The 101,042-nt window shown below is 53.5% G+C and overlaps 11 protein-coding genes across 11 annotated transcripts; 3 read left to right on the plus strand and 8 right to left on the minus strand.

The window, feature by feature from the left end:
- Nucleotides 1-781: 781 nt before the first annotated feature.
- Nucleotides 782-3,525, plus strand: NCLIV_062010 (putative CMGC kinase, CDK family TgPK2; the record flags this gene model as incomplete). The annotated part of the gene is made up of 6 exons (XM_003885752.1): nt 782-920; nt 1,223-1,366; nt 1,688-1,847; nt 2,274-2,407; nt 2,953-3,122; nt 3,370-3,525. The coding sequence occupies 6 exons, from the start codon at nt 782-784 to the stop codon at nt 3,523-3,525; spliced, it is 903 nt and encodes a 300-aa protein (XP_003885801.1).
- A 2,823-nt stretch (nt 3,526-6,348) lies between these two features.
- Nucleotides 6,349-12,012, minus strand: NCLIV_062020 (hypothetical protein; the record flags this gene model as incomplete). The annotated part of the gene is made up of 2 exons (XM_003885753.1): nt 6,349-10,174; nt 10,481-12,012. 2 exons carry the CDS (start codon nt 12,010-12,012, stop codon nt 6,349-6,351), a joined length of 5,358 nt encoding a protein of 1,785 aa, XP_003885802.1.
- Nucleotides 12,013-16,959: 4,947 nt separating this feature from the next.
- On the minus strand, nt 16,960-21,534 carry NCLIV_062030 (Proteophosphoglycan ppg4, related; the record flags this gene model as incomplete). Its single annotated transcript, XM_003885754.1, has 1 exon — nt 16,960-21,534. A coding segment is annotated over one exon (4,575 nt), but the record flags the coding sequence as incomplete, so codon positions are not given.
- A 2,199-nt stretch (nt 21,535-23,733) lies between these two features.
- NCLIV_062040 (putative kinesin) lies at nt 23,734-29,939 on the plus strand (the record flags this gene model as incomplete). The annotated part of the gene is made up of 6 exons (XM_003885755.1): nt 23,734-24,352; nt 25,161-25,459; nt 26,114-26,350; nt 26,962-28,224; nt 28,675-28,826; nt 29,480-29,939. 6 exons carry the CDS (start codon nt 23,734-23,736, stop codon nt 29,937-29,939), a joined length of 3,030 nt encoding a protein of 1,009 aa, XP_003885804.1.
- A 3,112-nt stretch (nt 29,940-33,051) lies between these two features.
- NCLIV_062050 (putative UDP-N-acetylglucosamine pyrophosphorylase) lies at nt 33,052-38,291 on the minus strand (the record flags this gene model as incomplete). The annotated part of the gene is made up of 8 exons (XM_003885756.1): nt 33,052-33,233; nt 33,638-33,717; nt 34,264-34,592; nt 34,848-34,934; nt 35,234-35,383; nt 35,933-36,035; nt 36,551-37,403; nt 38,201-38,291. 8 exons carry the CDS (start codon nt 38,289-38,291, stop codon nt 33,052-33,054), a joined length of 1,875 nt encoding a protein of 624 aa, XP_003885805.1.
- A 4,596-nt stretch (nt 38,292-42,887) lies between these two features.
- NCLIV_062060 (hypothetical protein) lies at nt 42,888-50,727 on the minus strand (the record flags this gene model as incomplete). The annotated part of the gene is made up of 11 exons (XM_003885757.1): nt 42,888-43,163; nt 43,379-43,702; nt 44,331-44,402; nt 44,783-44,881; nt 45,471-45,611; nt 46,583-46,745; nt 47,140-47,210; nt 47,408-47,572; nt 48,552-48,923; nt 50,229-50,371; nt 50,640-50,727. 11 exons carry the CDS (start codon nt 50,725-50,727, stop codon nt 42,888-42,890), a joined length of 1,914 nt encoding a protein of 637 aa, XP_003885806.1.
- A 367-nt stretch (nt 50,728-51,094) lies between these two features.
- Nucleotides 51,095-54,482, minus strand: NCLIV_062070 (hypothetical protein; the record flags this gene model as incomplete). The annotated part of the gene is made up of 3 exons (XM_003885758.1): nt 51,095-51,337; nt 52,236-52,732; nt 53,336-54,482. The coding sequence occupies 3 exons, from the start codon at nt 54,480-54,482 to the stop codon at nt 51,095-51,097; spliced, it is 1,887 nt and encodes a 628-aa protein (XP_003885807.1).
- Nucleotides 54,483-59,516: 5,034 nt separating this feature from the next.
- Nucleotides 59,517-67,576, minus strand: NCLIV_062080 (conserved hypothetical protein; the record flags this gene model as incomplete). Its single annotated transcript, XM_003885759.1, has 7 exons — nt 59,517-62,256; nt 62,660-62,730; nt 62,981-63,487; nt 63,852-64,200; nt 64,514-64,591; nt 65,039-65,112; nt 65,786-67,576. 7 exons carry the CDS (start codon nt 67,574-67,576, stop codon nt 59,517-59,519), a joined length of 5,610 nt encoding a protein of 1,869 aa, XP_003885808.1.
- Nucleotides 67,577-70,317: 2,741 nt separating this feature from the next.
- On the minus strand, nt 70,318-83,041 carry NCLIV_062090 (conserved hypothetical protein; the record flags this gene model as incomplete). Its single annotated transcript, XM_003885760.1, has 8 exons — nt 70,318-71,538; nt 71,871-71,950; nt 72,494-76,280; nt 76,544-78,922; nt 79,394-80,775; nt 81,116-81,219; nt 81,558-81,649; nt 82,088-83,041. 8 exons carry the CDS (start codon nt 83,039-83,041, stop codon nt 70,318-70,320), a joined length of 9,999 nt encoding a protein of 3,332 aa, XP_003885809.1.
- A 4,671-nt stretch (nt 83,042-87,712) lies between these two features.
- On the plus strand, nt 87,713-90,960 carry NCLIV_062100 (conserved hypothetical protein; the record flags this gene model as incomplete). The annotated part of the gene is made up of 3 exons (XM_003885761.1): nt 87,713-89,875; nt 90,413-90,474; nt 90,774-90,960. The coding sequence occupies 3 exons, from the start codon at nt 87,713-87,715 to the stop codon at nt 90,958-90,960; spliced, it is 2,412 nt and encodes an 803-aa protein (XP_003885810.1).
- Nucleotides 90,961-92,832: 1,872 nt separating this feature from the next.
- NCLIV_062110 (putative N6-adenosine-methyltransferase 70 kDa subunit) lies at nt 92,833-99,077 on the minus strand (the record flags this gene model as incomplete). The annotated part of the gene is made up of 10 exons (XM_003885762.1): nt 92,833-93,017; nt 93,248-93,323; nt 93,813-93,992; nt 94,364-94,444; nt 94,812-94,932; nt 95,286-95,381; nt 96,035-96,146; nt 96,507-96,540; nt 96,848-97,030; nt 97,320-99,077. 10 exons carry the CDS (start codon nt 99,075-99,077, stop codon nt 92,833-92,835), a joined length of 2,826 nt encoding a protein of 941 aa, XP_003885811.1.
- Nucleotides 99,078-101,042: the final 1,965 nt, after the last annotated feature.

Consider the following 101,042-nt stretch of genomic DNA (forward strand, 5'->3'; position numbering starts at 1 on the left):
CTGCCTCGGGCGCGTGCTCCCCTTGCAGCCCAAACACGAGTAGAGAGCGGCTGCGGAGGGTACACCGCCCAAATTCCCGTGCCGTTTTGGGAAGTGGCGAACGAACCGCAAAGCCGGCGTTCTTGAGCGGTGTTTCTTTCAGGCGGCCCTCTGTGGAGACCGACCGAGATGTTTATGGGGGAGTCTGATCTCATCACCGGTCCATTTCCGTCGCCCACGCTTTCCTCTCTGTGGAAGACACGAAGCACGAGCGCGTGAAAAGACATGGTACGCGAGAAGAGGGTCAGGAAATCGTCGGGACGGTAACAGAGGTCGAGTGCGTCAAATCCGGTGACGCGCCGACAGGCGACATCCTCCTATGCGTCGAGGTCGTTAATGGTTTGCCCGTTGACCGTGGTTTCCCGTCGCCGGGACACACTCTGAGGAAGGTGCCTGCAAGGGTTCTTTGTAGACCGTGCTTCGCTTTGTTTCACCCGGCGCTTGCTTGACGCCGAAGATCCTCGACGGACATTTTGGCTAGAGCGGAACGGGCTCTCGCGGCCAAGTTCTGGCGTATGGGCAGAGCACACGCGTCGTGTACTGGGAGCACAGCGTTTCGGAGTGTTGCTCGAAGTGCTGTACCTCCACGAAGAGGGCAGGAAGCCGCAGGGCGTTTCGGAGAGCAACACATTGAAGGTGGTCCCCGCGCGGCAGCTCGGCGCGTTCGACTGCGGGGCCTCGAGCTTGCTCTTTTGGGCGGAAGGTCAACGTTTTCCACGTTTTCCTTGTCACGTTCGGGAAAATGGAGAAGTACCAAAAACTCGAAAAAATCGGCGAAGGGACGTACGGCGTTGTGTACAAAGCCCAGGACCACACAGGGGAAATCTCTGCGCTGAAAAAGATCCGTCTCGAAGCGGAAGATGAGGGCATCCCTTCTACAGGTGAGATTTCTGCACCCGAGCTTGACTTTTCCGACGATTCGGGAGACCTGTCCGTCTCAGTGCCAAATCGCCAGTTTCCTGTCGCGCATGCGCGCGGGGGTGGCGACCGCAGCCGCACTGCGGAAAGGGCGTGCTCCTCTTTTTGCAGGGATTCTGCACGCCTCATCCTTTTCCTGGGACGGGTGGCGGCAGAGGCTACAGGCAGTCCTGACGATTTCTGGCGCGCTGAAAGAGGGACATCTGCGTCGAATGCGTTCTCATGATTCTGTTTTTCTCCTGGTGATGCGGCGTTTTTGAAACAGCGATTCGGGAAATTTCTCTGCTGAAGGAGCTTCACCATCCAAACATCGTTCGCCTACGGGATGTGATTCACACGGATCGGCGACTCACGCTCGTCTTCGAGTACCTCGATCAGGATCTCAAAAAACTTCTCGACGTTTGCGATGGTATGTGCGCCTCCAGCTCAGACCTGTGCGGTTCTCTCTCCGACAGCCTTCGGTCGCCAGTGCGTCAAACAGTTCCTCCTCCACTCACCTTTTACCTCTCCTCTATTCGGCCTGGGACTGCTGGTTCACCGAATCGGCTCTCGTTTCCGTGTTCTTGCGTCTGTGCTTCCGAACCTGAGTTTTTCACCTCGCGGCCTTCGTGGAGTGAGCCCGTGATGTTCCCTTTTCTCCAGGCGCGTTTCCCCGCGGGGTTCTGCAGCTTCGCCAGGTTTCACGATGTTTTCCGAGTCCGAGCGATGAATTTTCTGCGTTTTCCCTCAGGGGGTTTGGAGCCGAGCACCACCAAGTCCTTTCTCTTCCAACTGCTCTGCGGGATCGCGTACTGCCACGAGCACCGCGTCCTGCATCGCGACTTGAAGCCACAGAACTTGCTGATCAACCGCGAGGGCGCGCTAAAACTCGCCGACTTCGGCCTCGCTCGGTGCGTTTAAATCTCCCGTGCATGCAGCGTGCTTCTGTGGCGAGCGCCCCTCGTGAGCACCGGCTTCACGCTCGACGCGGGGGGGGGGGGGATATGTGGTGCTGGAACAGGAACATGTCTCCATGGGCGCATGCGAATATTTGTGCATATAAATATATATATATATATATATGTAGGTCAGTACGTGGACGCGTGTACGTGGATGTCTCAAGAAACACAAGCAAGAGAAGCCTGTTCGGTGGGTCGGACGGCAGTTTCATTGTCGCTTTTCGTCACATCTTCGCCGGTGCGGAGTACGAGAGCCGAGGTTTGGGCTTCGCAGCCAGACCGTTTCACATGTTGTGTGATTCTTTCGCTTGCTGTTTTTGCGTGGGTGCACATTTCGAAAACTTCAGCTCCTGCGGCCGACTTGTCTTTTCCTCGCAGCGCCTTTGGCATTCCGGTGCGCAGCTACACCCACGAGGTTGTCACGCTGTGGTACAGAGCCCCGGACGTCCTGATGGGCTCGAAGACGTACTCCACGCCTGTCGACATTTGGAGCGTCGGCTGCATTTTCGCAGGTGAGCTTCGAGCCAGGGCCCTGCAGGCGAGAGTTGGCGAACGACGTCGCGTTTTGAAGAAGCTGTGTGCTTCGAGCCGACTCTTTGCGGAGCCCCCGCGAAGACTTCTGTCTGTTTGGAGAGCGCTGCATTGCACTGGCGCGTCCTGGATCCCTCGAAACCCTCCTCGTGGCTCTCGGGAACGGGAAGTGTCTCCTTTATTTGTCTCGCCAAATTTGCGTTTGACAGATTGTGTAAAACGTGAAAGAGTCTTTTCGGGGCGTGTCTCTCAGTTCCTGTCCCTACTTTCGTTTGTGTCTTCGCCAAAGCCCACGAGGCGATCTCGCGCGCCCGGATTCAAACAGCCCCCAGCCGCGGCCTTCTTCCGCCGATCTACGTCTGGGTGACCAGTGCTCCGCGAAGCCGTTTCTCGTTCGGCGTCTGCAGCCTTGTCTCCATCTTCTCCACTAGAAGATAGATGTAGATCTACCTCTCTCTCGAGTGTTCCGTCCGCGCGAAGGGCGTCATCAGCGAGCAGTTGTTGTCGTTGTGTTGTTTCTGTACAGAAATGGTGAACGGACGCCCGCTTTTCCCCGGAACTGGCAACGAAGACCAGCTGATCAAGATTTTCAAAGTTCTCGGCACGCCCCAGGTGTCGGAGCATCCGCAACTTGCGGAACTGCCGCACTGGAACCGCGACTTCCCTCAGTTTCCTCCCCTCCCGTGGGATCAAGTGGTGAGATCCCGTGCTCGGGTTTAGCTGTCGCTGGGAAGTCGCAGTACCACGCCCACAGCGGCAGTGCGTTTTTATGCAGAGGGCAACCTGAAGTAAGAGCGGGGGGGGGGGGGGGGGGGGAGGCGGAGAGTGGGTGAAGGTTTTCCCCTCTAACTCACTCCGTTCCGGCAGGGTATACTTCAATCCGACTCTCGTCGTCAACCGCGGGTCTTCACTGCTGGGGCTGCCATGTGTGTGTCTCTGTCAGGTTCCGAAGCTCGACCCTCTCGGGACGGATCTGCTGTCCAGGATGCTCCGCTTTGATAGTAACCAGCGGATATCTGCGCGGCAGGCGATGCAACATCCTTATTTCTCCGATTTGCCGGACAACATCAAACGCCTCGCGAACTTTCGGGGCGAATAACTAGACGAGACTTTGACTCAACTCCAAACATAGAATCGAGAGACACCGCTCGACGGTGCGAGAGGACAGAGCATATGCGCGCCGACATACGCATAAAAAACACACGCACATCTGCACTCAGGCGTTTGTATTTACGTCTTGAGAAACCCGGGTAGTGGACAAAGGTCGAACAACGTCCACTTCTTTTCTCGGTTGATTTCGGGTTTCCTTCAGGTCGGGGGGCGTCTCGGTTTGCGAAACAGCAAACTCCGGTGGAATGCGGCCGTCTCCGCTTCTCCGTGTAGGGGGGGGCGGGGGGGGGGGGGGGAGGGGGGGGTGAAACTGGCGCATCCCGTGCAGGCGGCGGGCGTGCCTCCAGGCGCATCTGTGTTTCTCCGTTTTCGTTTCTCGCCGGTCTCCGTCTACACATTTCTCGCGTATATATATGTGGATATGTCAGTGTCTCTACTGGCATAGATTTACGTGTATGTATGCACGTATGAGGCTACGCAGTGTGAAGGGGGGAGGCAATCTGCTGTTGATGGCTGACGCCCATAGATGGGATGTGCGTCTCGTCTCTCTTCGTCACCACTGTGTGCGTTTTGTCCCTTTCGTCTTGATTCGGACGAACTCGTTTTCGACTGCCCCACTTCGTCAAGTTCGCAGGGTCTGAACTGTATATCTCGCGACACGGTTCACGAGCCTACCCAGTCCGCGCAGCAGAATTGCACGTGGACGAGAGCGTTCGTACGTGTATGCGTGTAAATCTGTGTATATGCGACGTTTTTGTTCGAGAGGACGGATTTCCTCGTCCGTTTTCACAGTCGCGCAGACGAGCGAGTCTTCGCTTTCAGGCTGCGGGATCGCCCCCTGGACATGGGAACCGCAGAGAAGAGGTTTTCGTGGTAAAATGATTTTTACAGGCTCACGCGTGCGCGTGGTGTCCACGAGTACGTATCTCTAAATGTGTGCGCCTGTGCGCGCCTGCAGGCATGTACACACCTATAGAGTTGCATGTGTACGTGGCGTAGAGGTTTATATATATAGGTTCCAAAACTGGGAAAACGTTTTTGCGTGGGTATTTTTTGACTCTCCGCGACTCCGCTTCACACGTATAGGAGTCGTGTCTTTGCATGCTTTGCTGCCCCGTCTCTTCTGATACAAAACGTATCATGGGACTACAATTTTGACCCGTTTTTCTCATTGGCATGCTCTCTTCTTCTCCCGACATATTCTACTTTTACCGGTTCATCGGAGGAGAAAAAACGCGTTTTCTCGTGCTTTCTTCCCAGATTTTGCGTCTGAAACCGGTGAAGCGATGAATTGTACAGCGGCGTGCCTTTCTGCTTTACCGCGCAAAATGTTGTCCCCTGCGTTCTTGAAGTGCCTTGTTTCGTTGTCCACCCCTGTGTACAACAATGGCTTTGTCGTGCCAGCGAAGGCCCGGGAAGTGACGATTTCGTTTTTTTTGCAGAGAGTCCCTTCTACGCGAAGTGTGGTTGCCTCTGTTCACTTCCTCAGTACGCCTTTCTTCGCAACCATACACGCCGACATGTTCGGATGCCTACGCATGCACATCCGTGTGTGTGCTTCTAAATATAAACGTATACATACATACTCATCCCGTGTGTGTCGACCTGCGCTCTCCCCTGGGTGTGTGTACTGTGATAACTCCCGTTCCATCAATGCCCCTCTCAGTAGTTCTCCAAAACCCCCTCTCTTGGTGCATTGCCCTGTGATCTATTTTTCAGCAGACCGGAAGCCTTTTGACTCAGCCGACTCCCTTTGTTCAGTCGGCGGTCCCTTCGAAAAGAGTCTCTACTTTTTCCGTGTTTTGTTTGCTTCCGGATCGAAGAACCCGAGACTGCCGCAATCTGTTGCGAAGCTGGTGGTGACGGAAAGCTCGTTCAGCAAGAAACATTCTCGACTTCCACCAGATTCATAAATGTATACGGTGACTCATATACGTGTACGAAGGTGTGCAGATGCACGTACACATATATATATATATATATATGTATAGAAGACGAAAACCCGTTTTCTCCGAGCCGACGTGTCTGTAGAGGTGCGTTCCACACTAAACAACTTCGCAGACATGCAGATGTATGAATTTGTGTGAATAAAGCTGTAAGACTGCATTCACATGCTAATCAGATAACAACTGAAGCTAGAATCCCTGTTTCACATTATAAAATGGGGTTCCTAGGTTTATACAAACTACCTTTTTCTTTTTATCTTTAAAGTATGTCTGCTGAGACAGGTAGATATTGGATTCAGCGCGAACAGTAAGACTTGCATATCTAAATACTTGAGCATGGATGTGAGACATCTATTTAAGGCTCCGTCCTTTAAACTCGTAGCTGTATGGCTCTATATTACCTGACTGGACCTTCAGCGGGGGTATCTACGTTCTAATCGATCCGCATGTAAGTGCAAGCACGGCTGTGCTGTGGCGTAGCCGCGGCGGCTGATCCCGAGACGAGCGTTCAGCTTTGATTTGCAGTCGTGGGGAACGTGAACCACTCCGCCTCCTCTCGCGCATCAAGGAAAGACCGGGCGATCGCATGCTTTGAGATCTCATCCGTCTCCGAAGGAGATGGGGAGCCTTGGAACGTGCAGCGTAGTGATTCCTGCGGAACCGAGAGCGCGGTCTCTGCCTTTGATAACATTAAACCAGTATATATTGTTGCAGATGTAGACAAACGAGCGCCAGAATCAATGCAATGCTGGGTGTAACGGATTCTCCAGTGAGACTCCAGAGATGTCTGAGACCAAGAGATTACACCTGCAACCGTGAAAACAGTAGATAAGGAGACATTCAGGTGAAGATGCGCAACAAAGGTGTCATGGCACCTGTCGCTCCGTATCGTCTTTCGTTTCACGTTCAGAGGGGGGTCCGAATTCGGAGGAATCTTGCATGAGGCAGCACGCAGCTTGCTGGGTCTGTGACGCCCGGTGGGTATCCGCGTGTCCCCCTCTGAATCGGTTCCGACACAAACCGTGTGTTTTGACCAGTGGAGCTTTTCTTACTCCTCCGTCGAACTGTCTGTCATTCCTCTCGTCTTTACCGTTTTGCCCGCCGCTTTCCCCCGCTGGGCTGCTGGTTTGCGTTCGTCTCACTTTCCACTTAGTCGCCGAATCAGATGGAAATGCTTTTTGTGGCGGCTTCGAGGTGGGTGCGACGCTGTCGTCCACCCGACAAACTCTCGGCTGTCGACTATTGCCTGCGGTGGAATGGGGGATATGTCTTCGGGCGCTCCTAAACCATCGGAAACAGCAGACCATGGCGTCCTGCAAATCGTTTCTTTCCACGACGCGCGATCTGCTGTTGACGCTCGGTGTTATCAGACCGTCGCATTTCTTGTCCTGTTCAGAAACAGCGGAAACTGACGAGAGGCTGTTCCCCAAATCATCTGGGAAGAAACCGCGCCGACCCAACTGCAGTGGTAACGCCGGCGGTTGAGCGAATGCATCACCGACAGCTGAAGAATAACAAGAAGCACGGGGACAGAGGAAGGCGCGCGGAGTGTTATCTTCGCTACTGGGACACGAAGACGACCAGTCGCTGGAATCCGCTTCCGTTTCTTCTGTCGACGACGAAGGAAAGTCGAGAAAGAGAGGAGCGGCAAGAAGTTTCCATGGGCGACATGCAACTGCAGACAACTGTCGTAGACTCCAGGGGTTGGAACCCGAACTTTCGTTTCCCTCGTCAGTTGAATCTGCTTGTGAACGGAGAGATGCACCATTTGGAGTGACTTGTTCTGGATCTTTCCGGCAGGATTTCCCGTCGTCTGTATCTCCGCTTTGACACCCGCTCTCCTCTCTCGCTCGCTCCAGACGGCACCTGTTTGCCTGTAAAAGCACTGATTGCTTGTGTTCGACGAAGGCTGCCGCTCGGCGTAGAAGAGAGTCAGTCACACTGGGGTCTCTCGGAGAGCAACCCGAGAAAGCTGAGGAAGTGAGTCCTAGGCGAGCCCGTGAAGAAGGCGAAGAAGAATACCATTGGGATTCTGCTGTTGCTGGACTCAGGAGACTTTCTTTAGGCTGTATTGTGAATACGTTGTGGCCATCTGAAGAAGAGCTATCCTGGCGTTGGCCGCCACCAGTCGCTTTCCAGTGAAGATCCAGGAAACCCGTTTGATTTTGGGCATGCCTCAAGAAACGCGTTGCGGAAGGTTCAACCGACCCTGCAAGATCTGCCGCAGTGCACTTTATCTCTCTCCACTTGCGCACACGTCGAAGCAATCCCTCTTCCATGATCTCCTGACGAATTCTAGAGAATCGCCTCGGCTCCGCTGTGCTTGTTCTGCCCCAAATGCATTCCTCAGCATCAGCCGGGCTGTGCTGTTCCTCTTCCCAAGGCGTTGTTCGGGGCCGGATGCTGCGCAGCCCTGAGATTTGAGGTAGGAACTTCTCTGCCTGTCGTTGCGCGTTTCTCGCACGGCGCTCATCACACTGAGGAAGAGAAGTGCCACTCGCAGGACCGTTACCGTTGGAATTGCTCGCAGCGGTGTGAACAGGCCTTATACGTTTGTGACCGCTGTCCTTACTACTAGTGCCTATACCCGTTCTTTTGGGAAGCATACGGTCGTACTTGACACGGTAGCTAATGTCGGAATCAGCTTCAACAGCTTCCGTGGCAGAACTGGTGGTTCGCCTGGGTGTTTCGATCGAGGCAGCTGGGACTCCACTTCGACGTGTGCACCGCTGAGGGAGTCGCGTTTTGCTCCCTTTTTCCACTTTTCTGTGAGCCTCGCTCTCCGCTGCTGCGGCAACAAATCTTGACCGTTGGAGAGTCTCGTACTCCCACCTGTCGGAAGGTAGGTCGTCTAAATCAGTTGGAAGAGGAGACTCTGCTGGGGTGTAGAGAACACCTCCGCCGAGGTGGAGCCCAGAGGTTCGCCTGCTCACTGTGTCGACCGTGCTACAACTATCGCAGGCGACGTGACAACAGAGACATCCCGAGTCCTCTCTGCTTTCTCGACGACCTTCCTTGCCGACAGAAACAAGCACAGACGATGCTGCCGATGGACGAACTGAACCGGATCCGGCGTAGGGATTGCCAGCAGCTTCAGCGTTCTTGCCTCGTCCTCCACTCGTGTGTCGAGACGGTCGATTATCCAAAGTCGATGGACTGCAAGGAGAGGATGTGAAAGTACTCAAGCGACACCAGCTTTCTGTCAGTGAGTCCGTACACATCCCCGAATTTTTTGTTAGGTGTTTGGCGCTTTCAGAGCGACCGCCTTTGTACGAAAACCTTGTGGAGCAGTCGCCGGCCATTGCTGTGCTCTCTGCACCGATCAAATGTCTCTCATTTGGGGGTGAAGCGAGAGGAAACAAGATCACTTCTGCAGTGGCAGCATGCTGCGGATGTGGCCTGGACACGCCGTTGTCTCCCAATTTTCCCGTCGATTCGCTGCTTTTTTTGAGAGGTGTCAAGCCTAGTTCCTCCGTCTGGGAACGACGATACTCCAAACACAGTGCCTTTGGACATGCGTGTTCCTCGGGAAAAATAGATTCTTGCAGAAGCTCATTTTTCTGCGCAAAATGTCTCGTGCGGCTCTCTGGTACGGCGACAACCCGCTTGTCCCTTCTGATTGGAAGGGGACTCCTCTGATTCGTCGGAAGCACAGTAGGCACATAAGAAGCTGGTGACTCCTGATGTCCTCGAACCGCCTCGTCAAGAGAAAAATCGGAGTTCGGATGCGTTTTATCGGCGTCGTTCCCTTGTAGCTCTGGCGTAATACGACACGAGATTTGTTGTATCGGAATGGCGCTTCTCGTATCGATATGAGAAATGTAGGTCGAGAACGAATCTTCGTCCTCGTCATCTAAACTGAAGGGAATTTCTGGACTTAGTGGAGGCCGATATTCGTCGCGCGGAAACATCCAGGAGTGCTCGAGGATCTGTCTATCTAGCGACTCTGTTCTCTCGACCGTTGACTTCTCGTTCGCCGCGACGTTGCCGTGTGAATTTCCCCCGGCGGAGTCGCGGTGTAGGGAGAAATGTTCTGTGCCCACTAAAGAAGAAGCATCTGTTGCTTTCGCCGTGGACGGGTCGTGGTGCTGTGCGTTTTCGACTGCGCGGGGTACCCGCTTTTGCACACGGGTCAAACGCGCAGGGCTTTTGCTTGCTTTTCCCGCATTACAAACAGCGACTGGCTGCCTTCCGCGGTCCCTTCTCGGAGACGTGACTCTTGCCGAAACAGGTTTCTGCACCGTCGTCCTGTCTTGAGGGCAGGAGTCTGTGAGCGCTACATGGACTCTCAGAGACCTTCCGTTTTTCTGTTTGGCAACATAATAGTGTCGGCTGTTGGCGAGTTCCGGCGTTCCATCCTTCTTCGGCCAGGGAACAGGCAGTTGCCTTTTCTCGTTACAAGTTAGAGAGCTACAAGAACGCCTGCGAGATCCTTTAGATCGTGGGAAATCTTCGACTGGCCTGCCAGCTGGACCTTTTGATGGAAGCAGATCTACACTTCGTCTGCGCGGGAGAACGAAGGGATTCATAGATCCACAGAAAGGGCCAGCTGGTTCGGCCGTTTGATGATTCTTGAAGGCGGCCACGTGGAGTTTGTTTGTCTCCGCTGACATTCCGCACGGCGCTGGCTCTGTGGGCAGAAAGAGAAACGCGGCGAAAAAGCGAAACAGGATGTTTTTTGAAAGGGGGGTTCTGAAAGCCAACCTCGATATGCGCCTTCTCGTCTTCACCCGCCCGTATCAAACGGGAGCTGTTGTAAAACCCGCGGACTACACTACCTCCGTTAAGCACAAACCTAGCGAAAATAGTAAGGGATTCTGCCGTTTCGGTGAAATCCTATGACGGTTGCAGCGAAAATAGATCATCATTGCTTAGAAACAGGGTGTTTCAGCAACCATGCCGCATCTCTCTGTCAACACGTATAGATTACAGAAACAAAAGTGCGTTAACCAGAGGTAACTTAGCATGTTCACGAGCAAGAACCTCGTATCTGGTTACAGAAATCCCCCGTGGTCCCAGTGCGTTTTCTGCCTACTTTCCCCTTTCTGCATTCGAGGAGAGGCTGCGCCGGGCAAGCCAATTATCGTTCTGTTCAGTCCTCCTATTCGTTCTTCCATCTTTAATACGCTGTTTTCCACCCGACGCACCGAGGACCTTCCCAAATCACGATTGGTCGGCTTTCGCACTGTTTCCGCGACTCGTGGGTTTTCAAAAAAATCGTGACGGTCGCCTGCCTTTCCCAGATTTTCACCCGACGTTTCCTGTTTCCCAGTGTGTGCATCAGATTGGGTTTTCCCGTCCGAATTTAGGACGGGAGAATGGGAAGACCAGGAGCAGCGTGTGCTGGGATTTGCAGAATAGAAAGAAACTGACGCGACGAGGCTTTCCGGAGGAGTTTGCCGCCGTGTGGTTTTCTTCACGTTGAGATTCGTATCGTTATGCAAGATCTCATGCACTTCGTTATTGTTCAGATGTTCTTGATGGACTCGTGTAGGCGAGAGACCTGCTTGTGAATGAATACAAGAACAGTCATTTTGCACTGGTTTCTGATCCTCTTCCAAGTGAGGTTTACAATTGCCATCCCTCTGTATTTGAGAGGGAACAGTCTGCAACTCCTTTGTCGGTCCTTCTAAACCGATTTTTCGCCCCTCGTTTCTCTTCTGTGACAGAGAGGAATCGGTTTCGTTCGTGGTCGATCCTTCGAAACATCCTTTCTCATAGCCGTCTCTGTGGCGCAAAAGGGGGCGGCCACCGTGATTCTTTAACCGTCGTTCTTCTACCCCTGGCCCTTTCGAGCCTTCGTGACGCTTCCACACGAAGCAAAGCCCATCTTGCGTTGCCTCGGACCGTCCATTTAATCCTGACCCAAATACTGTTTCGCTCTCTGGTTCTTCGACAAGGCTCTCGGTAGCAAAATCATCTCCAGAAGGAAGTGATCTTGCGGTGAGGAAGGAAACTTCGGGAGACTTTAGACTCAGTGACGCGGAGCCGGATGACTCCTCGTTCTGTGGGTTGCATCGCCTCGACGGAAAACCGCCATTTTTCGTTTCCCCCAGAAGAGGAGTTTTAGCCTCCGAAGAAGCAGAAAGAGAAGGCAACAAAGTACCCTTTGGATAGTGTCCCTGTGTGAAGACGAAAGAAGCCTTGGAACTTCTGAAACGCTGCTTCAGGATGTGTTCCGGGCTGCTATACCCTCCTTGAGCCGGAGCGGATCCGAATACAGTTTTGTGTGTTCTCGACTGGTTTTGCCCACAAAGCGTTTTATACTCGTTAGGTACGGTCGACTTGACTGTCGACTGCTTGGAATAATGGCTAGGCGGGGACAAACTGGCAGAACGCACGGTCGTGTGCTGCATTCCTTTTTCTCCTTGTTCGCGTGGCGTCAACAGGGCCGAAGAAGAGGCATGACAGTTGGAGGCTTGCGACAGCCTTTTCATTTTCTGTCCTCTCGTACTTCGACTTCTGCGCAAGCAACTTTTGTCCCTTATTTCGGCACAGTCCCCCTCGTTGTCGAGAAACCGTGTGGCCATGAGCAAAAGCACGATCTATGCTAGGATTGCTGTCTGCCTCGGCCTGTCTCGGACACTCTGCGTCTTCGTTTCTTTGGCAGAAAAGTGAATGGGGACAGAGATGGAAGTCAGCTTGACGTTTCCTATGGAGAGGAGAACTAAGAAAATTTCGCATAACACGGCTAGAGATTTGAGGACTGTGTCGAGTGTTTGACGAGGTTCTCTATTTCCGTGGGAGGAAAGCCTGGTTGGATGGTTCGCTGACTTTGCTGTCTCTGGAAAAATTGCGTTTCAAACTTGCGCTGATGTGCAGACAAATAGGAATTCGACAGGCGTTGGTCGTCTTGCCGCAGTCCCCCAAGGTATGTGCCCTCGGCGAGGGTCATTTTCCGAATAGGGTACCCTGGTTCATTCTCCTAACTCAGCCGTTTCCGGAAATCCGCTTCTTTGGCACTTGCTGTGAGCAGTTGGTGAAGTATATAGCAGGTTGGGGCTTTTCGCCAGCTTGGCGAGCCGGGGCTTACAGGCGTGGACGACTTACGTGGCAGGATATCTGGTGCCGAGGTGGCTCAAGTCTGAATGCCCTGCTCTGTTCCCCCGTTTGGAAAAAAAACGACTTTGGACCAGATTATGAAGAAGTATGCTTATAATTAATGCACTTCAAGCTCTTTGGCACCGATAGAACGATTACGGATTTGATCTCGGACGGCCTCCCACATATCTTGCTTCTTTGCGTGCCACCAGCATCGGGACGCAGTGATTAGCATTGACGTGTGAACGACCATGCGTATTTCGCCTTGTTGTGCTACCTATTTTCTCGCTGTCTTCTTCCGGCAAATAACGGCCGTGGACTATGGTAGAGGACTCATGATAGCCAACACGCCCAGGTAGTGACAGCGATGACCTATTGCCCCCGCATAAATACACTGAAGACATGCGAACGCAAAGGGGACGGAGGACAGGAGAAAGGCTGGCTTTCGCTTTTCCAAGTTTGCATTCGGAAACGAGTCAAATACGTACCGCAGACAGCGAGCAGAGGTCCCGCCTAAAGTTGCTTTAGTTTCGCTCATGCGGAGGGGAACGATGATTTTGAAATTGATTAGACGTGGCCAGCGCACGGCATCGTTGAGGTGCGAGTATAGTTGCTGTACAAGTAATGTGTGTCCAAGTCGTGGGGCGAGAACGTTCACGCTGCTTTTCCTTTCCCCGCGAGCAGGCGAACCAGACTTTGCCCGACCTGGAGGGTAAAAAAGCCCCGCTACGCTTTGAAAAATATGCTTAAAAAGGACCGGAAATATAGGCGACCTTCATAAACGAATGCCTTTTCGTCGTACATCTACCCGATGTAACGAGCTTCGTTCAAAACGCGTGCGTAGGGCCTCTGCTGCGAGAGTAGTGAACAAAATAGAAGTTTGTTGTTCCCTAAAATCGAGGGCAATTGCTCCCACGCCGCAATATATCTTCATATATATATATATATATATATGACTTCAATGCTGCTCATGATCTCGCCTCCTTCGGCCAGATAAAAAACGCAGTCCACGAGCCAGTACACTCTTTTGCGTATCTTGAGTATGTCTACATGGGTACGTCCGCATAGGCAGACGGAGTCTGTTGCGCTGTTCGAGTTGCGCACCGCATGTGTGTCGAAGCTCCTAAGGCGCCCACAGAGTAGTGATCTTCGCGTTTGTAGACGACTTTCCCAACACGGTCAGTTCCCAGTACCATCTCGTGGTAATTGGTTGAAAGAGGACAAAACGACAGAGTCATGCAGATACGCAGGCCACAGTTCGTGAAGCTTGAGGGAAAGCACACACGCTTGTTCGTCTACACGTAACTTTCTAAAGCAATGCACTGTCAGCGCAGAGGACGGAGTTCACGGATGCACACGATCATGGAGCACATAACGCTCAAATTCGAGAATAAGGCACATTGCTGTACGGCTCCGAAACTTTCGCAGACAACGTGCTGAAACTGCTCCCCCAGATTTTATGAGTGTACGATCCTTTGTATTGGTTTCATGTACGTCACAACTTCCTCAATTCAAGACTAAGCTGGATAAGCTGCTCGTAGGCAGTTTGGAAACCACTCAACTTTCATAGGGTTGCATTGCGTTCCACTATTTCGAGAGCAACGGAAACAAAAATAAGCGATATTATTATCACCGACGCCCGAGCCTTCAAATATCATACCTGCCCTTTGTACGCGCGCTAACCGATGCTAGGACAATGCTATTACGTATGCCGTCTGCTGTCTAGATGATTCGTGAATTAAAACACTAGATGCAAGAAAAGCAGCCTCACAAGCCATCCGCTGTCTGTCAATGCAACACACGGAGATCTGTATACAGCGGGCTGGTTCCATCCAAGAGATCGTGGACCGTTTTTGTGTGGAGAACTATAGACATGTTCAACAGGACGGTACGTGCACAAACAAGAAACATACGGTGAAGAAGGTTTACCCGCTTTTCATTCACGCAGGGCGTCGAAAGACATGATCAAGGAGCCGCCATAGAGTAGCCCTCGCCGGTCTTTATATCATGTACACAGACTCCTTAACGTCTTTTTATTCTACAAGACGCACACCATTTTCAGCAGCACGACCCCTGCCCCAGGTAGATAAGCACAATTCCTCGGACTGGCACGAGCCTGGCGTTTTTTCTTCGTTCTCTCTTGGAGGCGCACTAGGCACACTGCTGCAACAGAGAGTCATCGTTTCTCTCCACACGATTCGCAGGCATTTTTCGCCTGAGAGTTTTCCGTTCCTGGAGGTGGAGTCGTTTGGACCCAGTGTGGCTGAACAATCTGTTTGGCCTCTTTAGATGAATCCCGAAGTGTTCTGCATTGCAGCAGATCTTTGAATAAGGACATGGCCTCTCTCCCGAACGGCCGTATACCACCCGCGTCCTTGTTCTAAAAGTTCATCTAGTTCTTCACATGTGATAATTGGAAAGAGATATTTCTGGCTGATTTGGTCCAGGTAATCTCTCGTCCTACCTTTAGCCTCATATTCGGATTTACGCACAGCTATTGCAGCAACGTCTTTCCTGAAATAAACAAATCACCATGCTCTGAGGAAAAAGGCACGTTACAGTTTCCTTACAGTGGATGGCTCTGAGTGAGATGACACCTGAGCTTCAATTCAGATCTTTTCCATCAGATTTCGACGTGGCGTACAATGTGGACATCCCTATCTGCTTCTACCTGTCTCTTTTTTCTCTTTCTCTGCCTCTCTCTGCATAACCTCTCGTGTGTGCGCACACCAATCCCGTACTTACACAGGCACACCTGTTCTTTTTTTCTGAAAGAGTACCTTATGGTTACCGGGTTACCTTCGCGTGTTGAAGACGTCTATATATAAACTGTTGAGGAGATACACGGACCTGCGCTTCAGTAGAAAGGGAACTTACGTGAGGTCTAGAGCACCGTGAACATGAAATTCCGGTCTTCTGGCCTCATCGAAAAGTACTGGCCGTTTTCGCCTTCCGTTTGCCAGATCCTGCAGGACAGCCCAGACAGTCACCATATTTACAAAGAGAACCTTCAAAAATACACCTGCCTGTGTATACGTATATTTCTATATTTATCTAGCTGTGAGTGCCTATACATAAAAATGCGTTTATCAACGTATGCACATGTCATTTTTTGTCGTCCGTCTATTTGTGCATGTGGTGCCTATATACGTATTTATATATATATATATATATATGAATGAGTGCTGATGCATGTGGGTGTGTATGTATTGTGTTTGCAAAAATGCCCGTATGCATACATGTCTTCCGGCGCAGCCGTATGACACGTATGCCACGTGAGGAGGGGGAGTCCTTTACATCTGCACGTCTACAAAATAGCAAGACACGAGGCGATAGTTTCAGTAGCTTGCCTCACAAACATCGTGAGAAAAGATGTTGAGCGGAGTTGCTCGGCCACTTACTAGTACTGCCTGGAGTTGCTCTTTCCCTAAGAGCTCAAGGACATGCCACATATCGGGCAGCGTACCAACCCGATACCGCCGGGACCCGCGAGTGTCTCTGGACGCTGCGACTGTCACTCGTACTCTGTGAACAGAAGCAAGAAAGTAGCCATATGCGTTGCAGCCGGGCGACAGAACGGCAGTAGCGTCATGGAAGAGTGAATCGCGAGTCCAGCGCTCCACGCGACACAAACGTGCTGACGCTCCACTGAGGACTCCCTATCTGCCAACGCACAGAGGAAATCGACGTTCTCTTGGCTGCATGCATATATATCCAAATTGTGTTCTTCTGTTTGCTCGCCTACAAATATACATCCATGTTTATACGACGCTTACTAACCCTTCTAGTGGCTACGTGCATTTATGAGGAGAAACCGAAATTAGTTTGTGCCTTAAGCTGGGTCATTTGATCTGCTTCGATCCCGTACGCAATCTGCAAGTGCTTTCAGTGCTGGGAACCCTCTTTGCACAGCAAATGAAATGCTGGTTCTTTCTTACCTCACATGTTCCTCAAGGAGCAAGAAAGCTTGGCTCGATGGATGGAAACGTGAGTCAGCGTACGGGTAGAGGTACACGTTGAGAAACCCATGCTTTGGTCGATGTTCTGGTCGAACAGAAGGGTGGTCGTATATGCCCCTAAACAGCAGTCCTTCCCAGTTTCGTCTTTCACTTACTTCCGCCAACTGAGCTTGGCTTTTGAGTTCAAACCGATTTCTGCGGAGAACGGAAACACACCAGCTCAGCTGGAACAAACGTTGCACTAAAGACAGTACGAAAGCAAAGCTAGGCAAACACAGAGGTGCAGACGAGAAAAGACAGCCCGTGGTCCGGTCGTCTGCTGAAAGAATCGACAAGTTGTGGTTCGTTACCCACAATTTGCACAGTTGTCGGTGAACGGTGTGTTGGAGACTTAGTTTTGAGCAGATGGCTTCTGTAGTTTCTACCTTACTTGTACGAATTGTCTTCGAGCAGGTGTGGAACAACATTGAGTAAATCTACTGCAATTGTGAGGGGCATTTTGTTGACCAGGTATTCCTCAACGCTCTCCAGATCCGCCGTGGAAATCCCGGCGTTCCGGAGCTGCCGTTGAATCCTCAGTCTGACCACTGCGCTCTCAGTAATTGCCTGGGCGGCTATGTGCTCCATGACGCTCTGTTGGATTTGTGTAAGTGCCCTCAGTTCTCCGTTTTCGGTCTCGCCAGTACACAGTAAAGAGAGATGCTGTAGGGCTTTTGGAAGCGGGGGTATTTGAGGAGTTAAACGCATACCCGCATTAGAGTTCGAAAGATTTTCTCCTGGCTCTGGCGTCTCCCTGGTTGAAACACTATTTCCTTTGATCGTGGGCCGTTTTGGTGGCAAATACCTCCTCTCGCCCAATACAGTGGAATCATTTCGTTCTTTTCCGTCACTGTCGTTAAGAGAAAGAGGCTTATCCTCTGAGTCGCACGACGAAGTCTTTACTTGAGAAAGATGCCCAGCCTGCCTGTTGCTGCGGCCTTTTCCCAGTGCCGAATCCTCGGGTGCTCTGACCTCTGAGCCGCAGGCGTCGCTCTTTCTAGAGGATCGCGAGGCATCAAAAAGCGGTTCCGCGGTAAGGTATAGGGTCTCATCTTGATTAGCTCCATGGGCGACATTCAGGAGTTCATCCGGGCTCAAGCAAAGCTCACTCGCTAAAGTTTCGTCGGTCTTCATTAATCCTTCCGCCTGCCTTACAGAAGAGCAATTATGGTTTTTCGATGCGGAGTTGGGACCCGCGGAAGGGTGATGAAGTGATCCCGACAAACGGCGACTGCAACCGCGATGTTTTGTTTCTTGTTCATGCATCGTACACTGCAGAGACTCCAAATTGGAAGATGAGGAAGACGTGCACATGGTGGATGCCGAAGACGCAATAGAAGAGGGGAAATCCGTTTTTGTACGTCCGCCTTTGTTTGCAAAACTGCTATCTGTGCTTGAGTACCTGATTCCAATTCGATTTTTGCTCGTCATACTACCACAGTTCTCGTTCTCATCTCCATGGCACTCCGCTTTCTCATTGCGCCGGCCTTCCTCTGGTCTGGAGGCTGTGTGCCTTGTCTCTGTCGATGTGATTACCGCTTGTCGTTCGCTTGCTTCTCTCATGTCATTTTTTCGAGTCGCTGCGTTTGTGTCATCAGTCGGTCGCATGCTGGTTCTGCTGCATTCTACTTCGCTCCCCTCAGTTTGACTACGCTCTGCGTTCCTACTTCTTCTCTCCATTTCTCTCTCTCCACCGTCGTTCCTGTCTCCGCTCCCCAGTTCCGTTTCTATTCTTTTCGAACTCATCCGTTTTTCTCTTCTTTCTTCCTTATGTGAAGAGTTCAAGCGGCATTTCGAGTTCAGATTGTTTCGCGTAAACTCTCCCTCAGGTGTTGGCGTGTGTACCTTTCTGGAGTCTTCGCCTCTTTTCCCTTCCATGCTCTTCTCGCCCCTCTCTAGCTCGAGCTGTCTCGCGGCGGACTGTGTATCAGCTTTAGAGATTTCACTTGTCGCTTTCACTTCAGTAGAAGAAGATGGAGGCGCGCCAGCTATGTTGTCGGAAACCTCTGAGGTCGGACACAGCGGAGCGGAGACAGAGAAGGTTGTCCCCGTCTCTCCAGTATGTTGAGCGGTAAATGCACCTGAGAGAGTTGATAGATGAATAGAAGCATTGAGAGTCTTTCCACTTCCACTGCCTGCCTGAACGATAAGGGGTGCAGGAGGCTGAGACTCTCGGCTGGAGTCCTTTCCCCTGGAACTGCTTCCGTGGAGAAGGTGGCGAGAAGCAGAAAACAGATCTCTGGATGTGGTCTTGGCTGCGCTGTCAGCCTCCATTTCCTTTACAAATGTCTCAGACCCACGGTCCGCCACAGTGCTCTTCCCTGCATTTCCTAGCACATTCGTCCGTTCTCTCTCCTCGTCAGATAACCCTGCTTTAGCCGACGAATAGCCTGGGGAACCGTTTTGTTGTGAACTGTGCGAGTGGCTGTGGCTTTCTTTCTCCGAAAATGCCTGTGCTTGTGGATGTTTGCTTTCATTTGTTCTTGCTGCTGATGTGTCCAGTCCTGGACGAGAAACATGTTTTGAGGATGCAGTACCTCCTACCCTTTTTTCAACTTTTGCCTTCATCAACACCTGTTCTGCTACACAAGAACTCATGCCCCGGGACATGCGTTTCATTTTATCACCGGAGGGACGACTGCGTTGTGTGCTGCCCTCGGCTCCAGAGAGCGAGGACTCGGGAACCCGTGCACGACCTCCGTGGGACCAATTATCCTTCGCCTCTGCAAATGCTACCCCTGAATCTGTCACGCTACCACTATTACTGCATTCTCGTTGAACTGCCTGAGAATATCGCCTCTCAGGAAGTGGCAGATCTCGCTCTCCCCCGAGACGCTCCCCCCGACTCCCCTGGTTTCGGTTGCCACGCTCCGAGGAGAGAGTGGCAGCGACGACTTCGGCTTCGGTCATCTCTGTCGCATGTCCTCTTCCTGATCGACTGGCGTGTGCGTTGGCAGAAGCGTCAGAGGTTTCAGAAAGCCCGGACGGCTCGTTTGTGCAGCGCCTACGGTTTCTGCTTTCTGTCTCGTAGGTGCAGTTGAAAGGCGGAGGTGATTCCGTTTCTTGCGTGGGCCCTTGGTTTAGGACGTTAGGGGGCGACGTAGAATTTCTGGTGTTGGTGACTGAAGTCATCGAGGCTCGTCTTTGAGACGTGTGAGATTGTGATTTCGTCTGCGAGGGCGTTGTCCAAGAACTCTCGTCTTTTTTGCTGACAGGCTTCACTGCGGTGCTTGGGTTTGAGCCATGATCATCTCCGAACACATGGGCACCTGCTGACGATGCACCAACGCCACTCTTTCCCCAAATGACCTGGTGGCGTTTGTCCTCCACTCGAAAGTGCGATTCCAGCACTGTCTCGGTGTCCGTGAAAGACGACGTTTTCCCAATTGACGCTACCCCTCTTTTTGAGGGAGGCAAAGCACACGCAATCTCAGCGAGAGACTCTTGTACGTTGCTCTTAGACGTCACAGTCTCTTCCTCGACACGAGAACAAAGAAAGTCATCGCGCTCAGTTTGAGAAGTCGAAAAAAACTGCTTATTCGAACCAGGTCCCACTGTGTCCTCATCAATTGTAAAAGACGGTGCTGCTAACTTGCCGACGCTCAGTGGCGAAGCTGCAGATGCGTTTTCGCTCGTTGTGGCACGGAAACACGGGTCACTGCTTCGCGCAGTTTCTTCTGCATCGCGTTTAGACCTTTTTCCCTTGGTTGAGTTTGTCGATGCAGTGTTCTGCTGTGCCGAACTTCTGGCACACGTTTGCGACGACGGTCGTGAAAGTTTCTCTGCGTTCAGTGATTCTTTCCTGGATGTATCTGTTGTGTTGCCACAGGCAGTTCCTTCTCGTTCGTTATTCCAGGCTTTGGCAGCGGTGTCACCAGCGACGACTGTCAGTTTCCCCGAATCCTGCCGTTTCGTTTCTCCACCTGAGGACCGAGAACCTTGCTCACGGGACAAACACGCATGAGGCTGTTCCCTAGGCAGTCTCGTTTCCGTGGAGTGCTGCAGCATCGGCGTCTTCGACTCGTCATGCCGTCCTTTGGTATTAGACGGGTTTACTCGGTAGGGGGCACTCTGCTTGCCTGCTTCTGAGGCTCGCGTTTTCTCGTTGTCCCGGCAAATGGATAAAAGAGGTGTCCCTGCTCCAACCCTCTCTGTCTCTCTCTGAACATTTCGTTGCGAGCTTTTCTGTGCCTGCAATGAACGTTTCTCTGTTGCCGTGACGTGAATCTCTTGATGAGTACAGATAGTGCGCTCATCCGATTGAATTCCTTCATTCCTCTGTCTGTCGACTACTAGCGCATGGACGCGGCTATCAGTAGCGGGCCGATTAGTAGCTGTGCCAGTTGCAGGGACCGTTGATTTCGTTGAGGGAATTCCAAATATGCTTTCGTTTTTAGCATGATCCTCGCCTCTGTCGTTTGCCTCTTCGGCTACGGCTAGAGATGGAAGGTTCTCAGTCACTGCCTTTCTCCTCTGCGACGTCACTAGGGACCCAGGAAGAGTTTCGAAGCGTTTCGAAACGTTCATCGACATTTTGTCACGAGTGGCGGACGAGACTGCGTTTTCAGATCGAATCGCTGGATAGGGGAGCTCAAAATAATCTTTCGTGTTCACCTTTACCGGGAAAGGATGCGTCGTTTGCAAAGACTCGTAACCTCTCAGAGAGGATGGGGTGCTACCACGACCACTCGGCTGTGAGAGATTTTTTGAAGGACTCGCCATTTCAAGAGCAGGACGCCTTGTTTGCGTTTCAGGAGATAAGTAGGAAATGGAACCCAATTGTCTCCACGACGGTAAATGATGGATGTACAGGAACAAATTTGGTACGAAGGGGACCTGACACCCGATGCGAGCACTGTGCTTAAGTGGGCCTAAACTCCAGGCGTATCTGAATGAGCTGTTTCTGCTATCTGCAGAGAAAAAGAGAAAAACAGAGTTTCTTCGGAAGTCCCGCACTGACAACCAATTGGTATATATAATAACAGCACATACAAGGGTGCATAAAATTTCCCGGCGAAAGACAACAGAACGTCATTCATCAACCTGTCACGTGACAATCGTAAAAGCAAATATATATGTGTATGTATTCATACAAAAACAAACCCAGTTATTCCGTGCGACGTCAACGACGGACGCGGCAGGCCTGCGGACAGTGCTTGGACCGCTTTGCCTCAGAACAGAAACAATGATGCTATGTTCTGGGGAACTGCGCGCTCGACCATAAGCATGCTGGCCCCCGAGTTCCTCAGCAGGCTGGCTGTTTCTTTTGAAAGACACGGTGTTATGTACTGCATAATTGGGATGAGACTGCCTATACCTCTTCCGAAAGTGTATTTCAATGGATTGTGAGCCATCGCTTACTAGCCTATGAGAAAAAGAACCAACATGTAGTAGTTCGAGCTCAAGAGACTGACATGTGTACGGCCAAAATGATGGTGGTTGATTTTTGGGTACAACAATGTGGGAACGGACGACACAAACACCAGCAAAAATTGCACCGCAGTCAGGATGCATTTAGGGAGCAAAGGACATCCTCCAGAAGCATAGGAACGGGCATCGTGGTAGTGAGCAGGGGACTTCGGCGAATCTCAATGCAGGTGCTCGGCACCCGTCCCTGCTTGGTGCCTTCTGTACTCACGAGACTCCCCGCGAGAAAAACACTCCCTGGTGGAGAAGCTAGAAGCATTATCAGCATGCAATGGTATCTCCTCATATTCGGTGGGTCACTCTGATCTTCAAAGTGCGAGTTCGTGACTCCTGCTTTGCAGCTACAGGGAAGATCATCTGCCCTAAGATTTAGGAGAGCACCCCGTGTAGACCTCTACTTCAACTGGGTAGTTTCATGATTGTTCACTTTGGAAGGAGGGAAGATATGTTTCTTTCTATTGTTTGCAAGCATCACCTGCTCGGCGGGCTAGTTGGGTTGCCGAATGCTCGCGTTGAATATGTGAAAATAGTTCCATCGAAAAGACAGTTTGAATACAGACAAAGAACTAAGGCGGCGGATCGAGTGATGAAACAGCCCAGTTGGCAGTCTCGGATGCTCAGGAAGACGAAGGATTTCCAACCGTCTCCAGTTGTTGTTGGCGCCTTTTTATTCGCTCGTGGGGTACTCATTTGATATTGTTGTAGCAATACATGTATGCCAAGATTCCACGCAAGATTGCAGCAGCTAGGTGGAGAGGATTCGTAAAACAGTGGAAACGGTGCAGTTGGTGCCCGAGTGTTAGTGAGTACGTTTCAAACATGCGCGCGTGTCTCGCAATGAGAAACTAAAAAGCGACAAGGGAAGAAATAAGCCGGCGCCGCCGTCGAACGTATACGTGCGTTGCAGCCAGTGATTGTTAGTGCTTGATTGTGACTGACCGAAATCGCATTCATCTGCTTCTAATGGGAATTCAGAGAGATCCATTGCCTACAAATCCTTTGTGTGACTTAAGACACGCTTCGTATGTATGAAGAGAAACGAGGAAGGTGACATCAAGTAACCGACAATGCGTCTCCCCCTCAAGACTGCCACTTTCGTCGCTGTCCACCGCAGATTACCTTCCCACGAATCCGGCAGAAACGCCCTTTTGTGCCCCGAGACAGGAAAGACCCCACGGAAAGAAAAACGTGGCAGAGTGTTCTTTCCTCGGAATTGCTGATTATTTCAATTCGCATGCAGCACCCTACACATGCACTTTTAGTGTGGTAGAAAAACGACACATTTGCAGTTGCTGTACAAACGTAGCTGAGAGCAAGAAAAAAGGTTGGATGTGCTGTAAAGTGTGCTTCCACAATTGTTCGCTGGAAAAACCTTGCTTCTAAAGCGTCTGCTCTAAAGGCAACACACAGAGGCAGTTTTTGCGTTGCCTGAATTATCGCACCTTGTCCGACGCTTCGTGGTGCCTAACGGCACTCGACCACCAAAAACGATTATGTACATTCAAACAACGTCTCTCTGTTTTTCCGACGACCGCGAATTCTAGGACTTGAGAATCACAAGGCCCAAGGAAACACTCATCGGGGCAAAGAGCTCTGTTTCTTCTGTGGCAGTCCTAAGCTGCAAGGACCAAATAGGTAGTTTTCCGAGGTAGACAATTGTTCGATATATAATTCACTTCCGCACTGGACAGGTGGCGTTTGCCTCCCCAACCCTGAACCGTCTGCTCCGTTCTGTATGTGGCTTATCATCAACAGCTTGCATACTCTGTCCTTAAGTTCGCCAAAATGTCTTCGGTTAAGGTGGCCGTCCGCGTGCGGCCTTTCAATGACAGAGAGAAGACTATGAATGCTCGGTTATGCATCGAGATGAATGGAAAGAGTACAACAATCACAAATGTGGACGACGAAAAGCAGAGCCGTACATTTTCATTCGACTACTCTTACTGGTCCCACGATGGGTTCGTGAACGATGGAAGTGGCTATTCAAGACCTGTCTCATCCAAATATGCCGACCAAGAGAAAGTGTTTAACGACATTGGGAAAGATGTGCTGAATAATGCATTCGAGGGCTACAATGCATGTCTCTTTGCGTATGGACAGACGGGATCCGGGAAAAGTTACTCGATGGTAGGGTATGGCGCAAATAAGGGAATTGTTGTCCGTGCATGCGAAGAGATTTTCGAGAGAATCAAAAGCATCAAAGACCCTCTACTCCGTTCTGAAGTCACGGTGAGTATGCTAGAAATCTATAACGAAGCCGTACAGGACCTCCTTGTTAAGCCTGAGCAGCGCCCCAAGGGAGGACTGAAAATTCGCCATACGCCGCAGCTGGGAACGTTTGTTCAAGACCTAACCAAACATCCAGTCGACACGTATGCAGCAATTCAGGCAAAACTCGACGAAGGTGAGCGAGAGTAACTCAGCCACGGCGTCTACAATCTTGGGCAAGAAAGTATCTCACCACTCCCTAACACATCGTGCCACGTTTAGAGCGACACACACTGAGGATTAGCGGAAGTTCTGATTGCAAGAAAATGCCTATTGTGTGACAGTAAGGAGACGCAGGTGAACGCTGAATGGGTACAGCTCACTGAGTAGAAACCAAATGGCAACTACGAAAGCAAGCCAAAAACAGAGCCCTCTGAGGAGTTTTGATTCACGTGAACCGATCTGGACCCATTCTTCCTGAACCCAAAACCGGTGGACGCCTGAGCGACACACCGCTTCCATCCCGAAAATGCCGGACTCGCCGTAAATGACCGGACACAGATCTACACGAAAAACCGGATAGACAGAACCGTAAGGACAAATCAACGCTTAGCGTAGAAAGCATGAAATGGGAGCAAGCCGTCTCTCGGCGAGCACGCCTCCGGAAAACAAGTACACGACAGGATCTTCTTTTCAGTCGAGAGTCAACCGAGGGCGCCGTCGTCTGCTCGATTCTAGCACTTCAATGTCATGCGTAGTTTGGTTGCCAGGAAAGACGGCGGAAAAGCACAATGAATCTTCGCACATCTCGTGTGCCCCATAGACGCTGAGAGTCAAACACTCCGGAGTACATTTGTCTTAAAACGTCTGTGGTTGATACCAAGGGCTTGCATGTGTTTTCACAGTTACATGAAGATAAGAATATTATTGGCGGCGGATCTTATATATTGCTTCCTCTGCTGGATCGTTTGCTTCCTTGTTGGTACGCCTGCTGCCGACTGCAGGCACAAGCAACCGAACCGTCGGAGCGACTCTGATGAACGCCACGTCGTCTCGAGCACACACAGTTCTCCAAATTGTCTACAACCAAGTGACACTTGACGAAAATACAAAGGAGCCCCTGAGCCAGAAGACAGCCGAGATCAGTCTGGTTGATTTAGCTGGGTCAGAGAGAGCAGGCTCGACAGGAGCGACGGGCGACCGGCTGAAGGAAGGTTGTGCGATCAACCAATCCCTTTCTGCTTTAGGAAACGTCATATCTGCACTCGCAGATAAAGCTTGCGGAAAACTGAAACCTGGACAGGTCGGCGTATATATATATATATATATATATATATATATTGTGGAAGCTCGGATGCATGCTTTCATGCTTAGTGATATATATATATATATATATATATATATACCAGGTTGTTTCTGTAGAGAATCGGGTATACATCGAAGCAACACGTATGCCTAGAAAGAGTGTGTGTAGAGCGATCTCATCCTTTATTCAAAAGAAAATCCATGTAGATATCCAAAGGAGCGCGCTCTTTACCCTGTGCGCTTTCAGACGATGTATATATGGTTTTAGGGTGGAGCCCACAAACCGATAAATATATTTGACATACCCCATGCATACGTGTTTCTGCATATGTGCATCTAGATAAACAAATGCAGTCATGCGTGTGAAAACTTAAGGTCATGTCTTTCACGCTGCGCTGGGTCTTGTTTCTTTTCCACGTTCCTTTCGACCTCGGTGTTCCTGTACTAGGCCTCGAAGCCTTCCGATTTGTATGTCACGCCAATTGACATCAACATTCGAAGTGGACTTTGAAAGCACAACCTTTCAGTGCGTTTGCCTTTCTGCCTGTCAGTCCCTTCACGACACGTTGCCTGTCTCTATGTGAGTTCATGAACACTCCCGCCTTACATCTTTTTTTTTTCTGAAAACACTCCGCTTGCTGCTCCCGCGCAGGTCATCCCCTACCGCGACTCTGCGCTGACGCGCATTCTCCAGTCGGCTCTTGGAGGGAACAGCAAAACGTGCATGATTGCCGCGCTTTCGCCGGCTTCCGTAAATTACGAAGAGACACTTTCAACTCTCCGATATGCAGACCGAGTCAAGTCGATCAAGAACGAGGCTGTTGTCAACGAGAATCCTCTCGAGAGGCTCATTCGCGAGCTGAAGGCGGAGAATGAGAGACTGAAGAAGGTACGTTACACAGAAAAGTGGAGAGTGGCGTTGACCTAGCAGAGTCGAGAAAAAACCCTGGAGCTCAAGGCGGGACCGTTGTTATATGGAAACAGGTTCTCTCCCCGTCGCTCCACGCGCGCCGTCGTGGGATGGATTTGCCGAACAGACTCCAGCAGCACACACGGCGCAACTGACCAAGCTCACGTCGTGTAGCATTTTTCATTTAACACCGGATGCGTCTAAAAATCCACATTTCTTCTCTCTCGCGGAGACTCTGTCTTGCTGTAGCAAAGAGAAGCGGTCCGTCTGTTTCCAGCAGGCCGCCGTTGTTACTGCAAGTTCTTCCTAGAACTTGAAAGAGACTGCTCGAGCCTACCCTGAGCGTTTAGGGCGTCAAGGAACACAGTCGAACCTGAACCCAGTGGAGAAAGACTGTCGGGATCACCGGTGTATGGGCCAAACGAGGAAGGACTGTGACCAGAGGCGGTGATCTCCCCCCCCCGGTCGCGAGAGGCTGCGCCCGAAGCTGATGCCGCGTTGTCTGTTCTCACGCCGAGTTCACTCGAGCACCTGGTGTCTTTGTTCCTGGTTTGCATGTTTTCCCCACGCCTCTCCGCCCCTGTGGGCAGGCAGCCGGAGGCGAGTTGGTCTTGGCGGACACTGGGAAGACGCAGGAGGAGATGGACAAGATGAAGCAACAGTACGAAGAAGAGTTGGAGGCGAACCGCCGAGCTCTGGAAGAGATGTCGAAGAGTTGGCAGCAGAAACTCGCGGAAGCGCAGGCACGCGACGCAGCGGCGGGTAAGGAGGCGCTCGACGAGAACCAGCCGTGTTTGAAGAACTTGAACGAAGACCCCTTTTTGTCGGGGAAGATCACGCTGAATCTGCCAGTGGGCAGCAGCACAGTAGGCAAGTCGAGCAGCGAGATGAAGCCAACCTTTCAAATCGGCGGCCTAGGCGTGGTTGTGAATCACGCGACGCTCACATGTGCGGCAACGGGCGCCGACGGAAGCGCCTTCGAAGTCAAGCTGAGGGCGAGTGGGAAGACGCTGATCAACGGCGAGGCTCTGGCGCCGGAGGAAGAGCGGACTTTGTCTCACAGGGACCGCATCCTCTTTGGGCACGCGAACTTGTTTATCTACATCGACCCAGCGGAGGCAGACAGGTCGATGCCGTCGTGGGAAGAAGCGATGAAGGAGGCGAACAAGCAGAGCCTTGACGAGTACGGAGACACTGTAGGCTTGGACGCCGTGGCCAGCGCGAAGTTGCGGGAGATGGAGGCGAAGATGCAGGAAGAACGCGAGAAGATGGAGAGGGAGAAACGCGAATGGGAGCGGCGCGTGAAGGACAAAGAAGCCCAGATGGTCACAGCCGAGGGCGCGGACGCCGTCGCACTGATGAAGCAGTTTGAGGAGGAGCGACGCCAACACGAACTCGAGTTGGAGAAGAAGCAGAAGGAGTTAGACGAGAAACTGAGGAAACTGAGTGAAGAGCAGGAGGAAGAGAAGAAGACCCAAGAGGCGGAACATCGCGCACGCGTCGTGCTCGAGGAGATCTTGACTCGAACAATCATGCTGATTGAAGAAGCGAATTCAATCGCCGAAGAGCTCGGGATCGGCGTCTTCTTCTCCCCGAAGTTGACCATGAAGCACGACGGCCTTGACATCTCCCGAAAGGGAACGGCGACGAACGTCATGCAGCAAACTGAAATCCAAATTCGCGTCGAGCGACTCGACACAGATGTGGTAGAAGCATGGAAACTCGACCTCTTCGAACAGAAAATATTCGACATGCGCGAAGTGTACAACCAGTACATGTCTTCTGCGCCCGGAGAGTTCAAACGCCCCGAAGGAGCCGACGATCCTTTCGCATCTGATCCTGACTCGTACCAAGTAAACCACGAGAGAAACTCCACGCTTTCACTTCTCATGGACACCTGCTCGCAACACCACGTCGACAGAGATGTGTGTCCAACTGACACATTTGCGCTTGCCAAGGTATATCGCACACACACATACGCGCCTACTTTACCTCTCCATTTATGTCGATACATATATATATATATATAGTTTTATAGCGCTCTGTATGTAGATACAGAAATGCATAAAAATGTGTAGCGAATGTTTCTTGTAGGACCGCTTTCTTGATGTGTATCTCTCGACACACGTACGGCCCGACACGCACACGCAGGTGTCTAGCAATCTCCCGAGCCTTCTGCCTCGGAATTAATCCTCACAAGAATGCAGACCGCCGAATAAGCATGCGTAGGTCCACGCCCGACTCGAAGGCTGCGCTCGGGAGACGTTTTCCGCTGTGAGTGAGGTGGGGAGTGAACTGCACAGGTTCTCGGCCAAGCGTATCTGTATCTCGATTTTCTCTTCAATTTGCTTCCCGTGGAAAACGAGGCGCTGCCGATTTTCGACTTCAAGGGCCAGAAACAAGGCACCTTGACCATCTCCATTAATTTGGAGCTGCTGGTGGACATGGAAGAAGCGTGAGTTCTGCGGAGAGCGCGCACCCTAAACCCTCGCCAGTGTTGCGATCGCGTGAAAGAGCCCCAAACACGGCTCGAACAAACACAGGAAACAAACGCAGGTGCTCGCTTCACTGTGTTGAGAACGCGTTCGTGCAAGCTCAAACGTGAACGAGCATGCAATTCACACACGATGATACATACATACATATTTACATATATACATATTTACTTATATACATATTTACATATATATATATATATATAGGACTCCATAGCTGTCTACGTACATGCATTTGTACATACAGACATCTAGACGGACGGATGAGTGTTTCCCTCGCTCTATGAAGTCCCTGCGTGCCGTTCCACGCATGGTCTTTTCGCAGGGACGCATCGTAGAGGCCCGCGGTTCAGTGTCAGGCGTGAGGACACAGACAATTTGTCGATTGAGGGGACGAATAGCTTGGAACGTTTTATCGAACAACAGGTTTCCAGTCTGCTTAGCGGCATTGAACACCACCAGAGAGAAAGCTCCGGTGCGGTATATCCCTCGACAGACAGGAGGCGACACAGCTGAGAAGCGTGGAGACCAAACTGGCGAGTGCTCAGAGGGTAGTCACAGGTTGAGGGGAGAAAAGTGACCGCAAATCGCCTTTTTGTGTGTTTTGATGCAGTTCAAAGAAAGGTCCCCAGGTTACGGACTTGGACTACTACGACACAGTGGAAGACATCAAAGGGAAGATGTTGAAGGTGACTGTGAAAGTCGACTCCGCACAAGACCTGAGGGAGAACTGTTGCAGGCGGCCGGAAGTGAACTACAAGTGGATTGACGGCGTCTCGGAAGTCCGGTGCTCCACCGACGACTTGTGCAACAAAAACCCCGCATTCAAGAGTGTGAAGGAATTCGACATGATGATCACCGACGAGGTTGTTGGATGGTTTCGGGGGGTTCTCGTGTTCGAAGTTGCCGGCATGATGGTCAGCAAGCAGCACAAGGAGCAGGCCACTCCCAGCTCGCCTTCTGCTAGCAGTGTGGCAGCCAAGTTGAGGGAGAAGGAGGTTCTCCTCGCGCAAATTGAAAAACGGCTGCACGAACAGGGAACAACGCTAGACGCCTTCTTAAGCGGAAGGTAAAACCGCTCGCGATCTCGCAACCCAGACCAAGCCAGAAAGAAACCTCCAGATGTCGCGGACAAGCGTCGCGCACTTGGTTCCTAGTCTATCTCCTCTCTGCTCGCCACTCTCTATCTCCTACGCTTGAGGCCTTCGACGCCCGTGCACTTTTTCTCTCAGATGCTACCTCGACTGCTATCGATCTATCTAGGAATTCCTCGTCGGCCATCCATCTGGCCTTGCTCTCTCCACTTGCCCTCCTAAAGAATCTCCACTATAGACACGCCTGCGCGTGTGTCTGTCGCCTCATAACAGTCCTTTTCTTTCTCTTGACAAACTCGCTTGTTTTTCCTGTCGCCGCGGCCCAAACGTCGGCCTTCTGCCTACCCTCCAGCGCTCTTCACTTCTCAAGAAATGCCTGTTCTCTGATTGCCTTTCCATGCCGTGAACCGTATCCTGTCGACTGATAGATCTCCGGTTCCCTCATTCTACCAGTGCAAGATCACTGAGAAAGGAAAGCCGGAAGGAAAAGCACCATATAAGAACCTGTCGATGCATACACAGACTTTACGTGGGTACGCGGGGACTCGTGGGGGAGAGTTCTTCGAGAACCGGGACGCCGCACTTTTCAGAAACGGACAGAATAGCTCTAGGTGCATGTACCATGCTCGGCGGAATCTGGATCAACACACGAATTACTTCTACACATACAAATAAAGATAACATATATATATATATATATGAAAGTATGATTATGGTGCAGTTAAGTAATACCTTAGAGGACTGATAAATCAAGGGAGTGATGTCGATCGATGCTGCGAATTTGGGAACCACCTGTTTGCGGTTCTATTCACTTGTTGCAAGACGGCATTCGTCTTTACCCAAAGGAAGTTAGTCGCACGACCCTGAATCATGGTTTCTGCAAACGTGACTTGGAAGTTCTTCCGACGCCTCGACGCAGCTCCATAGAGACGCTTCGCGCGAAGTAAGAGCGACTGATGAGACCACATAAATGAGATAAGTGGCCCAGCAGAAAGAAGCGCAGGGGACTGGAGGGGCAAGGAAACCAACTCTGCCTCGTCACATGTAATTATATATATACACACACACAACTCTCCTTTCAGATAATATATATATATATATATACGGACAATACAATATGAGTAGATATATACATGCAAGCAGATGCATGCAAAAGCCTTTACAAGTATTGATACTCTCCTCAGAAGGTCTCGGGTGAATCGCCAGGCGCCGAGTTGATACGTAGACACGGTTGTTGCTGTTGTGAGAAGGATCGATCCCTCGCGGGCGTCGCGCGTGAACATTTTATTCAAAAGCATAGATGTGTAGTTATGGAGGACCATACCGTTATATTCGATGATCTTATGTGTTCACATTGGTATAACTCAAATCGAATAGAGACACGTTAGTGGTGTGTTTATATTTCACTATTTGTTGACTAGGCGAGGTGTCCGAACACGCAGCAGTGAACGAAACGGGGAGGGACTTGCGCGTTTCCCTTCGAGTGAAAATCCGTTTTTGGACGCGGTTCGTCTGCGTGCGTTCGAGCGGTCGAATTGCACCGGACAACAGATCTCCACACAATGCAGCACAAAGAACAGATTCAAGGACTTCATCTGCACTTGATAGCAAAATGCACAACAGGAGATGGGCCCGAAAGGAACGGGAACGCCACCGTGTGTGACACGAGCGGAAGAGAAAAGCACGCGAGACGACGGCAGCCATCCAAATCTCCCTTTCCGCCTCACTCGACTTCTGGACTCTGCTGCGTTTTCGAGACACACAGTATAGACCGGGCCTACCAAATATGGACTCTGCCGCGTTTTCGAGACACAGAGTACAGACCGGGCCTACCAAATACACGCAAGCACTGATGTGCATGCGTAGCGTTCAAGAAAACACGGCACTCTTGGCTAGCTGCGTTTGCGCCTAAAACATTCCCGGTTCGTCTCACAAACCTCTTCTCTCCCTGCTGTCGCTGCGCTCTGCCTCAAAAGGCTCGCACTCCATGCACTCAAATTCCTCTTTCCCCACCTGCCGCCTCTTTCCCCCGGATCCGATCTGCTTCAGTGTCTCGACGCCTTTGCTTCTTCCGCGTGCCCCTTTGACCGTTTCATACTCCGCTTTTCCCGTGCTTTTCTGCGCTGGCTCATGTCTCGCCAACATGACAGCGGCCGCCCTCGAAAACACAGCGCCCTGCGTGTTGTCTGTTTCCCTCTCCTACGCTCCTTTCTCTTCCTCGAGAGCCGTCGGGCAACGCGACGACGCTGCTCCAGCCTCCACCCTTGCGCCACGTACCCCACCTTGCCAATGAGCAGAGAGAAAACCACTCGACGCAGCGATGTAGACGCCGCCTCGCCACCGATCACTGCCGCATCTCCAGAGAATTGCAGCTGCCGTCTCTATTTCTCTTTATTTACAAATGCATAGCACCTACACACATTCTCCACTCGTGCCCTCGAGGGTTCTCGATGCCCACTGCCTCGATTCCATTTCCTAGCGGCACTCGTGAACCCCGTTTGTCCAGCCAGTTGAAAACCAACATGTGTATGGTCTCCAAGTGCCAGGATCCATGTGATCTTGACCACGGATTCTCGGTGAAACGCACCCCCCCGACCTTGCTCACTCTGAGCTAGCTTCCCTCTCGCACGCTTCAAATCCTATCTTTTGAATCTGCCGCGTCACGCGCCTCCCTTACGCGCCTCGCCCGTCTACGCAGCAGAAAACCTCGAGAAGAGACACTCGCCCTCTCGTCTCCTGCGTCCTTTGACAAGACCTCGATCACCCACTCTACTGCGCTACGCCCTCCGGCTCCTGTTCTGTCCTCTTCTCTGTTCTTTCCCTCTGCGTGGGCGTCTGCGTCTCTCTGAGGATGAATGCGCCCACGCAGATAGGCTTGGAAACTTGGACGGGCATCTGCGAGGTGCCCGTCCAAGTTCCTAGCGTGGTGTGCAGGCAGGATGCCGGAACGATGCAAAGCCCAGCCGATACCCGGCCCGAAGACTACCCCCGTTGTGCCTCTCCGGATCACCCATCGCATTTGTTCCCTTCAAAGGTACAGCTTTTGCTGTCGATCTCCCGGCTTTCTCCTCTCCCGGAGGAGACGCGCGACCTAGCCTTCGTTGATGGTTTTCGTAGTGCCGACCTCCGTGTTCTCTGCAGTGTACGTCCCTTTGTGGTCAAAGGTGTATCCCCGCATCGCCGTCGCCGGAGGAGCGTCTTGGGTCTGTTGCAGAATCCTCAGAGGCCATCCTTCGTTCTTCACAACCAGCTTGTTCACCACAAGTTTTGCTCCTAGAAACCGAAATCCAACCACCAGACGCTCAATCAGTGCAGACACACGCATCGATTGAGAAAACTGCGAATGTAGATGCATGAAAACCCACAAGCACCGACACACACGTCAGTTGATATAGGTATGAACCTATGTGTCTGTGTCTTTCCTTTCCCTACATCCACGCGCTGACTCCTCGTCCGACAGGGAAAAGCGCGACACCCCCGTGCAGCTAAAACGTCTGTACACCTGAGTAACTGTTCATACATGGATTTCTGGACATTCAAGCGTCTCTCTGTACACTTGCCACACGTATCCCTGCCACTCCTACACATGCGCAGTATGCCGGTATCGCTGTTCAAGCGTCTCCTAGACATTCCGCAAAGTCGCCAGCAGAGGTCATCTTTTTCCACCTGTGGTTTACCTGGTGCCGCGCGCAGAACTGCTGCTCCGTCTAATTCGAGGTGTTTGATGAAAACATCCCCCTCGACAATCAGCGTGGACCTGGCGAGAAATGACAAGAAATCCGAAAAAAAGGCGGTGTCTCTTCTTCCTCGGTGTCTCCGCTCGTTTCGACTAGAAGGCGTTTCTTCCCCTGTTCCCCTGTACGTCTCGCCTCGACACCTCGCCTCTCCTCACGTTCGAAAGCGCCCAAAGACCGAGCAGCCTTTTTCCCTCGCCTGAAATCCCCGCTGCAGGGCTTTGTTCGGGCGGCGACGTGTGTCCCGTCTCTTCTCCCGTTCAAGGTTCTACGCTGCTTCTTCGCTCCTTGCGAGAGACCCTCGCATTGAAAACCGTTCAAGACTTGCTGGCGCACCTCCCCGCCTCAGCTCTCCAAAAGGAAAAGTGGATTTTTTCTTCTTCACGTCTGCTTCGCCTTTGCAACTGTACCTGCGCAGTCCCTCGGACGCGGCCGAGCGAGGCGCTCGGCAGTTTCCTCAGCTTCGTTTGCTTCCTTGGCCCTCCCTTCCCTCCTTCCCTTTCTGCTGTTCCCTTTTTCTCCTTTCCTCCTTTTCATCGTTTTTCTTCCCGCTGCTTCTGCCGCCTTACGTCGAAGAGAGTTTGAGAGTCGCGGCGCCCTGCAGCCTGCGGCGCATGCAGGCCTCCGAAAGGCCCCATGAGGGGGCGAGAACGACTCTGGGGCCCATCGGGTAAGTCACCTCACGAGCGCAAACCGCTTCTGCCTCCTCCACCTCGACTTTAGCGCCAGCGCTCTCCGCAGCGAGGGCGAGCAAACGCGCGTTGCTCCAGTACAAGTCAGCCTCGCCGGACAACGCACACTCCGGCGGAATGCCCGCCGCAATCTTCTGCTTCGCGTCGGCGGCGTTGTTCTTCACAGAGCTGTAGCAAAACCAGCGATCCAGCTCTGTGAAACCGACCTGGAGAGAGCAGAGCGCCGGAGAGGTGAGGACACGGAGACACATGTCGCTGACTCAGATTCCGACCCTCCTCCCTACCGTGATGTCTCATCCTTCAACGCGGACATACGCACATATATATTTATATATATTTCTATATATATATATATATTTATATGTATGCACAGATGTGTTTTTGCTGATCCATATCTAGCTTAGACACCTGTACATTCATGGATGCCGAGAAAACGTAAAATCTCCCAGTTAGGGACTTACCGGGTCAGTGGGTGAAAAGAGTCGCGGAAAGTCTTGCATCATACACTCCAGCCGGGTGGGTGATTTGAAGCTCGTCTTCGTGCTGTCCTGAAATCAACACCCGAAACGACCAGACACGGGGGGTTTTCAGCGAACATGCACATTCCCGCAAAGGGTCCATCATCATGTACACGAGCAGATTGCAAAACGACAACGCATGCACAAAGACGCGTTCGCAAAAACACACAAATCGACGCTCGCGCATATATACATGGGAATATACGCCTAATTCTACACATGGGCCGGAGGACGTGTGCGAACAGCTCTTCACCTAAAACTCCACCCATCTCTATCTGTCTCTTGGATGTTCGCCGGTTCGACGTGGAGACGTTTGTGTATTGCCTCACCTTATACTTGGGATTGACGAATTCCGGAACAGTGCCCCCCGTGCGTTGAAGCGCAGAGCAGTAAGGCTCAATGCTGAACACGAGGGCATTTGTGTTTCCGGGAAAACAGCTGAAGCCGTCGCTCGTCGGGTCGTCGCCCCTGCCTTCGGCCTGCAGAGGGGGACATAAACGGGCGGGAACGTGGAGCCGCGAAGAGCCCAGAGGGCCGGCGGAGAAGACAACAAAGGAGACAACAGGGCGAGACAGCGCCGGAACACGCGAGAAAGGGGAGAAGACGCAGGAAAGGGACGGCAGACTGCGCACCAACGGGTGAGAGCCAGGGAGACACGGGGGACACCTCTGGAGACGCCGCGGGGCAAAGGAAGCGAGACAAGGCCGGCCGAGAAAGCAACGGACAGCGAACAGTGAAGGCGCTGTTAGAGGGGGGAGAGACCACAGGAGAGGCGCGAGAGACGAACGCCTGCGACTCACGAAGATGACGCATGCTCTCCTCTTCCAGAAGCGAAGCGTACAACATGCGTTTCGTGCTTCACTCGCACTTGGCAAGCACAATCTCCAAAGGCAGGCGACCGAAAGCGGTCCAGAACGAGGGGTGACAAAAAGGTGGACGAACACCACCTCCAGCAGGACTCTCTTTCTGTATGCCTGTACGTCGCGGCACAGCACCCGGCACGTTTCTTTTTCTCGCTTCACGCTTACCTTGAGAAGCGGGCCTAGGACGTTGTATTCGACGTTGATCGTAATGGAAGATCCATCTGCTTTCTGGAGTTTACAGATAGCCCCCATGGCCTCCGAAGGCTTCCTAAAAGAGGGGAAGCGAACATGCAGACAGGAAACACACCGATAAAGCGCCTACACGTACACGCGACGAGAGGACGCGCCGATAGGGGTCGGACCGCCTCGAGAGACCGTCGCACGACTGCATCGACAGGAGAAAACGCAGAGACGAGGAAGCAAAAATCCCAGAGAGCGTCGCGCAGTCCCCCCACATGTTGCCGTCTTCCCAAGGAACGCGGCAGCCTCGCAGTGAAAAGGTATCGCCAAAAGCTCCGGATTGTGTTCAGACGAGAAATCATCAGCCGCCCTGCGCCGCCGGCTCTCCTTCAGATAAAGACACACGCCGTTTTCACCGGCCTCGCCTCTCCAGTATTTTCGACCTCACAGAGTTCCTGTGCCGCTCGTCCCTCTTTTTGTTTTCTGTCCTTCTCCGTTTCTGGTCCCGCGATTTCCTCCTCCCTTCCGTTCTTATGGCCTCGAGTTTTCCTCTCGGATGTCTGTTGGGCTCCGGCTTTTCAGTTCCGCATCACGGCTTCTCACCGGGGCACAGTGATTGTGTTCATCGCGAAAGAATGTTGCTTCGATACGCCAAGCGTCGCCGGGAGAGCTCTGAAGATGAGAGCATTGGTGTCCTGAAAAAAGACGATCCACTTCTTCCCTTCGCGTTTCCAGCGCTCGACGAGGCCGTGCTGGTGCAGCAGTGTATGTACATCTCCGTGGCCGTGCGGCTTCATGAGGACTTCGAACGGGTCCGCTGCACTCGTCGCAATTCGCGCCTCGTTGTCCCGCAAAGCAGGCACTTTCCCCTGCTTCATGAACGTCACCTGTTCGCGCTGAAGGCCGAAGAAGGCGTGCTGCTCGAACAAAGCAACGGTCCGGTCGTGCGTGTCCTCCGACGTCATGATCGCGAGAGGCACCGCTGACGCACCCCCGGAAGGCGAGCATCCAGAGAACAGACGGCGCGTCTTGCCGCTGCTCTGCTGGCCCTCGAGCGACTCCCTCGCCCCTTCCGTCTCTTTGCGCTCTTCCCACTGCGTCTGTATCGCCAGCAGATACTCGCAGTACAGCTGCGCAAAGGTCTTCGCAGTCGTCGTCTCGCAAGGCAACCCGATCTTGATGCCGTTGTAACCGAGCCTCTCCCCCAAGCCCCCGGCGACGAGAACAAATGCGCACTGGTGGAGCTCCTCAGAGCCGAGGGCCTCTAAGCGATCAAACAGCGGCGACGGCACCTCCACCCGCTCGCCCGCGGGCTTATATGCGGTACACCCCTCAAACGGATTCGCGCCTGCCTGAGACGCCGCCAACAACGTGCGAGCGCGCGAAATGTACGCGCACAACCCGCCTGGGTACGAGCTGTCGGCCTGCTCGAGCTGCATGAACAAGCGACGCAAATCTGCAGCGCACGGAGAGGGAGGAGAAAGAAACGGGGAAACCAATGGGGAAGAAACGAGAGGGGACCGGGAACCGGGTGACACGGGGGGCACCGCGGAGCGAAACTCCGCACAGTGCGGGGCACAGGGATGTGCACGAAGACCGTCGAAACCGCGGGCCGAAATCAGAGAAATCCGGAGAGGAAATGATACCCTGACGGTGTCTAGACACTGCATTACATCCCTAATCAACACAGGATCCCCTCATGTCGTTGCTTCCACCCCTCTCGCGGGTCTCCGGCGTCCACATACACCTGCGTAGATGCGCATCTCTGAGCGTAAGTCTATACGCACGTGCATCCTTATCTTTCGACCTACAAGATATACCACAACACCTCGAATGGACATGTATGTGTGTAGGTATCCACTGCACACGTTGCGCTAGATGGTGCCACAGCGGCTTTGCCTCTTCTCCCTGATGCACGCACATGTAGACGTCCAAATATATATATATATATATGTATATATATATGTATATATATATATATATATGTATATATATATATATATGTATATATATATATGTATATATATATGTATATATATATATATATATATATTTGGACTTGAAGCTCGACCAACACCTTCAAATATATATTTATATGTGTCCGACCGTGTGAGCCGACCTGTACTCGGTCTCCTACTGTGTCGGGCTCTGACTTGTTAGGCGGAGAGAGGCAAAGAGCAGCTGAGACGAACGAAGACGAGGTGGGAGGAGATGCGCAGCGGCAAGATGGAGAGAACACTTCGGGAAGCGTACCTTGAGGCCGGGCGTCTGGTGGCAAGAGGTGCGCCTGTCCCATCTCCTCAAGCCTTCTCTGCCACTCTTCATCTTTGCAGGCTGTTGCCATTGTGCCTAATTCTCGATTGGTTGCTTCCTCTCCGGAAGGTGTCGCTGAGAACACCAGCAAACTTGCCCCTGAAGCAGGCACTATATCGACAGAGTCTCCTGCGTCCAAGCACACGGCAACTGAGCCGGGTTTCTCCGCCAGAGTGACGACGGGCTCTCTCAGGAGCGGCGCGTGAAAAGGCGAGGGAATCGCTGCGAAGAAAGGCACGCAAAGCCCAGACGGTGGCTCAGACCCGGAGACAAGGATTCAGGGCGGGAAGAAAAACGTATAAAACGCGTACGGAAATAATGGTGGCCTCGCCACACATCCCTAAGACACTACCAGTAAGCGTACACGTGCCACATCATTTGTCGGGAAAAATATTTTGTCCTCCGGTGCACGCGGGAGACAAAGGGCGACCGAGCGTGCTGAGACTGTTCGCCCCGGTTTCCAGTAATAACGAGCGGCAGGGGTGAGCCGGCGAAAGTGAACGGCACGCGAAGAACAGTGTAGGGACGTTTTTGTACCTTGGGCTACTGTCATGAAAAGGACCAGAGGCACGAATATTGGTTTGGACGTTGCAGCTGCCTCACCGCTCGCTCTCTGCTATGTACGACTGCCGCATGAACAGTTTTGAGGTCTTGTCGAAAAGGGGACTTCCGTGTGTGCGAAAAGACTTGACGCGCCGACCGTCTGATGACCTCGATGAACTGATGGCCAGGATCTCAGATTTCCGCGAGCAAACGCCTCCCCTTCGCAAAAGGAAACCGGAAAAACCAAGTTCACGGTAGTGAAATTAAAATAGGAGACCGAAAATTCAAGTGGCGGTAACAGGCGCGCGGAGCCGTCGTCCTACGACTACGATGGCTCGAAAAGAAGCACGACGGGAAAATGGTAATAAAAGGGCCGATTTATCTTGGTCCCGATCACCAGGTGCGTATCTTAACACGCCATTCGAGTTTGCAACGAGAGAAGGGGCAAGACATACGATTAGGTGTGTACTGTTACGTGAGCACGCATCTATCATGAGGGGGACGCGTTGCTGCCCTGTCACACAATGAGCATTTCCTTGACAGAGACAACGGAAGCGTAACAGATCGAGCCAATGTCCCAGCTCTTTTTCCGGAACTACAGCAAAAAAGCGCGACCAACTATGCCCGGGAAAACGGAACGTTCCACTAAAATTTCGCCGCGTGGAAGGCCTTCTGTACTTCTCGTCCGCACTGGTGTATGCACACCAGAGAACTTCACAGTGCAACCTTTGCAGGCGAAAAGTAGGGGGGCGGGCCCCGGTTTACCGCGAGAAACTAAATATTTTACCAAAAAAGGAAAACCTGGGAGGTTCGTCAGTCTCCGCGCCGAGATGCATTACCTAGGTGCGTGGTCAAGACTGAAAGAGTACAAAAAGAAATTAAACCTAAGCTGCTTTAGCATCGGCGCGACACACAGCTACCAACTGAATCTACCTGGCCCTATTTTTTGGCCTATAATTTGCAGCGGAAGGGAAAGGCCTCTGCTTTTTTGCCGTAATCATGTGCACCTGTTCTGCGACTGCGGCTAGGCCCTAAGGGACGCCTACGGGCCGCATTTTTTGGCTGCACTCTTGGCTTTCTAGTGTGCATTTTATGCGGGGTCACCGGCGCCTCGCCGGATCCGCCCCGGAGTCCCGCAACAAAAAAAGCGAGAGTTTGATGCCTTTCCAAATCAGTTTAACTCCAAGGTGGAGCGGATCTCAACCCCTTGGACTCCCTGAAGTCCGCCGTCGCCGTAAACGGTGAAGATGTGCGTCTCCAGATTTCCCCGCGTTCTACCCGTACACACGGTTCGGTTTCGTACTCGGTCAATAGCGCGAGCTATCTTGAACGGATGTGTACCCCGCCGAAAATGGGGTGTACAGTTCAGGAGGAGAGTCTTTCTAGAGGGAGAAACATTTGTGGATGGTGTGGCGGCGAGAGTGGTAGCCGTGATCGTGCCTATCCTGATTAAGAAAAAAATATTGTACCGTTCACGCAAATGAGGTTGTTGGGCACAACGTTGTAAAAGAGTTTGGTTGGTACCAAAAACACTCTAGCATGTAGTTAACATTCCATGCAGTGCTTATGTCGTGCGACCAGTTTTCCACATCATTATCCAATAGAGCTGGGGTTAATATGCCGAGGAAAACGGGACGAAAGAACCTGTTCCGCTGACCACGCCGCCGTCATTTCACCTCACGCGTGAAGGAAACGCTATCCTTTGTCTCTTTAACATCGCGCTCACTCAAGACCCGCACTTCATTTCCCCTTTTTCTACTGGTAGTCTGAGGTGACAATGCCTGACGACGGAAATCACGTGGGAGCGGCTGTTCTTTCCCGGTCGACCTACCTCACGATAACAGAGTACGATCATGTGGCATGAATCAAACACTCAGAAACAACGCGCTTATGTATAATTATGCATGAAGAAGCATACCTATGCGCTCAGATGAACGCACGCATGTATTTACGCAACAGCATACACACACTCTTTATGCTTTCTCGCCTTCTTTGCAAGGCGATATCCGTTTGGCCAGAACGTTTGCTAGCACTGATTCGGCTTTCCTGTGAATAGGATGCCCCTGAATGGTGCTCAGAGAATCACGAATTCAACGGTAAGCATACCACAATGTCCCCGTATACACAACTGGACTGTCCTTAACTCGCATTACGTCTGAACGGACATATATATATATATATATTATGTACCTGCATTTGTGTGTCCACATGCATCTTCTGCCGTAGGCACCTTCGTCTCGAGTTTGTTCGAACCCATCGCCCCCTGTCTTTCTTTTCGTCTATCTTTTCCTTTGTGCCTCTGTCATCTTCTCGTGCTGGCTGTCTGTTTCCTTATTCCTCGCTCTCAAAGCACCAGTCACACCCAACGTCGAGACACCTCTTTCACTCTGGCTCTTTCGTATGCCTCTGTCTTGCGCCTTGTCACCCGCGTTTTCCTGCTCTCTGTCGCTCCCGGAAGATTTGCGGTGTACAACGACGGCCAAATTACAAAGGGCAGCAGGAAGTGCGGAAGGGAACGAATGCATTTTGGCGACGGGTCGGCTGAGAACCCCAACCCGCGCCTTCCCCGCTGGGGAAGTAGCGACTCCTGGAGGAGGCAGCGAGACGGGCGTTAGTGGAATTCTAACTTTTTCTGCTTCTGGAAAGGGAGAGGCTCCAGGAGAAGGAAGGGACGAAGGGGGAGATAGAGACGAAGAATGAGAAAGGAAGTCTGGTAGTTCGTCTTTGCGAATTGAAACCGAACTCGAAACACTCTGAGACGTCATGCCAGAGCTGAGAGCGGAGGAAAGTCCAGAGGGAGGTCGAGAACTCAAACGCACGCCTAAACAGGAAAAACAGGCAAAACCGAAAACATCCCGGGGGGCGCAAGCAGGAATGGGAAGAAGACCAGAAAGGCCTCTCTGTGCGGGTGTTTGCGGTTGCCACGTTTTTGTTTGAGAAAATTCTCGGAGAGCGCAGGAAAGCACACTGAATCCCTCGCTGTCGTTGCGCTCGACTCACGACTGGTCTGGGCCTGCAACTCTATTCCCCACTCGCCTCTCTCTCCCTTGTTTGTTTCGAGTTCATCCCCCTTTCGTTTCCTCGATGACTCTCTCCTCACGCTTTGCATGTCGTTTGCTCCTTCCTGCGTCTTCATCCTCTAAATCCGTCTTCTATTTCGGCCTTTCCTGTTCCTTTCGCTGAGGATCCAACTCCCCGGTTCACCACCTTTGTCCTCTCATGTTTCTGCTTAGCACCAGATGTTCACCCGGTGTTAACGTTCCTCTCTACGTCTTTTCTCGCTCCTCCCCTTCTGCGCTTTTTTCTTCTTCACCTGAACCGGCACCGTCTGTGTGCCTTCTTTCCTTTATGACCAAACGGAACTCACCGTGAGCGCTCAGCGCATTTTTCACGTCCTCAGGAACATCGCCGACTTCTTCGAGCGCCATACTGCAAACCGCAGATCACGCGACCCAACAACTCCGCCTCTCTTAGACAGAAGCAAAAACCCTTCGAGCCGTGTAGGGATCTCTCTATCTAATCTCTCTCTCTAAATATATACAGATGTATTCTCTCTCTCCATATATATATGTATATATATATATATATATCCATATATGCCAAGCATAAGAACGAAAGTGGAAGGTATTGTCCACCAATACGCACCAACGCATATCTCTCTCTATATAAAAACATGTATTTGTGAAGTGTACGTATCTAGACGTAGATGCGGCCGTATCTTCTTCCCGTGAACGCCCCATCTTAAGGTGAAATCTGGGGCTTGCAGCATGTCAACCTAGACTTTGTTTCGCTAAAAAGTGAAGACAGCAGTATCCGTTTCACTCCGTTTCCGAAAACCCCAGAGATTTCTTTGCACTCTGGTTGGCGCTTGGGTTCGTTCTTTTGAGCTCGGCGAGCTAGCACACGCGTGTCTCTGTTCAGCAAAACCCGCCAGGAGCCTAAGGGTGTCGTGCCCACTGCGCCTCCATGCACGAACTTCAGCCTTCGTAAGAGGAGTTCTCTCCCCTTTGCCTTTTCGCGTTTTCATTTTTCCCCAACTAGCGTCTTTCTCGCTTTCGTTTCTTTGCGTTTCTCCCTCTGGCGCTTACGCCAGAGAGGCCCGCAGCGCCTGAAGGTGATGTCGCAAGCTCTCGAGGTGGGGTTCCATCTCCAGATTAGTTTGCAAAGTGGGATTGAATCCGAGAGAAGACGGGGGAGAGGTGGGACGGGAGGAAGGCGAAGATACTGGTTTTGCCGGCGGCAAAAGCTTTTTTTTCCGAGCGAGTTTTACCGCCCGTTTATGTCGGTCGACGGCGCGACGCAGCTTCTCTTGTTGAGATTCCACTTCTCGCCTGAGGCCTTCCAGCGTTGCGATAGATTCCTGCAGAGAACACGCCGATGATGAGGCTCGAAATGGCGAGAAAAAACGAAGGAAGGAGCAGAGGGAAGAGAGTGAAAAACAAGGAACTGCGGGTTCTCTAGGACTTTCGTGTGCGCGCTGGTACCGCTCTCGGCCTCCTTTCACCTTCTTCTCTTCCTGCCGCGATGTATATGTTGAGCTCAGGTTACGTCCCAATTCGCATCGGGAGTCGCTACCTGTTTGCGTGTCCGCAGAGTATGGAAGAACCTTTCGGCCTCGTGGAACCTTTCTCTTTCTGCCGAAAGCTCTTCCTGCAGGCCACGGAGTCGCTCCTTCTTGTCAAAGACGGCGTCGCGTGCATCTTTCACTTGCTTCTCCAGGTCGTCTCGAACTTCTTTCTGATTCTGGACGAAGGACGACTCCTCGCTCAGCGCGCGCCGAAACTGGCCATTCGCCGCACGCAACTGATCGAGCGTCAACGAGAGTGAGCGGCTCTCGCTTTCTGCATCCCGAATTCGCTGATCCAGTTCATCTCCGATACGCTGAAGCTCCTCCTTCTCCTGGAAAAAACACGCAGGAAAAGCCCCGAACGAACCCAAAACAGGCGGAGACGTGGTCCTGTCCACGACTTCGTCTGTGCAGGAGGAGGAAAACATCCCCACATGTCCACGTAGAGACCTTACATACGTGAAGATATTTAGTATAGCTCTCGAGGGCAAAATGTATCTTTGTGCATTGGCTCATATCGACAGACCCTGAAAGAATACCGTTGCTGGGGACAGGTGCCGCGGAACAGTTGGGAGGGAACTGCAAGCGAGTGCACTTGGCCGCCGCGAATAGAAAAACAGAAAAATCGGCGCTTACGTCTGAACCGAGATGCACACCTATCTCAATAGACACACTCAAGTATGTACCCTCTCACCCACGGAGACCCGTGTTTTTCGAAAGCTGCGTGTACCTGCACAGCTGGAACTGCAAAAGGAATAAGGGACTTTCAGTGTTTCGCGTCGCACAAACACGCACGCACAAGGCACACAATGCGTTCTTCCGTTTTATCGGCGCGTGTGGGAGGAATTGAACCCCCGCGGAGAACGGCACCTCTTCTTTGCTGCCTTCATTTTTTTTCACCAGACACACATAGAACAACGGATAGGAATCCTCTTGCGCAACCGCAGCCTCAGCGATTACCTGCCCCGCCTTGATGATGTAATACGCCTGGGACCTTTCGCCGCCTCCGTCGCCCTCTTCCAGGTGGATTTTCTGAAACGAAATGTGTGAATCAGAGAACCAGCTACAGCATGCGCGAGGAACAAATCAAACGCGAGGAAGACTGACAGAAAGGGAAGGAAGGAGTCACAGTTCAATCCTAGACATCTACATGCATATATGGAGAGCTCTAGACGTTTCGCTTGCTGGTGAATGATTGTAGGCGGCAAGCTGAGAAAACTGTACATGTATACAGATGGATGAAAATGTTCCGATGTGATGTTATCTATTCTGTATGGGCGCAGGCCTACAGTCTTCGGTAGACGTACATTGATATATTCCTGCTTCTCGCTATGGGTAAGTGAATATGCGTATGGGTGAGGCAGCGTTCGTCAGGGTGGAGCGAAAGAGCGCAGTTTGACTGTGCTTCTCACCTGAACAACGACGGCGTACTTGCTTTGCAGGTTGGTGATTTTTGCTTTCCGGTTGGAAGCCTCGAGAGCGAGACGATGACGCTCTTCGTCGACTGCTCTCTGCAGACACAAGGACGAGGGCACGAAACAGAAGAAAAACGTTTTCAGCGAACGCGTGTTTTGCTTCTGGTCTCTCTTTCCAAAATGGGATCAACATGCACGCAGTGCAGGTTGGGAGCTGCGAAAAAAAGGGCGTCTGCATATTCTGCGAAAACACCTTCCATCTTGTTTTGTCGGAATCGCAACGCACGTCTGCTGAACCTATCCTCTCTCCAGTCACAGTTCTGCCGCTGGAGACAAGTTGGCTCTCAGCTTGCCGCGTTGTCCCTTTCATTTTTCTGACACGAACGTTTTTTCTAGAACCACTTGATTCGTCTAGGGATCTCTTCCTCTGTTTCCCGACTTAAGTCGGAGCCTCTGCTATCGGTCTTGTCGTTGGGTGTATGCAGTCCATTCCTGTTTAGCGCCAGGCAACATCAAAGATTCGCTGCCCCCTTCACAGCTCCTCTTCCGTTTCACCTTTTCAGGCTGGCTGTCTTTCAATTTCCGTCTTCCCACGTCCTTCCATTTTCTCCTCAATGCGCGTTTTCCTCTTTTGCGCCTGACACAGGCGCGCCCTGCTGGCAATCTTTGCCTCAACTGTCCTTACAGCTGCAGTCTTGGCGAGCTCGAGCCGATGCTCCGCCTTCAAGATTTCTTCCTCGATGGTGTGCTGACTCTGTAGCTTTTCATTTTCCGCCGCCGTGAGCGCTTCAGTCTGTTCGCGCAGTTGCTCTCGGAGGCGGCGCACCTGCCAGAGAAAACGCATTTTCCCCGCACGGCGGCCAGATACAGCAACAACAGGTTCCCCGGCGTTTGAGCTTTGAAAAAGGTGCTTCCAGGCTTCCGTTCACACGGGGGGGGGGGGGATGGTGGGGGCAGTTGGGAAGAGGATCAGTAAAAAGAGCGAAGGAGAATTCGTTTATGCGGCGGCGGGAACCCGCGAGGACAACATTCATCGGTGTACTTGTTGCGCCTCCTGTTGCCTCAGGCGCAGGGAAAGGCTTCCTACGTTTACAAATGTGTGTGTTACGTTGTTGGAGTCTACCGCACTCCATTTACGCGAGATACAGACAACCAAGCTCTGACTGCTGTACACTTTTCACCACCCCACAATGAACAGCTATGGGTTATAGTACGGGTGTTGACGATGCACTCGACGGTCCCGACTGAAGTGTTTGATATTTCCGTTTCTAGCTCTTTGTTGCAGCACTCTTTGCCACTCGATGCGCATTGACGGAGCACATGTGCAACTGGGGCAGGAGGGCCCACAGTGAATAATACAGCGACGTGGATGCAGTTCCCTGAGTTCAAGAAACTGCGTAAACGCCAGGCAAATATCAATATTCACCACCATTCAACTGCACGCGGAGTTGCACGGAAGAGTGTAGACGTGCACGTATCTGTGCTACAGGTATATGCATATAGCCCCTGAGAAGCAAACCGATTGTGAACATACACGTACAGAGAGACGCGGAAGGCGATGCATGAGTGTACATGTCCGATCATTGATCTGGATGTGTATCAAGGACCTCATCCTGCATGCAAATAAATGTGGCTTTTCAGTCCGCCCTGGCGCCATCGAAACTCAACAGTGTATTTGGTCGCGTTTCCGTTGTTTCCGTTCGACGCGGAGAAGCTCTTTGGCGCGTCAAGGTGGGCTGCGGGTGCCCAAATGCTGGCGCGGGAAGCAGAGAGAATCGCAGCATGCATGCAGCTTACGTCAAGCTTGAGTGTGTCTTGCTGCACACCGACAAGCTCCTTTTCTTTCTGCGTGTTTAAAACTTCACGCTTGAGGAATTCGCACTCGAGGCGCGAATCGGCGACGTTGTTCTCTAGGGCAGATGCCTCCGACTCGCGACGCTGAAACGCGCGCTGAGACTTTCTAGAAAAAACGCAAACCGTGACACTCCTTTGCAAACATCGAGCTCTCGAGACGCGTGGAAGTGCACTGAAGTAAAACCTACTTGCGGTCCTCCGTATGTGGTGATTTACAATACCATATATATATATATATATAAATACTTGTATCTATTTGAACGTATCCTTCGTCGCTATCCATTAAGTTGTATATCTAGGGATAAGGCTGTATCCTTATCTACACTTCAATACATACATGTATATATAGGGAGAGACGTATGTGGGTAGCGATACAGCCATGCTTGTGGGGAAAAGGGGGGAGACCAGCGGAGGGAGCAGCAAGGAGAGAGCGAGAGAGAAGGAAGACAAAGAGAGGGAAATCAAGAAAAGGACAGGAGAGAGCCGGAATAGAAGCCCACCTCAATTCGCTCTCAAGACGCTTTGTCTGGGTGTTGAGCATCTGGCATTGCTGGCATTGTTGCGTTAGAATCTGGGAGCAGCGGAGACGTGAAAGCCAAGCACACACCTGCGGTGTCTCTCAGGCGACTCGCCAGTGTTTTCGAATGCTTCAAATCTTGCCTGTCCTTTCTAATGCTCTCAGTCTCGTTTGTGCCTTCTACCGGTCTAAATCTTTGGTTTCCAGAGGGTTGGCTGAAGCAACCGGAAGGGAATGGGAGAACGACGCACGATCTCAAGTTTTGCGATTTTTGCCTGAAGGTCTTTTTTTTCCGCAACGCCTCGGTGCCCCGCCGCTCTCGCCACTTTCCGCTGCATCAACTGAGACTGGAATTCGACAGCGTAGAGAAGCTCCTGCTGTCTTTGTCTCTCCTGATCCAGTTTTTGCAGTTGCAGCTGCGAAACAAAACAGAAAACGAATCGGTCGTTCAAAAATCCCAACTTCAGAAGAAAACGGGGAACAACGGTCTCTTGTGACCTCTCTGGAGCTGTATGTACACCTCAGTCAGCTGGCGCAAGACAACATGCCGACAAATTCGCCAACCCGCAACACGGTGGATGAAGGGCCCAAAGAACGGAAAAGGCTGCGAATCGCTCTTGTATCCCTCTACTCAAACGACGATCCGATGAGTTGGTGCCTCGACACAAACATACATACAAATGTACAGTCAGGCGCTTTCTCATTTATTTATATACATGTATCTACGTGGATGCTTGTCCACATGCTTATACATATACAAGCATATGCACGTTTATATATATTTATATTTCAATAAGGATGATTTTTACAATGCTTGTATTGCCTACTGTCGGACTACACACACTTAATGCGTTTTCTGTCTCTTCTGTCGCGTGCTCCGAAGGTTCGCTGTGAGTCTGCGGCAAGCCTTAATTTCTTCGTGCTTCCGTGAGTTTTCTGCGCACTCCCCAAGCAGGATTGAGGGGGGCCTTTCATCGCTGTGACTCGTCCTCTCTGTCGTATCCATGAGCGTAAATCTCTTTACACCTATGTTAAGATAGAAATCTTGTCGCATTGATTTCCCGTACATGCATATCGCGATATACCCGTGATAAGATCACTTAGTCTTCTTACGCTATTCCTCGTCTTGTACATCTATCTATTTATGCATAAATATAGGCTGATGCATATCCATGTTTGTTCCGCTGCATAGGGCAATACAAATATGTATTCCTCTATATATATGCTCTTATATTCTGGCACACATAGAACTGCATGTGAATAAATGGTTCATTGGTCTAAATATCTATTCCTGTACTTGTCTAGACTTTATCTGTCTATCTATCTACCTATCTATATCTACATCTATATATAGGGTTGTGTTTGGCTTGATTCTTGTGGGTGTGTGCGTCGTACTCCGAGATTCCTTAGAGCGGCTTGTGAACTGTTAATCTCCGAGTTTGTCGTTTGGTTTAAAGTCTCCTGAGCAGAGTAGTTCTGTGAGGCTTCGAAAAGTTCTTCTCGGCCTTTCTTCACTTGTTTTTCCAGGTTTTCGTATGTCGTCTCGATGTGTTTGCAGAAGGCCTCTGCTTGGTGGAGCCCGTCGTCCTTCTCTTTCGAGTTCAAAAGTTCCTTCTTCATTTTGCTCTTCGCTTGAGCGCAGCGTTGCGTCAACGCAGCCAGCGCCTGTCTCTTTGTCTCCAACAAAGCAGTCAAATGATCGATTTCCGATTTGTTCTTTGACATGCACGCCGTCGCAGCAGAGAGCTGGGCACGGACTTCTTCGCCCTGAGAGAAGCCGAAAAAGCAGAGAAAGTCCGCTCGAAAAATAGAGGAGAGAGAAGGAGAGGAAGAAGAACCGACGCCAGAGACAGAGAGAAAGGAGAGAGGAAGAGAGAGACAGAGCGAGCAGGCGGGCAGAAAAAAACGCGAGGTTGAGAGGCAGAGAAGTAGGCGCATGCGTGAGACGCCGAAGAGAACGACGGGCGGGAGAGAAGGAAGAACAGAAAGCGAGAAACACCGTAAGAGGGAAGATCCAGAAGAGAAGGCAGAAGCGAAGCTCACGGAGGAAAGAATATACAGAAGCAGGCAGGGGAAAGGGAAAACAAACGCGCAGACACGCAAGAGAGAATGCAGAGAATTCTCATACTAGAGATATTACGCGTTGCTATGCGATTCGTCATTTGCCCCATGGACAGCGATCTTTTGGGCCCCCTCTGGGCTGTTAACACAGAGGCACGCGATTTTTTGACTATCACCCTGCTGGCGGTGCTGACGCGCATGCAGCAACAAACTATCGAGTGTTTCGCCTATCCCTTTTCAGAGCTTTTCGTCGCCACTGTTTGGCCCCTGCTGAGGAGGGCGCTGCAGCCGTCTCGTCTCGCATTTTCTGGTCCTTAAGATGCGTCCTCAAATACCTCCCCACACACAAGTATACACCGATATACATCGACATTAATCTCGAGATATCTCCGTATATATATATATATATATATATACCGAGTCTATCTATCTGCCTATCGATCTACCTATATATATACATGGATGAATTCGATGAGAGATGTCAGCTGATAGGGTAGGTGTCTACCGACACTTCCTAGGTGTGCTTCGACCATCCGTGCCTTATCGGTGTGTAATTGTTTATGTGCATATACGTGTATAGGAGCCCACACAGACATACGAAAACAGCCAACCTTATGCGTGTACGTATCGATGGGCATAACAAATATATATATATATATATATATATATATATTATTTATATATGGATTGATATATATAAATATATATATGCACATATATGTACATATATATAAATTTTTTTTATATATTTATTGATATATATATTTAGATGTATATATATATCTATATATATTTATTTATAGATGTATATATATTCATATATATCTATATATGAATATATAGATATACACATATATATATCTAAAAGCCCGAACAGCGGTCAAGTACATCTGTGCATCTGTTCACGGTGCATAGTTATCTAGTTCCCAGTAGTGTGGCGAATCAACGGCGCCAGGGGTCATCCTCCCGATTCCTTGTGTTTATCATTCGTTGTTCTTCGCTGTTTCGTACGGCTTCGTGAACGATGGCGAGGCGAGTCTTTGCGTCGGCGAATTCTCCACGAAATTTTTCGATCTTTTTCTCCAGCTGGTGAAGCTCTTTGAGGAGCGCGTTGTTCGCAGCTTGCTGCTCCGCCGTAAAGGTTCTCAGGCGGCCTGCGAGGGGTGCGGATAGCAAGCAAAGAAACCGAATATGAGAAGAAAAGGAAAAACATAAAGGAGCCGAGAGCGGCGACACGTCAGAAAAGCAAAGCGAGGCGCAGAAGGAAGAAAAAAGGGCGAAGAAGACAGAGAAGTTGAGGGAGAAGAGGGAGAAGTGGAGAGAGACGAAGAGCGACAGGCCTCGGGAAAATAAAAAGGAGATATTGTTGAGAAACGCGGCAAGACGCGACCAGCAAAAAAAAACCCTGTTTCTCTCTCGTACCTAGTTTGTCGATCTTCTGACGAACTTCTTCTTGGGCGACGCCGTATCGCGCTGCTGCGTCCTTGATCGCCTCATCGCGCTGTTTCATTCCCTCCAGAGCAGCCTCCCTGAGAAGAGAGTATATATATGTATATACGTATCTACAGCACTATATAGATATCCCTATCTACATGCATCTAGGTTTACATATTTATGTACCGATTTTCATGTCCGTACATCAGGAAGCATAACTAAATATATCCATATATGCTTATAGCACCATATATATATATATATATATATATATATATATATATATATATATATATATATACGTCCAACTATAAGTATATTTACATGTACACATAGATGCCGCTACCTCTATCCACCTAAAATACATAGCTATAAATATATCACAATCTTAATATTTGTATGTATGTATATATATATATATATACATATTGAGCGACAGCTATTTATATCTGTGCAGAGTTGACAGACCACTGCTCAATGACGTGGAGGCGGTCTTCTTGCAAAGAGCGAAAGTGGCGGGCTGCCGCCTGCAGTTCGATTCGCAGCGTCTTGGCGTCTGTGGTACGCTGGTGAAGTTTCGTTTTCTGTGCCTGTGTTTCCAAGCTGAGCTTCTCGATCTGAAGCGTCAGCTGCTTCACCTCGCGCTCGTCTGCCCGCTGGAGACGCTCCACTTCGAGGCGATCATCCTGTAGAAAGGATGCAGACGAGATGCCCCTTGTGACGATACGTTTTAAGGCCTTTAAACGAGACACGAAGGCCCCTTTAAAGAGACACGAAGGCCCCTTTAAAGAGACACGAAGGCCCCTTTAAGGAGACACCAAGGCCCCTTTAAAGAGACACCGAGGCCCCTTTAAGGAGACACCAAGGCCCCTTTAAAGAGACACCGAGGCCCCTTTAAAGAGACACCAAGGCCCTTTTAAGGAGACACTAAGGCCCTTTAAAGGAGACTCTGAGAAAACGCCGAGCCCCGTTTTCTGCGAGCTCCAAGGTGGCAGAGAGAGGCGAGTGGACATTTCCTTAACGACTCTACAAAGACCGGCAGGATGCTTCGATGTGAAGGGGGACTGTCGACGCCTTTGCACCGCCTCCGAGTCGTGATCTTAAAGGAGCTCGAAAAAGAAAGCGGCGGAACCTAGCTCTCTTGAAGAGGGCGAGGACTGATGCAGAGCGCGAACGCGTTTCAATGTGCGGCAGAAGAAAAGTGAAAAAACAGTTCCACTGAAAGAAAGGCTCCAGAATCTCGATTGAACACTAAGCCTCTCGCTTTCTCTCTGTCTTGCTCTCTTCCACGCACTCTCTCTTTACTCCTCGCACTCGCACCCCCATTTGCGGCATCTACGCTGATTTTTGCGGTCCAGAGTCTTCTTTCTGTGTGTTTCTGCTCGAGATGCTGCGTCTTCTAGTTGTCAGGTTTCCTTCTCTCCTTTCCGCGTGTCTTGGCTGCGTGAGTTCCACACCAGGGGATTCGCGTTCTCCCTTCGTTTGGGGCCTCTTTCCACCTCTAGCCCCTTTTCGTTTCCCATCCCCGGGTTCTTCTTTTCCCATCCTTTTTCACCTGTCGCTTCGTTTCCGCTGCTTTCTCACCTGTTTCTGTTTCTCGGCGGCCACCCACTGGCTGAGTTCGTCTTCGTTCCAGTTCATTTGCAGCTTGAATTTGTCGACTTTCTCGCTGCTCGTCACCGCGTCTGCCTGCACGGAGAGGAGCCTCTGCTGGAAGGCTGCAATTTCGTTCTGAACGGTCTTCTTCTCGCTCTCAACTTTCCCCAAGTGTCGCCGATGCAGATCTGCGACGTGACGGTCCGTCTCCGCAGCGTCTTGCTTTGCCTTCACAATCCCGGCGAGTGTCTTCGCCTCGGCCAGGAGATGCCGCAAGTGCACCTCCATCAACTTTGACCTCTCTTCCCTTTCCGCGATTTGCAGGTTCAGCGCCTGGGTTTTATCTCTCAGGGCGAGAACTTCCCCGTGCACTGCGCGGTTGGCTGCGTTCGCGAACGAGGGAAGAAGGCCCTTCCAGGCTGTCGGAAACGCGCGAGTCTGCGCACTTGCCTCGGCGACGAACTGGGCAAAAGCCGACTCGCTGACTGCAGACGAAGACGCATGCGACACACGGGAGGGAGAAACGACAGAGGAAACAGCCGGCTCCGGATTTGTAGAGGGAAAGGAGGGACGAGAAGGAGAATACGATGAAGGACAAGAGGGAGGGGAAGAGGGGGGAGAAGAAGGAGAGTGAGGAGAGAAAGGACGAGAAGAAGAAAGCCGTGCTCGCGATTCTGTTTCGTATCTGGAGACAGGAGAGAGAGGAGGGGAGGGGAGATGCTCTTCGTTTTCGTCCGGCGGAGAGGAAGAGGACGAACAATGTGAAAAGCGAGGTTGACCAGAGGGGGACTCCGGTGGAAAGCGAGGCGGCGATGCTGCAAAGAAATCTTCTTCTTTCTCTTCTGGAGTGAAGGGGGAAAAAGCCTGTCTTCCGTAGAATCGCGTGCTGTAGCCGTCGACGTACTCTGGAAGGTCAAGCCCGCTGTTTGGGGACGCACACAGACGCTTTGGAGACGGGCATGGCTCGCCAAAACTCCGATGGTAGCGTATCCGCGTGTGCTCTTCGTTTTCACATTCGCCTTCTTGCCCGTCTCCTCGCTCTTGCCGCTGCCGCTTTCCGTCTTCTCCTCGGCTCGCAGACCTCTCACTCTCGTGGGCGTGGCCGCCGCTCTCCGCAGGTTCTTCGCCGCGAGCAAGGCGGTCGGCAAAGCCGTCAGACGAAAGCGGAAATCTTGTCACCTCGTCCCTTCGATCGGGCTCTTCCTGTTTGCCTCCGTCTTCCCTTTCTTCCATTTCGAATCCTTCCTCCTCTTTGCCGGGGTCTTCCTGTTTGCCTCCGTCTTCCCTTTCTTCCATTTCGAATCCTTCCTCCTCTTTGCCGGGGTCCACCTGTGGTGCCTCCGCGGCAGGTGCAAGCGGCTGTATCTCTTCATCCTGTCCAGGTGTCTCTCCCTCTTCCTCTTCTTCCTCCTTCTCTTCTTTCTCTTCCTTCTCATCTTCCTCTTTCTCTTCTTTCCCTTCCTTCTCATCTTCCTCTTTCTCTTCTTTCCCTTCCTTCTCATCTTCCTCTTTCTCTTCTTTCCCTTCCTTCTCATCTTCCTCTTTCTCTTCTTTCCCTTCCTTCTCATCTTCCTCTTTCTCTTCTTTCCCTTCCTTCTCATCTTCCTCTTTCTCTTCTTTCCCTTCCTTCTCATCTTCCTCTTTCTCTTCTTTCCCTTCCTTCTCATCTTCCTCTTTCTCTTCTTTCCCTTCCTTCTCATCTTCCTCTTTCTCTTCTTTCCCTTCCTTCTCATCTTCCTCTTTCTCTTCTTTCCCTTCCTTCTCATCTTCCTCTTTCTCTTCTTTCCCTTCCTTCTCATCTTCCTCTTTCTCTTCTTTCCCTTCCTTCTCATCTTCCTCTTTCTCTTCTTTCCCTTCCTTCTCATCTTCCTCTTTCTCTTCTTCCTCTTTTTGTGCCATCATGCCGATCTCTGCATCTTGACGGGGAGAAGCAGCGTAGATCGCTTCACCTTGCCTTGGGTGTCGATCGTTTTCTCTTTCTCCCGCGAACGGAGAGCCTTCGACCTCCGCTGTGTCCTCGTTTTTGACTGTGGCGAGGCTAGGAAAGAAAGGACGTTCTTCGTGACCACGAGGAGGGCAAGACGAAGCGAGCGGGGAGGAAAGAGAGGAAGAAGACGAGGACGATGAGGAAGAAGAGGAAGAGGGGGAGGAAGAAGAGGGGGAGGAAGAAGATGAGGCAGAGGAGGAAGAAGATGAAGCAGAGAGAGTACCCGCACCGTCTGCTCGTTCGTCCATGTTCTTTCAGCTGGATTGAAGGAAGGGAAGATGGTTCAGTAATGCCACACCGGAGAAAGAAAACGTACACGCATGCTGGCAACGGGTTTCAGGTGTAAGTACACCTCCCGTGAACTGGGAAGTGTCGAGCGCCACGGCCTCCCGCCGCTTCTCGACCTCTGAGCCGGCGTCGAGGGGCCTGTCCGACGTTTTTCCGTCGCGGAAATCCCCTAAAAGACGAGGAAAGCGCGCCGTTTTCTCAAAAACCAAAGACACACTGGAATGGTTCTCTTTCCCAGCCCGACACGAACGCCCTATGGCCTCAAAAAGAAAAGGCAAAAGCCCGCAAACCCGTCACTGCCGCAGGCGGGACCACAAGACACGCCCGAGTGTCTCGATAGCTAACTGTTTGCCGCCCTTCTCTCGGGAATTTCTCGTGAAATGCTCAAATGTTCCGAGTCTGAAGATTCTTCAGGAGGGGCAAACCCTCACGCGTCCGATCGCGTAAAGGAGGAAGGTGAGCAAGGTGAAGGAAGCTCTGTTTTCTCTTTTCTCCATTTTCTTTCCTTGGCGATGGACTGTGGCCCGCCTCTGCCGCTCACATCTGACGCCAGCGTGGGGCCCCCCCTGGGTAGCCAGCCCCCACTCCCGCCCGGAAGGCCACGGGGAATTTGTTGTTGAGATTTTGACGAAAAATCGAGGAAAAGAAGAGCCGTCGAGCGTTCTCCTACCTGTTCTACCTGGCGAGGCTGCGAGGGGGAAGAAACGCTGCTTTCCGGCGTGTTTTTTGTTCGGTGTTTTTGGCTGTCCCGCTGGGGTTCTTGCCGAGACCAGCTGGCCGTGGAGGTCGGAGCCTCGGTGGCGGAGGAAAAAAAGGAGTGAAACACAGATAGATCGGACAGAAAACGTTTGCGGCAGAGACGTGGACGCTTCTTTGAGGGTGAGGCAGCGATAACGAAAATCGACAGTAGAGAAAGAAGACCGAACACCTCCCAGCCGTCGGGGGCCGAAACGCTGTACGAACTGGGGCTTGGTGTCAGAGGAGGGGAGAGACGCTCCCGTCTGTGTCGAATGAAATTTGGAGAGAAAAGGCTGAGGGAAAGGCGTTGGTGTTTTGTTTCACGTTTTGGTCTTCCTGGACATGCGCGAGTGCTTGAGGCGAAACGGAAGTTTCGAAGAGAAAAAACAGAAGAATTCAAAGCCGCCGCGAGACGCAATCTACACTCTCCTCCGTCAAGACGGGGATCAAACGATATATTCAACCCCCATCGCAAAGCGAGAGGGTAGATATGAAGAAACGTATCGATATAAACAGTTAGATTTGCAAATATAGATATCGGTAGTCCTATTCAGGCACACGGACAGACACAGATATACATACTCATAGATATATATATATATATATATATATATATACATACACACACATCTGTATATATATATATATATGTTTATCTCTATGCAATTCTACATGTCTGGCAGCACATGTACATGTATGTATTCGCATATGTAGCTTGATGGAATGGAAGAAAAAGAGGTGTGCTTGCGGAACAAAATTAAACAGTCACACCGGCGTGTTTGTGTTTGCTGAGGCTCTCTTTTTGTGTCTGAAGCGGCAACAGCCCTGAAGCGGAAGAGTTTTGTACGACGGGTTTTTGCCGAGATCAATGTGTGTGTGACAATGCCGTGTCGGCGAGAAAAAACAGAGACAAAAAACGGTTTCCTCGCTCTCAGTTCCTCATTGCTTCTTTCGTTAAAAGCGCATTCTGCTCCTCACGAGACGTAACAGGCTCTGTTGTCCTCGCCTTGCTCCCTTCAGTTCCGTTTGCTCTCTGTTTCTCTCCCCTTTCTCTTTTTTCTCCCGCCTTTTCCCTATTTATCTCCTTCCCTTCCAACATGGAGTCGTCAGCCCCTGGCGCTGTCTCTGGCGGGCCAAAGCGCCGACCGCATTTCACCTCCACTGTCCCGTGCCACGATCCTTACTCGCTCGTCTCTGCTTCTCCCCTGTTCTCCTTTCGTCCGTTTTCTTCCTCTGTCTCCCCTTGTGTGTGGCACAAACAAAACCAGACACCTGGACAGTCACTTAACGCAGGGGCATCACTACACGCTGAGAGCTTGCAGGGCGTCTGGGACAAAGCTCAGCCACGTCACTCCGCCGTCGACAGACGGCGAGAAGGCGGAGAGAAAAACAGAGGAGAAGAACGGAGAGTTAGAGAGGAAGAGGAAAGCGAGGACGAGGGAGAGCGCGTGCGTGGCCTGGGGACGTGGTCAGACGAAGCCATCCCGAGCTTGGAACGCCTGCTGCTTCACGCTCGAGTCGACACCGACTTTTCGACTTTTATTCGGGAAATGCTGAGCGACAATCAGGGGCGAGAGTCCCTCGCTGTTGCAGTCCACGAGGGAATTGAGGAGGGCCTCTTTGACGCTCACAGCTTGCGGAAGTCGACAGTCGACGGAGGGAGAAGAAAAGGGGAAAGCGAGGAAGAGCACAGCCGGCGGCAGAGGCAGAGACGAGACAAGGAAGAGAAGGACCGGGATCCGGTTCTGCTGGGGTTTCTGTCTCAATGCAGAAGAACGGGAGACGAGTCAGAAGAAATCGCGCCTCATCTCCTCAAACAGATGTGGCAACGCTACGTTCTCTCTTCCCCCGAAGTAATGGGGGTTGAAGATGCGAGAGAAGCAGGACATGAAGATCGAGAGGAACATCTTTGTCGAATCATGAGGAACGGACAAATCGCCTATATGCCTTATACTCCGTATGAACAACGCCGTGCCGCCAACACGCGGCACCTTTGAGACCAAGGGAGAAAGAGAGAGGAGAAAAGGAGAAAGAGAGGAGGCGCATGAGAGGAGAGGAAAGGAGAGAGGAGTAGAAAGAGAGGAGAGAGGAGAAAGAGGGAAGGAGAGAAAAGGACAAACAGAAGAGAGGGAGAAAGAGATGAGAGAACGGGAAAAGAGAGGAGGAAAAAGACCAAGACAAAAACAAGCAAGGCCATAGTGCAGTTCGTTTTGTGTAGGAAAGCCTGTCTGGCCTATTTTCCTACAGATGCTGCGTACATCTCAAGCTATGTCTCTGTACCTCAGCGACACAGTGTCCATCAAAAATGCAGATAACCATTTGTATATTTTCTTGGATTGTAGGTGGTCTTATATGAATGAACACCAATGCAGATAATGGAATACAGCGTGCGCGCCTCTGTCCTGCGCGGACGGGGTTGGGCGCCAAGACAATGCAGTTGTGTGTGGAAGTGGTCAGGCGTTCCTGGTGATCGAAAACGGGGAAATGATTTCCCTCGATTGCTGTGTGCCTGTGCACCCTCCACGACTCTGGGAAACGCGAGAGCTGTGAGTCAAGTCTTCGCTTTTGAATCTTTTTCTTCCTCTGTTTGCCTCGTCGTGGGATGTGTAGAGCCCCTTCTTTGGCGACTCCCCGTTACCTTGTCGAGAAACAGATTTTCGTTTTCTTTCAAATCGACCGAGACATCCTCGAGGCTCGGCGCGACCAGACGTAGAGAAGGCGGCGCGCCTGAAAAGGCTTCGCTCCTCGGGCGTCTCCGGTGATGCGGCATAAAGAAACGCGCGCATGCAGGGTTCTCACAATTATAATACACAAGCCCAATCGATACAGCGAGACATGCAACTCTCGTGAAAGCCGCGAAAAGCCAAGCCTCCACGTAAACTCACGCATGACAGTCTACCGTAATTTGTAGAAAACACGTGGCAATCTGAAATCAATATCTGTGACACCATTTACCTGTATGGATATCCACATTTGAACAGTAAGAGAGATGTAAACGAACATCTCGAAATGGAAAAAGACATAGAGCCGACCACTCAGGTCGAAGCCCCAATCTCGCTTGTCGGGAGGGGACACGCAGAGATTCGTCCAGGACGATGAAAAATAGAAAGTCCACCGAGTCCAGAGACACGTGCAGCTGCGTCTTCCGATCCGTCTCTCTCAATCATCTTTCTATCTATGTAGGTGTAGGACTCTCTCGCTCATTCTCCACAAACAAACATACATATATATATATATTTATATACATGTATATTTAAATACATATGATATTTGTATAAATGAACAGATGCATTGATCTACGGAACTCCATCAAGCACTGCGCGCCTTTCTGCCATCGTGACAGTTTCGCTTTTCTTTTCCAGTTCGGCATCTAGATCGCCTGCAGTTTCCTCCCCTCCCCCCCCCCCCCCCCCCCTCCCACTGCCGCTCTCCGTCTCTTTCTTTCTCAACTTTTCTGTCCCTCTCTGTCTTCAATTCCGTTTTCTGGGGCATCATTGTCCGTACGCACCCTTGGCCTCTCGTTCGCTCATCGGTCGCTCCGCTTGAGACTTCTGCGCGACTGCTTCCTGGAATGGGGCGGTGCCGCACAGAAAATCTTCACGGAGAAAGGCGCAGATGCGCGTGTGCCTGTCTCTCGAAGGGAAATTCGGAAGAGCAGCGCCCTCGCAGTTGCGAACGTTTTCCCTTCTTTTTTTCTCGCGGGATTTGCCCCTCTCGTCTGGTTTTAAAGAGCAAGAATTGCCGGAAGAAAAGCCGTCGAAACTGAGAGAACGCTCGAGCCCTTCGCCTTCTTTCGCTTCTTTCTGAGCTTTGTTTCTCTTCCTTGAACCTCGGACACGAAAGGGAATCTCGCGAAAAACACAGGCGCTGAGGCGTCCATCTCGCAAGAAATGGAGACACGACCGGAGACACACGACGAGCAGAGAGAGAAAGCAACCCGAACAGCAGTCAGAGTGGAAATGTTTAAAAATGAGCAAAAGACAAAAAAGAACAAACCACAGATTCCGGACAAAGCGTGAATCGCGAACTTTCCCACACAACGGTGGCCACGCCCCTGTCAAAATATCGCTGGGCTGTAGAGACGGACCTGCTGCATCTCGTTTCCTGTGAAGTTTGATGACGTCCCCCCCTATTTCGATTCCCGTAATTTCCTCGGCTTTTCAGATGAAGAGGCGCGCTGTTGTGTGGGCACGCCGCTATGCCCGTCTCACGTCTCTTCATCGAAATCAGAAAACATCTCTGCAGCTCGTCACGCACTACGACGAAGCTCGCCTCTTCCCCGACGACTCAGGCGAAGCGCTTTGCTGTCTAGACACTGTAGCGGCCGACGACGAGAGACCCGAAACAGAGGCGCGGGTAGCAGGCGTGCGAACAACAGGAGAAAAAGGTGAAGACGAGGAAGGTGAAGAAGAGGAAGATGAAGGCGGCGAGGAGGAAGAGGAGGAAGATGAAACAGAAGACGCGGATGAAGATCCGGATGAGGTGGGAGAGAGCGCGCGAGAGGATGGCCGATTCGAAGGTGGCGGAGAGGCGAGGCGAGAAGCAGATGTGGACGAAGAACCGGGGGGCGAAGGCGCCGCTCCAGCGGACAGAGAAGCGACCGACGCACGCGGCGAAGCCGAGGAAGAGGAGCGGCGTGGCCCACAGCAAACCGCGGCCAAGGAAGTGACAGGAGCCGCCATCGCAGGAGGCGGAGCGAGAGAGGCGGTCGAAGCGGGTGGACGTGCCGACGCGAGAAACGAAGAGGGCGATGCCGACGGGGAACAGAACGCAGGCGAAGCAGCGAGAGAAGAGGACAGACAAGAAGCGAACCGAGAAGCGACAGCGCTGGACGGAGACGGCGGATTCGAAGAGGACAGGGTAGACCCCCGAGGACGAGGGTCGGATGCAGAAAACTCGGCGGGTTTTGGGCCAGGCGCCACAGGGGTACGAGAAGGCCGCGCCGGGCTGCGCTTGTGCATCTCGTCGGGATCTTCCTTGTCGTCACAGAGCCTCCTACAGGGACCTGAAGACGGGGAAGACGCGTTAAGACCCGACGACGGTGGAGCGGCGGAAGAAAACGCAGACGCACACTGCGACTCTCGGGACGTAGCCAGTTCCTCATGAGCCACGGTTGCGCTGGCTGTCGAGACGATTTCCTGCGTTGCCTTCTCGCCCTCATGGGCAGTTGACGCGCCTCCCTTCTCGGCCTCGCTTTCTGCCGCGTCCACGCGTGCCTCTAGTTCTCCACGCGATGCTCCACCCTCCTGGCTTTCGCTCCCAGCACGCGCCTCGTCAGCCAGCACTCGCGCTTCCTCTCTGTGTTTCGTCGCATCCGCGGCCCCGGACGAAGCGCCTGCAGCGTCCTCTTTGGTGAGGCTCTTTCGCATTGTCAGGGGATCCTCGTCCTGTGTTGATTCCACGTGCTGCTGCTCGTCGTTCGCGGGCTTCTCTTCCATCTTCCCTTCTTTCTCGTTGTCCTTCTCTTCCGTCTGTTCGTTCGCGTCTCCTGCGTCCTCGACTTCCGCGGCTTCTTCCACGGCCGCTGTCCTTCCCTCCTCAGCTGCCGCGGCGGTTTCCTCGCGAACGTCGGCCACTTCCCGGTCCGCTACTCCTCCCGCGTGCGCCTCTCTCGCTTCGTCGTCTTCTCCCTCGCTTCCTCGACTTTGCCTCTCCTGGGCACTCCTCTGCGGATTCGCCCGCTCGCTTTGTCTGTTTCCACACGCAGCCTTCGCGTCTCCGTTAGGCACATCGGCGTGAGCCGGCGTCTCCGCCCGTTCGTCCTGTCCTGCCTCACCTCCGAGGTCTTCCGCCTCTTCCCTATGTTTCGCGGGCGTTTCCTCTCTCTCGTCGCCCGTCGGAGGCTGAGAAGCGACGACAGAAGGGCCGCCTGCGTCGTCGTCGTCGTCGCAGGGGCCTGCTTCAATTTCCTGTGCGTTTTCTTCGCCGTCTTCGCTTCTCCTCTGTCCCTCCTCCACCACAGAAAGACCCACAGAAGAAAGGAAACCCGACGCTTGCTCGCCAGCCTCCGCTTTCTCGACTAGCGCCTCTTGGTGGAGGCTTCTAACTGCTTCTTCGCCCTTCTCCGGATCCCCGTTCACCACTGCGGCCTTCTTCTTCTTCTTTCTCTTCTTCTTCGCAGGCCCCGAAGCCTCGCGAGGAGTCTCCAGCGCGGCCTCTGCTTCGCCCGGCTTCTGCCCAAACTCGCAGAGTCTTTCTGCGTCTTCGTCGCGCTCATTCCTCTTCTTTGTGGCATTTGCGGCGGCGCCATCGCCCTCAACCTCACCTCCCGAGGCCCCGCCTTCGCTCACGCTTCTCTTCTTCGCCTTCTTCTTTTTCTTCTTCGCCGACTTCGCCGCCGTGCAAACCGCCCGCGGGCACTCGGTCGCAGCCGCAGTGCCAGCGTCTTCTTTCTGGTCTTGCTTCTTGCTCTTTTCTTCTTTTCTCTTCTTCCGCGGCAGCGAGGCAAGAGGCGGCGGCGCTGAGCCGAAGACAAACTGGAGAAACGCCTCGTCGTCTGATGCGCAGAAAAAGCTGAAGTCTTCTGCCGTCGAGACGTTTTTGTTGCACTGTCCTTCTCGGAAGTCTCGCGCCGCCTGCTTCTGCCTGTCCTTCTCCGCCTCCTCCAAAAACGCCCGGCTTCTCGCCTCTCTCTCTCTCCGCTCGTCCTCGCTCATCGCTGCCTCCTCGTCGGTGTCGCCCTCACAAGAAAACGCGTCTTTCTTTTGCGTTAAAACCGAAGAATGCGAAGGAGACGCGACAGGTCCGGAGATCCGAGCAAAGGCACTGTCTGACCCGGAGCCTACAGAAGACGGGGGAGAAAAGGACGAGAAGGGAGCAGAGAACGGAGGCGAAGCGGGAGAGAGGAAGAGTTGTTGCTCTTTTCTCTTGAGACGCGGGACGACGTCGTCCTCAGTCGAGAGGCGCAAGCACTTCGCCGCGGTTGCGCGCACCCTCGGGTGGACATGCGAAGAGAGCAGACAGAGGGGGAAGTGAAGAGAGAGAGAGGAGCTGCCGCTGCACGGAAAGACGACACGGAAATGGAGAGAGAAGTGCATGAGCCAAAGAGGCGAAAAAATGGCCAAAGAGAGAGCACACAAGAGAAATCCAGAAACAGAAAAACACGCCTTTGCGTGTTTTCTCCGCCTTCTCGCTTCTCCGACATGGCGTCTCCCTTTAACCGGTCTCTCTCACTGCGCGCTGCTCTTTCTCTTCCCTCGCCCTTCTTTCTTCTTTTCCTCTTCTCTCTCTGTCTCTTCCCTTCCTCTTTTCTCTCTCGTCTTTCTTTTCTTCCTATTTTCTCTCTCTCCTTTCTTCTTTTTCCCTTTTTTCCCTCTTCTTTCTCTTCTTCCTCTGTTTTCTCTCCTCTGCTTGTCTTGTTGCCTTCCGTTCTTCGAGCCGTAGGCGTGCCCTTGCTCACCCCTTCAGCACGATGCCGTCGCTCTCCACTGCGCTCTGGAGGCGCGGCGTATTTTCCAAAAGTTCAAAGACCTGAGGGCGAACCACAATGATCGAGAACCGCACGAACTCACAATCAGAGAAAACCTGAGACAGCACGGCCAGGAACGGGCGCGTTCTTCACCGAAAAAGCACAAAACGCTCACGCGACAGCAGGCGGCCCTCTCTGGCCTGTCTCCTCAGCCCCCCCTCTGTCTCGTACAAAGCGTGTTTTCCTCTCTCTTCCCCTTTTCCCCTCTTCTTTTCCCCCCTCGTCCTCTCTCTACCTTTATTTCCCGCCTACCTTTGCGAGAACCGCGTCTCCAATGAAAAGGTCCCCGAGAGCAGCAACGCGCACGAGCTCGCGCAGAGCCTGCAGTGCCCCGTCCAGCGACTGCCGATGAAGCCCGCCTCCGATTCCACCACCCGTTCGGCTTATATACGGGTAACAGTCGATTTCGTCGAGGGGCCGGAGCACGGCGGCGTGCCCCTTGGAAGTCGCGCGGCTGCGATCCACGAAGCGCGCGGCCTCGTGCTGCTCCTCTTTGCCTCCCCAGATTTGCGGCGCCTTCAGAAACAAGTCCAGGCACTCAAGACACCGCGCGGCGAATTCCGGCTCGAGAGCGGAAAAGGGACTGCACGCGAGGAAGGACGAAGGCGATGCGCCGGCGTCAAAGGGTTGGAGAAGAGAAGACGTAGGAAGGTACGCAGAGGGCGACGCAGACGAGACAGGCGCGGCACCGGCAGCGAACTGCGGCACGGAAGAGGCGATCAAATCGCAGAGCGCTCTTGCTAGCCAGGAGACGTCCGTCTGCAAAAAAAGGTCGAAACGCGAAACCGAGAAACTCGAGAGAACGAGACGGAGAAAACACAGGAAACGCGGCGAGAAAGCTGGAAGCGAGCGCCGCGGAGACAACTGGAAACGCAACGAAGAAACACAGCGAGGGGAGAGGAAGATCTCCGAAGCAGGGACGCGACAGGCGCACAAGTGTCGACGTCCATGAAGAGGACACGGCAAGAACGATTCGAGAGAACGGTGATTTTGAAATGCCGGACTGACAAAGAACCAAAAGGCCTTTTTTCTGCCATATCTTTCTCCCTTTCTCCTGTCGCAGTTTCCGTAGTTTCTCTGGCGTTGTCTTCTGCTCTCTGCGGAGGTGCGTGTCTCGCCTCACCTGGAGCAAGGCGTTCACGCGCTGGAGGAGGAGAAGAGGCGTGGCGATCGCTGCGGCTGCGACTTCAGGGAACTTTTGAAGATGTGGCGAGAGCTCGCCTTCTTCCTCTTCGTCGCGCAGTGCGCGCTTCGCTTTCCTTCCCTCCCGCTTTCCGCTGTCTCCACCCCACGACGAGAGAACGGAGGAGAGTTGCTCCGTGGCGCTGGCGGAAGGCCGGAGGAGGAGCTCTTGAAAGAGAAGAAGAATCTCGCTGAGGAGTTCTGCGTTGATATGAGAGGAGAAACAGACCAACCCGCGGAAGGCCGCCGTGACCAGCGAAGGCGGTTGCCGCTCGAGCGACTTCAAAATCCTGAAAAAGCACAACACAAACGAGATATCACTCGAACGGGGCGCTAGAAAATGACGCAGAAGCCGAGTCGAAACGAAAACAGACGGGCTCCTTATATCCTTGGATTGATCGTCTCTTTTCTTCTTTCTCGGCGTTTCGATTTGCTTCTGTTTCGTCTTTCCCCTTTCTCGTGCTCTTCTTCTCTTTCCTTCTGCCTTCTCTTATCGTGGTCTTTGCTCTTTCGGATCGCGCGTGAGTCTCTCAGAGTCTTGGTCTTCTCTGCAGTTTTTCTTTCTTAGGAACAGCCCAGCAGCCGCGGTGTCTGCAGCCCTACCTGAGGAAGATGATGAAGAGGCGTTCAAGCAAGGCGGCCTCTCGCTTTTTGAAGACCTTCTTCTCTGTGTGAATGAATCTGGAATAAGAAAAACAACGGGGAGAGAGAGGAGAGTGAGACGCAGACAGCGGAGCGCGAAACGCCCCAGCGAATGTCATCCCCCAAATGCAAGCAAATTCTCTCGACTCTCCGAGGGAGGCCATTCGACGCGCCTACGGCAACCCAGAGAGACGCCCAGACCGGGGAAAACAAGCGAGGAGAGAGCCGAGACAAAAGAGAGACCAGAAGTTAAAAATCACCACAAGGACATATACTTCCACTAGCCATCTACTCCCCAATAAACACATGAATATATACACATATAGACGGAGATGTAGATACTTGTAGGCGTAAGTAATGACCGATGCATTCCTACACAACTCACTCTCACGCTATACACGCTGGAGGGACGTGAGCCGTTTATGACCTGGAAAGTAGAGATTGTCAAGGGAGATTCCTTGCGTCACGGTCATGGCGGTTGCTTACCCGAGACGTAAGTTTTGCTTCAGTTGCTTGTCGGCCTTCTCGGGAAGGCGCTCGTCGCCTCGCAGAGCTGCCATCTGCGGGGTGTACATCCACCGGAAAGACAACACACCAGAATCGATGTCCTCTCTGTGTATTCCGTTCAGTGAATACAAACGCCGTGAAGAACGCCTCTCGCAGCAACTCACTTCTCCTCACGTTCCCACCGACGGGTCCGCCTGCACCGGACTGGAAACCCAGAATGCAGCACGCGGCACTTCTTCGCCGACCTGGCAACGCTGCAGTGTACATACACCGTAGAAAAGGGGGTCCCACGCCCGCTCGTTGCCTGTCGAGCGACTGCACGTATTCTCGCTGTGCGATTCCTTTTTATTCCCGGAAACATCTCTGCTAGCCTCTCCCTCTCTCCCCGCCTAGCTGGCACCCTGTGCATCTTCGTGGACTTGAATAAACACGCATACTTGCATGGTTCCACCCTGCTTGGAGAGAAACGTTCTTGATCTGTGAAGATCTGCCTCACATGAACGAAACGGACGGGCTTTCATTACACACATTTCTACGTCAAGAGATCTCTCTATCTCTCTCTATATATGTATAAGTAAGTGCGCATATAGAAACATATTTCGATAGTTTTGTGGGTCGATAAAATCGGAGGTTCGGGATGAGGCCGAAAGTCAGCACGGCCTCATCACTCCTCTTCCTTCCTTGTCGCTCTCCCCAGAAAGTTCCCCGTCTCGGTTGCTTTCGCACCTCTTTTTCTCTGAGGCGCAGACTGAGGAGAATATCCAGAAGCGGCGCACTGAGACCGGCAACCGCTTCGCGCTCTGCCTCTCTGCCTTTCCGGCGTTTCTCCGCTTCATCGAGGCGTCTCGACATCTCGTTGGCGATGGCGAGAACGATTTCCAGCGACGAGTCGTCGGCGACCAACTCGCGCAGACACGCACAGCACTTCAAAGCCGACTCCTGCACACATCTCCTCAACCGCCTTCCTGCGCGCTCTCTCTCTCCCTTCTTCCCCCGCCCTCCCTCTGCCTCTTCTTCTGCAGCTCGACCGGAGGCTGCGCCCCCGAGGAGGACACAGAGGCTGAGGAGGCGATCGCCTTCGTTGAGTTTCGGCCTCGCACGAACCAACTCGCAGAGCGCAGTCGTGGCAGCGTGGAGAAGCGACGCCGAGGACGACAGCGACGCGAGAGTCTCCTCCTTTGTTCTCTTCTGTCTCTCTGCGCCCTCCCCAGCCGCATCATCCACACGATCACCGTCTTCTTCGTTTTCTCCTTCTCCTCTTCCTCCTCGTCGCTCACCGGCAGCCTCGCCGCGCCATCGGGCGTCGGCCGCGAGAGCCGCGTGGATCTCCGTCTCGATCAGCCGCACGGAGTGCCTGTACACCTGGAGGAGCTGGGACTCAAAGGAGCGGAGTTTTTCGACTTCCTTCGACAGACGGAAGCTTTTGAGGGCAGCTTTTCCCGTGAGAAACGCCTTCTTCTCGCCTTCTTCCTCGTCTTCCTCCTCACCGCCAAGACCGAGGCGGTAGCCGGGAAGAACGTCCTTCAACAGTGCCCCGAGAGAGAGGAGCGCGGCGCTAGCAACGTACGCGCATTCCTCTGCTGTTGTGCTCAGAAAGCGGCGTTTCTCTGCCAAGGCGCGCAGCTGGGGAATCGCCGATCGCTCGACTTCTTCGCCTTCCATCGGGAGACGCCGCAGGAGCGCGGCCCGCTCACGAGCGAGCGCAGCCAAAGTCCTGCAGACGTCCAGATGTCGTTTTTTCGCGTGAAAAAAGAAAGCAAAAACCACCTCGAAATCCTTCACGTGGGTTTCCGGCGCGCCCAGAATCGCCGAGCAAATCGTGGCGAGCTCGCGGCGCCTCTCCGCCAAGGAACGACACTTTCGAACGACCTTCCACGCTGTCTCTGCCACATCAAACAGAGGTTTGTACGCCTCACGAGGAGGCACAGATGATGAGGAAGAGGCGAGATCTCGCGTTTTCGGTTTCTTCGAGGGCCTCAGAGAGTCAGCCTCAGGCGTTGGGTCTTCGTGGTGCGAAGCGTCTGCATCGAAGGCCTGCTTTCTGCGTTTCGCGTTTTTATTTTTGTCGAGCTTCGCGCCTTGGAGGAAAGCGGAAACGTCTCGCTCCCCCTTCTCTTCTCGCTCGGCGCCTTCTCGCTGCGCCCACTTCCCGTGGGGTGTATAGACAGGCAGCGAGAGGGCGGCCTCGGTCTGTCGAGTGCCGTCTAAGGCGGGTTTCGCAGGCGGCTTTCCGTCGCGAGAAGCTCGGCCAGAAACGGAAGAAAGGCTCCGCTTCAGTGCCAGGAATGCGGAAGAAGACTGTGATTTCGTCCCTCCGAAGAAGTCGCGTCTCGCGCCGTGTTCGAACCGAGAAAGAAGATCTGGTTTCGCGCTCTTCCTACCATCGCCCCCTGACTCCTCCACCCTTTTCTCACAAGAAATCCTTTCAATCAAAGGGGAATCCTGCCCCTTCTTTGCGTTTCCTCCTCCCTCTCCGTTAGACAACACGCGCCTCTTGCCTTTTTTTCCCATCGCCATCTCGTGTTCTTTGTCTCCTTCCTGGGCGTCCGCCTTCGCCAAATCCTTCGGTTCTGCCTTCCCCTCTGCTTCGGGAATTTGGTCGTCTGTCTCTCCTGATTCACTCGCCTTTTTTCAAGGGTTTCTCCGTCTCCGTTTCTCTCCGGCTTCCTCCTCGCCTCGCCGTCCCGTCTTCTTGTGGGGGAAAGGCGAGGCCGCGGAGGCAGAAAAAGGACGAAGAGCGGAGACGGAGAACGGCGGCGAAAAAGCTCGGAAAACTTCACAGGAAAAAGGAAAAATAAGGCATCCCCTTCCCTGGAAGGGACCTGAAATTCGGCACAAAAAGAAACCGGGAGCGTCTGATGTTTCTCTGCATGTGTGCGATCTTCAAAACGCATGCTTTTCTCGCATCTGGGGGCTGTGTCTGCTTTGAGGTGTCGCGACACCTGAGAAACGCGCGCGACCACGCACAGACGGTTTCTTCGCCACTCTTTCTTTCTGTTCCCTCGTGTTTTCTCCCGTAAAGTTCAAACCGGAATCGCGTTTTTTGCAGGATCAAGAGGAACCTTTCTCAGCGACGTAAAAACTCCGCTTTCTTGTCCCCGGAAGGCTCGCCCCCCTCGCTGGAAGTCGGCAGCTCCCCTCGACAGCGCGACCGCCCTCGGATAATAAATACGGCGTCGCCTCTCTTTCTCCCCGTTTCTTTTTTCTTTGCGAGACAGAAAATACAGAGGAAAGAACGAAACGGTGGAAGAAGATGGCAGGCGAGATGGCAGATTCCATCGATGCATGCTTCTCCACGATCTCAAAAGGGAAACGGCGGTGCCGCTAGCCAGCAGGCGTCGTCCGGCACACCCAGAAAGCCGCCGAGGGTCCTCTTCTTGTCCCCGAAGAGAAAAAAAGAGAGAAAATAACCGTTTCTGCCTGCTTGCTTCACCACGTCCAAAGCACCGGAAGTGACCGTTTACCTCTCCTCTCAAGTGAATAAGCAACCTTACCTCTCTGGTGTATAGACACTCCACGTTTTCCCAGCCGTTGGTTGACAGGAATGCAATAGATGTATTGATGTGAAGAGGTAAAAGCCGAAAATGTAAAATCAAGTAAATGCAGATATCGCATGTCACTCCACGCTGGGATCTATGCAGATATCGACATGGCTTACGGCAACGGCCAGCCGAGCCAGTAGCGACTGGGCATGTCGACTCCTGCGAACAAACGGATACACAAGGAGGATTCGCCACGAATCAAGAAAATTCACACTTCTGCATACTTATACACATGTATACAAATGCACATCCTCATATATATATATATGTAGTGCATGATTATACACATCTTTACGTATATGTGTATACAGATATTTACTGAATCTGCGCATACGCACTTTTCGACACATCTCCAGCTGTGCATATTCATACCTCTTTACGCATGCCTAAGGAACCTCGTGTAATCTCTCCCATTTACCATATTTGTATGTTTCAATGGTTTGGATTCTAATTTCCACGTTCCTGCGTGTTTCTGCATATCCCTCGCCCCCCCGTGGTGGGTGCGCGACCGAGCAGCTGGAGGGGAGAAGCAAATTAACCGTGACGGAAACGCTGGGTTTCGCCACTGCATGTCTTGGAAGAAAAGCGCTTTATGGTTTTCAATCCATTTCCGATGAACTCGAATTCTACGCAGGCGGCGTCTCGCAAAAAGAGGGAGAGACAAATCGAGGGCGACTCCCCAAGCAGTTGCATTTTGTCCGTTTCTGTCTTTTAGAAGGGTCATAGTCAACAGTCCAGTGCTTCAGCGTCAGCACAAATGGCTTCCTCCATCGTAAGAACTATTCATATAATATTTATATCTTTCCTGGGTAGTAGTGAATGGAGATCCCTTTGTCGCCTTGCGTTGCAATACAATATATAGAGGATCGTCCTCGGTAGTAAATTTCTCTCTCTCTCTCTCTATATATATATATATATGCGTTCATGAATGCATCCTTCCCCTCACTTCTGCAGAGAAATACGTCGACTCATGTCTTTTCTCAGTATTGCTTCACCTTCGCCTAGCTTAGTTGCTTTTACTTATACTCAGTTTCCTTCTGTGTCATTTCTTTTGACAGCACAGGGGAAAGCGTCGTGAGATAGTTCCAAAATTCGACAGCCTCCAAGTGGGCCTCTAGTTGCGGGCTCCAAAGCGACCAATTGCCGTCAAAGGTGGGCGTTCCCTGTGTCGGCTCAATCGTATGTGAACATTGAACAAGGCAATCCGTTCAGAACCAGAATACACCGTCCAGTGTCAGACGTGGTCTTGGTCCGTGCTTCTCGCGAATTTTCGTGCACGACAGGTCAAATGAAAAATTCGGAGCAAACCGCAAAGGGAGTAAGCATTTCTGTCCCTATCTCTCTTTCTCTCCGCTAGCAATAGCCTTCGAGATGGAAAACACTCTTTGAGCAACCAAACAAGAATCCCTCTTTCTTTGCTTTTTCTTTTGAGAAAACTTTGCGGAGCCCCTATCGTGTGCAAAAAACAAAAAACTCCCTGAATCCGCTCCCCTTCTTCCACAAATCTCTTTGCACGGCGTTCCTCCTCTTCCCCGTCCCAATGTTCACGTCACGCGTTGTTTTCTGCTCTCCTTAATTTCCTTCTCTCTCCTGCCTTCTTTTCCCTTTGACTCCGAGGAGCATCTGTTTCCTCCCGAATCGGAGACTGCGGAGTTTAGAGTGTACGTACACGCTGCGCTTTCGCCACCCACTTGTTCCTGCTGCGGTGCTCTTTTTTTACTCTACATCTGCCTCCACTTCTGTTCCTTGTGTTTGTCTTCCTTCTTCCTCCCCTTGGTTCGCTTGAACTTCCGGGGCCTTCTCGCTCGCTCCCGTCTCCTCCCTTGCCGCTGTCTGGTCTTGCGCCTCGTCTCCAAAACCAAATATTGCCGCGTCCAGTGGCTCTGTTCTCTTTCTCTCTTTCTCTTTTTTCGCTTTCTTCCTTTTCGCTGCTTTCGTCTCGTGCCACCCCTCCCCTGGTTTAGGAGAATCTCCGATTTCTGGCCTCTCATTTTCTTCTCTGTGGTTTGTCGCGTTTCCCTCCAATCCCTGTCCGGCGACCAACGAACTTGGCATCTGCTCCTCATGCACCTTTTCTGCGCTCGCCTCGGCGTCTCCCTCTCTGCGGCGTGTTATCTGGGCAAGGCTCTGAGCGTCTCCAGTTCGCCTCTCCGGGTCTATGTCCTCGTCCCTGTCCAAGTCCTTCGTCTCCTTCGTTCTCTTTTTCTTTCTCGGTTCCTCTCTTCCCTCCTCCCTGGGTGTTTGCGGGGCGCCATCCGCCTGTTCCTCTGCGTTCTGATTGTCTTCCCGTCCCGCTGGCCGGTTTTTCCCGTCATAACCTGTGCTGGCTACGGTTTCGTCTCCCTCGCGCTTGTCCTTCGCTCTCTTCCCCTGCTCCGTTCTGCTTTCTTCCACCGCACTCTTCTCCTTTCTCTCCTTCTTCTCTTTCTTCTCCTTCTTCTTCTTCTCTTTCTCCTTCTTCTCTTTCTTCTTCTCTTTCTCCTTCTTCTCTTTCTCCTTCTTCTCTTTCTTCTTCTTCTCTTTCTTCTTCTTCTCTTTCTTCTCCTTGTTCCTCCTCTTCTCTTCCAACTCCAGCTCCTCTTCCCGCGCTCTGTTCTGTTGTGTGGCTCCTCGGTCGGTTTCCATTTCTTCGATTTCCAGCGCCTTCTCTCGCCTCATCTTCTCTTCTCTCCGGTGTCTTCGCGCCTCTTCTCTGGCGTACTGTGTCTGATGCCACCGTCCCCACGAGCCCCCCATCGCCAGCATGCATTTGACGTATTGCATGTCTTCCTTGTTCTCTTTCTCGCTCCGCCCCTGCCGCCTTTCTTTTCGCCCGCCAGAAAGGCCTGTCGCCTTCCCCCCCGTCTCCCCTCGCGTCAGATTCGCGTCTCTCTTCTGCCGTTTCTTCTCCGCCGCGTAGACTCGCAGCACCAGGCGGCGCTCCATGGTGAACGTACACTGGAGACAAACAGCCAGATGGAGAAAAACGAAATGTTAGGCGAGGAAAAAAAGAACCGCACAGCCAGCGTGAAACAATCAGAAAGAGACAGGGAAATAGAGAGAAAGAGGGGAAAAGAAAGAGAGGAAGAGAAGGGAAAGAGAGAGAGGAAGAGGGAATACGAAAGAGAGGAAGAGAAGGGAAAGAGAGAGGAACGACAGAGAGAGAGAGAAAGGGAAGAGACAGAGAAGACGGACAGGCGCCAGAAATGAAACAGAGAAAGAAGGACTGCGAGCCATAAACAGAGGTAAACAGAGAGAAAGGGAACGAGGAAGAGAAAGGATAGACGCACCTTGTGAATCTCGTTGGGATGCGCTCCGAGAAACGCAGCAACTTTGTAGAGGAGCATGAGATAGGTTACAGGCAGGTGGCCTGACGAACAAAAAAAAAAACACAGACGCTTCTGCATGAACTCACAACGGCACGGGCGTCTGCTCGCCTTCCTTCACGAAAATCCGTGAGCCTGGGAATCAAGAGACGTCAACAAACTGAACAACAGTAAACGAATCCGCACGCGTTGGCTGCAAGGAGGCGAAACTCCAGACAATTCAGACGTGTACAATGACACACGACCGCACGTACAGCCATATACCAACACGACGGTATATGCATATATACACCTATAAAGACATAGATGTATACTTGTGCATGTATTAATGTGCATGTATTCACCGATAGTTACACATCTACATCTGTTCCTACATGGGCATATACCCCTCCGTATAAGCATATTCATCAATATACTTACATATCGATCCATATATATATATATATATATATATATAAATGACGAGTACGGAAGTGCAGAAGTTTGCGGCATCAACAGAGGTTCCCTGGAGAGCCGGGTGGATCAAAAGACACCGCAGCCACATCTCCCAGAAAAGGCAGAACGTGTGGAAAAGATTTGGCGTTTACCGTCTTGAGTTGCCTTCCCATCGAGAGCTGGGGGCAGGCGTCGCGCTCCGCCTGAGAGCAAACCTTCCTCGAAGAAGCTTAGCGTCGAGAGCCCGTCGTTCCTGTCTTTTTCGCGTCCAAACTTCTGCGACTCTGAGCAGGGGTCCCGTGTCTGGGCCTGAGGCGTTTGGCCTCCCGCCTCTCTGCCACGTCCCCCGCTCCTCTTCTCGGCACTCGCCTCGGAAGACCGCGCGAGAGCGACTTGGTGCTTCCCAGAGGAAACAGAATTTTTACCCGACGAGGAAGACAAGAAAGAAGAGAAAGCGGACGAGGGCCAGCGAGCAGAGGAAGGGGTCGACGCAGAGATAGAAAGCGGCGAGGAGTCGCGGTACGCAGGAGGACGTTCCGCGCCAGTGAGGGCGAGAAACCGGAGCGTCAAGTGCTCCGGAACTGAGAGAGCCGAGGACGGAGAGAAAGAGGACGCGTCACGAGGCACCTGCGCGCGCAATTCTGGGGCTACTGACACGAGGGGATCGCCGAGCCACTGCCATGTCTCTTCGTCAGCAGGCGATGAAGAGACATTTGCTTCAGACAGAGAGGGAGCCGGAGCCAGGGGGGCGACGGGAAGAAACACCAACGGGTGCGTGGAGCCGTCGTCACCACGAAGATCGCGTCGTCTCTTTCGTCTTGGTTCCTGCGCTCTTGTGTCTTCCCCGTGAGAATCGCCTCCCCTTCGCGTTCTCTCTGCGTCTTTCCTTCCGGGTTTCCGCGTCACCGCTGCAGCCTCGCGCACCGCCGCGTACACGCAAGACGCTGTCCGGGTCGCAGCCCTTTCGAGTGCCTCCGCGAGAGACGCAAACGGCATACTCGAGTCCTCCCCGCCATCGGCCGAGTCGCTCTTTCCTCCGTGTTTGCCTCTCTCGACGCTTCCATCGTCTGCGCGCGTCGAAGTGTCCACGAACTCCCCCGCGGAGCCTCGCCACTCACCGCTCGAACGGCGCTCACCTGTCTCGCTCGCCTCGTCCTCGGAGACAGCTGCCTGCCTCAGGGTCGCGGCAGTCGCTGCCTGCGCAGTTTTGAACCTCGGCCGATTGATGAGGAAATTTTTCACGCGCCGCCGAACGATGCTGCGGCTGTATGCGCCCAAATCCAAGTACGGATGGAGCTGGAGAAGGTGGGAGAGCGAGGGGGAGAGAAAAGCGGAGTGCGGCGACGCAGTGCAGCCGGAGACTGCCGACCCGAGAGCGTCAAGAGCCGCGCTGGGGAGCGAAGCGGAAAGGCGCAGACCTGAAAAAAGCTGAACATTCGTCGGGATGCGTGACAGGAAACGCACCTGAAAGGCGTGCTCGCGATTCACACAAGTCAACAGTCTGAGCCGCAATGCTTCCTTCGTAGGAAGGAGGGCGCTCTTCTCTTTCGTCGCCGCGACTAGGCGCGGAGGCGTCATCTCGGGGTTGCGTGGTGCGCGCTCGTTCTCGCATCTCTCGGCCGTTAGAGCGTCGTCTCCTCGCTGATCGGGAAGTTCCTCTCGCGGCCTGTCGCTGTCTCCTCGGGTTCTGCAGTCTTCCGCGGCCTCCTCGCCCGGCCCCGCGAACAGAGCCGCCGGGAGGGCGAAGGGTGCCTCGAAGTCGAAGAAGGACAGAGCGGACTTCGTTAGTAAGCCGGAGAAAAAGGCGAGATCCGAAGCGAGGAAAGACGCGGAAGAAACAGAGGAGGGAGACGCGGCTGAAACGGAGATCTCCGCGTCCGACCTTGACGCAGCTTTTCCAGAGAACGAAGGACTTGCCGAGAAGTGGCGACGCCACGAGCCGGAGAGCGCACGCAAGCCGGAGAGCCCAGAGTCGCAACACACCGACGTCTGGGCGTCCACCAAGTCACCCAGGAAAGCAACCGGGAAAACCGAAACCAAAGACGACGAGGAAGACGAAGAAGAGGACGACGCGAGGCGACGAGGAGACTGGGATTCGACGCAGGAAAAGCCGTCTGTGTCACAATGGAGAGAGGCCAAGAAACGCTCAAGAGCTTCCTCACGGGCCGAGAGAGAAGAGCGCGAAGAGAGGAGACACTCGCCTAGGCAGGCGAAGTTGTCCATCAGCTGAACCAGCAGCCAGAACGCTGCTCTCCCGGAGCGTCGCCATCCGACGGCTCTTGCGGGAGTTTCAAAAGACACCAGCAGGAAACGTTTTTCTGCTTTGAAAACAGGGGCCTGTTTTTTCCGCCTCGCTTCCCCGTCTGCCGCAGCGAAGACGTGACGCAGCAGACGAGCTCGTACGCAGGTCGGCACCAAAGGGAGAAGTTCAATCTCGCCTTCTGCTGAACCCCACAAATGGGCTCTGTCTTCACACCTTCCCTCTGATGCGTCTCCTTCTGCCTCGGTTCCACGTCCTTCCCGGTCGTCTTCCTCTTCGTCTCCTGACTGCTCGTCCCCGCATGCGTCCTCTCCATCTCCTCCGCCTTCCTTTCCGTTCTCTTCGCCTTGCGTCTGTCCGTCTTCCTTTTTTTTACCGTCGACTTCGTCATCTTCGGTTTCCCTGTCTTTGTTTCCTCTGGCTCTGCCTTCTCTGCGGTCTGTGATGCGAGGTCCGAGCTCCCCCCAGACGCGCGCAGCCCACGCCTCGCGCTGGGAGTCAAAGCGGAGAAAGGCGCCCAAGAGCGAGACGGAAAAAGTGTCTCCGTTCCCCTCAGGCTGTCTGTCTCCGCTGCCAATCGGTGCGGGAGCAGCGTCTCCCCGCGAACAGGGCGCAGAGGTGGAGGCCGCGACTGCGCCGGAAGGAGACGGGCATTTGAAAGCAGACGCAGACGGCGAGGGCAAATGAGGCGAAGACGAAACAACAGGGGAAGAATCCGAAGAACGAGGTGGAGAAGAGGAGGGAGGGAACGTAAGGTGAGGTTGAGAGCAGCAGAGGGGCCACAGGAGACGGGAAGCGAGAAGAACAGCTGCCCCGACAGCGACGGGAGCAGGGAACTTTTTGAAGCAGAACGCGCCGAAAACACTCGCCATGGAGCGCGAGGCCGCCGACGAGAAAGGTGAAGCAAGCGAAGGAGAAGACGAGTCATCGAGGACGAAGGCAGTCGCGTGAGACGGCTCGCGAGACAGACGGGAACGCACTTTCCTTCTTCTCTTGCCCTCCGCATCTTCAGCCTCTGACTCGCTCGCCGACGAGGCCGTCGCGTCACTCTGCTCTTCCAAAGAGTAGACAAACTTCGCTCCTTGGCCCTCCCACTCCTCGCTAGAAGACGAAGACAAAGACGATGAAGAACAAGAAGCGCTCGTAAACTTGGACTGCTTGGTAGACAGCCCGCGGTTGGCGTTTGGGCCTCTGTTTGTTCCCTTGCCGGTTTCGCCGGCCTCACTCTCTCTGCTGTCTCCGAGAGCGGGCGGCGAAGGCGGCGTCGGCATCTGCGTGGTCCTGTCTTCTTCGCGCCTCCGACGTCTGGCGACCCTGCGCCTGCGCCGTCTCTTTTCTCGCCTCGCTTCCTCCTCCCCGAGCCAGTCGAGCAAGCAGCGGGCGACGTGGGCGACGAGCGGCGCGGCACCCGGAAGGCCACCGCGGTCGAAAACTGCGTGCGCGAGGCGCAGGAGCAGCGCGCGGGGCAGCACAGGGTGGACATACACCCCGACCGAGTGGATGAGGAAGGAGGCGACGCGGTGCAGAAGGGCGGAGGAGGGAAACCGCGAAATCTGGAAGGCGGAGGCGAAGCTGGCGAGTCGGTGAGAAGGATGGAGAGGAAACGAGGCGTAGATGCCGCAGGAGGCGAAGAGCGCAGGGGGGAGGAAACGCGGCAGCGAGATGAGAGGCAGTGCATCCTGCGAGGACACAGCAGAGGACACGCGGCAGGGAGGCCACGCTGAGAGTCTGAGGCGAACGGAGAGGAGAAGGGAGAAAGGCGCGACGCAAGAGAAAGAGATAACAGGAGACCGGGACCAGTCAGCCAGGCGAACCTTTCTGACGCAGCGAAGGGCGATAGAGAAGCGAAAAGAAGGGGGAGAGGAGAGGAAGAGAGCATTGAGAGAGTGAGGGAGAGAAGAAAAAGGAAAGACGGCGGGTGTGAGGCGAAGGGCGGACTGACCGTGAGGAGGAGACGCAGCACGTCCTGAGCAGTGACGGCGAGGCGACACTTCAGAAGTGCAATCCAGAGAACGGCGAGCAGGAGCGAGAAGTCGATGGCTGGCAGCTCGTCCGGCAAACTCGGGTCGTAGAGACGCGAAGAAAGAAGAAGGCTGCATGCGTCGCGGGTCTCCGCAGACCTGCCTCTCCACAAACCGTCAGCAGGAACAAACGTGGACGCTCCACCTGCCTTCTCTGTTGCTCCTCGCTCAGCGGCCACACTCGACGAAGGCGAGGCAGAACTGGGGAGAGACAGCGCAGACGAGGGAGAAGAGGAAGACGAGGGAGAAGAGGAAGACGAGGGAGAAGAGGAAGATGAGGGAGAAGAGGAAGACGAGGAAGGAGCAGAGGAAAGGTCGCGAGGCGACACCGCCTGGACAGGCGTGTCTCGACACCGTGTGGTCTTGTTCTGTCTCTCCTCCTTGTGAACAGTTGCATGTTGAGCGAGGAGGGAGAACGCCACACGAACGGCGGTGGTTCGCAGCGCTCGCAAGCGCCTCTCGGGCTGCATGAGTCCCGCCTGCCCCTGGTGTTTCGCAGCGGCTTGCTCTCCATCCTTTCCCTTCAGAGTTCCCTTTCGTCCGGCTCCTGTCTCCTTGGCAAGTCTGTCTTTGACATCGCTTCGACGGAGGCACTTCTCGAGCTTCGCGATCTCCGCCTCAACCTGCTCGCGAGCCTTTCCCCTTCGGAGCCCTTTTCTCTGCTTTGCGCCACCCTCGTCGTGTTCTCCTTTCCCTCCTTCCTTTCCCTCTTCCTCGCCGGGCGTTCCTCCGCAGTTTGTCGCTTCGCGCTTCGCGGCGTGGTGTGTCAGCAGCCACTCGAGCTGTGAAGTGGAGACGACACTAAGCCAGGGCGGCAGGAGAACCAGAGACGCAAAGGGCGTGACGGTCGCGGCGCTCCTCTCTTCTCGCCCCCCGCCCCGCGGAGAAGCCGGGAGCGGCGAAGCAAACGAAGAGGGGCGGCGCGCAGAAGAAAACGGACCGGAAGAAGGAAAGGAAGGCAAAGCGGAGGAAGGCCGGTCGTTGGTGACAGCGTGGAAAGGATCCACAGTTGACACGCTTTGGTTCCCTGGAGACAGATAGGGTACAAGAGCGAGAGTCGCTTTCTCCGTCCCGGCTTTCCGTCGCTTCGCCTTCGCGTCTCCGTCCGATTCAGTCCTGTCTGTGAGCTCTTGTTGACTGTTCCTTTCTTCCAAACCGGCGAGCTGAGGGAGACTGGGCGGGTCTTGCCTGTTCGCAGCCAAGCCCGAGGACAGAGAGAGAGAGGACGCGCGCGAGGAGATGAAAGGCGATGAGGCCGCAGGAGAAGGGCGCAACGCGTCGTCGAGGAGTGCAGGCTGGTCGACTCGCTTCCCCGATGTCCGTCGCGCGGCCCTCACCGTCCTCACGACCTCCACGAAGCCCTGCGAGGTCGAGGCGACTCCAGAGGCCGCCTCGCGCATCTCCAAGGCGTGCAGAAGAAAAAACGGATCGCCGCTCAGAGCCGAAGACACGAAACAAGAAGAACCAGGAGATTCCGCGAGCGATGACGGTGGACGCGGGTCGAATGGCAGCAGCTGCGACGCGGAACACACTAGCGAAGAAGCGGAAGAAGCGGACGGTGCCCCACTTCTCCTGGACGCCTCCGAGGCGGTCCCATCGCTCTCCGATGTACATACACCTGGAGGCGGCCGATCCGCGATCGCTGGCAGCGGACCGATTCCCTGGAGGTGACGCCCAGCGTTCGCCTCCCTGAAGAGTGCGTCATCGTCGAGAGCGTGTTTTCGTCTCTTCCGCGGCGCGTCGAACGGCCGTTCCGTCTTCTCCCTTTTCCTCCTTTCTCCGTCGGCGCACGACACTCCGGCTGCCCACACGAGCAGGGCGCGAGAAAAAGGCAACGCCAAATACTTCCGGACAAGCGCCGAGGACGAGGCTCGAAGCAGAGAGGCAGCGGGAGAAGCTGCAGAAGTTGCAGAGGGAGACGTAGAAGAGGCTTCACATAGAGACGAGGCAGAGATAGGGAGGAACGCAGCTTCTTTGAGGCGGGTCCAGAAGGACTTCTTTTCCACATTGACGGGCGGCGCGCGCGACGCGACCTGGACGAGGTCGAGGTCGCCTCTTCCCCGTCCAGTTTTCGCGTCTTCCTTCTCTCCCGCGCCTGGAGTCTCGCCCCCCTTCGCGCTCTCCACCTGCGGCAGCGGTGTACAGACACCCGGGAGAGCGAGGACGGGAAAGCCTGGCAGAGCTTCCTTTTCGCGCCTTTCGGTCAAGGGTTGTGGAGCGCACTCGCGCCGCTGTTCCTCCTCTTCCACAATGTAGCGAAAGAGAAGGGAAAGAAAGTCGTGTTCGTAAATGGCGTCGATCTGCAGAAAATCGCGATACGCATATGCACATGTCCCGTACAAAAAAACCACACACACACACACACACACACTCCGCCCCGTCCATAAAGGGCGAGGGAGAGAGAGGAGACACCCTGGAGGTAGGGAGCGACGCAGCTCTCGAGCTCGACTCCCTAGATGTTCAGGGGCACCACCGTAGACATATGTGTAAAGATAAATACAGAGAAACGGAGAATGACAGGGACCCGGAAGACAAACGGAAAAGTACACGCTCAAACAGCGAACGCCGGACAGAAACCTACACATAAAGCCATAAGGGGAGAATGTGACACTGACATCCACAAATAGCTTACATATATACACAAATATATACATATGTATACATATATATATATATATATATATATGTAATGAGTGTGGGTATGTCTGTTTCCGCACTTGGAGCATGTGATGTCGAGTCGTGTAAACTCCACGCGTTTTTCGTTAGCTCACCAAGCATGCGATTTGTTTTTCGCTTTTCATGCCCTGGTTGCCGTCGCGGATCCCGTGGCTTTCGCCGGGGTGCTCCACGAGGCTTCGCGCGACGCTCATGACTTGCAGAATCCACAGGGGCAGCGGAGCGACTTCGCCGTCGCCGTCAGTGTCTGCGACGCCGAAGGCTTCCTTGTTTGTGAGGAGCGAGGAAATGGGCGCGGCGTTGTTCTTCATGTTGATCGCTTTCCGCCTGCCTGAGACGCGACGCGACGGCTCCACGCTCATGTCCAGCTGCCGGCCGTACCGGCGTCCGGCGACACGGTTGAAGGTGAGCAGCTCGGTTTTGTTTTCGATGAACGAAGTCAGGAAGGACGTCTCAGGCGCAGATGCCAGAGCCAGAGTCGGTGTCCCCCCACCTCGCCGCTGTCTCCGCGAACGAGACCCCAGTCGCCTTCCGACTGTCTCCGTCGCCTCAAGCGCCTCAAGCGCGTCTGCGCCCCTGTCGCCGACACCGCGGGGTGCACATACACCCGGTGTCCACGCCCCTCCCGCCCAGCCTCTGTCGGCGAGTTTCTGCGTGGCCGTTGCCTTCCGCTTCAGCGCAAACGGCGCGCCGTCGGTGTCAGCGCGGCTCGCCGGAGCCTCCTCCTCGACTGCATGCGACGCAGGAAGACACTGTTGGCGCCGCGGGCGCGGCAGTGGAAGGCGGAAGAGCGAGAAGGGCGCAAACGACAGGTGCTGTCCCTCGCCGGAATCAGACGGCCTCTGGTCGCAGGAGCTCGGAACCAGATCTGCGGGAAGCCCCGCGGAGACACTGTCTCCAGTGCGCTCCGTCCCGAGCCGAAAGGAGGAGAAAGGAGACGGCAAAGCGAGACATCCCGCCGCGCCACACTGCGTGTCAGGGCCCACGCGGTCCGAAGCTGCGGCAGGAGACAAAGAAGGTAACAACGAAGAAGACGAATGGGGGCTGACTGCGTCGTCTGAAAGGCCCTGTCGCGCTGTGTCTGTGTGCGACCTTTGTTTGGCTCCTCGGGCTTTTGTTGATGAATGCGTTTTCTTTCGACTTTCTGGAGAGCTTTCTCGTCGCTCTGCTCCGCTACTCGCCGTCGCACGCGACGGAGAGACGTCGCTGTCGATTTCTTCTTCGAGACCCGACGCGCGGCGATCCTGGGATGCGGCAGTCACCGCCCCTCCCCCTTCGTTTCTTCCTTCTCGTCTGTTGCGTTTTTGCGTTCTCGCGGAGGTCTCGCTGTACAGCGCACGCTCGACAAGCTGACACTGCTGCGGGGAAGGCAGCACGAGCGAAAAGAACTTGCGCGAGCGATTGAAAAACTGGCCTCGGTAAAACGGCGCGATTCTCCGAATATAAGCCGGTCGGTCGAGCCCCATGAGCCTGACAACTGCAGAGACAGAGACGGAGCGAGAGCAGAATAGACAAGCAAGTCATGCTGAGAAGGTCGTGAGTGCAGGGAAAGGCAGGGTGGAGAAGGGCGTAACGCGCAGCCTGAAAAACAAGAGGAATTCTTGAAAAAGTACGGCAAGAAGAGAAGCAAAAGAGGAGAACAAGACAAGACGCAGAAGATATAGGCAGAGACGACTAAACGAAGAAGAGGAAGAAGGAGACGACGAAGAAACGCGGATACAATGGCAAGAGACAGCAACGAAAAAGGCGACAAGGAAGACAGGGAAAAAAGGAAACAAGAAGAAGAGAAGGAGAAAAGGCAAAGCGAAGAGGCTTACCTGCCTTTACTGCTCGCGGGAGGCCAGGGTGTTGAAGGAGATCGTGCTGTTTGTCCATTGCCCGACGCCGTTCAGCTGCTGAGGACGAAACGCATCGATAGAACCTGGAACCGGCGACAGCAGAGAAAAGAGAAAAACAAACCCAGGAAAAGCGACCAGTGCACCCTCACGTGTGGGCGAAGGCATGAGGAAGGAATCGGGAGCAAAAGTGAAAAACACGACAGGGATTGAATGAGGCGCAGCGGTGGACCCCTTCGACAGCTCGTCGGCCTTCCCCAGTTGTTCGTCTGCGCGGAGCCACGGAAACACGCGAACCTTCCCCAAGTCTGCACTTCCCCGTGTGCAAGTGTGAACTAGGGAGGCGACGCCGTGCATGCAGCGCGAGACGAAAGGTTAAAAGCAAAACAACTTGGGTGAAGTCGCAACGAGGTTGCGGACTTACGGAATCTTGAACGAGTGTCTGGAGGTGTTGCAGAAGAAGGTGCGAACGGGCAGACGGTTCGAGGAGACAAAGTGCAAGTACTGAGACCAGACCTGGGGAAACGCAAGAGCCGCAAACTCTCCAAGAGCAATCAGGGACGCACGCAGACACTCCGCGAGAGACAAGGCAGAACGCGAGAGACAAGGCAGAACGCGAGAGACGCCAGGCCAAGGCGCCCGCCTCGAGCGAGTCGCTTGCCCGAAAGGGAACCTCGACACAAGACGTCCCAGAGAGCCAAAAAAAACACCCCATCGAAACGAAGTTCGTACACGCGCTTTCCCGTCTTGGCTGTGGTTACAGCACGAGGCTCGAGCTGCGACTGCAGCGCCAGTCGCTGGCCATCGCCAAGGCAACCCAAAACCCCAAGCACAGAGGCACACGTACACAGAGAGAGAGCAGCGTCTCGATAGGAACGGAGGTTGTCCAGGATTCCCGCGCGTGTTTTTCGCGAATCCCTCTCACGTCGCGCCCTGCGTCGTTCAGCTTCTGACCTTTCGGGCCTCGGCCTCGACCAGGCCTGCAGGCAGCTGAAGCGTCTCGAGCCTTCGGCAGCAAGAGCGAAGCAGCGTTTGCCAAGCGTGGAGGAGAATCTCCTCGCGCTCGCAGCCAACGCTGTGGCCTTTCGCGGAGAGGCCGCAGCCGTCACCGAGAGCGCCGAGGCGTCCTTTCGCCTCGTCAAGACAGAGTCGAAACAGGGGCTCCAGAAAGGTACCGGTGTCGTCTCCGCGCGGACTATCTCCACGCATCGCTCTCTGGAGCAGAAGACTTTCCTCTGCATCTGCGAGGAGCGCGTCGCCTGCCGGGCGTCCAGCACGGCCCTCGACTGCGGCCAGCTCGGCCTGCGTCTGCGCCTCTTGCGCTTCGCGAGAAACGCCGAAGGAGGGAAACGCGTCTCGCGAAGGCTCTCCGTCAGCCTCTTCGCGGCGCCTCTCGGTCTCGCGCTGGCTCTCGGCCAACGCCCTGATGGCGTCGCCGACGCCCGCGCCGCCTGCGGAGGCACGCATGAACCGAAACGCAGGCAGCGGACCTTGCTCCTCGCCGCCTGCACCGAAGAAGTCCATGACCACGTCCCGCTCGTCGCGCTCGAGTGTACGTACGCCCCGCTGCTCGACGCCGCACTCGCCGCAAATGTAGTGACCGCTGTCGTCGAGGCGCAGCGCCTCGCTGCCGGCGCCGCAAGAAGTGCATGCGAGGCCGCGGGAAGAGAACGTCGACGAGGCAGGCTGGGAAGAAGAGAAGAAGCGAGAAGCAGTGAAGGACGAAGATGAAAAGGAAGAGAAAGAGGAAGGCTGAGACGGAGGCGCTGTGGGAGTCGAGGCAGGCTGAGAAGAGGAACGCAGGAGGTTCTGGAGAGCGCGGAAGGAAGATGCCGAAGAGGACTCGGCTGCGGGTTTCTCAGCCCGCGCCGAGTGTCGCAACGTCGAGGACGGTCGCGTGTTCGCCATCTTGCCATCCCGCGGAAAAAGGAGTGCTCTTGACTCAAGGTTCTGAGAGTCGTTTTGAAAAATCTGTCAAGCCGTCCTCTGTCCTGGCGACAAGCACAAAGGCGGGTCGGCGTGGTGCCTGAGGCTACTTCAACAGGACGATGCGCCAATGAAGGCCGTTTGTTCGGGCGCTGTGTTTGCCATCCGAACCAGAAGAGAAACCGTTGTACGGAGACTCTCGCGCGCGTGCATGTGGGTCTCCCTAGAGCATCGACGCGTTGTTCCTTTCTTCAAAACTCCCGTCCACACATCTGCGATTAGCTCCGCAAGCAGACACGCAGCTCTCCCTCCGCCTTTTCTTCCTCGAGCTTTGCATTTTCCTCGCGCGTCCGTCTTCCCTTTCCGCCTGCGAGTCACGACAGTTCTCTATTGCAGTCAATTCTTCTCTCTCCATCGGTCGGCGTTTCGCTGTTGCCTTCGCCGACTCTGGGGTTTCCCGCCGTCTCCCAAGGCCTCGGAGGCCGTGAGCAGTTCCGAGAATTCCGGGTGGGTTCGCTTCTCTCTCTCTGGAAGAAAAAAAGCAGAAGACGATGCACAGCACATGCCGTTCCAACGAAAAGATAGGGAAAGGAAGAAGGGGGAAAGCGACAGATAGGCTGTTTCTTAGCAGGGGGAGAAGGCCAGAACGGCTGGAAAAAGGAGAACATCGGGCAGGAGATCAGGTGTCCGAACAGCAGGAAATCGGGCAGCTTCACCCCATGTTGAAAGAAAAGCGACACGCCTGAGTGGACCAAGAAGGGAATGCCTTTTAACTCAGATATCACCCCTTTGCTTCTTCCTCGAGCCTCCTCTTTGTCGCACGGCGTCTCTCGAGCTCGCACGCTCAATTCACCGAAGACGAATCAAGACAGAAAGGAAAACTTGAAATATGGCAGCTAACAGCGCCAGTGGATTCTGCGAATCCGCTTCTCTCGCGGCTGTACAGACACCCGGGCGCAGAGCACAGCGAGAGGGAAGGACATACGTGGTTCATGCACAGAAAAAGGAAAATAATAAGTGTGGTTTCAGGGTCAGCCGCGGGAGAACAGGTCCAGCAGTTTGCCGCTGATGTGCGACGTAATTCGCGGCGCAAGAAATCGCACTTTTCCGCTCGCATGAGAGAGGATACAAAACAAATTCTGGAGGGCAGGAGCAGCTGAGACAGCTGGCGCAGCTAGTGGAAAAAAGAGTGGCGGAAATTGCGACACGAAAAAGGCGGAAGAAAAACGAAAGAAAACAGGACAGATTGCCTCTTTCGATCCGCATGCAACGCGCAATGCTGTGGCACTCGACTCCTGCATGCTTCTTTGTCGAGTGTCTGTGCGCTTTTCCCGCTTCTCGCCGCCGCGTTTGTAAGAGAAACTGTCGCCGTCGGTGATTGTGTGACCGTTTGTTTTTTGGTTTCCAGGAAAAAGCAGAGGCGCTTCTTCTCTCCAGCTCATCGCGTGAGGAAGATGAGGCCCCCGGACGGTTTTTTGGGATTGAGGAAGGAAAATCGAGGACGAAAACGCGCTCGCGTGTTCTCACGTATTTGTCTCGCAAATCGCTGTCTTGTCTCGAATAGTTCACGAGCAACTCATCGCGTCTCTCAGTTCGTGAAGCAGCCAAAAGTTGGCGATCCTCCCAAGCATTTACTGCATTACAGCCGGACTCAACAACATCAACACAGATATTAAAAGTTAGGAAACCACTTCGCACTTCCTACGTGTACCCTACTATATATATATATATATATATCATCCGCACTTCTTCAGGTATGTATATATATATAAGGGATTCGGCAGCATTGGTTGAGAGTTCAGGATGGTGTGGAGAGAGAGATATAGGCAAATGGATATATATATATTCATATGCCAGTCATTTTAAAAAATCAGGAGATCGTTCTGTCTCAACGTGAACGTATGTTATGTATAGAGGTCGTGTGTTGTATGCGTTGTATAAGAAACAGTCACAAAGAGTTGTACGTCATTACTCACGTATAGGTATATGTGTGTGTATAGATAGGCCTGCGATACGGAAACCGATACAACTACAACTGGGGGAACGAATATGCAGAGGTATATATATATATATATATATATATATATATATATACATGTACATATATCAACTTGTGTATCCACATGTATGTCGAATTGTATGAATCGGTATATAAAAGTACGTATAGGTATTTATCCGCATTCACGTCTTTTCTTTTTGTTATTGTCTTCCATATTCTGAAATATGCAGAACAGCTGCGACCGAAGGCCCAAGTGCGTGCCGCTCCAATTTGCTAACGCTGACTATTCTGCCTCCGTCTTGCTCCACCCATAAATCCCCAGAGAGCCTTCCGAAAAAAAAAAACGATTTTTGCGAGTGTTAAACGGCTTGTAATTGTCAGCATCGAAATGAGACGTTATCTGTGAAAGACATGTGGAATAGCAGACGCGTGCACATACACTAAAAGAAACAGACGCATATTTTCGTATTTCTTTACGTTGACTCGATGTTAGTACGCACCTCTACGGATTTAATGTGGATGTACAAAAACAAAGGGACATCTAGTTACATATATGTATATGCAGGTCCCTTTACGGTCGACTGTAGATACATCTTCGGTTTCACACATGTTCGCATGTATTTGTATTAAATGGATCTTGAAGTCAAATCTTTGTCAAGATGTCTCTTTTTCGAGTTTTCCTTTCGCTGTGTCTGGGGAGGATTTGAGGCGCTTTTGTGGAAAAGGAATTTAGTCCTGCCGCAGGCGTCGAGTTTTTTGTATCGGTGAATCCATTCGAGTGAGAAGCTGGTAATAAATTTGTATATTTTCTCAAAGTCTTCCACGCTAAACGGCGCGCATCGTATTTCGCTGTCTCGCCTCTGTCGATGCGGTGTCTTGGAGTGTCCTTTGTTTTCCCTTTTCCTCAACCACGGATTTCCCACGAGAAAACAAAAAACAAGAGGATTTTGAGGAAAACCGAAGCGAAAGAGGAAGCAAAGACACTGGGGCGCCGAGAAACTGAGAAAACCGCAACAGCCGAGGCGGGCGTTTAACGGGAAGGCGATCGAAGAGACAGGAGACAGACTGAGAGGAGACACAAAAGAACAGAAGAGGAGGAGGAAGACGTCTCCAGGTTGAGAGCAGTGCAGGTGATTTTACCGTTTTCTCTATTCTATTGAAGCCGCACTTTATTCCAAATAAACCGGTTTAAGCTAAAACAGATATAAACTGCATATAACAACTACGCTGATATGCATACGTCTCCATCATCCGGGATATATATATATATATATATATATATATATATATATATGCATTTCACTCCAGGGTTCGTTCGGTCTCTTAAAGGCACACGAGATATTCTGATCGTAAAAGAGTGCCGCGGAAGAGTCCTCCCCCGTTCGAACGAGGAATGCGTTTGGCCTTTCGATTTGCAGTTTCCTTTCAACACCGTACGATCCTCAGAAGTCTTTCGGCGCCTGCTTCCATGTGTGCAGTCGTCTCTCCGCCGGCGGGAGGTCCTCGAGAGTGCAATGTTTTTGAGTCTGGAGACCAAAGAGGCGGCACAGAACACGAAGAGGAGGAAGGAAACCCGCCGCTGTGTTTCCCCTTTTTTTCTGCCGCGTACAATCTCTCTTCTTCACAAAAGTGCAGGCTGGGAAGCGAAACGAAAAGCAACGGCCTGCGAGATCGACGAAAGCAGAGAAGACGAGCGGCTGTTCAGAGCCGAATCGTTCACTTGAGTCCGGTAAAACCCCCGCAGGTTTGCAGTTCCCCGACCCCCGAAGTCTCTCTCCCCGTTGGCCTCTTTTCTTTTTTGTTGCTCCGGAAAAACGGCGCTTGTCTGTTTTGTTCGTCGAAGCTTTCCATTTTTTCGCGTTTTCCTCCCAACTCCACGTCCTCCCCAGTGGTCTCTCTCCGCAACTTTTCTCGCGCCGTCCGGGTTCTTGCAACGGCACCGTCCCCGAGCGCGTTCGCGAACATCTCCCCGTCGCTTTGTCTCTTCTTCCTTTTCTTTAGCTTTCTCTTGTCTCTTCTCGCTCTTTTGGTGTCTGCGTGAAGGCTTCGAAATCGACCTACCGAGAGAGACGCTCCGTTCCGCCTGGCCACCACACGCGCTTTCCGGCGAGCTGCAGTCGTCCAGCGCCAGGTAGCAGAAATCTCTTTTCTTCCGCTCCTTTTTGCTTCGCTCCCGTTTTTGCCGTTTGCTTTGCTTCGGAGAGTTCCGCGAATCTCGTCCCTCGGCTGTTTACGCTTCTTCCCCGCCTTTTCACCCGCGCGCGCGCCTCTCCCGGAAAAGGTCCGCCGAAGCAGGTTCCTCTCGCTCGAATGTCTCAGCTCTCCCTCTTTTTGCTCGAAACTTCTTTTCTGCTGGGGCGTCTTGACTCGTTTACTTTGCTCGATTTGCCGGTCTTTCTTCTCGCGTCTCGCCCTGTGTCGGCATTTTCCCCTGCTCACAACTCGTCATGGCCGCTCCAGCCTCTCCCTCGTCTTTCCCTCCCCTTCGCTCCCCTCCGTTCGCCGTTTGTGTCCCTCCCGGCCTTGTGTGGCGCGTGTCGCCGCGAAACCTAGACCTCGTCAAACGGGCGGCGCGTCCCTCTTTCCTCTAACCTCTTTCGCGTGTTTTCCGCTTTTCTGCATCCTTTTGTTCTGACCCGCCTGCGTCGGCCGCCATGGCGGCAGCAACTGCTTCGAGGGGGGGGCGAGAGGGCCGGGACTTCCCTGCCGCGCCGCCCCGCCGCTCGCTGCTCCGCGAAGTTTTGTCCGAGGCAGAATTGACAGAACTCGGCCTCGACGCGTCTGTCGACGACTCGCCTAGTGCTCCCCCCTCGATTTCTAGAAAACGCTTCCACGGGTTGTTCCTCCTTTCCGCGCTCTGGGTTCTCCTCTACTGGGGGTCCTTCTTCGCACTTCTGGTGTACTTACACCCGGAAGCACACCGGCCGCCAGACGACCTGCAGATACAGCGTGGGGTGTACGTACACGTGAACAGTGCCGGCGCGCGCGGTGGCCGGATGGAGGCCGCGCGACAGGCGACGGAGCAGAAATCAGGTGGAAGCGCCTCAGGCGTTGAGGCGAGAAACGAACGTTTTCAGGGATCCGAGAACGGAGGTCAAGGACCGGTGTTTGGAGAGGGCCGCGCCGACGCCTACCCGGATAGTCGCGCCTCTGCGTTGCCGAGCGTCGACCGGTTGCATTCTGTGTCGCCTCCCTCCTTGTCTTCTATGGGGAGCATTCGCGCGTACACTACGGCGGATGCCCTGAACAGTGTCGACGCGGACGCAGAGACAGCGCGAAAAGCAGGCGTCTCGGACGAAGCCTCGGCGGGGATCGACGACGTATTTTGCTCTACGTGGGCCTTTCTGCTGGCGCTCTCTGTCTCCTCTGTGGCGACCGAGCTCGGCGTCCTCTACCTGCTGCGCAGCTTCACGCCGCTGCCGCATCGCGAGGGTCTGCTCGCCTTTCCTCTCGCGTCGCCGTCGGCCCCCTCTGCGCTCCTCTCCACGGTCGCAGGGAGCCTCACGCTTCTCCTGGACTTCGTTTCGCACTTTTGCCAGCTCGGCGACGTCCTCTTCCTCTTCGCGGTCGCCCCGCCCCTCTTCCCGCTGCCGCTCTTCCTCTGCTGTCTCTACTCCGTGGCGCTCACCACGTTCTTCCTTCTCCTGCTTCAGCTCCGCTCTCTCCTCGCTGTACACCCCCGGGACCGGTTCGCCCTCCACGACGGCCCCGCTGCCTGCCTTCGAGCGCCTGTGGCGCTCCTCTGTCGGCCGCGCCTCCTCTCTGCGCTGCGCGTCCTCGTCGCCTGCCTCGTTAGCACCGGCCGCCTCCTCGTCCGCCTCCTCTCCCTCGCCTTCTCCCTGTGTCTCCGTGTCCCCGCGGCCTGTCAGGCCTGTCTCCGCCCCCGCCGGCTCCGAGCCGGCGCCCTCGCGCCAGCGGCCCTCGCGCCCCTCCACGCCGCCGCCCAACGGAGACTCTTCCGCCGGGACCTTGACGCGTCTTGTTGCGCCGAGGGCGACGCCGGCGTGTGGGGCGAGCCCAGCGACCGCGAGCAGTCTCTCATCGGCGCCGCGGCTGTCTCCAGCTGTGAGGCGTCTCTCCCTCCGCCGGCGTCGGGCTTACAAGGTGACGAACATCGCAGGGAAGAGAAGGACGCCGGCTCGCTTCCGCCCGCCGCCTGCTCTCACGCGTCGCCCTCGCGCGGCCTCTCTGCCGTGGGCGAAGGAGGCTCGCAGGGCGGCTTCGCTTCTTCGTCGCGCGTCTCCGGCCGGATAGCCGAAGGACGCACGAGACAAGGAGCGCGAGCGCAAGGCGGAGGCATTCTGCAACAGGTTCTTCACGGCTTTTTGCAGGCGAAGAGACCCAGCGCAGGCCGCTCGGAGGGGCGCGGCGCCTTCGCGGCGAGGGCCGAGAGTCCTGGCGTTCGCGCGCCGCATGCGGCCGACGCCCTTCCCTCTGCGCAGGTGTCTCTCCTCTCCCCCTCGTCTTCCTGTGCGTTCGTCTCCACTTCCTTCTTCGCTCCAGAACGGGACTGCGAAGGCGGGCTGGAGAGCGTGGAAACATCACGCAAGAGCGAGGACGGAGAAGAGGAGCGGAGAGAGAGAAGAGACAGGAGAGAGCGAGGCGTTTCGAGACGAGGCGAAGACGCCGAACGAAAGAGCGAAGAAGAAGGACGAACGACTACGAGCCGGACAGGCAACTGGGCGAGAGGAAGAGAGGGAGAGGACGGCGAAGCAGCAGGAGAAACACAGGACTTCGCTGATGGCAGTGAAGTTATGAAATTAACAAACCACTTCCTTCTTCTTGACATGGCCGCCGCTACCGACGCCCTCAAAAATGTGCGTGTCGAGGAGCATTCCATACTGCGAATCTATCGATACATGCACGTACATGTATATTTATGCCCCGATATACAAGTGCATACATACGTATTTATTTACAAGCATATACATAGATATAGATTTTTAATGTATGTCTCCGTGTGGCAACTGTTTCGTCGCCGCTCCAGCTCTCAGGTGTCCCTACACTCTCTCTGCCCTCAGCTCTACATATATCCATCTGTCTGGCCCTCTACATGGATCTGTCTATATATTCTGCCTATCCATTACTGTCTATCTATAACTATATATATATATATATACGTATATATGTAGATCTGTGTAACGTTTACAACGACCAAGCCGGTGTGCTTCATGTTGAATGGCATTTATATAGATTTATTTTCTGTCACAGTGAACTGAAGGTTTTTCCTTATTGGTCTTTCTGTAAAGTTGTCCATCTGTAGGTACTTCTATGGATATTTACGCATCTATATATACATATATATATTCATATATGTCTATGTATACTTGGCTGTGGGTTGCGATGTTTTGCAGCATTTCCTGCCGGCGGAGAAACTGGAGGCTTTCGAGTTTGGAGCTTCTCTGCTTTCTCTCAGGTTCGTCTTTTCTGTTTCCTCCTCTCTCCGGCCCGTTTCGTGAGTTTTCCGGTGTGCAGCCAGGCAAGGGGAAACTGCGTTGATGCGCGGTTCACCGACTCTTCCGAAACTGTTTTGTTCAGGGGCGAGTCGGTCTCTGTTGCTTCGCATTTCCCCGCTTCCTTTTCCATTTCTCCGTCGCTTCTCCTCCTTCGTCTCCGCTGCGCTTCCCGCGACTCCTCGAGTCTGTGGTCACACGTTTCCGCACGTGTGTGTCCAATAAGGGAACGTCTGCGTGTTTTCTGCCTGTGTCTTTTCAGCCGCTTTTATTTGGGAGATCTTTGTCTCTTGTTTTTCCTCGCCTACCCGGTGTGCGCCTTCGGCTCGGCGTCCTTGCCGGTTGTGCTTCTTCTCTTCCACTGCGCGAAGATTCTTCTACAAACGCTGCTTTTTCTACTGAAGAGCGACGCGTCCATATGGGAACTGTGGTGCTACGATCTGGACTAAAAACAGACAGATTTTAAGAGAAGGGTGAGGGCAGAAGGAGCATCAAAGAAGGCAAAAGAGGATAAAGAAAGAAAGAAAGGAGAGAATGTATGCAAGGAGAGGAGGAGGCGAAAGGTCCTTTTTCCGGGTGAAGTTTTTCGTTCTGTTGGAGCACGGATCGTCCCCGGTTTTTATGCCGCGTGAGAGGAACGAATTTCACTTGCTTTTCGAGTGTCCATGCATCTTTTCAAAGAAAGTGAAGGGAGCCGGGCGTGGAAAGGCTGAAAGAACTGCAGCGGAACTCTAACGCGTTTCCCCGTTTCCTGCGATGGCACACCGAGGGCGGCCTTGTTGCGAGTAATCGACATCAGATGTACGTACACCGCAAGCGGAGGAAGGTACAGGCCAGAGGAGTCGCGTCGGCATGAAAAAGGCAACCCGAAAGAAAAGTAAAATGCACGGGTCGTTTCTGGCGGGCTCGAACGCGGCATTGCCTTTCCTTTTCTATTTGCAAGCTTTTTCGAGTCGCATTGAAGAGCTCGCGGGTTCCGAGGGTGTGCGTCCCTTGCCCATCACCCCCATCACACACTCTTCGCTCGCGTGCGAGTCTCGGCAGAGCGACACTGAAGGGGAGAAGGGGCGGGAAAGTAAACAAGGAAGGAGAAATGGCGGATGCAGCCCTTTCTTCCCGTCGTCTTTTAGCCCTCGTGACAGAGCATGTCGTTCGGTTCCTTTTTGGAGTCAAGGGCCCAAGCGCAAGAAAAGGCTTCGGTTCACGAAACAAGGAAACGGACGCACGAGACTGAGAAACTCGGTCGTTTTCGCGCGAGCCGCCCTGTCGCTTTGTTTCTGACGTCTTTCTTGGGTCCTCGCCTCTTCCGCGCGAGCTCGCGTGGAAGATAGAGGTTCTGGGGAGACATGAACGATGGTCCCCCGCAGAGACGCAGACGCGCAGACTTGTGTAGACTTTAGTGGTCACTGCTTCCTGTCCCCAGTTTTTCCCCAGGCGTCCCGATTCTCCTCCTCTCTCTAGCAAAAACGACGCGAGGCGAATCTCGCATGTGCCCACCCGCGTCGTGCCACCGGGGTGTATGTACAGCGTGTCTTGTGTGAGCACGATCTTTAAACTTTTGCGCGAAACGTTCCAGAAAGGAAGCCACGTCGCAAAGCCTCTCCGCGCGTAGAGCGAACCGAAAAGAACTGCGTACATCTCCGAATACGCGTCGCCTTTTCCTCTCGCCTTCCGCGTTGGCGGCCGCTTTCTGTGTTTCGCAGGGGTGGGATCGGTCGCTCTAGCTCTGTGGCGAGGCGTGAGTCATGAAAAAAGAGCAACGCGCAAAATCTGGGAGCTCTGCTAAAAGAGCCTTTCGAGTGCGAAGGAATTCCGGAAGAGAGGCCCACACCTCGCGGAGAGCTCTGAGGCTGGACGTCCGGCAAGCGCGGGAAAGACAGGCAGCAGAGACGGGAGGCGCAAGGCCGCCTTCTGCCTTATAGACGAGAAAAAAGCGGAAATGGACCTTGCGACGGAGCGAGAGACGGTTGAAACGCAAGTGAGGAGAAGCACACGTCTGTGAATCAAAAATCAGAAACAGACTGAAATGAGAAATCCTGTGAAGCCCGAGCGGAGGGCGGGCCGAGAAACGGAGACCGGCTGCGCGTGGGCAACGAAAGTGAAGAAGAGAGAGGAAAAGAAAGATAGGAAAGACAAAGAGAGGGAAAGAAAGAGGGGACAGGGCGAGAAACAGAGAGGCGCCTTTTTCTCTCCCCCCGCTTTTGTCTTTGTGGACGGGAGAGACAGAGGAAAGAGCATTAGCAGGGAAAAAAAGAAGAGGAAAAGACAACGAGAAGACAAGAAAAGGCACGTGCGCAGAAGAGAAAACGTCTCCTCTCGCTTTACGCTTCCCCATCCACTGCAGACGTTTCTTCATTCTTCTCTTCGGCACTGGCGTCTCGATTTTCACTCTCTACACCGGAAGCTGACGGAATATCTGCCAGCGGAAGTCCTTCTCTCTCCGCAAAGGCATTGTACCGGTCTCGGAGGAGCGGATGCTCGATCTTGACCCCCTTCAGTTGATTTCCTGGAAAAGGAAGAGCCAACAAATTGAAAAGGAGAACGAACCCGAAGTGAATAACATAAATAGGAAAGACAGAAGCGTAGGAGAGCTGCAGCGGCACACCTAATTACACAGCTCTGTCTATGACAGATGCAGACATGACCAAATACATGCATATATATATATATATATATATGCGCATGTAGAGACGAACATATATATAGATGTAGATGTATGTGCAGAACGCATCTCACCTAGAGTGATCCAGTTGTTGCGGACGTTGTGCATGCGCCCAAAGAGCTCCACTTTCAGGGAATCTGGTGCCATTCTCTCGATGATTCTGGAACGCGACACCCGAAAAGTAGCAGAATCACAGAAAAGAAAGGCGAGACGTGTCCAAGGTCTCCACACAAAACTACAAAGATACACACATGTATAGATATATAGATATGTAGATAGATAGATAGATAGATAGATAGATAGATAGATATGCATGCATATTTGCTGAGGTATATACGATACATCTGCGTGTCGAGATAGGCGACGGGTCAACAGCATCCACACAACCACCTGTATAACTCGATAGAGATATGGATGCGTATGTGTGTCCGGGTACGTGGTGACGAAAGGTTCTTCTCTGTTACAGAAAACACTGAGCATCGAAATGGCTCTGTCATCACGATCATCTTTGGAGATCTGGCGAACGCCTCTCGGGGGGGACCTGCCAAATCGGCTCCAGCAAGAAGAGTGTCAAGAACGCGTTTTTGTCCTCTGGACTTGCCTGTATATTTCGTCGGGTTTTCGGGAGGTTTCGCGCACTTCGCTGACAATGACATCGCAGTCGATGTTTCGATTGAAAGGGACGTTGCCCTTTACCGCCACCAGACAGTGCTCCTTGGAGTGGTTCAGCCAGTGCCCCGTTCGGCCGGTGCGGATGATGCGCTGCAGCTGATTCGTCTTCACCCAAAGAATCTCCTCCACGCGTCTGTAACCCCACAGCTGAGGAGAAACCGCAGAAAAAAGGGAGAACCAGAGAAAGAGAAAGACATTGAGAAAAGGCACGGAAAAAGACGACGGAAAAGAAGACAAAAAAGAGGAGAAGAAGAAGAAAAGTTGTCATTTGGATATATTTTCGGTGTCTAAAGAGACGGCGGCAAAAGGGAAGAAACGGAGACGCATCTCGAGCGGAACAAGGAAAGGAGTGGAGAGAAACGCCCAGGCACGCACTCGACGGTGGTGGATGTATCGTTAAGCAGATGTAGATCGATAAGTGTAGGGCTAGATCGAAGCAGATAGATGCGGACAAAAGCAGATCATTGCAAATCGATATAGACATAATGAGAAAGATGCAAATAGATGAAAAGGCGTACCTGCAAACACTCTCGCGCCAGCTCCATAGCTCGCCCTGTGACCCACAAGAAAAGAAGGCCTTCTTCTTGAATTAAGTCGACCTACAGAGGGCAAGCAAGTCCGAAAAAAAAGAAGAAGTACAGAAGACGGCTCCGAGGCGAGTTTGTCGCCAAGACCAAAGGAAGAAAGAACCCCACGGAGGAGCCCTCGACGCAGACACACGAGAAGGCGGGCGACGGTAAGTGCCCCGGACAACGCGTGGTCACAGGGAAGAAAGAAGAGGCGAGCGAAGAGGTGAGATGAACGGAGAGAAAACGATAAAAAAGCATCGACGACGGCAAAAGGGCAATGCAGAGGAGAAGAGAGAATCTTTTTGCAGATGAGAGAAGCGAAGGAGACAGAGCGAGAAGCGGGAAGCGGAAAACGGGCGCGCGCCTCTATGTTCCCGTACGTTGTGTGTTCACGTACCCGCAAACTTCGCATTTCTTGATCGGTCATCGTTCCGTAAGGCAAGTCCATGTGGATATCCCACGGCGGATCGGCCATGACGACGCGAATGAGCTTGCGGAAGATGCTGAAATCGAAGGTCCTGACGTGCGCAGCCGCCCACACAAACCGAAGCAGAACATGAAGACGGGGCGAGACATGAAGACGAAAAGGAGCTTCCTCGGGCGGCAGGAAAAGCAGCAAGCGTGTACAGACCAGGCAAGAGGGCGAGACGCGAGTCGGGTTTAGCGGAGCAGAAACGACCAGGCAGACCTCGCGCAACCGCCGAGCGGCAGAACGAAAGACAAAACGTGCGGAATAGAGGGGGAGGACGAAAGCAGGGCTGACACCGAAGAGAGAGGCGACGGGAAGAGCGAAAAGCTTATATGAAGCGAGAGGCCGCCCGAAGAAAGAGGGCGAGAGCGACAAAGAGCGGCGAGAGGGACTTTCAGTCACCTGATATCGCAGCGAATCCACTGCGCAGGGTACTCTGTGTAGGCCCCCGCGGAGATCGTTCCGATCGCGTACGGATCCGCCGCCATCTCGCCTCTCCTGAACAGAAAAACGATCAAGCCCCGCGGCCGAGGCGAAACGACGTGGGAGAGAGGAAACAGCGCCAGGAAGGCGGAACCGCACATGGCAGAGCCACCAGCCGCGCGACGAAGGGGAGAAGACGACACCGCTGTGAGTCTGGGAGGCAGACGCCGAGGAAAGACACCAGGGAACAGGGGACGGAACGGCGCGGGGAAAAAGACGAAACACGGGAAGAGGAGGAAAACAAATGAGAGCGACAGGAGAGAGAGAGTGGGCGTGGAGCAGAGACAGCAAGCGTCAAGGGGGACGGCAGACAAGGAAGGAGAGAGCGAGTCACGGGGGGAGATCGCCAAGAGAAAGCGCCAAGGAAGAACGAGGGGAGAACGTGACATTCGCGCAGGTGGGAGGCGGCCATGTGATGACGAGACAGCGCCGCCGTTTGGGTCGGGAAGAAGCGAACGGAGTCTGTCTGGAATTTCAAAAACAGAGAGGCCGGAGACCATCCGCCGCTTTCAAGGTCGATGCTCGAGGCGGCGTGGAGCCGTGCCGCACCTCGCTGCAAGGCGCCGCATTCTCGGGCTCCTAGCCGAAGCGAAACGCGTGAAACGAAACGGAAACACGAGCTGACCGCAGGTGAAAAAGGAAGTGGAGAGTTTGACGAAATGCCTTACATCTTTTTCAAGGCGTCATTTTTGGATGCGTCGTCGACCTCGTAGTGCACGTAGCGGCACGTCTCGATGTGGCGGCACGTGTCCAAATAGCTGCAATCTCCCAAGCTCACATCTGAGAAAGATCGAAGAGAACGCCAACAGAAAACCCGCAACTGCAAACGACGAGCGAAAAGATGGAAAAAAACGAACGAGAGAGAAGGAAAGAGTCGCAGGCGCGAGCGGCGGTGAGACGCCTGTGCGAAAAAGCAAGAGAAACGACGCAGCGAGAACTACAGGAGAGAGCCGCAGAAAAGAGATAAGGAGATCGAGGGGCAGAGAGAACGAGAAATCGAAGCGAGTTGGAACGAGGGGGAGAGGGAGAGGCCCGAAGAGCGAAAAAAAGGGAAGGCGGCGCCAGGCGTGACGCAGATTCTCGAGCGCGCGTTGAACGACTCGCGAGACGGGGCGACGGGAGACTTCGAAAGTGCCTCACCTGTATGCGGGAGAATAATGCGTCGAAAGTGCACCTGCAGGGTAAAACACGCGCAAAGACGCTCGAATGCGAAGGCGGGCCGCCAGACAAGGGGGAAGAGACGAACACGGAAGAGAGCGAAGGGAGAAGCCGAAACCGAACGCGGCCAAGAACGCGCTGCAGGTCGATGGCGAGGCGCCAGTTGGACGGGCCTTTCCGTTCCCGACGCGTCGAAAAGCAAGGCGCTACCAGGTGCCTGATCGTCTCTCAAGACGCTCAGCAGCCGAGAGAGAAAAAAGAGAAGCAGGGACAAAAAGAGAGATGAGCTGCAGAAAGGGAGAGGCGTCGACTGCGGCGCCTACTTTGCTGCAAGGCTTGAAGGAGTTTCTCGCTCGGCAGCATTCGACGCGCGATCCGTAAGTGCAGATTTCCCTCAGCGCGCTGCCGCCCTTGTTCTTGAAGGAGTGAATGATCATCTGCTGGCGCGCAGTGGGCGCGCTGAGGAGGGAGGTTAACTCGCTGCCTGAGTCGAGGTCGCGTTGTTTCTGAAAACAAACTCGCAGAAAAGACGGCGAGCGCACTGAGCATGCGGAAGGAACGTCCAACACGGGGAAGCATGGTACGGGCAGTCCCCGTTTCCAGTCCGCCTCGAATCGCGGATTCGCCTCTCTGGTCGTGGAAGCGGGGCTCGAGGAGACAGGGGCATTAGACAGACGGGGACAGAGAAAGCGTATCGGAGCTCGCCCTAACTTTGCCTGTCCCGAGAAACCAGGCGCGGGCTCTGCCTCTCTAGGTCCACTGCTGCGGGTTCCCCCCTGTTTCTTCCCCACTCACCAAAGCCGTCGGAACGCTGAGGAGCTTTTCGAGATCCTGCAGCTCGGCGTCCGCGCCCTTGTCTCCACCAGGCCCTGTCTTCTTGTCGCCTTCGCACGCGGGAGGCGGCGGCGGGGGCCCGCCTGGCGTCCCCAGAGGCGCCCCGCCGACGTTGGCGCCCAGCGCGGTCGGAGGGCCCCCGGAGAAGAAGGGCGGCCGGGCAAAGCCCGGGGGCGGTGGCGGCGGAGGCGGCGGGGCGTGGGGCGGTCCCTGGGGAGGCAGCGAGACAGACGGGAGGGTTTGCGGCCCGGAGAAGGGCGGCCCCGCAGCGGGGACAGCCCGGGGGGGCGGGCCTTCCACGGCTGCGCCAGGGCGAGGCCCCGTCTCCACGGAGTGCTGCGGCGCCGCGCCGGCGGTCGGCGGGGACGCAGAGGCAACAGCCTGCTGCTGGGACTGCTGAAAGAGCATGAAGAGGACGGCGCAGATGCGGAGGGGAAACACTGTCTTGATCACCGTCAGCGAGTTGATGGATGCAAGCGCCAGCAGCGGATACGGAAAAGGGTGGAGAGCGCCAAGGACTGGTGCAGCCGAGGCGTCGCCGCTTTCGCCATCAGCGGCCTCGGCGCGGAAGGCGGCAAACTGGAGGACGCGCAGGACCGCCTCGGGGCGAAAGAGCCGCTGGCTAGCCAGTGAGGAGACGCGCCCCGCCGCGAACCCCGTCGCCCTCGACGCCTGCTTCAGGTGCGCCGCGAACGCGTTGAGCTCGATGTGGCATTCGGCCGACCGGGCGAGACACGTGACGGTCTCCGGCCCCGGAGCTGTCTCCGGTCGTCGAATCGCAGGCGACACCGAGGGATGGTGCAGCAAGGCCCGCAAAATGAAGGGCAATAACTCCTCCATGCTCGACGGCACTTTCGCGCCCTGCGAGAAGGCCAAACTCGGGTGGTCCAGAGGCAAATCCTGCGGGAGCGGCGGGAGCGCAGCCATGGGGCGCCCTGGGGCCCGAGGCGAGACACCTGTCTCCACGGCCCCTCGGACGTCGCCGCCCTGAGGCTGATGCGCGGGGCCCGCGCCACCGTGGGGTGCGCGCGCGGTTGCAAGGGCGCCTGGGCCCGAAAACGGCGGATCGCTGGCGTTTTTAACGAGCTGCGCGCTCTCCGCGGGAGCGTGTAACGCGAGGCCTTCCTCCTGTCTTCGAGGGTCGTGCAGGCCTGCGAGAGGCTGGCGAAACTCCGCTCCTCTGGGCGGGCCCCGGCTGCTCTCCTCGAAGGGTCTGCGAGGGAACGACGCGGGGCGAGCTGCGTGAGAGTAGAAGCCCTCGCGGTCTCCCTCGGTGTCTCTTCCTCGCACGTCGCGCGACGGACCCAGGGGCCCGCGACCGTCCGGGGTGTTCCCGTAGGAGACAGCGCCCGCGGGGCCCGCGGCGCCGGGCCTCTTCTCGGATGGCCACCGGTCGGCGCCGTGGCGGTCGTCGCGCTGTTCGTCTCGGCGCGAGGCCCCGCGCTCGCCCCACGCGCCGCGGTCGCTCTCCGCACCGGGTCTCGCGGCTGCAGCCGCGAGACCCGGCGCAGAGGGTTGGGCTTCAGGGGGCCCGGGCTGGCCGGAGACTCCAGGGACGGTCGGTCCGCTGGTCGAGCGACTCAGCGAGGCGAGAGGCGGCGCCACCACGTTCGTGCTGGGGCCCGAAGGAGGCGCAGTGCCTGCGAGGGACGGGGCGAGACCCGTGCCGGCCAGTCCCAGCTTTCGCTGCTGAAACCTCTGTCGCAGGTGCGAAGACATGGTGCGAGAGACTGTGAGGCCGAAGAAGGGAACTCTGGGACGCTACCTCATGACGCGGCTTGGGGAGACGAGAAGCGTTCAGAAAGAAGGGAGAAGAGTTCCGCGAGAGCGAAGCGCGATGGGGAAGCGGAGATTGGGGAAAGAAGAGAAAGGAGGGAGACCGGGCCTGCATCCACTCTTTTCCAAGCAAAGAGAGAAAAGAAGTGTCGAGCCTAGGGGAAAGAAGATGGAGATGCACAACAAAAGGCCAGGGAACCGGACAGGCAGAAAGCCAGAGGAGAGGCGTCAACAGAAGAGAAAGAGAGAAGACGAGAGACGGAGACGAGGCGGCCCAGAGACAGAAAGAGAAAAGAAGAAAAGGAGCAGAGCCAAAGAGACGTCTGAAGCAAACGCGAGCGCGTCTGGTGTCTCGGGTTCGAAAACCAGCGAGGCAAAGACTTTGCCCCCACAACAGTGTCGAGGGCACGAAGGGAAATGGCAGAGAGGAAGAACAAAGAAGAAGAACGCGAAGTGTCCCAACGAAAGGGGGGGAAAGCAGATAAAACAGCCCACGAAGGCCGGGTCAGCAGCCACGAAAAAATTGTGAGACTGATAGAAAAACGAAGGAGCGACCGCGTTTCCCTCTTGGGAAAGAAAAGAGGAAACAGAGACGGGGAAAAGAAGAGAGGGAAAGCACAGAAAAACCACTGGTGAAAATACACGGGAAACATGCAAATTTTTTCTCGCCCGCTGGGATCAGCAGACGCAGCGAGGCACGCTTCAGACTTTTCACATCCGTGCTGGTTTTGCTCCAGTGCAGTTCGATGCTCTTTTTTTGTTGCTTAACGCAGAGCCTTCTTTTTTCGCGGGTATTGTCCTCTGTGTTTGGACGTTTTCTGTTTGGCGTCCTTCTCGCCATGTCTTGCGTCCACTCGAATGGTGTCTCCTCATCTCTCCACTCTTCTGTGTCTCGCTTCTGTCTCGCCTGGATCTCTTTCTTCTGTGTCCTCCCTCCTTTTTTTTCTTTCTCTGTTTTTTCTGTGTTTCTTCTTCCTCTCTCTATTCTCCGCTTTCCTTTCCTTGAGCTCTCTTTTCTGTACCCTTCACAGTCATTTCTTCACCCGTCGCTGCTTGTGTCCCCGTCTCTAGCATTTCATCTCTCCGCGTCTCTCCTCCTCGCTCTCTACTTTCTTTGTTCTTTTCCGCACCCTTTGTTCTTTCTTTCCGTCTTGTGAAGACTTCACGACCCCGCCACCTGTGCCGGTGGAGCGCCGAGCTCGTTTCCCGGTGTACGTACAGTGGCCAGCTCGCCACCAGCGATACAAATGTGTGTGGGCGAAACATTCCCGGTTTACAAAAAACGGCGAGCTGTCGCAAGATGCGTCAGCGCAAGGTGCAGAATCCGGCATTGCCAAGAGCTGTGTCAGTTTGAGGCTTTCGAAGAGAAGCTACTGTTCGCAGGGATCTTGCGTTAGCTGCAGTCGCATGACAGCCTCGGTCTCGCCCCTTCAGTCTTCTTCAGTAGAAGTTATACTGTAGGGCAGAGGAAACACGAAGCCTGCACCGCACACTATCCGGCTTACGTACGCCTTTGCTAAGTGGCGTTCATGAAGCTGAAAGAGAACAACTACTAGGATGCGAGCATGATCAAACCAGCATACTGGGATTGATTACCCCTTGAGGCAGGAGTTAGTTTTAATCCTTTTCTGGGGAGTTCATCCTACGAGTTGGCCTCCTGGTTTAGATATTGAATGTGTTTGCCGGATGCAAAGTTTTACCGGTTACACGAATCCCCTGTCTGCTTGTAGAGTGAGTGCACCGCTTGAGCTAGATCTTTCTTTTTCCTTCACACCCGCTAAAGCTACGGCAGGCAAAAAGTGAGCTATACAATCCGTTTGCTCAATGCGGTACAACAAACCAACGGTTGACACCTTTGATGTGTCCCGCCAAGCGGGCGAGTTGAAAGAGTCGAAGAAATGGAAAAGC

This window comes from Neospora caninum, chromosome XII, assembly GCF_000208865.1.
Source record: "Neospora caninum Liverpool complete genome, chromosome XII".
Classification (NCBI taxonomy): Eukaryota; Apicomplexa; class Conoidasida; order Eucoccidiorida; family Sarcocystidae; genus Neospora; species Neospora caninum.